Source organism: Artemia sp. Qi Xiang Cuo, chromosome 11 (genome assembly GCF_049724085.1).
Source record: "Artemia sp. Qi Xiang Cuo chromosome 11, ASM4972408v1, whole genome shotgun sequence".
NCBI classification, from domain to species: Eukaryota; Metazoa; Arthropoda; class Branchiopoda; order Anostraca; family Artemiidae; genus Artemia; species Artemia sp. Qi Xiang Cuo.
In genome coordinates, this window is record NC_142804.1 from 25693296 (window position 1) to 25837474 (window position 144179).

The window sequence follows — 144179 nt, forward strand, 5'->3', positions numbered from 1 at the left end:
CCGGGAGTCCTGTTGGGGTCTAGAGACCCTTTGATGTCCGGGGTCTTTTTTCAGGGTTGGTAGGGGGGGATCGGAGCCCTTTGGGGTTGTGGTAAGGGACCTCACAACACTGTTCAAATGGAACTTGTGTATTATAACAACCACAGAGTTTCACCCTCAAATCCTCCTCTAAAATCATCTTTCAAAATGTCTCTAACTGTTTCACCGAAATAATTCCCTAAAATAATAATTTATTCTGAAAAGATATAATAAAGCCTTAAAAAGTACTATAATGGAGGCTCAGGAGTCTTTGGGGCGCCGGGAGCCCTGTGGGAGCCCAGAGAACCTTTGAGGACCGGGGGGCTTCCTTCGAGGTAGAAGGATCGGAGCCCTTTGGGGTTGTGGTAAGGGACCTCACAACACTGTTGAAATGGAACTTGTGTATTATAACGACCACAGAGTTTCACCCTCAAATCCTCTTCTAAAATCATCATTCAAAATGTCTCTAACTGTTTCACCGAAATAATTCCCTAAAATAATAATTTTTTCTGAAAAGATATAATAAAACCTTAAAAAGTATTATAATGGAGGCTCAGGAGTCTTTGGGGCGCCGGGTGGTCACACAAAATCAGAAAAAATGTTCAATGTTCCTTTAGTACCTACGCAATTAGATTAAAAATTAAGATATTTATGCAGAGTTTCAGGTAGCTATGACTAAGTTTGCTAAAAGACCAGTTATTTTCTTGCGAAAACACACAAAATCAGAAAAAAATAACTGAACCCCCCATGTAACTGAACCCCTGTATAACTGAAACCCCGTACAACTGAACCCCCCATGTAACTGAACCCTTGTATAACCAAAACCCTGTACAACTGAACCTCCGTGCTACTCGACCCCATTTAAATAATCCCCGTGTAACTGAATCCGCATGTAACTGAACCCTCGTGCAACTCAACTCCCTCAAAACACTTTTCAGCCATTTCTTGTTAATTTTTTTATTTCTAAACTATTTAAAATTGACAACACTGCGCAAATCATCACTTGTGTATTACACAGTATAAAACCCTCCAGGAACCTAACGCCCATGAACTTCTAAAAGACTATGTCTGAAAACCCAAACAGCTAATTAAATATTATAATTCATGATTTCATGCATTACTAATATGAATTGTAAAGAAAACTATTGCTTTTATTCAAATCCCAACCACCAATCAAGTTATACTCGTTCCTCTTGGCAAAGGTGTAATGACCTGTAGAATAGGACTACCAGAAAAACCTGTTTGGTACGGGGGCCTATGCAAATTCAATAGATGGTTACTACTGTCATATCATATCATTGTTGTCTACCTTCGTTTTTACTTCTTTTTTTTTCATTTTATTGCTTCTATTTAGAAAGCATCGAGTCGAAAAACATCAAACTCGAAAAAAAACTGCTGTCTATAAGGAAAAAAAAACAAAAAAAAGAAGAATAAAATATATTTTTTTTTTTTTTTTTTGGTTATCATAGAAGAAAAAAAAAGAATGACCTTTAACTGGGAGAGAAAGAAATCCCCAGAGTAATTTTTAAGCTTAATAATAACCATTAATAACAGTTTCAGTTTGAGCTAGTGCACAAAACATCAAGCATCTTATCAAGCATCTAAGCACTACTAATTTTCTTTTGGAAATTTTAGGGATAGAGCCTCTGATAGACCAAAATTGTATCAAGTATCAAAGAATTGACCAGTCAAGTCATGTATCCATCTATCTATCCATAAAGCCAGCTATAAAATCATAAACGAGGCTGAGTTATACGAGGGCTCAGTTTAATGGGGTTGAGTTGCACGGGGGTTCAGTTGAAGGAGGGTTCAGTTAAATAGGGTTCAGTTGCAAGAGGTTTCAATTACACGAGGGTTCAGTTACACACACACCATATAAAAGAATCTTGATTTCACTTTGCGATTTTCAGACGTGAATTTGAGTAACTTGCATATCGTACCGACTAACCGCAAGGTCATGGAAATTGACCAAGCTGATTTGCAACCAGTATTGCTGGATTTCGTAAAAAAAAAAATAATGCAGTTTCTTTGTTTCTAGTTTTTTTGTTTGCCAGTTTGTGACTTAAATAACGGGTTTAAATGCAATTAAGAACAAAGTTAGTAAAACATATATTATTATTCTCTGCTTCCATTTTTTGTCTTTTCGAGTTTTAATCTTAGTTGTTATGGAATTTCCTTAGAAACTTAAGAATTTGTTAAAAAATTTTATACAAAAAAACTGACAAGGTAAAACGTAAAAGGATAAATAAAACTGACAGGTTTTTTCATCTGTTTGGCTCTATGCCAACGGAATCGAGAATGAAAATAATTATTCTTTTTTGCGTTATCAACGGGTGAAACCTATCCGAAACTCGCATTAGGCCAATCGGAAGTGTTATTTAACCGCGTAGTTCTTTTAATTGTAGTAATTCCAAGTATTAAGAGAAAAATGGGATACTATTAGCTAGCTATTATTTCCCACCCCATTAGGCTATCATGCTTATAATAGGGTTATTACAGCATTTTCCTTCTTCATTAGCTCTGGAAACCAGTGGGATAAAAGGAAAAGCCCTCTCTATTTTTCCGAAAGAGGGTTTTTAATAAAAAATAAGGAAATCGTGCGTGAGGAATTTAATAAAAGGGCATGCCATAGGAAAGATATTTCTTCAAAAGTTGGAAACAAGTCTATAGTCTGAACCGAGATTCTGTGGCTTTTTTGAAGGATGTTCAAAATGCTTCTAGGAATATGAGAGCTTAAAGGAGCCCATGTTGTAAAGTCTCCCAAGCATAAAATTCATTGTACAGAAAGAACTAATCTCAATTTCTTTCATATTGATTTCCGAAGTTTTCCTTAAAAATGCAACAATAATAAAAAAAACATGTCAGCGTTTACAGAAGGGGTTTGTTAATCCCGTAACTAATAATTGAACCCTGATCATTGCATGCTGCAAGCAGTGGCGTCAATTAGGGGAGACACATATGCCCCTTAGATTTTTTGTTGCCCCTAGATTAAAAAAAATATTTTTGGGGTTATTTTCATTGAAAAATGCCTTCTTTTCACATTTTCATCCAAAAAAAACCTAAAATTGCCTCCCTCCACCCTATATTTTAAAAAAAAATTATTTTGACCATCCCCCTTTCATTTTTAGGGAATTGATACCACGTGTTGAAATTACAATTTAGGATATGCATAAGTTTTTAAAAAATCATGTGTACGTCTTATTTTCTGTCAAACCCGTAAAATTAAGTTTGAACTTATCGGAATACTTGCACTATAAACTTAAAACCTCTGTGAAACTTTTAAACTTACAAAGTTTTTGAAAAGCTGTAAACTGAAAAAAAGACCAATTCCGAATTAAAAGAACAAATTGTTTGAAAATAAGTACAGAAAAGCAAAGAAATAAATACAGGTGAGATAGGATACCATATGGGCAAAAGAAAGTTACAAGAGTTTAATGAAAAATCACAAACACAACCTCAGTCCACCTGAGTCTGCTTTTAGTTTTATGCGTGTTCTTCTGTTCCTGCCTTTATTGCTTTATAGTTCTAAACGTTGGATGTTCATAAAACGACCGTGCAAAATGTAGCTGTCTTTTTTGTCCGCGTGTGTATATTTTTCAGCTCAAAGATTTTTTTTTTTTTTTTTTTTTTTTTTTTTTTAATTGAAAAAACACATCTTGTAACATAAACAAAACTTTTACCCAAAATATAACAATCTTTATTACAAACTACTTGGCCTTTATTCATAAAATACTGAACATGACAACAGCAGTACTACTTTTCAAAGCTAGGAACAGCAAATTTACTATGCTATGATACCAAATAGCCAAAAAAAGGATTGGGTTGTATTTTAAACGACCATACGGAATGTCCAAGCCTATTCCTACTGCCTGTCGATTGTATGGAAGCAAAACCATACCTCGGTCCACGCTAGTCAAGTTGCTTGGTGTAGATCTTGAATGCTTCTTAGTATTTAAAAACAATATACCCCACATTCAATCTCTTGTCCTTAGGTAGTCAGCAACATTGAATACCATGAATTCTTATTTTTAGCCTGATGTAATGCTTTCTAGTACTATCATTTGATGTTTCCATATCTGCCAAATTGTTGCTCGATGTGGGGAAAACCAGCAAGTCTCTTTTGTGCTCTCTTCAGTCTTCTCGGAATATAGCAGTAAAAGCGACATTCCATCCTCCTAGGCTTTACCCTTGGGCTGACCTCTACACAGATACAGGACTATCATCTTTCAAGCACTTAATTACCAAACAAAACATAAATTTATCTTTATTCAGCATAAAAGTGAACTCTATCACCATGTATTCAGTCTCTGTTTACATGTTCTCTTCACCCAAGTGCTCCTCATGGCTGCGCTATTCTTCGCGGATGTTAATCACACCTAAATGTTCATCGATGGTTGCCCAAACATCCACCGTTTTTTAGTCAATTTCACTTTCAAATTCCATCCATACTGATATCTCTCTCTCTCTCTCTTCTTCTTGTAGAACTGTTTCTTGATTCAAGATTCTTGTAGAATCTTTCTAACTTTTAAACTCCTTGTTATTTTTTCTATTTTCATCTTCTACTGCCAACTTAGTCTTTTCTATTTTCCCGACTTTCTTTGTTTCAACTATCATTACCATCATTATTATTTGTTTTTTAAGTGTGTTTTACTGTATTCTAGTGGATATTCTCTTTTTTTTCTGTAGGTATTGCGTGATTTAGCGTATTGTTTATTGTACTTTCTGTTTTTTATTGTAGTATTGTGTGGCCCACAACAAGCCAAGCTTCGTTTGTCAAATAATCGTTTCAATTTTGTAATAGTGTTTTAGTATCATTAATGATTGATGGTATGTTGATTCTAATATTGAATGGCTGATTTTAGCCAAAAAAGGTGCAGCACATATAATTTCGCAATACCAATAAAGCTGGTAGCCAAACGGAGCTAAATTCCCCAAAAAGAAATAATTCCTTCTTCTTTACTATATTGCAGAAGTTTAATTTGCGTGCAAGCATTATTTTATTCGGTTTAGAGAACTGACATGGGTAATTCAACCAAAATAATTATTGCTGTGTTGATAATTGCACTTGGTGCTCGTTTTATGGAAAGTAAAACTTGGTGCTAAGTAAAACTTGACCACATCAGCTACTTCTTTCTTGATAGTCAAGATAGTGTTAATCATTAATATGCTAAGATTAACTGCCACAATTTCTTTTTAATACATATATATATATTTTTTCTTTAGGGATCTGCCTTAATCTAGTTTTTATTTTTTCGTATGAAATATTTCAGAGGAAAATGAACGGCTGTACATCTGGGACACAGTAGTATGGTCTCAACCTGAAATATTATATCTTAAATAATGGGACTTATTCTGGAATCAAACAAATTTCAAACATTTTCGAAAGAAAAAAATGAAAAAAAGTAAATGTGGATATTACAGTCAAAAAAGAGTAAAAAAAAAAATCAAAAAGTAAGTTGAACTTGCATTAAACTGAATTTTCTGCGACTGAATAAAGGAAACCTAGAAATAATAGGCATTAACAGGAATAGTTAAACAAACAGAAATTAGTATGAACGAATAACTGAGACATAAAAAAAAATAAATTGAAATGAACAAAAAAGGAACAAGAACTTCCAGCAATAAAAGCAATGCTGTTGCAAGGAGCGTAGCTCCGGCATTTTATTTTTTTGGGGGGGGGCAAGAGGGTTCTCCATCCAGAGAGTCAAGGGGCATGAGCTATATAATAATTTTCCTCCAAATTATTTTGGGGTAACTGCCCCCCCCTTGCTCCGTGAAACGACGCCACTTACTTCTGCCCCTTAGACCCCCAAAAAAGTAGAAAATCATAGCTTTTTACTGAAAACGATTTACATTTGTGTATTGTTTGCTTTTCCCCCATAACAATAACACAAACAGCAGAGAGATCAAAATATGGATTAAGTTTAAGATACAAATAAACCCTAAAAACAAACACATCTGGGTTTACTTGCCTCATGCCTGCATTTATATAATACATTTTAAAGATACGCAAAAGTAACCAACAAAGAGCTTTGTGCCGCAGTACGACAGCGAAGCTGATAAGTCAATGGCAATCACTAGCTGTAGTTATACTAGAGTATCGTTTTTTTATATCTAATTTAGTCACCTGAGATTGGTAGATTCCGTAGTAACTTGCCAGCAGCATGAATTTGAAACAGAAACTGCTGTGATTTACTTGAAGCTTGTTAAGTAGGCACCAATATCAAGGGTTCCTTTTGAATTTTCGGAAGAAATGCTAGACCGCTACTATACAGTAGCGCATTATTTAATTGTGAAGCCTGTTAGTGCTTGGACTAGAATAGGAAGTGTTCTTAAATATCTTTGGGAAAGTTTCCTTGGCTTTAACTACGTACCAGTAAATTATCAATTGGATTCACGTCTTCTCGTGCGGCAGTTAAGATCAAATGGAAATTTAACCACTTTGTCTCCATGCCACAAATAGGGTAACTTGCACCGCGATTTTAAACTAAATTTTCCTAATCATTATTATCTTGACTCAGTGACCCAAAATACTCACCTTATAAGTTTCAAGACGATCAAGAAAACAAATCATATCATAAGCCATAGAAACTGAAGGTGTTGGAAGTGCTGCAGAGCCTTCAATCATACAGATTGAAAGTCCTTACTTGTTTCCAGCCCAAACAAGGTTTCAAGAGTCTTCTTCTATGCAAAAGATTCGGTGGTAGGAGGAGCGGGTGGGTTTTCGATTAGTTTTCGGCTTGATTTGACCCCAAATAGTGCGCTTTGAAATTTTCTTCATTCTGCTTCAAATAATTTGACACAAGCTCAACTTCCTGCCAAGTAGTTGGAGGCAAGAGGGGTGGTTTAATGTAGAAAATGTTGGTCAATTTGGGCATAAAATGATAGTGACTAAAAAGCATTGCATTTTATAATATAAACAAGTTTCTAATCACTCTATAAGTTTCAAGCCGATCAAGGAAACAAATCGTACCATAAGTCATAGAGAGGGAAGGTATTGGAGGTACTGCAGAGTCTACAATCATATAGATTGAAAATCCTTACTTAATTCCAGAAAAAACAAGGTGCCAATGTCTTCTTTTATGCTTAAAAATTGGGTGACAGCTGGAGCGGGTGGGTTTTTGAAGGGTCTTTGGCTTGATTTGGCTCCTAATAGTGAGTTTTGGAAATATCTTCGTGATTCTGCTTCAAATAAGTTGAAACAACCTCACTTCCCTACCAAGTAGTTTGTGGCAAGAGGGTGGCGTAATGTAGGGAATGCTGGACAACTTGGGTATAAAATGATAGCTATTAAAAAATATTGGATTTTATCATATAAACAAGTTGTTATTTGCCTTCCTTTCGGTAAAAATATGTCAGTGGGGAAAGTTCTTTAACCCTAAAATAAAAATTGTACCGTTTTCATACCTAGTCAAGATTTATGTCTTTGTCTTACCAATTCGGTTTGCAGCTTTGAATTAAATAGTTTTTCACGTTCGATTCCGCTCATTTTTGCATTTTGTCATTGAAATTCTATTGCTTTGACTTCAATCACTTTTAACCGAGTTTAGACAGTACATAACTACTTTTTGCGTTAAGTGTTGGTTTTCTCTCATTTTTGAACTGAACTAGGATTTTGCTCGTTTTTGCACTGAGCTAGGATTAAAGAAAGGAAAGTAAGGAACGACGTTAAAACTTAAAATGAACAGAAATTATCCCGTATATGAAAGGGGCTTTCCCCTCCTCAACGACTCGCTCTTTACGCTAAAGTTTTTTTATTGTTTAAAAAAATAGAGTTGCGAGAAAGTCAAACTTTAGCGTAAAGAGCGAGGCGTTGAGGAGGGGACAGCCCCTTTCATATACGGTATAATTTCTGTTCGTTTTAAGTTTTAACGTCGTTTCTTACTTTCAGTTAAAAAAACTTCTTTTTTTTATTTAATTTTTGAACGTTTTTGAATTAACACAGGTTTTGATTTTGGCTCACCGTACACGAATAATTAAATCAAAATTTACACATTAATTTTACTTTTATTTGGTTAAATGGCTTTCTCGAAACTTGTTTAATTTTATTTAAGAATGTTTTTATTAGTAATAAATATACGTGACTTACGAATTAACTTACGTAACGAACTTCTATATTAATAGATTTTTAATATGTATATTAGGGGGTTTGCCCCTAGTCAATACTTTGTTTTTTAAGCTAAAGTTCGAATTTTGTCCCAATTCTTTAAAAATGACCCCTTAATCACAAAGGCCTTTAATTAGAATATATAGCTCTTATGAGAGTACTAAAAGATCTTTGGCTTAAAGAGCGAGGTATTGACTAGGGGGTGAACCCAATCATATACGTAAAATTTTCTGTTCGTTTTAAGTTTTGATGTTGCTCCTTACTTTCAGATGAAAAACTTGTTTTTTTTAATTTAATTTCTGATCGTTTTTTAAATAATGCTGGGAAATCCCGCGTCCCCTTCGTAGCACTGTCCCTTCCCCCATGAAAACCTCCTTAATGGAAAGATCCTCCCATATCGCCCCCGACCCACCCCCTCCACCCCCACCTACCAGAAAAAATCCCCCCTGAAAACGTCTGTATACTTTCCAATAACCAATACTATATGTTAACATGGGGTAAAGGTCATAACTTTCAGCCCTCCCCCGGGGACTTTGGGGGATTAAGTCATCCTAAAAGACATATTTATCATATATTCGATCATGCTGAACAAAATGGCTATCTCAAAATTTTCATCGGGTGACTTTGGGGAAAAAATGAGCGTGGGAGGGGGCCTAGTTGCCCTCCATTTTTTTGTCACTTAAAAGGGCACTAGAACTTTTAATTTCCGTTCCAAAGAGCCCTCCCCCGATATTTTAGGACCACTGGGTCGATACGATCAACCCTGGGAAAAAAAAATAAATAAAAACGCATCCGTGATCTTTCTTCTGGCAAAAAATGCAAAATTTCACATTTTTGTAGCTAGGTGCTTGAAACCTCTACAGTAGGGTTCTCTGATATGCTGAATATGATGGTGTGATTTTCATTAAGGTTCTATAACTTTTGGGGGGTATTTCCCCCTTTTTTCTAAAATCATTCAAGTTTTCTCAGGCGCGTAACTTTTTATAGGTATAACTAAACTTGATGAAACTTATATATTTGAAATCAACATTAAAATCTAATTCTTTTGATGTATCTATTGATATCAAAATTCCGTTTTTTAGAGTTTTGGTTACCATTGAGCCGGGTCGCTCCTTACTTACAGTTCGTTGCCACGAACTGTTTGAAAAGGTGAAACGAGACCCTTTTCTTGATAAAATAAATGCGTGAAGAATAAGCCACTTGTATAGTTTAGGGCTCTTTTCTTCAGAGCTGCCTGGATCACAGCCCTTGGAGACACAACTTCCAGATCTTTTGACCATTCTGAGCGAGATGGATTTCTTAAGAGTTTTATCCAATGCTATGAGGGGCTACGAAGGTGCCTAAGGGCGAATAAGGATAAGAAGTCGTGAACGGTTGACCTTCAACTATTTCATCCATTAAAGAAGGCACTAGGAATCTCAGTATCTGATCGAAATAAGCCTCTTCCTCGGGTTTTCATGATCCGCTTGGATCTGACAAAATCAACCGGTGGACGACAAAATCTTGAAAAGTAAAAATCTTTGTCGAAATCGACAAAATCTTAAGTTAGGTGAATGAATCGATCTTTTTTATTTTTGTTTTTCTTTCTAGAAACATATAATGAAAATGAAACTAAAACAAAGATTCATGATGTTGACAATGTCTCTTTACCGAGGGACAAACAGTATATTTTGGGAGAATGCAGAGAAATTGAGGAAGGAATGTTTGGAGATTTCAATGAACAGCCTACTTGTATATTTGATGGAAAAAAACACGGAATACTCGACACTCAGGTGCTTCATTTTTTCTCTTGTAATTATTAAGAAATTCATTCTGTTGGCCAGGAGCAAAATTCATACACCTAATACTGCCAAAACAGGTAATTACTCTAAAAATATCCGAATTCTACATAGCCAATTTTGGCTATTTACAAAAGTGTTATGAAAAATGTTGGGTCTGCCGCATCTATGTTCCCCGTTTTAGTTTTTTTTTTTTTTTAGATGTTTCTTTCTTACGATAAGAAAATAGTTGGCATTTGTAATTTAATTTTAATAAACGAAGTTTGATCTCTAAAAGTATTAAATAAAAAAAACAAGTTTTTTAAACTGAAAGTAAGGAGCGACATTAAAACTTAAAAAGAAAAGAAATTATTCCGTATATGAAGGGGGCTGTCCCCTCCTCAACGCCTCGCTCTTTACGCTAAAGTTTGACTCTTTCTGACAATTCTAATTTTTAATACAATAAAAAACTTTAGCGTAAAGAGCGAGGCGTTGAGGAGGGGACAGCCCTTTCATATACGGAATAATTTCTGTTCGTTTTAAGTTTTCATGTCGCTCCTTACTTTCAGTTTAAAAAACTTGTTTTTTTTATTTATTTTCTGATCATTTTTTAACTAGTGCAGGGGATGTTTCCCCCCTCTTTAAAAAATCAAGTAAATTTTCTCAGGCTCGTAGCCTTTGATGAATAATATTAAACTTAATAAAATTTATATATTTAGAATCAGCATTATAAACACATTCTTTTGATATATTTATTGACATCAAAATTCCGTTTTTAAAAGTTTCGATTACTATTGAGCCGTATCGCTTGTTTTTTTATTGTTTTTTTTATTACGTATAAGTTATTACGTATATGAGGGGGTTCTCCCCTTGGTCAATACCACGCTCTTTACGTTAAAAGTTAAAAAAAATTTTGATTCACAAACCCCTGAATCACAAAGGCCGTTTAATTATAATATTTATCTATTTTTAAAGAACTAAAAAAAAAACTTTAGCTTAAAGCGCGAGTTTTGGAGTGGGGTGAGACCCCCCTCAAACATTTTATAATTTATGTTCGTCTTAATTTCTAATATTCATTCTTACATTTCAGTTGAAAAAAATTGTTTTTTTATTTAATTTATGCTCTTTTTTTAAATAAAACTTGGAAATATAGTGCCCCCGTCCGCGACCTGTCCTTGACCCCCCAGACCCATCCTCTACGGAAATATTCTCAAGATTAACCCCCTCCTCTAGCTCCCCCCCCCTCCAGAAAAAATACTTCCGGAAAATGGTTGTATACTTCCCAAGAACCAATAAATAATGCTGGCAAGCCCGGCGCCCCCTTCATGGCAATTTCCCTTCCCCCAGGAAAACTTCCTTCATGAACAGATCCTCCAACATAACCACCGACCCACCCTTCCCTCCCACTACCAGAAAAAAACCTCCTGAAAACTTCTGTATACTTCCCAATAACCAATACTATATGTTAACATTGGGTAAAGTTCATAACTTTAAGCCCTCCCTCTGGGAACTTCGGGGGATTAAGTAATCCTAAAAGACATATTTATCATATTTTCGACCATGCTGAAAAAAATGGCTATCTCAAAATTTTGATCGGGCGACATTGGGAAAAAAATAAGCGTGGGAGGGGGCCTAGCTGCCCTCCATTTTTTTGGTCACTTAAAAAAGGCACTAGAACTTTTAATTTCCATTCCAATGAGCCCTCCCAAGCTATTCTAGGACCACTGGGTCGATACGATCACCCCTGGAAAAAAACAAACAAACAAACAAACAAATAAACACGCATCCGTTTTTTCTTCTGGCAAAAAATGTAAAATTCCACATTTTTGTAGATAGGAGCTTGAAACCTCTACATTAGGCTTCTCTGATACGCTAAATATGATGGTGTGATTTTCATTAAGGTTCTATAGCTTTTAGGGGGTCTTTCCCCCTTTTTTTTAAAATCAGCCAAATTTTCTCAGGCGCGTAGCTATTGATGGGTAGGACTAAACTTGATGAAAGTTATATATTTGAAATCAGCGTTGAAATTTGATTCTTTTGATGTATCTATTGGTGTCAAAAACCCGTTTTCTAGAGTTTCGGTTACCATTGAGCCGGGTCGCTCCTTACTTAAAGTTCGTTACACGAACTGTTTGAAAGGGCAAATGTCAGCCTCAAAGCAAGCATTTCTTAGCTTGTATAAATATCAAACTTAAAACAAAGGGAACTGTTATGAATTGGAGAAAAGAAACCTAAAATCAGCAGAAACTCAAATAAAGAATAAATTTGAACTTAAAACGAACAGAACTTACTGCAAATAGAAATAAGATTTTACCCATTCCCTCCTCAGACAACCCACAGAGATAGTGTCTCTTTGAGAAATTAAAACTATTGATGGCCTTCAAAACATTTAAAATGGTAATTGTATGGTCGGAACTAGATACAACTACATGAGCCCTCTCATTATTGAACCATTCTGAAAAAAACTAAACTTCTTATCACATTACTCTTATTCTAGAACAATTTTCCTTGACACATTTAGTAAAAGAAAGTATAATTTCATATTAGTAGGGGGGGGGGGTTTAGGAGTGCCGCATCCCCCGTTATTTCCAGGGTAATTTTGGGTTGTTTTAACGTTGCTCATTATTTATGTTCAAGAAATAAATTTATATTTAGTTTTGGTTCATTTTTAAAACTAGTATTTGTCCTAGTTGTCCTAGTAAAACTAACCTGACAAATATGTATCCAATAAGAGAGGTATATTTATTCCCGCCATTTACCCGTGCCGCAGCCATTTAAACATTTGCCTCTCAATTACTTGGACTGTCTGTCTTGGCTTTTCTCTTTCTGCGATTAGCCATGTCTTGATGCAACCTACTGCAAAATACTTGATAACTTCAATTCAGGTTGTCAAGTTGTCCAAATATAAGTAACAATTCACCCCTTCTTTCCCAGCATCTTGCTCTTCGTATTGAATTTTAAATCCTATTGAATCCTATTGAATATTTAAATTTTAAATCCTATTGAATATTAAATCCAAAGATTCGAGAATAAGGGCTCATTTCGGTGTACTTACTGATGCAATAAAACTGGGTTTCTCTTAATACAAGAAAGGCTTCCATCCTCTTACCCTCCTCAAAACCCTTCCTAACGCTAAATTTCAGCCCTTTTATGATAATCCTTGGATTGTCATAAGTACTTGTTTCCCTTAAATATTGTCATTTTCCATTAAACACCATCATTTCCACAATACACCCCAGCTGTTATCATTCCAATAACCCATAGTGCACGCCTAGTCTAAATATTATCCTTCGAATAATGGGAGCTAATGCGGCAAATACCCCCTACAGCGATAATTAAGAAACCTCTCATGGGAATCTTAAAAAGTTGCCTAAAATACACTTTTAGAGGCATGAACCTCATGACCCTTTCAGATAGTTATAGACTAGTTGTCTATTTCAGTGCTTGGCTAGATAACTTTTTGGGTTTATTCACCTATATTTTATTTTCACCACAAAATGGTAAAAATTAGACATTATTTGTAGTGCGATCTCTTGCTTCTTAGAAAGAGAGCTCGAGCTTTAAATTAGTGTTCAAATGGGTCCTCTTCCTACACACTGTAACCATTGATTTAACACTGTGACCCAAGTAATATTTATTTTTATAGGTATGTTTGCTAAGACTCCTTCTTTGCCATTAGTGTATATTTGCTAAAAATCCTTCAGAAAAAAACAGTATTTACCCCTTTTTTAGATGAGATTTGATGCTTCTGCCATAAGGTTTCCATAAATATTGATTTTGATGGTTCTAAAGAAACAATTCACGGTAACGACCTGGAAGTAAAAGAGACCCTTGCCAAAAGTGGCCAAAAATCTATAAGGAGGAAGTTTAGAGACGATCCTATATATACCAGGAAAATTTCTTTATTTGTGTATTCCAAATTTATAAATTTCTTCTGTTTAAAAATGGCCATCAAATATTATTAGCATAGATAAATTTGTATAATTTCAGAAAAGAAAAGAAAAACCTTCCAGAAGGGAAGTGATCTTGCTTAAAAGTGGACTGTCAAATTTTAATATGCTCAAGAGCCCCCCTCCCCTTCCCGGTCACAACTTTTATACTCTTAACCCATTAATGCCCAGGCCTAGATCCAGCTGAAAATACATGCTGAATTGTTTCAAGTCATTGGGGTCCAATTTAGAAGTTTTTAGGGCAAACAAAAAATGAGCACCTTCAACATTGGTGCTACAACAGTATACCCATTTGGGAATAATGGGCAGAAACGGGTTTAATCTTTATTTATCAACGTCGACTATAACATAAAAAAAAGTAGCAAAAGGTACAAGAAAACAAGAAAAATTCGAGTTCTATGCATGAAATTATTCAAAACAAGTTTGAAGGTGGAGACCCCGCGGTTTCGACACTATAGATGTGTTTTCTACTGAAAAACTGTGTATTGGCCTTGTTTTAGAGCAGGCTCAATGATGTGGATAGTAGCCTTCTTTGGAAAAAATACGTACCACTCCAGGACCCCCTCCTCCTCTGTTGACCAGACCAAACGTCTCGCTGCTAGAAAGACCCTCCACAACTTTTTTCAGTTATGTTAGCTGTGACAATTTTCCTCCATCATCATTTTCGTGGAGGTGGCAGTAGAATTTCCAAGCTCCTATGCCAAGACTGCACAGAAGATCTTGACCAATCATCCAATAACATTTTTTGCTTTTAACAATGGGTCTATAGCAATAAAGGGCGTTGTCTAGGATGTCAACACCGCCCACTCTTGGGTTATAGTTTTTGACAATGACTGGCTGGGGGATAAATATATCTTTACGAGCACTGCTGGAGTACCGTTGGGCTTGAAACTTTGGCTCATTAGTGTCAAAAAGTTGGTTGCGACGCATAAAGCCTTGCTGTCATTCCATTTGACAGCCAAAACAGTTCCCGACGATCTGAAATCAAAGAACTCGCGCTCCTACTTTTCCAGAGTCTTAGAGTCTTCCAAAGAGCATCCACTCCAGTGATTTTCACGGACTGTTCAAGTCGCCCTGAAACCAAGGCGATGTAGCTGAACAAGCAAGCCGTAGTTTTTAAAAAAGCTGTCAAAGTAAACCTCACGCTTTGATGGGTCTTCAATAGTTGATAGTAATTTTGTTACAACCCTCGTGCCGAGCGGCAAAGAGGGTGATTGCTGCTCTACTGATTTCCCTTGATAGAGGTCGATGTTGAAGGGGATGCCATGAGCGTAAGTTAATACCCAAGCATTGTTGCCAAAACGAATTGGCTTACCCTTGATAAACATTTTGCAACCTGTAGACGACCGTAGAACGGTATCATTTCCTCGTCTATGGAGAATTTACTGCAGAAAGTCCCAAACTGTCTCAACTTCGAGTTTGCAGTCTCTAAGAGTGGTCGCACTTTGGTTATTTTGTCGCCACGGTCATGATTTTCATTGTTCGCGAAGTGCAGATGCTGCTTTATCTTAGTGGAACTGTTTCTATTCCCGGCTTTGGCTACAATGGGGAAACCCAAGTCATCTGACTTGGACCAATTTAAGCGTTCATTTGAAAGTCTATGATACCCAGACAGCAGTAGGCTATTATCAAACAGTTCGTGGTAACGAACTGTAAGTAAGGAGCGACCCGGCTCAATGGTAACCGAAACTCTAAAAAACAGAATTTTGGTATCAATAGATACTTCAAAAGAATCAGATTTTAATTTTGATTTTAAATATATAGATTTCATCAATCTTACCCATCAAAAGTTACGCGCCTGAGAAAATTTGGCTGATTTTCGAAAAAAGAGGGAAAGACCCCCTAAACGCTATAGAACCATAATGAAATTCACACCATCATATTCAGCGTATCAGAGAACCCTACTGTAGAGGTTTCAAGCTCCTATCTACAAAAATGTGGAATTTTCCATTTTTTGCCAGAAGAAAGATCATGGGTGCGTGTTTATTTGTTTTTTTGGTTTTTTTTCTTTCTTTTCCCCAGTGGTAATCGTATTGACCCAGTGGTCCTAGAATATCGTAGGAGGGCTCATTGGAACGGAAATTAAAAGTTCTAGTGCCCTTTTTAAGTCAACAAAAAAATAGAGGGCAACTAGGCCCCCTCCCACGCTCATTTTTTTCTCAAAGTAACCCAATTTTGAGATAGCCATTTTGCTCAGCATAGTCGAAAATCTAATAAATATGTCTTTTACGATGACTTAATTCCCCACAGTTCCCAGGGGAAGGGCTGCAAGTTAGGAACTTTGCCCATTGCTTACATATTGTATTGGTTATTGGGAAGTATAGGCTACAGACATTTTCAGGAAGAATTTTTTTCTGGTGGGGGGGGGGGGTGGAGGAGGGGGTTACTCGTGAGAATCTTTCCGTGGAGGATGTTTCTTTGGGGTAAGGGAATGTTTCTTTGGGTTTGGGGTAACTTTTAACGTAAAGAGCGTGCTATTGACTAAGGGGAGAACCCCCTCATATACGTAATAACATATACGTAATAAAAAAAACAATCAAACAGTTCGTGGTAACGAACTGTAAGTAAGGAGCGACCCGGCTCAATAGTAACCGAAACTCTAAAAAACGGAATTTTGATACCAATAGATACATCAGAAGAATCAGATTTTAATTCTGATTTCAAATGTGTAAGTTTCATCAAGTTCAATCTTACCCATCAAAAGTTACGCGCCTGAGAAAATTTGACTGATTTTCGAAAAAAGGGGGAAAGACCCCCTAAAAGTTATAGAACCTTAATGAAATTCACACCATCATATTCAGCGTATCAGAGAGCCCTTCTGTAGAGGTTTGAAGCTCCTATCTACAAAAATGTGGAATTTTGCATTTTTTGCCAGAAGAAAGATCACGGGTGCGTGTTTATTTGTTTGTTTTTTGTTTTTTTTTCTTTTAACCAGGGGTAATCGTATTGACCCATTGGTCCTAGAATACCGTAAGAGGGCTCATTGGAACGGAAATTAAAAGTTCTAGAAGATTTTTTTCTGGTGGGGGGGGGGGCTGGAGGAGGGGGTTACTCGGGAGAATCTTTCCGTTGGGGATGTTTCTTTGGGATAAGGGACATCTCTATGAAGGGGGCGCCTGATTTCCAAGCCTTATTTAAAAAACGATCAGAAATTAAATTAAAAAAACAAGTTTTTTCAATTGAAAGTAAGAAGCAACATTAGAACTTAAAATGAACAGAAATTATTACGTATATGAGGGGGTTCTCCCCCAAGTCAATACTTCGCTCTTTACGCTACAGTTTTTTTAATGCTTTCAAAAGAACTATCTATTCTAATTAAAAGGACTTTGTGATTCAGGGGTTTGTGAATTAATTTTTTTTTAAATTTTAACGTAAAGAGCGTGGTATTGACTAAGGGGAGAACCCTATCATATACGTAATAACATATACGTAATAAAAAAAAAAACAATAAAAAAAAACAAGCGATACGGCTCAATAGTAAGCGAAACTTAAAACGGAACTTTGATGTCAATAAATGTATCAAAAGAATGGGCTTATAATGCTGATTCTAAATATATAAATTCTATTAAGTTTAGTATTACTCATCAAAGGCTACGAGCCTGAGAAACTTTACCTGATTTTTTAAAGAGGGGGGAAATATCCCCTACAAGTGAAAGAATTTTAATGAAAATTACACCGTCAGATTCAGAGTATCAAAAAACCCTATTACATAGATTTCCAGCTCATATTTGCAAAAATCTGCAACTTTGTATTTTTTGCCAGAAGAAAATTATATGAATATAGAAGTTCGTTACGTAAGTTAATTTGTAAATCACGTCAGAACCAAATTTAAAGACAGCCATTTAGCAAAAGAAAATTAAAATTTTTATGCAAATTTTTTTTACTCGTTCAATTACGGCGAGCCAAAATAAAAGCTGCATTAACTAAAAAACGATCAGAAATTAAATAATAAAACAGGTTTTTTAAACTGAAAGTAAGGAGTAACATTAAAACTTAAAACGGACAGAAATTATTCCGTATATGAAAGAGGCTATCCCCTCTTCAACACCTCGCTCTTTACTTTAAAGTTTGACTCTGTCTCACAACTTTATTTTTTAAAACAATAAAAAACTTTAGCGTAAAGAGCGAGGCGTTGAGGAGGGGACAGCCCCTTTCATATACGGAATAATTTCTGTTCGTTTTAAGTTTTAATGTCGCTCCTTACTTTCAGTTTAAAAAACTTGTTTTTTTTATTTAATTGCCAAGAAAGTATTCAGATCTTCAAGGATGAAAGCGAAGCCTAATTCACTTTTCTTTGATGTTCTATCATGATATTCTATCATGCGGGCAACATCACGCAAAACACTTAGGGATACGTCAGCATCTACAGCCCCATCGTTCCCCTCCTCTTCGTCACTCAATTCATCCACGGCAGGAGGGATTATGATCATATGAGTAGGGTCCTTGTCTTTGCCAGACATCCCTTCTAATGCTGCAACAACTTCCTCAATGTTTCGAAATGGTTTGGATCTCATCTGTAAAGAAAAATGTTTTTTTTAGCTCATATCTACCAATACTCGTTTCTGCCCATTTTTCCCAATCGGGAACACACATAAAAACCCTGAGACTTAGATTGTTCATTGAAGACAGTCAAATAGCGCTCCAGAATCTTACATCCTAATAAACTGGTTTTGCCAAGGACTCTAGTTTAGACAGTATTAGTTGAAACTGTAGCTAAGCCTTAGCTTAGATGTAGCCTCATCAAATTTCTCAAAATTTTCAGTTTTACTAAAATTAAGAAAATATACTTACCCTTGATAATTCTGAATGTGAAAATTTAGTCTTATGGTTTACACTGTTCTTAACTATGGAAAACTCCTGGGAGTCTCAGGTACAGAACAATGAGCCAAAAAATCCAAGTTATACTGTTCCCCAATGCAAGGCCGTACCCAGGATTTTTTTTCGGAGGAGTTTTACTCAAAGATATTTTTTTGGGGGGAGGGTACATAAAAAACCTCAAAAACGCATACAAAATTTGTTTTTATCCATTTTTGCTACGTTTTTAAGTCAAACAAACATTTCGGGGGGGGGGGGTCAAACCCTCCTAATCTCCCCTCTGGGTGTGGCCTTGCCCAAATGGGAACAACGGGCACTAATGAGTAAAGTTTCGTATATACAATCTGTTTTTTTTTCTTTTTACTTGGGTAGTCAGAACGACTCTGTGGTCATAAAAAATTCAGGAGGGCTTCCATTAAACAAAAATCACGAGTTCTGGTGCTCTTTCAAGGATCAATACTGATCAAGGGGCAACTTGGGCCAATACTATTCATGAATTCTATCCTATTGGGCCCCATCTCGGCCAAACAAGGCATAATGTTAGAGTTTCTGGGTAGGCACTTTAATCAAGAAGGGGCTAAACTAAAAAAAAAATTAATGTTTCTAATGTTAGCATGACCCTTACTGCATCTTAAATATAAGGGATAAAGTGGTGAACGTCTTATGTAGGATTATCCTGAATTTGACAATAAAACAATTGTGACTTAATGCAAATCATAATTCTTTAAATGAAAGTAAAGAGCAGCATCAAAATTTTAAACATACAAAAAGGATCGTAAATTTGAGGGGGTAGTCGCTTACTAGAAGTCCCGCTTCTTGTGCTAAAGTTTAATCTTTTCTGTCCTTGCCTAATGAATGACCGATGTATCACAAAAGCAAGTCGACACGAAGTTTTTTTTTCCTTGTTTTTTACAACACATCGAGAATTAGAGGTCTTGGTTATTCATGTTTGTATTTAAGACTTAAATTATCCAATCAAATGTTTCGAAAGGCTTCCAATAAATAAAATACTAGCAATTGTATCGGGTGCCTATATTTTTTACACTTTAAAAAGTTTTTAGGAAATTATGCTTACTGGTCAAATATTAGCATAAAGTGTGTTGGGCGTAGAGGGTAGCAACCTCTCAAGTATAGCAAAGTTGCTTGGCATCTTAAGTTTCAATGCCACTATTTACTTTCGGTTCAAAAACTATGTACTTTTAATTCAATCATAGGCAGCGCAGTAGCACTGTTTAAGTAAAGAGCGACGAGGGCACAGTTTATTATTTGTTTATTTTGTCTTTTTTTTTTTTGGTTTGTTTAGACGAGGAACTTCATAAAGAAGGAGTTGTCTTAGAAACTCCGAAAGTGGTTCATTCAATTAGAAATTGAAAGGGCTAGTGCCGTTCTTAACAGTCGGAAGTGATTGGAGGGCAACCAGCCCTACTCTACGCCCAAGATTTCCCCAAACACATCCAATCAAAGTTTTGAGATGTAAATTTTGTTCAGCGTAGTTGAAAGGTCTGGAAATTCTGTCTTTAAGGACGACAAAACCCCCAAAGGCCTCAGGGCAAGGGTTGCAAGTTATGCCCTGGGGGCATATAGGGTTTTTATTGAAATGGTGGTCGTATAAACTTTGGAGGGGGTTCATTGGGTTGATAATCAGAAGTACTAGTACCTTTTTTGAGATTCAAAGTGATCAGAGGGCAGCCCCCCCACATATCGTATTTTCCCGAAATGTATCTGATTGAGATTTTTAGATAGCATTGGTTAAAAAGCAGTTCAAGGATCATAGGCAGCGCAATAGCGCTACCCAAGTAAAGTGCAATGAGGAGAAAATGGATTAATTTTTTTACAGACCAGGGCTCTTCACATCCAATCAAAATTTTGAGATTGCCATTTTGTTCAGCCTAGTTAAAAGGTCCAAAAACTGTGTCTTTGAGGATGACAGCCCCCACATTCCTCAGGGCAAGGGTTGTAAGTTATACCCTGGAAGCACAAACATTGGAGGGGGCTTTCCGGATTGGTAATCCGAGGTTCTAGTGCCCTTAATAAGAGTCAAGGTGATTGGAAGGCAGCTACATCCCCCCACACGTCGTATTTTCCCGAAATGAACTTGAAAAAAAAAATTAAGATCGCCATTTGTTTAAGAAAAAAGTCTTAAGACCATAGGGAGCTCTGGCTGCCTAAGTAAAGAGCAATGTAGGAAAATACATTTTTTTCATACCAGGGATCATGGTATAGAAGGGGCTGTCGTAGAAACTTCTAAAGGGGCTTGGTCAATTGGAAATCGCAAGTTTCATGGCCCATTCAATCAAAACTTTGAGACAGCCATTTTGTTGAGCGTGTTTGAAAGGTCCAGTAATTACACCTTTGAAGGTTAACCCCCCAACCTCCTCAGAGCCCTCAGGGCGATGGTTTTAAGTTATGCCCATGGGGCATATAAGGCTTATATGGAAAGGGTGATCACATAAACTTCGATGGGGGCTAATTGAAAAAATGAGGAAGGCTGACAAACCCCATTTGTTTCTGTTTTTTTTTTCAGTAGAGTGCAAATTATGTTCTGGGCTTAAGAAGGTATGGGGGTTGTCATTCCTACTCTTGTTAGTTTTTGATCGTTTTGAGTTTGACTCGGTTATTTATTGTAACTTCTGTTCGTCTTGAGTTTTATTTTCTTATTGATGGTGATTTGCGGTAGTTTTACGATTGAAAGTTTATGTGACTTTATTTCTGCTCATTTTCGGCTTAATGAAGCTCTTTACTTTTGTTTGGAAAGCTCGTTTTGTTGAATTTTTTTTTAAATTGATCTTTCATATAAAAGACGATGCTTTTAGTAAGGTCAAATAAAAAGAATACCATATAGTTTGGAACAAATAGAGACGATAATATTTTACCAGCGGAAAAAAATGTGTTAAATGACAGAAGGAACAGTGACTCTTTGTGCAATAACGATAGGAAAAGAAATAAAACATTGTCTGGTCATAGAAATTAAAGAATGACGCTTTTGCAATGGCCCTTTTTTGTGGTGACCAAAAAAGTATGGTTGAAGAGAGAATGCTCACGCGGCAGTATGGTTAAGAGACGTTTTAAGTAAAGCGGAAATTAACTTTAATTTTTTTTTTTTGGCGGGATTAAGCTTAACCCCTGCGTATTGTCAACCATACTGGACAGTTCGTCAATTTCTGCTAATATTAAGTTTAAATCATACTCCTATGTTTTCTCAGAAAACATACATATGTTGTTTTCAACTGTAAATATTCTTAAAACTATTCTTTATGGGACTGAACATTCAAATTCATGGTATCTATTTCTTTTTTGCATAAATTATTTCTACATGTGTTAATTTTGTGAATGTTCTTTTTTCTTTGTTTTCTGTGAAAGAATGTCTTTTCTGCGTAATTTATTTAAATTGAATTTTTGTCTTACTTTTGTCTACTTTTGGCTCGTTTTTAAGATTTTTTCAGCTTGAGGCACCATTTAGAGGAAATTTCTGTTCATTAGAAATAAAATGTACTTTTTATACCATTTAATAAAGTTGTTTTTAATGATATGCAAACACCTAAGATTGTCCTATTTGTTATATGAAGTTTATATCTTTTTAAATAAGGTAAAGTGAAATGTGAAGAGCAAAGAGCCGTTTTACTTGATAAGCTTTACTTTGTTATCATTTCCTGTAACTATCTAAAATTAGAGATAATTTTAGTCATATAAATTTTGCTCCTGAAACCTGATTTTCTTCACTACAACCTTACTCTTAGTGATTTAGAATCTGTTTGTAATTGCAGCAAAGAAACGAGATGGGAAGAAGTAATTTTGAGGAGACAGAAAAACATCTAATTAGCCTGATGGAAAGCCTTCAAGCCTTAGTTGCTGGAACTAATGAAAATGAGAAGATGTCAGGTAAGATCACATTGTTTCATGAAACAGCAAGAATTATTGGCAATGTATAGCTAAAATCTATTTTAAATAGGTAAAGCAAGCAAAACCCTAAACCTTCGGTGCCAAGGCTCCATGGAGTCCTGCAGCACTTGTGACGAATGGTGTGCCAAGTAATTTTGCTTTTACTTAAGTACAAGTACCAAGTACTCCGGGAAATTTTCACTTAAGTAGAAGTTTCAAATATTCTTCCAAAATTCTACTTAAGCTATATGTTTTTTTAAGTACTTAAGTACTCAAGTGTTTCCACTGTTCTGAGGTTGTACTTATAATGCATAAGTCAAAACTGTAGTATCAACTTTCAAGGAAGACCAAACGAGCCAGGGAAACAGTAAGGAATAGTGTTTGCATTTATCTCACAGAGTTGACTACCAGAAAGGTTCCATGCTGACATTTGTTAGAAGAACCCCTATGGCAGTGGTACCATATAGACTGTGATTATGCTATGTGCTAGTCTGCAGAAGTAAAATATTCGTACTCAGATGTCTGATTCTAAACCATATTGAAAAGATACCTCGCAAAGACAATAGAAATTGTTTTCTACTTCAATTACCAGATACAGGAATTCTTTCTACTTCGCATACGGAAAAACAGAGACTGTTTTCTACTTTGATTACAGGAACTGTTAGATAATTAGAATACAATCCATTTAAAATATCAGAATGCTAGATAGTAAAAACAATATTAAATGCGACGTTCATCACTTAAGGCTTTATAACAATTTAATTGGTTTTTTTTTATTGTTCTCTTCAAGATTATTAGTTTTTCAAACATGGCATCCCCAAGCATTTTCCGCTTTGGGGTCAAAATTATCAACAAGCAGAAAACAGTCGCTTCGCGGGTGCTGATGAAGCAATTAAGCAGTTAAATTATCAATGTGTTCCCGAATTCTCTGAATTGTTTACGGTAGTTTCTTTGCCAGATCAGTGTCAAAGTATTCATCAACAGAAAATTAGCTAGCTCTGTCAGTTCTGTTGACCTTGTTAACAGCTTTGGGATCTTCAACCTTTTTTGCTTCTTCGACGAAGGATTCAACAGCTATATCCTTACTCTTGCTGGAGAACCACTTAAGTTTAAAATAAGGATGACTTGAAGCAGCAACAACACAATTTTTTGGAGGCAATTTCTTTCGTCCAGAATAGTAGGAAATCTTTCCTCCAGACCCAAAAGAAGAGCATATACAAGTGGCTGGCAAAGCATCGCTAAATATTTCAGCTTCTTAAGCTTCTTTTCAATTAATTGTATTGAATGGTAAAATTTATAAAATTAGTACTTTTCTTCCCACTGAAGGATATCCAGACCAACCTCTAATCATAGGAACCATGAAGTTTCTCTTTTCTGTGACAGTCTATCAAACGTTTGACAGTATCATATTTAAAATTTCATCGAGTTACCAAAGACCTGATGGGCGGTCTATCGTATACCTTTTTGACAGCATTTGCAGCTTATGAGCTCTTGCTAACAGCATCTCAGAGAGCAGTACACTAGGCAAAAAAGGCATAGTTCTGCCACTTATATGCAACATCGTTCCATGTTTTATCTGCATTTGTGGATGCAAGCAAATTGAGTGTATGTCTGACACATCTGAAATGAAGAGGAAGTGGTTGATGCTCAAAAAATTCTTGCTCGCTCCGATTACTAAGAATCTCTCCAATATTTAAAAAGGAGAATAAGTCATTTTGATCTGCTTCATCTTCATTTTCATCGCCAATTACTTGACCCTCTTCATTGGGAATTGTCGGAAATTCTCTAAATGCTTTCGCTGAAGTTTGAAGCATTGTCAGTTAATATTCCACGTACCTTTTTCTCAACCGCAATTTTATGTCTCGGAAAGACACCATTCAGTTGCTCAACGATGTTGTCGTAAGTTTGTGAGTGTTTAAAACATGAATATGCAAAAGCAGATTATTTCTACCCAAGATCTTCGTCAATCAAATGGAAAGTAGTTCCCAAGCAGCTTTTGTGGTTGGCCGACCAAATGTCTGCAGTGAAGGACATATAGTCTGTCACTTCAAACTCACGAATCATAGCCTTCTGTACTTAACAGCTGAAATGGCCCCATCTGTACCTATTTTTGCGTTAATCCAAAAAAAAAAAAAGAATGTCAATTCAAAACGAAAGGCAATTAAACCAGTTCTAGTTCCAAAATTTGTTTAAGGGTATATGGACTACTAATAAGTCCGTTCACCCCATACTCCAGGGTTTTAAAACTTCAGTTACTGGGTACTATTTTAGAAAAGAAGAATCCCTTGGTAGACGATTCAAAAGGGTTGCAGTGAGTATCTTCCCAATTGACTAGAAAAAATTAACCTCTAGAATGTCAAGAATAGTTTCTGAAGATGACCTCAGAAACTAGTTCTTAGTGTACAGCTCATTTTCCGATATAAAAGAGTACATGTCTTCTCGCTTATTTTTCATGGCATTAAACCTATAAAATATTATAAATGAAAATAATCAAAAAAATCATCTAGGATATCTTGTATTATTTCCAAAGCATTTACGAGAGACACGGAAATTTTGCTTTTGTTTTAGAAGAGATAATATCAAGTTCTATCTGTATTCTAAGTTGTTTGATTTCTAAAGAGGTTTACTTTTAAAGCTAGGATATTTTGCTTGGTCAAACTGTTGGGAATTCACAAAGTCAAAACAGAAAAGGTTTGAGAGGGGATTTTATTTTTGAAAACCAATGTCCGCCTCACTATTTACAAGATCAAGATCTCTCTATCCTCGTCGGACAAGAAATTTTACTTCGTCTAGAAAAAAAAGTTACCCCTAATATAGCAAAAAAAAAAAAATGATGTGTCATGACAACTTTGGAAATTATGTCCAAGTGAACGAAGCAATTTTGTATTTAAGAAAGTTCAGGTCATCTTGCGTACTTTCCGTAATATTACTCGATTGAAATACAAAGAGGCATCAAATCAAAAATTTCAGATAACAGCCTAAGAAAAAAAAATCGGAATTTCGCATTCGAGATCGACTTTTTCAGAACTATTTCCAAGAAATTTAAAAGAGATATAGAATTCTATCCTTCCAGTTCTTAGAGAGATAATTTAATGTTCTTCAGGAGTATGATACCAAGTTCTTTTGGAAATTTTTACTTTCCCAGCTAGGATAGTTTTATCTTGACGCCATGCATATTATGAGGAAAAAAAGTTTTTTTTTTCTCAAAAACTACTGAACATTTTACAAAATTCACGGGGACTTTTCATCCCCGCTTCACGATTCCCATACGAGGAAAGTTTTTGAGTTTGTATCTCTTACCACTTCAGAGCTACAGACAGCAGATTATTAGGAGAAAAATGCATGCAAAAGCAGTAGTGTTGCGTCGCAGCACAATTATGATGACTAAGTCTGCGTGTATATTCAGTAATTCTAACGAATTGCAAGTCGATTATTCATTGTTACGGCTGAATTTCCTGCCCGAAACAAATGTTTGGGTTGTTTCTCGTGCAATTTGGCGACATTTGTCCAAAGGACGCTACGTGGAGACTTTTTGATTATACAGATAGAAAGAATGAATTTAATTGACAAATGTGCACGTCACAAATGGTATTTTATATATATGAGAAATATATAGGCGAAAAGTTTGTAAAAAAAAAGTAAATGAAACAAATGGTAAATAAAATAAAAAAAAACTTAGGATGTGTGCACAAGGTGTATCTGCTTTTTACGTGCTGAATTAAAAACAATATCAATCTTTCCAAAACAGCATAGTCTTCAAGTGTGTTACTAGCGTGACCTCAGAATGACTCTATAAGAATGTGGTGGTTTGTCCTGCCACATGATATCAATGATATCATTTTTCCTCATTTTTCAAGAAATAAATACGAAAAATTTACGTTACTGCTTTTTCCAAAATCAAACTCGGACTTGACCGAACAAAAATTAATATTCTTCATTTTTTCTTGTTGCTTTGGCACCAGTGTCAAGGATTAATATAACTTAGAGATAGTAAATTTTAAAAAACATTCAGTTACTTCAGAGCAATTCGTTCAAGCTTCTGATCTTGTTTCAGTATTTGAGCACAATGTATTTGAAAATGATAAAATTGGTGAAATTCAAATTTAAGAGGAAATGATTCCCCGATTTTCTTTTTTGTATATCGTAATGACATATTTCATGGCGCAGATCATCGTAGGTTACTTACACATAGCTAAATGTTTCATGTTTCTGTGAAATATTTATTTGAAGAAATCAACAAAAGGATTCCATGGAATGAAAAGGATGACAACTTGAAAAACAATTCTACATACATGTGTATAATGAAATCTTCTTTGAGGAAAAAAACTGGTTGTTGATAAAATTAAAAGCACCTAACACACCAAATTTTTAATGCTTTCCGTTTTCTTTTAAATTTATGCATTCAAAAAGGTACTTTTGTTTTGTTAGTTACTGCTAAGTTATTCTTTTTGAAGAGAATTAATTCATAAGCAAATTTGATGCAAAGTGTGACTTAACACATTTTTCTCTTCATTGGCGAGTTTAAAAAAAAGGCCGATCTGTGGGAATTAGACTGATAGAAAGAATAAATTTAACAGACAAATGTGCATGTTACAAATGGCATACAAAGTATGTGAGAAATATATAGGCAAATAATTTGTAAGAAGTGAAACAAATCTTAGAACATGAGCGCAGGGTGTATCTCTTTTGCATTTGCTGAATTTAAAACAATATCAATCATTCCAAAAACATACTCTTTATGCAGGTGTTACTAGAATGACCCCAGAATGGATCCATGAGCATATGGTTGTTGTTACTGCCTCTTAATAAATGACATATATCGTCTTTTTTAAGAAAGAATGCAAAAAATTTGGGTTAATCTTTGCTGCAAAATCAAAGTTGGACTTCTCCTGCCAAAATATTACCCATTTTTCTTGTTGTTTGGGCTGTCACGAATTAATGTAATTATAAGATAGCAGATTAACAAAATAACTTAGTTATTTCAGAACGGTTTGTTCAATCTTGTAATTTCGTTTCAGTATTTGAGACTATAGAAAAATGTATTTGGAAATGAAAAAGCTGGTGAAATTCCACTTTTTGAGAAAAAGGTTCCCCGATTTTCTTTTTGGTATACTGTAATAACATATTTCCTGACACAGAGCATAGTTTGTGACTGCTGCAAGGCAGAAATAATGTTGCAAGTGCATGTGAAAAATTTATTTGAAGGAAGCCACAAAAGAATTTGACGGAATGACACTGCAAGCTGTTTTAAATGTTAGCTGCCACCTAACTAAGCTATCCTAAATTTAAAACAGGCTTCTGTAGGTTTTCTTCCTTCATATAAGTAGAGTGGGCCCTTTCATGTGTCTTTATCCTTGTCTGTATCGCCTTGCAAAACAGCGGAATATTATTTATAATACTTTGTGCAAAATGACACAGACTATTCAGCTCTCCCTGGTAATACGGCCTAGTCAAGACCAGTGTAATATTATTCTTATTTAATTTTGAACTTTATTATATTTAAAAGGAAGTAAATACCAAGAAATTCGTCCCTAAAAAAATTGGGGTGCACTTTATTGAAAAGTAGCAGATGAACGGAACACTGAAAACAGAGTATTATATTTTGAACACTTAACAATAATTGAAAACCTTACAGGCATCAATATTAAGAATTGTGATATGCCAACATCATGCTGCGATATAGAAACAAAAATAGTATTTCCACTATTCGGATATTCTGAACTACGAGGTAAATGGGTCGAGATTGTCCAAGGAACACAACACCATCCAAAGCAAGTTCAGCCTGTCGTTTATCGAAAATGCAGGTAGGTTCTGAGAACTAGTGAGGCTAGCAATGTTTTCATTTATCGAATGCTCTATGATCATTATCACCACATTTTACAAAAATTATGATTAGATTATCGTATAACCCATATTCAGGGATTTGTAAGACTCTATGATTACTTTTGTACCCAACTTAAAAAAAAACAAGAGTTACTCACCTTAAAAATGTGTGTGCACTAGGTTACGCTCGCTACACGCTTTCGAAGTGTGTTACATATAGCGTGAAGGGCATGCTGTGTGAAGTGAAGTGAAGAAGAGTGGTACGAAAGAAGTTTACTATGCCTCGGTAGAAGAAATAGAACATTATTGTGTTCACCACACGTTGGATAGTTGGCAGCCTCTCTAATAGAACTGTCTACTTTTTTTTAAGAATATTCTTTTCTTAGCCTAGATAAAGTTTTATCTCTTCTTATGCTGAAACCATTGAAGGAGAAAAACAGGACTACATTTTTAAGGCTGTTAATAATGTAAAAATTTCATTTGAAACATTTTAAAAGGGGACCACATAAGGAAAAATTTTCCTTTACTGAAAGATTTTCTTTAAAAAAAAAAAAAATTTCTTTAGTACATTTCTTCTGTAAAAATGTTTATATTGATCAACGCTTCATAAAACGAGTTTTATATTTCTGTTTATTGGATTTTAGGCTCTGAACTGTCTTGTGATTTTAGTAAAGCCTTTAGAAAAGAATAGTTTTTTTCTCTTCTGTTCCAAACTTTTCATTTTTTCAATTAGGATAAGAATGAGCTAAAATTATACTTCTTATAAATCATCATGACCGAATAAATAAGGAATCCCAAATGTCAAAAAAAAAAAATCAGTAAAAGGAGATGTTCAACATGGAATTTAAAAATGAGTGTGGAAAAAACTCAACAACTGATCTTTTTCTGTAAAAATGGGAAGAAGAAATTGAGATCAATCAAAAAGGGATTAAAGAAAAAAACACGTTTTTTTCCGACATAAAGAAAGGAGCAACATTAAAATATAAAACAAACAGAAATTATTATTCCATCCACCAAAGGGCTGTCCCTCCTCAACCCATCGCTCTTTACGCTAAAGTTGTACTTTTTATCCCAATTCTTTAAGAACAGTTGCTGAACCACAAGGGCCTTTCAATTGGAATAAGACAATTTTTCAAAACACTAAAATGCTTTAGCGTAACAAGCGAGATATTTACGATGGGACAGCCCTACTCATGCTTGGAGTAGTTTCTGATCGTTTTATGTTTCAGTTGTGCTCCTTCTTTCAGTTACTTTTTTTATTTAACATATGATCATTTTTCAAGTAACGCTAGGAAATCCTCCTCCCTCTCGTGTGAAAATTTCCAGCGGAAAATTCTCCCCTCTCCCAACGAAAATCTTTCCTTTGGAAAATTCCCTGCTTAAAATTCCTCCCGCATAAAATACTCCCTGGAGAGATCTTTCCGGGCAATTCCCTTCACGCTGAAATTTTCCCCACCCCGGGGGGAATTTTCCCTGACAATTCTCCCAAAAAAATTCTCCCGACGTTCATTTGAAAGAAATATTTAATTTTTTAAGTTTTCATCGTTTTTTAATTTATGTCGGGAATCCCCCTCCCTAAAACCTTCTTCTTTTAATTAAACGGAGAGATTAGCATAAAGAGAGATATATTGAGGAGAAGAAAACTCTCTCATATACCGAATAGTTTCTGTTCATTTTACGTTCTGATGTTGCTCCTTACTTTCAGTTGAAAAAGCTTGTTTTGTGTTTAATTTCTGATGAGTTTTCAAATAATGCCGGAAATCCCCACCCATGGAAAATTCCCCCCGCACAATAGATTCCAACATCAAAAGTTCCTCCAGCGTAGAATACTCCCTGGCAAACTCCCCCTGACAATTTCGTCCTCGCCGAAAATTCCCCCCGGAAAATTTCCTGTGGATAATTCCACCTGGAAGGCTCTCCTTGGCCTACTTCTATTCAAAGATATAATTTTTATTCGATTTCCGTTCGTTTTTCAGATCATTCCGGAAATCCCCCTTCATGGAAAATGTTTCCCCAAAAATCCTCCCCCCCCTCCAGTGGGAAGTTTCTTTGGCGGAAAGTTCCCCCATGAGATGAGATGAGATATACATTTATTAAAAAAGAAAACAAACACTATTCGCCTTTCGCCTGCCAAGAAAGACAATAAGCTTGAAAGGGCAAGCGAGGTTGTGGCAAGCGAGGCTACAAGCAAGCATGTAGTAGTAATACCAATTTATTAAAAAAAAAAATCAAAAAAAAAAAATAAAAAAATAAAAAACAAGAGACAAAACCAATCGGTAGCAGATCAAAAGCGTTGCTTGCGAGGATGTGCTACTAACAAAACAAAAGAAATAGAAAAAAAAGTATAATCTATAATAAAAAGAAGGGTGAAACCGTGTACCAAAAAAAAACTTAGATAAATAATTCTTACACAATAAAACAACAGAATATCATGATCCCGAAGCAAAAAACAAAAACAATAAACGATTACTGTCAAATTTAATTCCATCCATCTCAATCTGTTTCGAAGAATTTCTATAAAAATGTAATTTCTCATGGAGAATTTCTACTGCAGAAAATCCCTCCCCTCACGAAAAAATCCTCGGAGAAATTTTACCATTTAAGATAACTGAAAACGAAACTACTGCTAGAATTTCTCTATCCCCCCTCCTCAAGAAATTTATTGGTGAGGCTCATGATGCATTGTCTTGCCTTTTCCATCTTTGTACCGGTAGACCCATGAATATAACATTTATGCTACATAGGAAAAGACTGTCACAATAGAGAGAGAATTAATACCCCATCCCACCCCCATTACCAATATAAAGGCTTAAACCAGACAGATTCCCGGAAACCAAAAGGGATTTTATATCAATTTCTACCTACCCCTCCCCTTCTTTAGAACTCATTCTATGTTCCTTTGAGGGCTCAGTGAGAGTAGGGATGTCTTTGCATTAAAGTGTATTCTTTGAGGTATCTGGCCCCACCTCCTCTACAAAATGATCCACAACCCCTCCTTCACAATAGCTGATGCGTACACACCATTGCATAATTTTACGAAATATGAAACAAATTAGTTTAGTTAAATGAAGCTTAAAATCAATGTCTGAAACATTTTTCCGTAATAAGAAAGTAGGTTTAAGCTGCAAGCACCCTTGTCCAGGCTCAGTCTAAATGAAGGGAGATGAGAGATTAATTCCTACCCTCTCCCAAACCTCTTCCTATATTTATCTGAAAACTCGTGGAGATTTCAGAAACTGAAATCTGCGTTTTTAGGTACCAGACATCCTACTACCTACACATTGACCAACAGCCCCTCCTTTATGATATCTGACGTACGATTTTCTTCATTCTTTTTATTTATCTTAATTGTCTGCTCCATTTTGAATTTGGGTAAACTTCCTATAGGAATAAATTTTCGGGGTGGGGGAGCTCCGGTGGAGCATTTTCAGCGAGGAAACTTTCCTGGGGATAGGAATTTTCTGCATGGGGGTAATTTTCCGGAAAGGACTTTGTCACGGGGCTATTTTCCGGGTGGAATTTTTATGGGGGGGGGGGCAGATCTTCCGGGAGGAAATTTTATGGGGGTAACGCACCAAACCCCGGGAATAAAGGAGGTTGGTGGGGATAAAAAACGTCGGAAAATGACTAGACAATAACTGTGGCAGATCCAGTGGGGACGGCGGGAGCATCCCCCTAATGCAGTGGCAATATTAGGATGTGGATTAGGACCGCTTGCTCCGGTTGGGGTTAGGACATTGTAACACTTCAAAGTTATTTTTGTAATTAGTTTTTGATATTTGAGTTATAAGTAAGTTTTTAATTGCTGAGACTGTTTCTTTTCCCAAACAAGTTCGAAACAAAGTTTCAGTTACTCTGTGTGGTCTCGGTTATATTTTACAGATGACGCATAACGCCTAAAAGTATTTACTTAAATTTAGATTTATCTCGAGAATCTGTCCGTATTACCAGAAAAGCCAACTGGGAGGTGAAAATCTTCATTTCGTGTTAAAAAAAAGGTGAGACTTAAAATCACAATTTCTTTAGGCTGTCAAAATAATATTTCAGGATTGTGCTGTCACAACAGGATTGAAAAACATAATATTTAAACTTTTTCGTATTGTCAAAGATTTTTTTTCGGGTATTTTTATGGCACACAGGCGAAGAAATTGATATCATTACTTTTTTGGCTGTCATAAAATTTGCGTTTGCTTTTTTTGCGAAGCAGGGTGGTTTTTACAAAAATTCTTGTTTTTTGAGGGGATTTATATAATAAAGGTAAACGCATGAGAACTGCAAAGATAGTATTAATTTACATTTCGTTTTTGGATTAGCAAATATTGGCCACTTTACTGCCTATATTCATCGAATTAAAGCTCTGCGTTATATGATGTATCACCGCCTCTGTTCATCCTAAAACATTAAAATAAAGGCCAAACTCTTTAGAAATATCTGAACTTCAATGAAGGTTCGTATAAGTATGCACTTAAAACCAGCGGCGCCATTTCATTCTGAACTAAGGGGGGGGGGGCAAAGCAACTTCTGTGGGCCCCCCAAAGTGGCGTGTTCACAGTTGTTTAAGAGCGACGTTCCTTCACAGTGGTTAGCACAGGCCACTCCCAAAATTAACTAATAATCGTAAGAAGCAATTTAAAAGTTTTTAATAATTACAGAGAACTTAAGTATACAAATCTTGTAGTAGATGGCTTCTCCAACTGAGGAACAGTTATGTTAGTGGCTTTCTGAACATTAACAAACAGTTGGTAGTGTATGTTGCTATTCACGATAAAACAATACAGCTCTTGAAGAATGGAGGAAAAAGATGCCATTCGTCTAAGTTCTAAATACAAGCACCCAACGAAAGGTTGAGCTTATGAACACGGTGGTGAATGTAAACTGATATGCGGTGCAACAGCTTTAATACCAATTTGCAGTAGTATTGATACAATTAAAGGTACGAGGGTGTCTCCCTATATAGCTATAACAATTACAAGCGGGGTGTCTCCCATATAGCTATAGCAGTTTCAAGCGGACAGTACTCCCGCCAATACAAGCAGACAGTGTAATGACCGGAATTCAACCACCGTGAAAATTCGTGTTGATCTGTGTTCAAGTGCGTGATGATTCCTTTATACTATAGTAACTTCCTATCTGTCTGCTACCTTTTAATTGTTAGATGTGATTGACTTATGTTTAACCTTGAACTAATTTACATAAATTAATTTATTATTAATTAATTTACATAATTACATTAATTTACATAATTACATTAATTTACATAATTACATTAATTTACATAATTACATTAATTTACATAATTACATTAATTTACATAATTACATTAATTAATATTTTTTCTTTTTTAACTTTTTTTTACATCTCTTAGAATGTCATGAAACACACTTAAAACACAAAAAATTCATATTTAATATTTTCCAACTTCAAAATGGGAATGATATAGATATGTGTGTCGCAACTTTTACTATTAGAAAATTAATATTTGTAGTGACCAATTTTTTGAGTAAGCCATCATATCAAACGTTTAGAATGTCTATTAAAACATCCGAGATGTATGAAGAGGAATTTGCATACATCATATGTCGGATAGATAGGTTAACATAGAGAAAATATAAGTATAAGAATGAATAAACTCTCTATCAACATCTATTGACAGATACTTGGGATAGCTTTGACGGAATCTAAGTTTTTAAGTGAGTAAATTCTTTATCAATGTCTTTTGACCGATACGTTTGATAACACTGACATAATTTAAGTATCAGATTGAACAAATTCTTTATTAAAATTCGTTTTCGATATCATTTGTCGGCTACGTCAGATAACATTGACAAAATCTATCTATTAGAATGAATAAATTCTTTATCATCAGCCGTCGTCGGATTTGTCATTATGAAAAAAATTTTTAAGTAAGTAATAAACTTTCTTGAATTCACCTCTTGCATACACAATACAAAAATTATAAAAACAAATAATTAAGCATTGAGATAGGCAATCATCCGCCCAGACCCATAGGCAGAGGAAGTGAGAGACAAAAAACACATATAAATGTAAGGATTATGACATACAAAGCAACAATCACAGGCATTGAGATAGACAAACATCCTCCCAGACACATAGGCAAGTAGAGAGAGAGAGACAAAAACACATATAAATACAATGATTCAGGCATACAAACCGACAGAGACAGGCCCTGAGAAATGCAAGCACCCCCCCAGAGACATAAGCATAGGAAGCGTCAGAGACAAAAAACACATATGAATGTAAGGATTCTGACATACAAAAAAACAATCACAGGCATTGAGATAGGCAAACATCCGCCCAGACAAATAGGCAAGGAGAGCGAGAGTGACAAAAACACATATAAATATATAGATTCAGACATACAAAGGAACAGATTGAGATAGGCAAACACCCGCCGAGACACATAAGTAGAGAAAGTGAAATAGCCAAAAACACATATAAATATATGTACTCTGAAACACACATCGAAACATGCAGTCACTGCGATAAGCAAACATATTATCAGACACCTAGGCAAGGAGAGATAAAGGGACAAAAACACATGCAAATTTATTGGTTCATGCCTACATATTGACAAAGACAGGTTTTGAGATAAGAAAACACTAGCCCAGACACATAAGCAGAGGAAGTGAGGGAGACAAAAACAACATATGAATATATGGATTCTGACATACAAACAGACAAAAACAGGCATTGAGATAGGCAAACATCCGCCCAGACACATAAGCAGAGGAAGTTACAGAGACAAAAACATCTATAGATATATAGATTCTGTCATACAAATTGACAAAGATGGGCGTTGGGATAAGCAAACATCCACCCAGACACATAAGCAGCGAGATTGATAGAGACAGAAACAAATAAAAATATATTGATTATGACATATAAACCGACACAGACAGGCATTGAGATAGGCAAAAATCCGCCCAGAAACATAACCATAGGAAGTGAGGGAGACAAAAACACATAAAAAAATAAAGATTCTGACATACAAATCGACAAAGACAGTCACGGAGATAAGCAAACATCCGCCCAGACACATAGGCAAGGAGAGTGAGAGAGCCAGAAACATATGAAAATATATTGATTCTGACATACAAACCGACAAAGACAGGCATTGAGATAGGCAAACATCCGCCCAGATACATAAGTAGAGGAAGTGAGAGAGACAAAAACACATATAAATGTAAGGATTCTGACACACAAGCCAACAAAGACAGGCATTGAGATAGGCAAATACCCACCCAGACACATAAGCAGAGGAAGTGAGAGAGACAAAAACACATAGAAATGTAAGGATTCTGACATACAAAGCAACAATCACAGGCATTGAGATAGACAAACATCCGCCCAGACACATAGGCAAGGAGAGTGAGAGAGACAAAAACACATATAAATATATGGATTCAGGCACACAAACTGACAGAGACAGGCACTGAGATAAGCAAACGCCCGCCCAGACACATAAGCAGAGGAAGTGAGAGAGACAAAAAGACATATAAATGTAAGGATTTTGACATACAAAGCAACAACCACCATCATTGAGAGAGAAAAACATCCGCCCAGACACATAGGCAAGAAAAGAGAGAGTGACAAAACACATATAAATATATAGATTCAGACATACAAACATACAATCACATGCATTGATATGGTCAAACATCCGCCCAGACACATAAGCAGAGGAAGTGAGAGAGACAAAAACACATATAAATGTGAGGATTCTGACATACAAAGCAACAATCACCATCATTGAGATAGACAAACATCCGCCTAGACACATAGCCAAGGAGAGTGAGAGTGACAAAAATACATATAAATATATAGATTCAGACATACAAAGGGACAATCACAGGCATTGAGATAGGCAAACACCCGACCAGACACATAAGCAGAGGAAGTGAGAGAGACAAAAACATATATTAATATATAGATTCTGACATACAAATCGACAAAGACAGTCACTGAGATAAGCAAACATCTGCCCAGACACGTAGGCAAGGAGAGTGAAAGGGACAAAAACACATGCAAATATATTGATTCAGGCATACAAACCGACAGAGACAGGCATTGAGATAGGCAAAACCCACCCAGACACATAAGCAGAGGAAGTGAGGGAGACAAAAAACACATATAAATATATGGATTCTGACATACAAGCCGACAAAAACAGGCATTGAGATAGGCAAACATCCGCCCAGACACATAAGCAGAGGAATTGAAAGAGACAAAAACATCTATGAATATATGGATTCTGACATACAAATCAACAAAGAGAGGCATTGAGATAAGCAAACATCCGCCCAGACACATTGGCAGGGAGAGTGAGAAAGTCAAAAACACATGCAAATATATTGATTCAGTCATACAAACCGACAAACACAGGCACTGAGATAGGCAAAACCCGCCCAGACACATAAGTAGAGGAAGTGATAGAGACAAAAATACATATAAATATATGGATTCTGACATACAAATCGACAAAGACAGTCAGTGAGATAATCAAACATCCGCCCAGACACATAGGCAAGGAGAGCGAGAGAGAAAAAAACACATGCAAATATATTGATTCAGGCATACAAACCGACAGAGACAGGCATTCAGATAGGCAAAAACCCACCCAGACACATAAGCAGAGGAAGTGAGGGAGACAAAAAAAACATATAAATATATGTATTCTGACATACAACCCGACAAAAACAGGCATTGATATAGGCAAACATCCGCCCAGACACATAAGCAGAGGAAGTGAGAGAGACAAAAACATATATAAATATATAGATTCTGACATACAAATCAACAAAGACAGTCACTGAGATAAGCAAACATCCGCCCAGACACATAGGCAAGGAGAGTGAGAGAGACAAAAAGACATGCAAATATATTGATTCAGGCATACAAACCGACAGAGACAGGCATTGAGATAGGCAAAAACCCACCCAGACACATAAGCAGAGGAAGTGAGTGAGACAAAAAACACATAAATATATAGATTCTGACATACAAGCCGACAAACACAATCATTGAGATAGGCAAACATCCGCCCAGACACATAAGCAGAGGAAGTGAGAGAGACAAAAACACAAATAAATATGTAGATTCTGACATACAAATCGACAAAGATAGGCATTGAGATAGGCAAACATCCGCCCAGACACATAGGCAGGGAGAGTGAGAGAGTCAAAAACACATTCAAATATATGGATTCTGACATACAAACCGACAGAAACAGGCACTGAGATAGGCAAACATCCGCCTAGACACATAAGTAGAGGAAGTGACGGAGACAGAAGCACGTATAAATATATAAATTCAGTCATATAACCGACATTGTGATCGCCAAACATCCGCACAACCGTATAGCCAGAAGAAGTGGGAGGGATAAAAACACATATAAATCTAAGGATTCTGACAAACAAACCCACAAAGAGAGGCATTGAGATAGGCAAACACCCGCCCAGACAAATAAGCAGAGGAAGTGAGGGAGACAAAAACACATATAAATATATGGATTCAGGCATACAAACTGACAGGGATAGGCACTGAGATAAGCAAACACCCACTCAGACACATAAGCAGAGGAAGTGTGAGAGACAAAAAACCCATATAAATGTAAGGATTCTGACATACAAAGCAACAATCACAGGCATTGAGATAGGCAAACATCAACCCAGACAAATAAGCAGAGGAAGGGAGAGAGACAAAACACTAATAAATAAATGGATTCTCAAATACAAACCAACAAAGACAGATACTGAGATAAGCAAACACCCGCCGAGACACATAAGCGGAGGAAGTGAGAGAGAGAGACAAAAAAAAACACATATAAATTAAATGGATTCTGACATACAAACCAACAATGACAGGTATTGAGATAGGCAAACTCTCGCTCGGACGCACAGTCATAAGGAGAGAGAAATCCAAAAAATAGGGTTGATCTAGGTTCACTTAGAGTGGCACGCCACTCAAAGTAAACCTAGATCAACCCAACTTTTTGGATATCTCTCTCCATATGACTGTGCGTCTGAGCGAGAGTTTGCCTATCTCAATGCCTGTCATTGTTGGTTTGTATGTCAGAATCCATTTATTTATATGTGTTTTTTTTTGTCTCTCTCTCTCACTTCCTCCGCTTATGTGTCTGGGTGGGTGTTTGCCTATCTCTAAGCCTGCCATTGCTTTGTATGTCTGAATCTATATATTTGCTTGGGTTTTCGTCTCTCTCCATCTCTGGGCCTAAGTGTCTGGGCTGATTTTTGCTTATCTTAGTGTCTGTCTTTGTTGGTTAGTATGTGAGAATCCATTTACTTATTAGTGTTTTTGTCTTTCTCCTTTTCTCTGCTTATTTGTCTTGGTTGATGTTTACCTATCTCAATGGCTGTGATTGTCGCTTTGTGTGTCAGATTCCTTACATTTATATGTGTTTTTTGTCTCTCACACTTCATCCGCTTATGTATCTGAGTTGGTGTTTGCTTATCTCAGTGCCTGTCCCTGTCAGTTTATATGCCTGAATCCATATATTTATATGTGTTTTTGTCTTCCTCACTTCCTCTTCTTATTTGTCTGGGCGGGTGTTTGCCTATCTCAATGCCTCTCTTTGTTGGTTTGTGTGTCAGAATCCTTACATTTATGTGTGTTTTTATCTCTCACACTTCCTTTGCTTATGTGATTGGGCGGATGTATGCCTATCTCAATGCCTGTCTTTGTCGGTTTGTATGTCAGAATCCATATATTTATACGTGTTTTTGTCTCCCTCACTTCCTCTGCTTATGTGTCTGGGTGGGTGTTTGCCTATCTCAATGCCTGTATATGCCGGTTTGTATGTCAGAATCAATATATTTGCATGTGTTTTTTACTCTCTCACTCTCCTTGCCTATGTGTCTGGGCAGATGTTTCCTTATCTCAATGCATGTCTTTGTCGATTTGTACGTCCGAATCTATATATTTATAGGTGTTTTTGTCTCTCGCACTTCCTCTGCTTATGTTTCTGGGCGGATGTTTGCCTATCTCAATGCCTGTTTTCGTCGGCTTGTATGTCAGAATCCTTATATTTATGTGTTTTTTGTCTCCCTCACTTCCTCTGCTTATGTGTCTGGGTGGGTTTTTGCCTATCTCAATGCCTGTCTCTGTCGGTTTGTATGCCTGAATCAATATATTTGCATGTGTTTTTGTCTCTCTCACTCTCCGTGCCTATGTGTCTGGGCAGATTTTTGCTTATCTCAGTGACTGTCTTTGTCGATTTGTATGTAAGAATCTATATATTTATATGTGTTTTTGTCTCTCTCACTTCCTCTGCTTATTTGTCTGGGTTGATGTTTGCCTATCTCAATGCCTGTATTTGTCGGTTTGTATTTCAGAATCCATATATTTATATGTTTTTTTTGTCTCCCTCACATCCTCTGCTTATGTGTTTGGGTGGGTTTTTGCCTATCTCAATGCCTGTCTCTGTCGGTTTGTATGCCTGAATAAATATATTTGCATGTGTTTTTGTCTCTCTCACTCTCCTTGCCTATGTGTCTGGGCAGATGTTTGCTTATCTCAGTGACTGTCTTTGTCGATTTGTATGTCAGAATCTATATATTTATATATGTTTTTGTCTCTTTCACTTCCTCTACTTATGTGTCTGGGTGGGTGTTTGCCTATGTCAATGCCTGTCTCTGTCAGTTTGTATGCCTGAATCAATATATTTGCATGTGTTTTTGACTCTCTCACTCTCCCTGCCTATGTGTCTGGGCGGATGTTTGATGATCTCAATGCCTGTCTTTGTCGATTTGTATGTCAGAATCTATATATTTATAGGTATTTTTGTCTCTTTCACTTCCTCTGCTTATGTGTCTGGGCGGATGTTTGCCTATCTCAATGCGTGTGTTTGTCGGTTTATATGACAGAATCCATATATTTATGTGTTTTTTTTCTCCCTCACTTCCTCTGCTTATGTGTCTGGGCGGGTTTTTGCCTATCTCAATGCCTGTCTCTGTCGGTTTGTATGCCTGAATCAATATATTCGCATGTGTTTTTGTCTCTCTCAGTCTCCTTGCCTTTGTGTCTGGGCAGATGTTTGCTTATCTCAGTGACTGTCTTTGTCGATTTGTATGTCAGAATCTATATATTTATATATGTCTTTGTCTCTCTCACTTCCTCTGCTTATGTGTCTTGGCGGAAGTTTGCCTATCTCAATGCCTGTTTTTGTCGGCTTGTATGTCAGAATCCATATATTTATATGTGTTTTTGTCTCCCTCACTTCCTCTGCGTATGGGTCTGAGTGGGTGTTTGCCTATCTTAATTCCTGTCTCTGTCGGTTTGTATGCCTGAATCAATATATTTGCAAGTGTTTTTGTCTCTCTCACTCTCCTTGCCTAGGTGTCTGGGCAGATGTTTGCTTATCTCAGTGATTGTCTTTGTCGATTTGTATGTCAGAATCTATATATTTATATATGTTTTTGTCTCTTTCACTTCCTCTACTTATGTGTCTGGTCGGGTGTTTGCCTATCTCAATGCCTGTGATTGTTCCTTTGTATGTCTGAATCTATATATTTATATGTATTTTTGTCACTCTCACTCTCCTTGGCTATGTGTCTAGGCGGATGTTTGTCTATCTCAATGATGGTGATTGTTGCTTTGTATGTCAGAATACTCAAATTTATATGTGTTTTCGTCTCTCTCACTTCCTCTGCTTATGTGTCTGGGCGGGTGTTTGCCTATCTCAATGCCTGTGATTGTTCCTTTGTATGTCTGAATCTATATATTTATATGTGTTTTTGTCACTCTCGCTCTCCTTGCCTATGTGTCTAGGCGGATGTTTGCCTATCTCAATGATGGTGATTGCTGCTTTGTATGTCAGAATCCTTACATTTATATGTGTTTTTGTCTCTCTCACTTCCTCTGCTTATGTGTCTGCGTGGGTGTTTGCCTATCTCAATGCCTGTCTCTGTCGGTTTGTATGCCTAAATCAATACATTTGTTTGTGTTTTTGTCTCTCTCACTCTCCTTGCCTATGTGTCCGGGCGGATGTTTGCCTATATCAATGCCTGTGATTGTTGCTTTGTATGTCAGAATCCTTACATTTATATGTGTTTTTGTCTCTCTCACTTCCTCTGCTTATGTGTCTGGGTGGGTGTTTGCTTATCTCAGTACCTGTCTCTGTCGGTTTGTATGGCTGAATCCATATATTTATATGCGTTTTTGTCTCCCTCATTTCCTCTGCTTATGTGTCTGGGCAGTTATTTGCCTATCTCAATGCCTGTGTTTGTTGGTTTGTGTGTCTGAATCCTTAAATTTATATGTGTTTTTGTCTCTCTCACTTCGTGTGCTTATGTTTCTGGGAGGATGTTTGCCTATCTCAATGCCTGTCTTTGTCGGGTTGTATTCGTATGTCATAATCAATATATTTGCATATGTTTCTGTCTCTCTCACTCTCCTTGCCTATGTGTCTGGGCGGATGTTTGCTTATCTCAGTGACTTTCTTTGTCGATTTGTATGTCAGAATCTATATATTTATATATGTTTTTGCCTCTCTCACTTCCTCTGCTTATGTGTCTGGGAGGATGTTTGCCTATCTCAATGCCTGTTTTTGTTGGCTTGTATGTCAGAATCCATATATTTATATGTGTTTTTTGTCTCCCTCACTTCCTCTGCTTATGTGTCTGGGCGGGCGTTTGCCTATCTCAATGCCTGTCTCTGTCGGAGTGTATGCCTGAATCAATATATTTGCATATGTTTTTGTCTCTCTTACTCTCCTTGCCTATGTGTCTGAACAAATGTTTGCTTATCTCAGTGACTGTCTTTGTCGATTTGTATGTCAGAATCTATATATTTATATGTGTTTTTGTCTCTCTCACTCTCCTTGCCTATGTGTCTGGGGGGATGTTGGCCTATCTCAATGCCTGTGATTGTTGCTTTGTATGTCAGAATCCTTACATTTATATGTGTTTTTGTCTCTCTCACTTCCTCTGCTTATGTGTCTGGGTGGGTGTTTCCTTATCTCAGTACCTGTCTTTGTTGGTTTGTATGCCTGAATCCATATATTTATATGTGTTTTTGTCTCCCTCACTTCCTCTGCTTATGTGTCTTGGCAGGTGTTTGCCTATCTCAATGCCTTTCTTTGCTGGTTTGTATGTCAGAATCCTTACATTTATATGTGTTTTTGTCTATCTCACTTCCTCTGCTTATGTGTCTGGGCGGATGTTTGCCTATCTCAATGCCTGTCTTTGTCGGTTTGTATGTCAGAATCAATATATTTTAAATTGTTTCTGTCTCTCTCACTCACGCTGCTTATGTGTCTGGGCGGATGTTTGCGTATCTCAATGCATGTCTTTGTCGATTTGTATGTCAGAATCTATATATTTATATATGTCTTTGTCTCTCTCACTTCCTCTGCTTATGTGTCTTGGCGGAAGTTTGCCTATCTCAATGCCTGTTTTTGTCGGCTTGTATGTCAGAATCTATATATTTATATGTGTTTTAGTCTCCCTCACTTCATCTGCTTATGTGTCTGAGTGGGTGTTTGCCTATCTCAATGCCTGTCTCTTTCGGTTTGTATGTCTAAATCAATATATTTGCATGGGTTTTTGTCTCTCTAACTATCCTTTCCTAGGTGTCTGAGCGGATGTTTGCTTATCTCAGTGACTGTCTTTGTCGATTTGTATGTCAGAATCTATATATTTATATATGTTTTTGTCTCTTTCACTTCCTCTACTTATGTGTCTGGTCGGGTGTTTGCCTATCTCAATGCCTGTGATTGTTCCTTTGTAAGTCTGAATCTATATATTTATATGTATTTTTGTCACTCTCACTCTCCTTGGCTATGTGTCTAGGCGGATGTTTGTCTATCTCAATGATGGTGATTGTTGCTTTGTATGTCAGAATCCTCACATTTATATGTGTTTTCGTCTCTCTCACTTCCTCTGCTTATGTGTCTGGGCGGGTGTTTGCCTATCTCAATGCCTGTGATTGTTCGTTTGTGTGTCTGAATCTATATGTTTATATGTGTTTTTTTGTCACTCTCGCTCTCCTTGCCTATGTGTCTGGGCGGATGTTTGCCTATCTCAATGATGGTGATTGCTGATTTGTATGTCAGAATCATTACATTTATATGTGTTTTTGTCTCACTCACTTCCTCTGCTTATGTGTCTGGGTGGGTGTTTGCTTATCTCAGTGCCTGTCTCTGTCAGTTTGTATGCCTGAATCCATATATTTACATGTGTTTTTGTCTCTCTCACTCTCCTTGCCTATGTGTCTGGGCGGATGTTTGCCTATCTCAATGCCTGTGATTGTTGCTTTGTATGTCAGAATCCTTATATTTATATGTGATTTTGTCTCTCTCACTTCCTCTGCTTATGTGTCTGGGTGGGTGTTTGCTTATCTCAGTACCTGTCTCTGTCGGTTTGTATGCCTGAATCCATATATTTATATGCGTTTTTGTCTCACTCATTTCCTCTGCTTATGTGTCTGGGCAGGTATTTGCCTATCTCAATGCCTGTCTTTGTTGGTTTGTGTGTCAGAATCCTTACATTTATATGTGTTTTTGTCTCACTTCCTCTGCTTATGTGTCTGGGCGAATGTTTGCCTATCTCAATGCCTGTTTTTGTCGGTTAGTATGTCAGAATCAATATATTTGCATATGTTTCTGTCTCTCTCACTCTCCTTGCCTATGTGTCTGGGCGGATGTTTGCTTATCTCAGTGACTTTCTTTGTCGATTTGTATGTCAGAATCTATATATTTATATATGTTTTTGACTCTCTCACTTCCTCTGCTTATGTGTCTGGGAGGATGTTTGCCTATCTCAATGCCTGTTTTTGTTGGCTTGTATGTCAGAATCCATATATTTATATGTGTTTTTTGTCTCCCTCACTTCCTCTGCTTATGTGTCTGGGCGGGCGTTTGCCTATCTCAATGCCTGTCTCTGTCGGAGTGTATGCCTGAATCAATATATTTGCATATGTTTTTGTCTCTCTTACTCTCCTTGCCTATGTGTCTGAACAAATGTTTGCTTATCTCAGTGACTGTCTTTGTCGATTTGTATGTCAGAATCTATATATTTATATGTGTTTTTGTCTCTCTCACTCTCCTTGCCTATGTGTCTGGGCGGATGTTGGCCTATCTCAATGCCTGTGATTGTTGCTTTGTATCTCAGAATCCTTACATTTATATGTGTTTTTGTCTCTCTCACTTCCTCTGCTTATGTGTCTGGGCGGGTGTTTGCTTATCTCAGTGCCTGTCTCTGTTGGTTTGTATGCCTGAATCCATATATTTATATGTGTTTTTGTCTCCCTCACTTCCTCTGCTTATGTGTCTTGGCAGGTGTTTGCCTATCTCAATGCCTTTCTTTGTTGGTTTGTGTGTCAGAATCCTTACATTTATATGTGTTTTTGTCTCTCTCACTTCCTCTGCTTATGTGTCTGGGCGGATGTTTGCCTATCTCAATGCCTGTCTTAGTTGGTTTGTAGGTCAGAATCAATATATTTGAAAATGTTTCTGTCTCTCTCACTCATGCTGCTTATGTCTCTGGGCGGATATTTGCTTATATGCTTATTTGCTTATCAATGCCTGTCTTTGTCGATTTGTATGTCAGAATCTATATATTAATAGGTGTTTTTGTCTCTCTCACTTCCTCTGCTTATGTGTCTGGGCAGATGTTTGCCTATCTCAATGCCTGTTTTTGTCGGTTTGTATGTCAGAATCCATATATTTTTATGTGTTTTTTGTCTCCCTCATTTCCTCTGCTTATGTGTCTGGGCGGGCGTTTGCCTATCTCAATGCCTGTCTCTGTCGGTGTTTATGCCTGAATCAATATATTTGAATGTGTTTTTGTCTCTCTTACTCTCCTTGCTTATGTGTCTGAGCAGATGTTTGCTTATCTCAGTGACTGTCTTTGTCGATTTGTGTGTCAGAGTCTATATATTTATATGTGTTTTTGTCTCTTTCACATCATCTACTTATGTGTCTGGGTGGATGTTTGCCTATCTCAATCTGTTCCTTTGTATGTCTGAATCTATATATATATATGTGTTTTTGTCACTCTCGCTCTCCTTGCCTATTTGTCTGGGTGGATGTTTGCCTATCTCAATGCCTGTGATTGTTGCTTTGTATGTCAGAATCCTTACATTTATCTATGTTTCTGTCTCTCTCACTTCCTCTGCTTATGTGTCTGCGTGGGTGTTTGCTTATCTCAGTGCCTGTCTCTGTCAGTTTGTATGCCTGAATCCATATATTTATATTTGTTTTTGTCTCTCTCACTCTCCTTGCCTATGTGTCTGGTCGGATGTTTGCCTATCTCAATGCCTGTGATTGTTGCTTTGTATGTCAGAATCCTTACATTTATATGTGTTTTTGTCTCTCTCACTTCCTTTGCTTATGGGTCTTGGCGGATGATTGCCTATCTCAATGCCTAATTATTTTTTTATATAGTTTTTGTATTTTGTACGCACGAGGTGAATTCAAGAAAGAGTTTGTTACTTACTTACAATTTTTTTCATAATGAAAAATCCGACAACGGCTGATCATAAAGAATTTATTCATTATAATAGATAGATTTTGTCAATGTTATCTGACGTAGCCGACAAATGATATCGATAACGAATTTTAATAAAGAATTTGTTCAATTTGATACTTAAATTATGTCAGTGTTATCAAACGTATCGGTCAAAAGACATTGATAAAGAATTTACTCACTCTAATACTTAGATTCCGTTAAAGCTATCCCAAGTATCTGTCAATAGATGTTGAGAGAGAATATATTCATTCTTATACTTAGATGTTCTCGATGTTAACCTATCTATCTGACATATGATGTATGCAAATTCCTTTTCTTACATCTCCATTTTTTTAATAGACATTCAAAACGTTTGATATGCTAGCTTACTAAAAAAAATTGGTCACTACAAATATTAAGTTTCTAATAGTAAAAGTTGTGACACACATATCTATATAATTCCCATTTTGAAGTTGGAAAATATTAAATATGAATTTTTTGTGTTTTAAGTGTGTTTCATGACATTCTAAGAGATGAAAAAAAAGTTAAAAAAAAAAAAAATTATTAATTAATGTAATTATGTAAATTAATGTAATTATGTAAATTAATGTATTTATGTAAATCAATTAATAATAAATTAATTTATGTAAATTAGTTCAAGGTTAAACATAAGTCAACCACATCTAACAATTAAAAGGTAGCAGACAGATAGGAAGTTACTATAGTATAAAGGAATTATCAAGCACTTTGAACACTGATCAGCCCGAATTTTCATGGTGGTTGAATTCCGGTCATTACACTGTCTGCTTGTATTGACGGGAGCACTGTCCGCTCTCTATCGCTATAGCTATATGAGAGACACCCCGCTAGTAATCGTTATAACTATATAGGGAGACACCCTCGTACCTTTAATTTTATCAATACTACTGTTTGCATGCCTGAATTTGGCTGCTCATAACACTGGCTTGGCATTGTCATAAAAAATACAAAAAACAACAAATTTATCCCACCCCCTTCTGAATGTCAAACAGTAAATTCAATCCCCCCCCCCCAATCCAAAATTTTCTTGGATTTACACCAATTGGTAGGTCTCTTATTTGTCTTGTTTTTCTTCATGTTTTTCTCTCCTTTTTTATAAGTTGGTTCAAGCCCAGTTTCCCCCCCCCATTGATAAGGTCTTTCAATTGTGAAGTAGAAATATTGGTCTTTGATTGTTGGTACTATTTCTTTTTAACTGTCCTATTAATAAATCTTTTGCTTTTTCCATATTTTCATTTTGTTATAATATTAGGTATGTAAGATTAGGTACTGCCCTTCAAGATTTTTATCGATTCTTTATATTGTGCTTTTATATAATATTAATTAAAAAAGTATTTTCCACCAAATATGTGTTTCAAAAATAATTAAATAACTCCATTGAACCAAAAATGAAAAACAGTAGAATCAAATAATCTACCAAGCATACAATCATAGGCGTAGGGAGGGGGGACAGGGGGGCATCTGCCCCCCTAGACTTTCAAACTTACATTAGATATGGCTGAAAAGCAGATGGTTGAAAAAGCAGTTGATAAAAGGCCCTCCATCACACTATCGACTGCCCCGCCCCTACACAATATGCTGCCTACGCCCATGCATACAACTACCACAAATCAGTATCAATAAGTAAATGAAACCCAAAATAAACAGAAATTAAAATAAATAACAGAGTCAAACTCAAAACGAGCAGTAATTAATATGAATAGGGTTCTAAACCCTATACTTTCTAAAACCTACAATATAAGTTGGGCTTTACTGTACTTTACTCAATTCCCAATTGAATTAGTTCTTTTGAAGTTTCTACGACAATGCATTCTATAAAAATATTATATGCTCTCAGGGCATAACTTAAAACCTTAGCCGTGAGGGCTGTGGGGGGGGAGGTCACACTCAAAAATATAATTTTCGGACCCTTCAACTACGTTCAACAGAATGGCTATATCAAAATGTTGATTGGAAGTTTTTGGGGAAATGATGGGCGTGGGGGTGGGGCATTCACCCTCCAATTGCTTTTTACTATTAATAAGGGCACTAGTCCTCTGAGTTTCAAATTGAATAAGCCCTTTTCGAAGTTTCTACGACCACGCTTTCTTTAAAAACCTTATTTACCCCCAGGGCATAACCTACAACCTTTGCCCTGCGGGCTGTGGGGGGTTTGTCATCCTCAAAGACATAATTTCTAGGCCTTTGCGCTACATTGAACAAAATGGCTGTCTCAAAATTTTAATTGAATGTGTTCGGGAAAATAGTGGGGGTGAGAGGGGTTAGTTGCCCTCCAGTCAATTTCGATTATTGAAAAGGGCACTAGCCCTTTTCATTTCCAATCAAATGAGCCCTTTTGAAGTTTCTACGACAACACTTACCTTATATGCAAAAACCTTAGCCTTATATGCACCCAAGGCATAACTAACAACCCTTGCCCGGAGGGTTGTGGGTGGGGGGAGGGGTTGTCATCCTCAAAGACCTAATTTCCAGAACTTGAAACTAGGTTGAACAAAATAGTTATCTCAAAATTTTGATTGGATGTGTTTGGAGAAATGGTGGGCTTGAGAGGGGGGTTTGGTGCCCTTCAATCACTTTCGACTAAAAAGAGCACTAGCTCTTAATTTCCAATCGAATGAGCTGTTTTTTTTTTAGTTAATACAACACCGCTTTCTGTAAAAACCTCATAAACCCCCAAGGCATAATTTATAACCCTTACCCTGAGGGCTTTTGGGGGTTGTCATCCTTAAACACCTTATTTCTTCAAATCTCAACTACGTTGAAAAAAATCATTATCTTAAATTTTGATTGGATGTGTTTGGGGAAATCGTAGGCTTGAGAGGGGGATGAGTTGCCCTCCAATAACTTTCTACTTTCTACTGAAAAAATATTAATGTTTTCACTTTTATAATTTTAGTAAATCACATAATATTAACATTTTGATTGCTAAATATCAGTATATGTATATTAAACTGAAAAAGTACATTCATTTGTATTTTTTTTAGTAAAGTGCAAATTATGTTCTGGCCTTGGGAAGGCATATGAGTTTTGAGCCCTACTCATGTTAATTTCTGCTCGTTTTTGAGTTTTAATCAGTTATTTATTGTAGTTTCTGTCTGATGTGGGATTCATTTATTTATCGATGCTGATTTGTGGTAGTTTCACGCTTGGTAGATTATTTGATTTTATTTTTGCTCATTTTTTGTTTAATTGAGCTCTTTATTTTGTTTAAACTTATTTTCTGGAAAAAGTTTTTTTAATTAATTTTTTTTGGTTTTATATTGACATAGTCTTTTGAGGGAAAAAGAAAATAATACTTTAAATCTTTTCGTTTTTTTAAGACTTTATAGTTTGGCCTGCTATTTGTAAGCTGGAGAAAATTTTTCAGCAATTTTTAACAACACACACCCTTTTAAAAATCTGGACGCAAGAAGTGTTTAATTTCATTTCATACCTCCTCTAGTTGACCTGAAATCGAAAACTTGATACCATTCACAAAAGAATCTGCTTACTTTCTTTGATAGCTTGGATACACTTACGCTATCTTGACTTGGATACAAATTTTAAGTGCAGAAGTAGCCCCGAAAGTTTGAACATAATACCCTCAGTCGTTCTTGGGATACTGCTGAGATGCCTTATTGGGAATTAGCATTAACACAGTGCATTTTAATTTAATTTTAAGGCAGCATTTAGTTTTTAAACATAAAGGCAAATGTGAGGGTGGGCGTGGGAGGCGGATTTGTTGCCCTCCAATCACTTTCGATTATTCCAAAGGGCATCAGCCCTTTCTATTTTCTATCGAATGAGCCCTTTTCGAATTTCCTGCGACAGCTTCTTTGATACGAATTGCCCTGGTCTAAACATCAAAAAAAAAAAAATCATACATTATACCTACATCGATCTTTACTATAAAAACTGTAAGCCTTCCAATCACTTTCGACTATTAAAAAGGGCACTACGCCTTTCGATTTTCAATCGAACGGTCCCTTTTTGAGTTTCTACGACAACGTTTTCTATAAACACCTTATATTCCCCAAGGGCATAAATTACAACTCTTACCCTAAGGGCTGTAAGGGTGGTTGTCATCCTCTATGACATAATTTCCAGAACTTTTAACTACGTTAAACAAAGTGCCTATCTCGAAAATTTTGATTGGATGTGTTTTGGAAAATCGCGGCCGTGAGAGGGGCGTTAGTCGCTCTCCAATCACTTTCAACTATTAAAAAAGGTGCTAACCCTTTCAATTTCCAATTAAAAGAGCCATTTTGTAGTTTCTACGACAACGCTTTCAATAAAACCTTACATTTCCCCAGGGCATTACTTACAACTCTTTCCCTGAGGGCTGACGGGGAGGGGGGGGGGGAGGTTGTCATCCTCAAAGACCTGATTTCCAGAACTTTTTACTACGTGGAACAAAATGGTTATCTGAAAATTTTGATTGGATGTGTATGGGGGAATGGTGGGCATGAGAGGGTGGTTAGCCACCCTCCAATCACTTTCGACAATTAAAACGGGCAATAGTCATCTCAATTTTCAATTGAATGAACCGCTTTGAAGTTTTTACGACAAACTCTATCTAAAAAAAACCTTATATGCCTCCAGGAAATAACTTACAATCTTTGTCATTGGGGCGCTAAGGGGTTTGTCATCCTTAAATACATAATTTCCAGAACTTTCAACTACTTTGAACATAATGGTTATTTCTAAACTTTGATTGAATGTGTTTGGGGAAATGGTGGGCGTGAGAGGGGGGTCAATTCCTCTCCACTCACTTACCACTATTAAAAAGGGCAATTTCAATTTCCAATCAAGTGAGCCCTTTTTGAAATTTTTACAACAACTTTCTATATAAACCTTATATGCCCCTAAGGCATAACTAACAATCCCTGCACTGAGGGCTCTGAGGGGGTTATCATCCTAAAAAACCTGATTTCCATAACTTTTGACTACGATGAACAAAATGGATATATCAAGATTTTCATTGGATGTAGTGGAGGGTTGAACTTACAACCCTTGCTCTGAGGGAAGTGGGCGGAGGGGTTGTCATCCTTAAAGACCTAATATCCAAAAGTTTCAACTACGTTGAATAAAATGGCTATCTAAAAATTTTGATTGGATGTGCTTGGGGAAAAGGTTGGCGTGAGAGGTGACTATTAAAAAAGTCACTAGCCATTTCAATTTCGAATCGAATGACCCTTTTTGAAGTTTCTATGACAAGGCTTTCTACGGAAATCTTATTTGCCCCAAGGGCATAATTTATAACCCTTGTCCTGCGGGCTCTGGTTGGGTTGTCATCTTCGAAGACTTAGTTTCCAAAAATTTTCAACTACGTTGAACAAAATGGCTATCTCAAAATTTTGATTGTATGTGTTTGGGAAAATGGTGGGCATGAGAGGGGCCTTAGTCGCTATTAAATCACTTTAAACTATTGAAAAGGCACTAGCCCTTTCAATTTCCAATTGAATGAGCCCCTTTGAAGTTTCTACGACAACACTTTCAATAAAAACTTTATTTGTCCCAAGGGCATAACTTACAACCCTTGCCCTAGGGGCTGTGGGGGGAGGGGTTGTCATCCTTAAAGACCTAATTTCTAAAATTTTCAAGTTGAATAAAATGGCTATCTAAAAATTTTGATTGGATGTGTTTGGGGGGATGGTGGGCGTTAGCGGAGGTTAGTTGCCCTTAAATCACTTTCGACTATTACAAAGGCCACTATCTTAAAACTGGTCTAAAGGGAAAAAATCATAAATAATACATTGTGCCTACATCATTCTTATATGCCCCCAGGGCATAACTTAAAACCCTTGCCCTGAGGGTTGTGGGGTAGTGACCTCCTCAAAAATATATCTTCTATCTGAACAACTTCGCTGAACAAAATGGCTATCTAAAAATTTCGATTGGATGTGTTTGGGGGAATAATGGACGTGGGGGAAAGGCTAGTTGCTCTTCAATCCCTTTTGACTATTAAAAAGGGCACTAGCCACTTCAATTTCCAATCGAATAAGCCCTTTTCGAAGTTTCTACGACAAATCCTTCGATAAAAAGTGCCCAGGTCTAAAACCAAGAAAAGGCAGCGCTATTGCAATGCATATGATATATTCTAATTTTGTATTGAATTGTCTTGAAATTTAGCTTCTTGAATTTTGAGACAATCAAAGTGAGAATTTCAGACCAGTTATTTTTTCTCGATCATAGGCAGCGCATTCATGCTGCCTAAGTAAAGAACGATATTGGTGCATTGTATTATTATTATTATTATTATTTTTTTGTCTTTTCTTTCCATAACAGGGCACTTCGTATCGAAGGAGTTGTCGTAGAAACTTCGAAAAGGGCTCTGTCGATTGAAAATTGCAGTGGCTAGTGCCCTTTTCAATAGTCAAGAGGGATTGGAGGGCAACTACCCCCTCCCCCACGTCCATCATTCCCCCAAACACATCCAATCAAAATTTTGATAGCCATTTTGTTCAGAGTAGTTGATTTTCAGATAGAAAATATGTTTTTGAGGAGGTCACTCCCCCACAACCCTCAGGGCAAGGGTTTTAACTTATGCCCTGGGGGCATATGAGAATAATGTTGGCACATTGTATTATTTATCTTTTTTTTTTCTTTAGACCAGGGCACTCCGTATCGAAGAAGTTGTCGTAGAAACTTTGAAAAGGGTTCATTCAGTTGGAAGTGGAGTGGCTTGTGCCCTTTTTACTAATCGAAAGGGATTGGAAGGCAACTAACACCCCTTCCACGCCCACCATTTCCCGAAACACATCCAATCAAAATTTTGAGGTAGCCATTTTGTTCAGCGTAGTTGATTTCCAGATAGGAAATATGTTTTGGAGAAGGTCACTCCCCCCAACCGTCAGGAAAAGGGTTTTAAGTTATGCCCCGGGGCCATATTAGAACGATGTTGGCACAATGTATATTTATTATTTTTTTTTCTTTTAGACCAGGGCACTTCGTATCGAAGAAGTTATCGTAGAAACTTCGAAAAGGGCTCATTCAATTGGAAATCGGAGTGGCTCCTGCCCTTTTTAATAGTCGGAACTGAATGGAAGGCAACTAACACCCCTTCCACACCCAAAAGGGACAGAAATTACAACAAATAACCGAGTCAAACTCAAAACAAGCAGAAATAAACATAAGTTGGGCTCAAAACCCCTATGCCTTCCTAAGGCCAGAACACAATTTGCAATTTACTGAAAAAATACAAATGAATGTGCATTGACAGTTTAATATACATATACTGATATTTAGTAATCAAAATGTTAATATCATTTAATTTATTAAAGTTATAAAAGTTAAAACATTAAATTTTTTCAGTAAAGTGCAAATTATGTTCAGGCCTTGGGAAGGCATAGGGGTTTTGAGCCCAACTTGTGTTAATTTTTGCTTGTTTTGAGTTTGACTGGGTTATTCATTGTAATTTCTGTTCGTTTTGGGTTTCATTCTGATTTTTGGTAGTTTCACGCTTGGTAGATTATTTGATTTTATTTTTCCTCATTTTTCGTTTAATGTAGTTCTTTACTTTTGGTTGAAAAACTTATTTTGTGGAATAAGTTTCTTCTTAATTAATTCAAGAAAACACTCAAAGAAATAAAAAGTACATAATACGTATACATAGAGGGGATGATGCTCCAGAATCGCGTAACCGACACGTGTAATTTTGTTACTGATCCTGGGTCGCCTTGTTTTATTGTGATGAAAGTCAGACACCGTGGGTTTTACAACAAGACAATAAAAATGTGTCATGAAATATGAAATAGGAACAATAAGTAAATATGTTTGGGAATGAAGCTCTCAATAGATTGTTGTGAAGTACAGCTCTATTAGAAGCAGATTTGTTTTGATTGAAAACATAATTTTTTCACACTTACGATCAAACCAGTATAATTGTGAATACTTATTTGGGGCTCCTCCTAAAATCAGGAGGGGCTATAGCCCCAGCCAGCTCCTCTCAAATGACGCCCCTACTTAAAACTAGGTTTATGATTCGAAATACTCTTTCAAAGGTCGGAGTAACCATTTAAGAAAAATAGATTTTCAAAAAACTGTTTATAAAAGAAGGCAAATAATCATGTGTTTATTTTTTTTTTATCTACGCGGTATTGACGGGTCTCTGAATTTCTAGCCTAAATCAGAGGAATGGCATCGATTTTTTTAAACATTTGCTAATGAAAGGTTGAAAAAAAGATGAAATTCACCGCTTGAGTTCACCACGGAAACAGAATGCAACTACTATATTACTTCAGGATTTCTTACCTTGTCAATACCAACCAGTCACAAAATATAGTTATGTTTATTTATAGGGACTGCATATAGTTGTCAATAAAATTGTATATAATGCTATATATACAGCTGGGAATTTTTATACTTATTTTCGTCTATGTCATCCTATGACATTTCTACGATCAGTTTTCTATAAATCAAAGTTTTTTCAGGACAGTTTTCTTACTTAATGCTAAATTTGAACCGAATACTAAAATTTTATTTTTGTGCTAAACAGACATATTGAGATTTAAACGTTTGAACTGAATATGTAAAAGTTTCAAAATTAAATAGAGTTCATATTTTTTGGATGATTTTGGTCTTTATTTGAACATTTTAGGGTGAACAGAAGAGCAAATACTAACAAAGACCTCTTAACTAACAGGACTCTAGACTGACAGGACTAGCTATTATAAACGTTCACCAAAATATTGAGGTAGACATCGACCGTGAAATAAATAGATATGGCGGGAGTAGAAAGAGAAGAATAGACTTTTTCTTTATAAAATTGTCGCAAATAAGCAAAATATGTCGAACTTTAAAAAGTGACAAGAAATGCTGTATTTTTATGAAAAGCAAAATTTTGATTAGTAAATTTTTTAGATTTCATCAAAGTTGGCAGCATTTTTTAGAACACTACTTTTAAAAAGAAAGAGTGATTAGTTAATTTTGTATTGCCTATGTTTAAAACCTTCAATTTAAATATATTCTATGTATTTCTATCTCTTTGTTCAATGTTTCTTTTTATACCCCTAAACGAAATAGTATTAAATGTTAATCTTTAAGCATGTACGATTGATCTTAATCATCATTTCCTACCCTTCATTACCATCATAATTACTGAGCGATGCCATATAGTTAGGCAAAATGGTTTGACCTGTACAAATAGTCACAAAGAATGCATGACTCGCAAACGATGGTTCGAGATCAATTTTTTTTTTTTGACAATACAAAACTTAAATCACTCGCTATATTGGTCAGACGTACAAAGACTAAAAATTATGCAGAAAAGATTAAATACCAATTATTTATAGATGATGAACAGCTTTTTATTTTTTCAATAGCTGGGTGGTTTTAATAACTTACTATTTTTTGTATCAGTATTTTTAAATTGTTTTAACTTCAACAGATTTATTAGAACTTAATCCTCACCATAAATTATTTTAGTTTAAACTTATGGCCCTTGCCACTACCTGGTCAACCTTCTTAAGACCATAGGCGGGCCTGCCTTGCTTGCTTCTCATTACAGGCAATCTAACGGTCCTATGTCAATTTGAAATTCGTGGTCAACAAGCCCGAGACTCTAGGTAGGCATGCCTACCCAAAAACTAACAAACAAGTATATGTCCAATAAGAGAATCATGGTTACTCCCGCCATTTACCCGTGCTGCAGCCATTTAAATATTTGCCTCTCAATTACTTGGACTATCTGTCTTGGCTTTTTTCTTTCTACAATTAGCCATGTCTTGATGCAACCTACTGCAAAATACTTGATAACTTCAATTTCAAAATCAATGGACTCGGTCGAGGCCGTTGATTATTTCTTTATTCGCAAGTTTATCGGAGCAACATATATACGTCCCTCGATAAGAAAAATCCTGGATCCGCCCCTGAGTCGTAAGGCAGTAAAGGAAGTGAAAAGACGGTAGAAGATGTTGGGTGGGCCTTAGGGATGGTGTAGGAGACCCAGATTATCAGAAAAAAGACTAGGAAAGTCAGATCAGCCAAAGGAAAGTTGAAAGGATTTTAAAAAAGTCAGAAAGGGCTAGAGTGTTTTGGAACACAGTAAAGGAAGTCAGGAGACGGCAAAGGAAGTTTAGTGAAACGAAAGAAGACTAGAGGAGACGAAGAACTTTGGAAAAGAACTGCTTAAGTTGGAATAGCCTATAAGCTGTTGCAGAAAATCGAGAACATTGGAAAAGGACTGGAGCAAGTCTGAAGCAAGTAAAGGAAGTTGAGAGGCAGTATAGGAAATTGGGTGGGTCTAAAGGTGGCTGGAGAAGACCAAAAGCGTCGGAAAAGGATTATGAAACTTGGAATAACCTAAGAGAGTTGAAAGAAATTTATAAAAAAAGTTAGAAAGGACTGTAATAACTTGGATGACAGTAAAAGAAGCAAAAAGAAAGTAATGGATGTTGGATAGGACGAAAAGCAGCTGAAGGAAATCAAGCACCTCACAAAAGGAAAAATAAAGTAAAAAGTGAAAAAAAGAAGTCTTAAGAAACTAAAACAAGTCGGTAAAAAAAACATGACTGCCGAAAGAGACTATAAATTAAGACTATACATTTGTTTTATTCTTCTATCAGGTTTCTTTAACAGATCGTTGCGTCTGAGTTTTCTGTTTTTTTTTTGTTTTTTTGTATTTTTTTACCAGATTAAGATAGGTATACTTACTTTTCCATAAATGAGTTCCCTGTATTGACTGAGGATGGCTTAAATTGGCAATAATAAGTTTTCAAATTACTTTTTCGATAAGTTATGGTGTTTGATAATATTTTTGATAAAGTTGTGCTAGTTTTTGATGGAACACTTCGTATTTTAATCATTTTTTGAATACGTTAAATCCTTGTTTGGATGGTGAATATTTCTGTATTGATTTGCCCTCCAATGGTCTTACTAGAATTAATAATTATTATTGACTTTTTCTTAAGAAATCAGTTTCAGAATTGGTGAAATGTAAATAAAGGATACTGGTGAATTTTTGAAAAGTATTTCTGTCACGGTAATGAGTGAACATATAAATATATGCTAAATACATTGTCAAACAAATATACCATAACATTTTAGCACACAAAAAAAGAGAATAAAGTTGAAACAGTCCTTTCTGGACAAACTTTAGTTTGATAGTAACCACTTTCGGTTTTTCACAGGCATGTTGCTTCCTGTGTGAATCTTCATATGTGTAGACAAGGTGAAATGCCCAAAAAATACTTAAGTAAAAATCTTGCATTTGTATGACTTTTCTCGAGTATAAACTCTCTTATGGATGTTTCGAGGGGAAGTCTAAAAAAAATTTTTGCTGTATATCTTGCATTTATAAGGGCTTTCTCCTATATGAACACTCTTAAGGATGGGAAAATCAGAATACACAGAAAAATTTTACTGCACATATGCATGTATCAGGTGTTTGTCCAGTTTGAAGCCTCAAATGACACCTAAAAGACAATGTGTGCATCTAACGTTGTCAAAACATCATATCTGTGATGTCTAAGCAACGGCCAAATTTATTAAATTGAAACTTTAAGGGCACGTTGAGGGGATGTTGAACTAAATCAAAAGAAACTATGTGCACCCAGGTTGAAAAAGGGTACATCTGCAACATCTCAGGAATATCTAGGGGTTTTAAGCTGATACTATTAAGGCATGTTAAGTGGTTAATCATGTAATCTTTATCTATTCTCAAGGTTGTAAGATAATGGTGGTTAGAATGACTTTAGCCCTACGAAAGTTCAAAGATTATGCAGGTTTTCAATTCATTTATTTGAATAATATTGCGCACACCAGTCGATCCTAAGTTTTCTAGTACAAATATTGCTCAAATTTATTGAAAAATTCTGGCCAAAATATAAATAGCCAGCCAAAATTTTGATTCTTAAGGAGAAAAACTGGTAAAGCTTTGCGAATTTTCCTCTTGCTAAATAATAACATAAGCTATGTCTATTAAAACCGAACATAAATTAATTCAAAAATTGTTTTTCTGCGAAAGAAGTTTTTTGAAGAAAAAGAGCTACATTGAGCCTAAGTCAAGGATAATTTGGCTCAAATAGTAATTGAGGTGTAAAACAAGCATAAATTACTAAATTGCTGAAGGTCATATAAAAAAGCCTTCAGGGTTGAAACAGGCTCTCAGAACCTGTGGGCAAGGGTTTTAAGTTATGCCCCGAAGGCATACTCAGTTTTTATGGAAGGGTTGGTCGTATAAACTTTGGATCAGGATTTTTCAACTTTGGATTTTCCAAAACAAACATCCAATCAAAATTTTGAGACGCCTGCATTCGTCAGCATTGAAACTACCCCATATAGGAGTAGGGTAACGTTCCCATGGCTCATAAGACCAAAATGACATTCGTAATTTACTGAAACAAAAATAAATTTAAAATTTTTCTTTTCAATAATGTTAATAAATTCAAAATTGCTGAGTTTTATAGAGATAAATATCGATATTTATCAAACTGTCAATCTAAATTAGTTTTTTCAGCAATCTTAGTGATTATTGCGATATCCTTTATTTTGTTGTTGATCTAATGAAATATAAAACACACAGCTCAAAATAAAAATTGTTTTCAGTAAAATACAAGAGGCTCAGACCTCTGGTTTCTCCGGTTGGCACGTACTTCGCTCGGGCAGGTGCCTTGGCCTTCGAGCCTTGCAGAACGATATCGCATTTTAAGATATAAAAATGCTGTACTAGAATTCGTATACTATGGCATTTGCATGTAGTTTACAATGGCTTAAGGAGCGAGTAAGCTGATGGGGACAACAAAAAGCAGGAAAAACTGTGTTTTTGATAATCCTCTTGTATAATTGGCTAGGTTCATCTGTAAATAAATAAGTCAAGATATTAGTTAACCAAAGTTTCATCTATGAGGGCCGAGGGCATTAGTGACTGGAAACAGGTAAATGTTCACTAGCCAAAAAGACCTTCGAAGCGGACTTTCCTTTCTAGAATAAACATAAATTTGTACAGATTCTAAACTTAAAAGCTATCGAAAAAAAACATTTGAAGGTTGGAAGTATTTAAATTGTATATCAGATATTTCTCTAGATGGCAAATTGTGTGCATCCAAAATAAAAAAAAAACGCAATGTATTTTTTGACATTTATTAGTTTGATGCGCGTTTAGTAAGGCGCCGGGATGTCCAAAGTGGTCAACATGTCTCATAGTCATTTAAAAATTAACCACCCGATCTGGCTAATTTTGACAAGTGCGCTTCCGCACTATGAAACGCATGCATATGTAAAGCGGATCAGAAAAACTGAACTAAACGTCCCAAATTTGAACGAACGGTCCCATATAATTCTAATTTTATCGGTAAGTAGACATGATTATCCTCACATTTCTTTTCATGTTTTTTACAGTTTTCAATTGCGTTATACGCTTTGTTTTACTCGAAGATGCCAAAAGTAGAATAGCCATGGCTCAGGGTGTTTTTTTTCACAGTTAAAAAAAGTTTGGAAGAATATGAAGATAAGTCTGCAAACCAAGATTAGAATATTAGAAGCTGCAGTGATGACAGTAGTCAAATATGGCTCTTAAGCATGGGCGCTCCGAAAAGCAGATGAAGATTTACTAGATGTTTTCCATAGAAATTGCTTAAAGATTGCTCTGGGCACCAGGTTGACTGACGGTATTTTTAACAATAAACTGTAAGAAAAATGTGGTTCAATACCGCTTTCTAGAGTCATAACGAAAGAAAGGTTGGGGTGGATGGGCCACGCTATGCGGATAAATGATGACAGATTGCCAAAGGTTGTCCTTTTCGGCCAATAGTGTAGGGCTAAACGGAAAGCAGTTCGTCCTCGTTTTGGGTAGGAAGACATCATAAATAAATATTTACTGGAAATGGGAACTTCATGGGCGGGTGTAAAAAAGGGAGGCTTTGAATAGATTGGGATGGAGGAGGAGCGTGCGCAGCTGTGTTGGCCTCAGGCGGCTTGGTGCTGCGGTGAGTTGTTAGTAGTAGTAGTTGTAGTTTACCCATTTGTCATTTATGAAGGCCGAGAATAACCAGGCACATTTACATGTAAGGTAAATAAAAGTGTTTTTTCTCACTTTTTCCTCCAATTACTTTGAATTTTTCAAGGGATGTCGGGTTCAGATAGAATGAAAGCACGACTTTTAATAGATTTACTTATTTTCACAGTAAGTTTACCCATTTGTGCAATAGTAAGCCTTAAACAAACAGGCATATGCACATGTGAGCCAGTTTTTCGTACTCTTCTATTTAAGTTCTTTTTAGTTTTCAATTGGTGTCAGATTATAGATGTCCAAAACATGATAACCGGTCCGTGACAACCTGACGCCCCACTGAAAACTATAAAAACTTGATGAAAAAAGTAAGAAAAAGTTTTTTTTTATTTACATTACATGCAAATATACCTGTTTATTCTTGGCCTTCATAACAGGGAAATGACTAAGCCTGTACACAAAAAAGGGTATATCTTGCAATACTTTAATTTTCTGTAAAAGCTGTCAACCATTGAAAGTTATAAACAACTTGAAGACAAAAGTGAGAAAAGTAAGTTTGTTTACCTTACTTGAACATATAGCTGTTCACCTAAAGCTTAATAATACACAAATGGCTAAACCTATAGGAAAAATTTGTATATGTATGAAATGCTATATTTTGATTCTGTAGAAACATATCCCCAATTGTTAAGCATAAAGAACTTGAAGAGAAAAGCAAGCAATGTTGAGTTTTTTATATATATAAAAAAATCGAGTTCTACGGGACCGTTGGTTCAAATTTGGAACATTTGTTATAGTTTCCAAAACCCAGAAAAGAAACGTTTGGATCATGCTTTCCGCTCTGTTTTCTATAGGGACCGTCTGCACAACTGCCATAAATCTCTTTTCAATTTTTCTCACTCTACCGGATAAATACGTTCTGTTATTTTCCATTTAAATTAGCAAATTGTAATTTATTCAAATAACAATTTTCAATTTGCATTCAATTCAAATAGCATTCAATTTGATTTTAGCACTCAATGTGCTTTGATATTGAGTTCCCAGCATGATCTTTATTTATTCATTTTTTTTTCATAATTCTAAAGTTATTTGTTATTTTATTTTAGATCAACTTCTTCAAACTTCATAAAAGGATTTTGCAAGCAGACACATTTGTTCAAGTCGATGTTAACAATGGAATCAAGCAGCTCTGAATACTTTCAACTAGATCTATTGCGCTTGCCTGGAAACTGCGAATGTCACATTAACCTTAAAGAGAGTTCTTACGACTGCCTTAATTCTGATGTGATGAATTATGCTAAAATAGAGAATAAAGCATCATCACTTGTTAACAAAGTAACCATAAACAGGACAGAAACAGAAGCAACCAGTTCAGATCTATCCACACTAAAACCGGCAGATTTTCAAGTTACTAACATACATGACAGAAAAAACGTCTCCACAGAAACCACTGTTACTGTTTCTGACAAAAAACAAAATGAAGACATGTCATACATCCCCACTGAAGTCACTGAAGAAAAACAGAAACAAGAAAAAAGGCTATACCATCTTACCTCTGAAACACCACGCAGTCAAGATAAAACAACCTCCAGTTTAAGAGGTCTATCCTCACTTACCCTAAGTGATTTCAAAGATCAAATAACCCAAAAAGAAAGAAATGATAATTTTATTACAAGTATTATGGAAAATAGGGATAGCGGTGCTACAGGCAGAACAAGTGTCCCTGCTGAAATAACTGTTTTTCCTCTCCCTCAAATTTCCAGTTTAAAATCGAACATTCTTGTGGAAGGCAACGAAGATTTAAAAAAAATAGAACATTTAGGAGATGGAAGGGTAAGTGATGGTACTGCGACAACAGTTAGATATGAGGATTTGGAAAAAAGTGGTGCGGTGAAAACTTCGAGAGGTGTAGCGATTGATCCTTTTAGCAAAGGAGCTCCAAACAATTTAACCCCGTTGATTGTCGCAAAAAAAAACATCCAGAGTCTGGCTACCGAAATCACCAGTAAACTTGGCGTGTCAGGTGAATCAACTGTCGATTTTCCTCTCAGTAAAATAACAACAAATGAAAACACACCAACTTTTATTATAAGATCGAAACAAACAGATGCAGCAAATCAACAAGGAATAGCACACCATTATGTCTCCGAAACAATGAAACTAAAAGATAAAGAAAATGCAAACATAGCAATCACTCAAACCGTAGCAGGGGCAGCAATACAAAACAAAAAAAAATCTACAAAATTCAACAGGAAGCAACAGGAAAGTCAAACAGAAGGAACAATCCACTACATTACTGAAATAAGAAAAGGAAAATACAATGAAAGTACTGAAAAATTAAACATTCACTTAGATGCAAATATTGCAGCGCCGCCTACAACAGTAATACTAAATGGAATATCCCCAAGGTCTGCTGGACAAGTCTTGGGGAAAGAAACAACCAGAAGAGAAAATACAAATCATCACTCCAATACGGAAGAAAAAACTCAAGGAAGTAAATTAGTTTCTCGATTGGACAATTCAACTCAAGCAACTACCATAGTTGATTTTGAAACTTTTACACATAAAAAAGTTTCTGCTCGGAAGAAAGATACATCAATTCAAAAAGAAGACGAATCTACAAAAGTAAACATGAATCAACAGGAGGTCCGAGCAGGAAAAACAAGCACAACCGAAATAAGAAAAAGGCAAGAAAGTGAAACTACTTTGAAATCAAACATTCACAGAGAAGCAAATGTTAAAGCTTCCTTTACAAGCGTAACAACTATATCTGCCGCACACGTTTCAGAAAACCAAGCAACCGAAAGAGAAAAATCAAATAGTCATTTCAGTACAACGCCACAATCCCAAGGAAAAGAGCTCTATCAACTAGAAGATTTAACTAAAAAAAACGGCTTAACTGGTTTTAAAAAAGGGACTAGCGAACAGAAATCAATATCTAACACATTAGAATCCTCAAAAAAAGAACGTATAACTGAAAAAAGTAGTAATGAAACTATTACTACGACGAAAGATCCAATTGATGAAGACAATGGAAACACAGGAATTCAGAGTGGATGGAATTTGAACGCGCTACATAATAAAGACACAGTAAAATCTACCATTGAGACCTCTGCAGTCAAAATGAACAAAAAAGAAACAACAAACCCTGGTAGCAGTACAAAGAAAATTAGACAAACTATTGAAAATAATGGTAACGGAAACAATTCAAGTGAAGCAATGGCCGACGAAAATCTTGATAAAATCTTAAAAGATGGTGATATCTTGTTATCTACCGTTAAAAATCCAATCAAGGAAACGAACAAAAAAGAAAGTATAAAAATTGGGATTACATCAGTAACAGAAGGTCAAAATAATGGGAATGCTTACAAAGCAAATGTTTTAACAGAAATAACTCTTGATTTATCTAAGATAAGTACACCATTAGAAGAAGATACGCCAGTTAAAATCTACCTTGACACCACTGCAACAAAAGATGGTAAGGTTAGTGCTATTAGTAGCAAAAAAAACATTCAGGGTGCCACAACTTCCAGAATGAATCTCAATAACCCTGCGTCAAACGAAGACATGTCATCGTATACCATAGATATTTCCACCAAAAAAGTGAGCAAAGATGAAAAACTGAACCACGATTTCAGTATAATGATAGAAAGTCAAAGAAGCGAAAATGCTGAAGAAGTAGACTTTCAAAGTGGAAGAACTATGGATGTCCCTCTTTATGGAGCAACAAGGTATGCATCAATAGTAACGCTAGAAACTTCAACGAGAGAAGACAAAAAAGAAGGAGCACATTCTATTCTCCCTTCGACAACCGGAAGTCAAAATGAAGAGATTGCAGAGAAAACAAGCATCGTAAGTGTAGCAAATTCTAATATATCTACAAGAGACATATCACCTAATGGTTATTCATTCATACCTGCCGGAGGAAGTTCCACCGCAATGGAAAAGCAAAGAAAAAGGGCGAATCAAGATATTCCTGCAAAGACAAAGAGTATTGGTAGAATAAAGACCGGAAAATTAAATATTTCTAATGAAATAAGCTTCGATGTAAAAATTAATGTAAAACCATTAAATGAACATAAATTCAAATCCACAAGAAGAAAGAATGAAGGAGAAGGAACGAAATTTGATCCAACAACAGCAACAGAAAGTAAAAGTAACAAAAGTACCGTTGAAGCAAGTCATCCAGGGAAAGCAACGAAAAGTGCAAATAGGTTAATATCTAATACAGAAAACTCTTCAACTCGTATCCAAGATAATAAAACAAACACTTATCAGACGAGTGTAACAACAGAAGGTAAAAGGTTAATAAATGCTGGTAAAGCAAGCAACTCAACTGAATCCAGCATCGAGACTCTCAGTGCCACAACATCCGATGAAAAAACATTAATATCCATGTTTGAAGAATCCATGAAATTTGGTACCGCAACAGCAACAGAAAGTCAAAGTGAAAAAAATACCGTTGAAGCAAATGATCCAGGGGAAGCAACGAAAAACATAAAAGGGTTAATATCTAATATGGATAATTCTTCAACATATATCCGAGATAATAAAACAAACACTTATCATATTAATGTACGAACAGAAGGTGAAAGTATAATAAATGCTGGTGAAGCAAGGAGCTTAACTGAATCTAGCATTGAGACTTCAAGTTCCAGAACATCTGATGAGAAAACAGCAATATCCATGTTTAAAGAATCCACAAAATTAGGTGCCACTACAGTAACAGAAAGTCAAAGTAAGGAAAATACTGCGGTACCAAATTATCTATGGGAAGTAACAAAAGGCGTAAATGAATTAACATCTAATAGAGACGATTCTTCAACATATATCCAAGATAATAAAACAAACACTTATCAGATTAGCGTAAGAACAGAAGGTAAAAGTATAATAAATGCTGGTAAAGCAAGCAGCTCAACTGAATCTAGCATTGAGCCTCCAAGTGTCACAATATCTGATGGAAAAACATCAATAGACATGTCAAAAGAATTCACGAAATTTGGTACCACAACAGCAACAGAAATTCAAAGTATCGAAAATAACGTTGAACCAAATTATCCAGGGGAAGCAACAAAAAGCATAAATGGGTTATTATCTAATATAGAAAATTCTTCAAAATATATCCAAGATAACAAAACAAACACTTATCAGACTAGTGTAACAACAGAAGGTAAAAGTGTAATAAATACTGGTAAGGCAAGCAGTTCAACTGAATCTAGCATTGAGACTCCAAGTGCCAAAATATCTGATGAGAAAAAATCAGTATCTATGTTTAAAGAATTCACGAAATTTGGTACGACAACAGCAACAGAAAGTCAAAGTAACGAAAATAACGCTGAACCAAATTATCCAGGAAAAACAACTAAAAGTGTAAATTGGTTAATATCTAACACAGAAATGTCTTCAACTCATATTCAAGATAATAAAACAAACACTTATGAGATTAGTCTAAGTACAGAAGGTAAAAGTGTAATAAATGCTGGTAAAGCAAGTGGCTCAACTGAACCCAGCATTGAGACTCCTAGTGCCACGAAACTTGATGAGGAAAGATCAATATTCACGATTAAAGAATCCACGAAACTTGGTTCCCCAACAGCAACAGAAAGTCAAAGTAACGAAAAGACTGTTGGCAAAGATCATCCAGAGGAAGTAACGAAAAGTGCAAATAAGTTAATATCTAATGTAGAACATTCTTCAACATATATCCAAGATAATAAAACAATTCATTATCAAACTAGTGCAACAACAGGAGTTGAAAATATAATAAATGCTGGTAAAGCTAGTAGCTCAACTGAATCTAGCATTGAGACTCCAAGTGCCTCAACATCTGATGAGAAAACGTCAATTTAATTTACTACGCAAGTTCAAGGAAGTAACAGGACCAATTACTACCAGTTAAACTAATATTTAAGTTGTGGTATAAACATATTAAATATGTCAGGTATATAAACCTGACACAAAATAGAAAAAAATAAAGCTCTTAATCAACTACGTTTCGGCTGTTTCTTCGAGCAGTTTCGTTAAAACTGGTAAAAATACCATAAACATTTGAATAGACACACCAAGTCCAAGAAAAAGTTTATCAAGAGAAAAAAACTGTTAATCTGTGTATTATTTTATTTTTTCTTACGGTCATTTTACAAGAAAGGGGTGGCTGCAGAAACTTGGGGGGGGGGTGAGATATTTGGTTGTAAGTTGATCGTTATTATGCTCTTAAAGAATTCCAAGTAATTAGATGGCCACCAGGCCTTTTCCCACACTATTTTGTGCTAACCACCCCACCGTAAGCCCCAAAGCCCCATGATCAAAAATTTTAGATAGCTGTTTTGTTCAAAACAGTCAAAAGGTCAAACAGATCTACCTCCAGGGGTGTCATGACCTCCAGAGCCCCTTAGTCACGGGCCGCAACTAGTGCAAATTACCAATTACCCAAGCCCACATCCCGGTTGAAGAAGCTGCGATCCTGGCAAGCGACAGGTCAACCTGGAGGTGCCTAGTCTCATCGTTCTCTACGCCGAACCCTCGGCAGGAGCCTTAAGTCAAGTCAAGTAGGTCAAGTCTAACGGTATCTGGATAATTCCCCCTGGAAAATCTTACCCGTGGGAAATTCCCCCAGTAGAAAATCCACTTTAGGACATTCCACCACGAAAAAATCCCCCCGACTATTTTTCACTGGAAAATTCCCTCCCTAGACTATTAACCTTTGGAAAATTTGCCCAAAGTTTAAAGTTGAGCTGCTAAACAAAAAGTAACATAAATAATAAGAGTGAAGATAAGAAGGGATTTCGGAATACAACTTTACCTATTTTACCTATTTACCTATAATAGCCAGACTATATGGTTCTGTCCATCTTAAATTTCCTTGGTTCTGACTCTATGCTATAGAAATTAAATAAAAAAAAACCTTTAAAACACTTCAGACCTTGTGATGTACACCTTACGGACAGATGCACACCTTCTTGATCACAAGGGGTACTTACTTGTACTTGTACTTGTTTTACGTTCTAGTCGCATCCAGGCTCATCGTGGTGCACAGCAGACGATGACATATTTCTTTCCAGAGATTTTGCTCGAGGATGGCAGGCTCCATAATTTCAAGCCAGTGACGATCCCAGCATCGCCCAAATTTTTGGAAACCCTGAATAGGCTCTAGGTCAGCCTTGACTGTCGCAAGCCATGTTTTCTTTTGTATTCCTGCTTTGTTCTTCCATGCTGGTAGTGGAAGGCATTTGAGGCATTTTTTGGTAATATGGTCTTCTCATCTTAGACGCCTCATTTTTACAACATCAGAGACAGGTGGGGGGATCTCAACCTACATCAGAGACAAGGGGTGAACTAGTATGATATACTATAGATATCGATCGGCAACAGGCCTAGTCTACGGGAAGCAATTACTCTTACTTCTTAGTCCCAGCTTGTTATCTCTATGCACTTTCATCATAAGGCAATCCGTCTACAGTTGCCACTAATTTCATAGTTTCAAATTATTTAGTTTAACCTCTATCTTATCCTGCTCTGATAAATTAACCCCAAAAACATGTAAAAAAGATGTTAAAGGGAGAAAAAAAGTAAAAATTAACATTATAAGCTATTCTACAACATGTATTCTGCCAATATTTTCGAATATAGGTAGAATATTCCTACCTTTTCCGCATGGTTTTTTGAATGGGAAATACGTCTAGAACCATTGATACTGTAGCTCCTGATAGATTTATTGCGTACAGAAAACACAACCTTGATCATATACTAAACAAACAGTGGATGTGTGGTGAATAACCATGTTAAAAAAAAAGAACCTATCCTTTTGAACTTCTGGTAAAAAGATTTTTCCTTGTAGATATTATCAAAAAATGTACAGGAAGGTAGTAGAAGGAAGGGGGGCAGGTAATTTCCAATTTTATATTGTGGAGAGCGGCTATATGTTTTATCCCTACACATTTTTGCACTTAAAGTTGTTATAGGACTGAGGATTTATTCACGGTAAGTAGCAACATACTTCAAAAGAAACTCGATTATGCTAGTTTATCGTAAAATTTGAACTTGTGGGAGCCAGTCAGAAAAGATCTAAACATATTTTGCCACAAATCTGCCAAAACTTTTTGGCAGACTTAACTTTTTCACAGGAAACAAATGGAATTTAATCGGTGAAGTAGCAAGGTAAACATGAAAATGCTATATTTTCCCAAGTTAACAAATCAGGGAATAGTTCAGGATACTATTGGAAATCTTCAGGAGGTGATGCAGGGTCAAATCGACTTAAAATTTTCCAGTGAGAGTAAAAACTCTCAGGGGTTTGAGCATCAAGTTGAACTCTCGGGGGGTATTAGGGGACCGTGTAGACCCCCTTTAAAGAGGGGGAAGACCCAAAAGTGTCTTTTCTCCGATCCTTATAAACATTTTTGGGCTATAATCCTCTATGATTATCCGAGTTTCCTCTATGAATACCTGTAGTATTCTCTTTGCGACCCATAATGTATTCACATTTAAGTAGCGAGGTAAAACAAAAGAAACAATAGGTTGCCAGGTGGTCAAAACATCGTATTTACAAGATTACAAGAACGGCCTCAGGGACAAGGCTGAAACTTTCAGGGAATATTGTGGAAGGGGCAAATGGCCTTAAAAATATTGAATCGGGTAAGGGGGCAGAAGGAAGGGTTAATGGTTTTTTTGACACTATAAGCCCCTTGTTGGACAAGAATGAATTTCCGATGAAAGAGCAATGTAAAAAGAAAGAAGCAGTTTGCACCCAAGTTATCAAAATAACGTAGGCTACCTGCATTGTTTCAGGAACAGCTGGAGGATCAATTAAAAATTTTGGGAGTCTTAAGGGGGTATATAGACTTCAAATTTTGACACAAATATACACATATTCACAAACAGATACTTACATTTTCTTTTTCCAATTGGTTCATCGTGAAAGTGAGGGTGAGTATGAGAGTGAGTGTCAGTCTAGTTGTATATATGGGAGCGAGTTTAAGAGTGAAAATGAGTGTGAGAGTAAATCTGGCAAAATTGCTTTGTGTGTAATCTTATGCATGTCACCTTCTTGTATTAAATATCAGGGTATAAGTATCTTCTGGTTGTCACCCTTCTAGGAGTCTTATCTTCTGCGATCGGATCCTCTCTGGTTGTAATCTTGTGGATGCAACCCACCTTAGATAAATTCTTATGAGTAGAATGTTCTGAATACTTTTATCTTTATGCAATCTCGTGGGGGCAGTCTTGCCACAGACATACTAATCAATATTTGATGATAATACATCTATTATACGTTTTCCTTAGTAGGATCTCCCGTGCAGATTCGAATGCGCTCATGTGCAACTCCAGCTCATTCCTCAACTGGACAGGTAGAGTATCGCAACGCCTACATTGTTCTAGATTTGTCATCACTATGCAATTTTTTGGGATAAAATATTGTATAATCTTTGTATCTCTTAAAGACAGAAGTGAAAGCATAGAATATCTGCAAATTTTACAAGAGAATTTTGCAAGAAACTGGACAGTTCAAGAACTTTTTTTTAGCACGAGATCGATTGTAAATAAGTTCTTTTCTTTTGCTTATATAATGGACGAGTCAAGAACGTTAGGCAAAGAAACGCTCACCGACATTTTTATTGGCAAGTTTTAGTATAACCATACTAGATTAGCACGAAAATATGTTTTTTCCACTTGTTCACCCAACCAGTTTAGGATTAATTTTGTATCTTCGGCGGAGGAATTAAAATAATTAAAATCTTACGGAAGAAGATTACTTACTTCGTATTTTTTTTAATTTTTGTACGTTCAAGCCCAATTCAGGCTCATCGTCGCACCCAGAAGATAACGACATTCTTTTTTTCCAGATATTTCACTTGAGGGTTGCATGCTCTATGATCTCAACCCCATGAATATTCCAAAGTCACCCAAATTTTTGGAAGCCCTCAAAAAGCTCAAGGTCAAACTTGACTGTCGCGAGTCATATTTTCTTCTGTCCTCTTTGCTTTCTTCATCCATCCTGGTAGTGGAGGGCATTTGAGGGATTTTTTACTTATATGCTCATCTATTCAACGCATGGTTTAGCCAAATCACCTCAAACGCTTCATTTTGACAACATGAGAGACAAGTGGACAATCCTCACATCTTATTCTGACTGTTGTTAGAGACTCTGCCTGAAAGGCGAATGCCTAGTACATATCGTAGGCAACTACAATGGAATACTTCCAAATTTGACGCATTGCTGCTTTCCAAGAATAAGTGTCACACACGTAGAGAAGAACAGCGAGTACCATGGCTTTTTAGAGGTGGTGCTTTGTGTGTAATGAGATCTCGCTACCTCTCCAAATGGAGCTCTTGATGAGCTGCAGAAAGACGTTCGATGCTGATGTTATGTAACACCGAATATCCTCTGAAGATTGCCCTATTACATAAATTATTGAGAAAAGGTGTTTGATCCACTGAACCTCCTTTATTTGACTACCATTTAAGGTCACAAGAGTGCAATCCATCCCAGATGTCCGTGTCGTTTTCGTCTTCAAAAGAACATTTTGGAGGCCAGGTTAGAGTGCGCTGTTTGCTTCTTCGCTGATCATAGCCTGGACATCTGCAATAGAGGTAGCAAGTATAACCGCATCATCAACATAGTCAAGATCCGTGATGGAGAAGGACTGGCTGACTGCTACACCTTGGTACTTGTCGAGGGCCGTAAGAATCCAATCGACGACGAAGTTGAATAAGGCTGGTGAGAGGGCGTAGCGTTGAAATGCACCCTTCTCAATCAGGAACAAATCCGAAAGCTTGGATCTGGGTTCCATCATAAGCTCCCTTTAATAGCCTGATGATATTTTCAGGGATACCTTCTTCTCCCGTTGCTAACCAAATGGCATCTTGATGAACCAAAACGAAGGCAGAGATGAAATCAATGAAGAATTGCATTGTGTCCTGCAGGTGCTTGAAGTGATGTTTTAGGATTTGTCTTAGGCTACAGATTTGGTCACAGCAGCCCACGCCTGGTCTAAATCCTGCTTGGTTGGGTCATGTTCGGAAGTTTTCAGCGTCTCCGAGCCTATTTGAAAGTATAATTGCGAACATTTAGTAGCAATTTGGATGGGGATATGCCTCGGTAGTTTTTAAATTCAACTCGGTCTTCTGTTTTGGAGACTGTCTCAAACAGCCATAATAAGTTCATTGAACTCATCAGAGGCTGAATCAGGCAGAACTATCAGCAGCTCAGCGGGAACGCCATCAAAAACTGAGTTTTGTGGTTTCTAAGCAGCTAGATTGTTTTGGTTACTTTGTGTCTAATTAGCGGGTCCGTACACACATTTTCATAATAAAAGTTTTCTTGTGGGTTGAATAAGCTTATGGAGCAAGGGTTTCGAATACTAGTAAGTCCTAGTCTTAGCAACTCTTGGAAGTGTGCCCATCACCTTTCGATACGTTCTTTCCTACTTCTGGGAAGTTTTGCATCTTTCACTTTAAGTAAAGGGATGGTAGATTGCTACTTAATCCCCGTTAATTCTCCAAGAATCTGAAAAATGTTCTTTTTATCATTTCGTAAAGTGGTCACATCCATCTCATTGGCCATACTTTACCATTAGACCTTTATGTCAGTTCAAGCAGATTTATTGCATTCCGTATGCAGCAATTTATATGTAGCAGACTTTTCGCTGGTTATCCCTTTCTTCATTTCGGAGAATTTTAGTGCTTTCTCGTAAATCGATTTTTGGGCTTTTTGTTTTGCAACACGAAGGATGTTCGTGGTGGCTTCCTTTAAGTGACCTATGAACCCACTCCATTTTCTCTCTTTCTCTCTTGCTCCATCTTGGAAGCGGAGCCCCTGATGAGTAGGAATCCTAATCCTAACCTTCATCGTAGACTTTTAGGGCGAAAAATAGGGAACACTGAAACGCAAGAAAAAATCCTCGAGGTTCTGCTTCTTACTCATTGGCAAGAATAATTTAATAGAATAAAGGTTGAATATCCAAAAGCGATGCTAATCTTTGGACGTGTTCATAGGAAGAAACCTTAATAGACCCTGGTACAAACCCTTAATTTAAAATATACATTTTGACTCCCGCTACATTTTCGTGAATTGACGCCCCTTGAAGGAAGAGGGATTTCAATCCCAAAACAACAGATGGAACTACCGATAACAAAGACGACTAAACAAAAATTAACGAAACATAGATAAGTAGTGTAAAGCTAAACATTTTGGTCCTTCCTCCAGTTTCAATTGTCAGTAATAGATAAGAAGTAAAACACACCAGAGTAGGCTAAGAATTCAAAAAAATAAATAAAAAATAAGACAATAGAACAAAAATAAAAGTGACAAATTAGTATATATGTGCCGAAAAGAGAAGTGAAAACGCGAACATGCAAAATCGGCGGGTATTATTTAATTTTGCTGGCTTCAATGTGTTTCTTCTCTAATTGTGTTGCAGAGCAACTCTACTGCTTTTATAGAAATTTTTTCTTTTGGTCAGCCGTCTATAGCTCAGAAATGTACATACAGGTTCAAAAATATTGGTAGTATTCTAGGACACAGACAGGATCTTGCTTCTAAGATTCGTAAGGTAAAGGCTTAATTGTCTGGTTCAGAGAACATACCGGAACGGGTAACTGGTCTTCGAAAAACTTTTAGTAGAAACTAAAGGTTAATTTTCTAGTTTTACCTTTTTGGGGTTAAGACTCGATCAGACCTCTGCAGTGGACCCTGGATTTGTGTAGTTAGGACATCAACAAGACTGTTCAATTTCAAATAAATTTTAACTAACTGCACATTCGGAGGGCCGTACTGATCTGCCCTCTGCGGGGCTCTCACAGAGGAGCGCCCAAATTCTAGTCATTAGAGTCCTTACCTTAGACCTTAGATCCACCTCTGCCCCCAGAGGCCCCCAGGGCATCAAGAAGGAGCCACCAATCTTTTTGTAGGTTTGCTGCTGCCAGTATGTCCTCCCACTGAGGTTGAATTGATGCGTACAGGATAAAGAGAACTGTCTGGTACATTTGACGCAGAGTGTTTCTGGGTCTCCCGCTGCGGTGTGGATCTGATCGCTGCCAATGGAGCGCTGCATTTGTTATTCGGAGATTGTCAATACGTAGTACGTGGCCAAGGTATCTCCATCGATGAACTCTTATGATATATGACCCAAGAGGCAGTCCCGTCTTGTCGCAGATGAATTGGTTTGTTATTCTTTGCTGCCAAAGGATGTTGAGAATTCTTCTAAGAAGTGTGTTTTCGAAAGCAAGCATTCTTCTCTCTTGTTCCTGGTTCAGGTTCCAGGTTTTGGCTCCATAAAGCAGCACTGGCATAGCATTGCTAATGAAGAGTTGTAGCTTTAGCCGTATTGAGAAGATTTGGGACTGCCAAACCTTATGTAATCTATTGAACCCCCATTGGCTTGGCCAATTCTTGAGCACTTCTTTTGTGTTGATCCAGTCCTTTCTATTATGCTTCCCAAGTATTTGAAATGGACGACTTGCTCTATGTGTTGTTCTCCGCAACTGATGCTCAGGGGCGAGTCTGTGGTAGCCATACATTTTGTATTCTCCTTATTTATTTTCAGGCCAACCTGGCCACCTCGCTCCCTCACTTTGTCAAGGAGCTCTTGGAGTCTTCGCTTGCATGATTCCAGGACGGCGATGTCGGCAGCAAAGTTTACATCGCTGAGGTGTATTTCAGGATTCAGCTGGATTCCGTCTGTGCTTATACTTCGCAGTAAGTTAATGACCATTACAAAAAGTAGCGGTAACACCTGACAACCTTGCTTAACTCCTGACAGAATGCGGAAGAAACGAGTTTGGCGATCTGGTGTCTTTACACAGCACTTGCTATCTTCACAGAGCGCAACGAACAGTGAAACTATCTTTTCAGGGATGACGTAATGCAGGATGATGTTCCACGGACTTTGGTGGTCTACTGAGAAAAATACCTTCTCAAAATCAATGAATAGGCTACCATATAGATTTTGGAGCGCCACTTTCTGCTTTCTTCTGTCAGCATCTGTAGAGTAAATAGCCATAGAGTCATTCGAGTATCTATTAGAAAGGGTTTTCAGATCTAAACTAAACCTTATCAGTAATTAATATCTCAATTCGGCCGGTTCGTAGTCTGGGATTGGTCCGATCTCTATAGTAGAAAAAGAAGGATGCTCCTAAATGCTTGTCTTGAGCATATACTCTAGAAGAGGAACTCAGACCCAATCAAGCTTAGTGACGTGACTTCAAAGGAGGGGGATACAGGTTTCTATATTTTTAATCGTCAAAATATGGGAAGCTGAGAATTTGGCAATCCAATTTAAAGGCCTATCTGATTTCTATTACACGTGTAAGCGGCTTGGGTTTTAGTTGCGTCTTTAGATGTTTTAATTCAATTCTGATGACTTTTAGGAAATTTACTGGATGAAGAAAGTATCAAATAAGCTTTGAGGTTTTGTTTTATTCGGTGTTAAGGTGCATCTTCACATCTGAAATGTGGCCTTTTACAGACAGTCCATAGCTGCCAGAAAGTGTATAGTGGGTCGAGTGCGTAAGCAAGAGAAAAATTTGTAGATACAGAGATCACCAAAATACAGTCCGCATTGTATGTTTTTCATTGTTGCTAAATGCATGGCAGAATTATTTTTTTGAGTTGGATAATTCCAAAGAGTTACCCATATTAACCATCAGGCAAGCTGGTCCAGAACTGTAAATCACAGGTGTCAGTGGCTACAGGAGTTTTGAGGCCTTGACACCGAAAATCTTGTTGATATTATTTTTATTTACTGCTATAAAGCGACCCCTGGAAATGAAACACACTTGTCCATTATCGTAGTATATCTCTATTTTGTCGGTCTTGCTTGATCCTCTTTGTTAATTCCGATTTTACTCATTAGGTTGAGAGATTCATGCAAGTAAAAATAAATCAGATTATGGAAATAAAGATTATCAAATGTAAATCCAAATTTACCACCCCTCCCCTCCCCCCAATTTCCATGATGTTGCAATTTTTCTAACATTTTCTGTATAACTTGCCTTTTTTTTCATTTTCTTACGCTCTTCTTCTTAGAAATACTGAGCAGAACTTTCAATCATCAAAATTCTGCGTAGGTTTAATTTTTTGCGTTTGGGCTCTGATGTTCAAGGGGGGGGGGGGAGCTCTATACAAAACTCAAGGAAGTTACAACCTCATATGCTTATCTTTCAGGGAGCGGTTTGGTAAACCTACCAAAAATTAAATTTACTTGACAATTAGGCCTGAAACAGTTCGTGGTAACGAACTTTAAGTAAAAAGTGACTCGGCCGTGTAACAGTTCGTGCTAACAAACTTTACGTAAGGAGCGACTCGGCCTATAGTAATCGAAACTCTAAAAACGGAACTTTGATTAAAAAAATAGATACATCAATAAGAATTGACATTTTTCGCTGAATCCAAATATATTAAATTTATTAAGTTTTATGTCACCCATCTGAAGCTACGAACCTGAGAAAATTTATCTACTTTTCGAACACAAGAACTCCTGAAACACTAGAGTAGTTTAACTAGAATAAGAGGCTTTTTTAAAGCAATAAAAAAAATTTAGCACAAAGAACAAGGTGTTGGGGAAGGGGCAGCTACTCTCATATACGGAATATTTTCTTTTAGTTTTATGTTTTAGCGTTGCTCATTACTTTCAGTTGAAAAAACTGATTTTTATTTAATCTTAACTGGGCACGGCTTGTCTAAAACAAGGGATTTGCACTCATCTAAAATAAACGTTTAATCCATTGATGATTGACATAACGAAGTATTTTCCGGATTAAGAATAATTGCTAGGGGTTGAAGTTAGTGTGTTCAGTGGATGCGAAGTCAATTACTATTATATTTCGTGACATTTTGCCATGATATGGACACACGTGTTCTCCAGTGCAATGGCTTGGTGGGAAAGAACTGTTTTTCTAAATTTGTTTGCTCTCCCAGGGTAACAAAGTCATTACCCATTCGTAAAGATAGTTAAAACACTGAATTTATTTGTTTGGAAACTGAAATCATAGCGACATTTAAATAGTCCTTAGGTACTATATCAAATAATTTGTGCAATAGAATAATTTGTAAAAATGCAAAACTCCTAACACTTTAAAAGAGTATTGCAAATTATTAAAGATCCCTGAATTATATGAGTTAATAAAGCTAAATTTTAGTTAAACTCATTTTTGTGGTGTGCTTATAACCTAAAATCCAGCCATTTGTTGTTCTTATGGTTCTTACTTCCAAAAGATTTAGAACTGGGGAGCGCAGAACTTAGATGGAGAGCAGCCAATAACACAGAAACAGATAAGGCGGGAGTCTTTTATTGAGGTTAATCTCTGGTATGTGAGCCTTATTGTGACAAAAATATGTGAATTATAGTTTTACTTTGATATAAGACTGATAACAAACGCTAGGCACACTAAAACACTATAAATATAATCATTGTAAATTATAAAGTTTGCCTAAATGTCAGCATAAATCGTAGTGGTCAAAGTCGTTCGAACAATATCAATTACTTTTATTGGAAACAGTATGGTCTGAATAATTTAAAATTTATCAAAGCCAAATATTGCACTTTTACGATTTTGTTGCACCGGTTCCTGTTCACTCAAATCTAGTTGAATTTCTTCATCGCTATGCAAATATCTTACATCTGAATCATCTGCCAGCTGATCTTGTCTCTCAGCTGCAGTTTGTTTCCTTCGAACAGCAGTAATTATTACAGCCAGTGTTGAGCCAAGAACGACAATGATGACCGAAACCACGATAATGATGTTAGAGTTTGATAGTTTCACAGTCTCGGTTCTGTCATGAAGGCCTGATTGAGAAGAATTCTGGTTAGTATAGTTTGAAACAAACACATGAATAGTTGATAGTTCTGTAATAGGATAATTGTTTTCTGTTTGCACTGTATAAAATGGTACTTGCGTAGTCATATTAACAATAACATTTGCTAAACTAGATGTAACAGTTCCTGGACTTTTCGATGTAACTCGGGTCTTAGCATTAGTTGTATTTAATGGATATTTTGTTACGAAATTTTTCTCGTCAACAGCGGTAGTTTTTTCTTTTATAGTGTATGAAATGTGAGAAGCTGTAGAATTTGTTGTCTCAGGGTAAGCTTCCCTACTCGATGATGGTTCTAAAGTCGATTTCATCAGCAATTCCGTGCTTACAGTCGTTACAATTTTTTTACCCATTGTTGTTTCTTTGGTTGTCGTGCTTTGTGGAAAGGGAGAAGTTTAAGTAAATGAAATATTAGTTGATTTAAAGGTAAGAACTGGGGGCAAGATGCTTGACGTTATTACTGCCGACGGCTCTGTCGCGCTAGTTGGCAACAAAATTTCAGTAGTCATCTCTTGCTTGGTTGATCTCAGATTAAATTCAGTAGTGTCGCCTAAAAGAAAGGCAGTGGAATAGAAGAAAGAACATGAAAGTAACTGACAACTCTAGACCAAGCAATTTTTTCAGATCGTAAAAAAATTAATGCGCGCAGCCACGTTTTTATAGATGTCAGAACGACCAATTAACTGATGGTGGTAACAACTATCAGTCAGTCATTATTGTTACTAACAGCAGAAGGTGTCAGATGAGAGCCATAAAAGGAAAAAATAAGTAGTATATACTCTTTTATGAGGATCGGAAACCCACTGACTTTATAACTAAAAAAGCTAGCTTCGTTGGATAGCTTCAAGTACTCCTAGTCTATCGTCACACGGTTGTTTTAGAGCTGAAAGTGACAGACATTAACCAATTTTACAGGTAAGACAATTACTACCCATTGTCATTGATATTGCTGTTATTCTGGTGAAATTGTAAGTATTCTTTTACATAAAACAATGTTACTCCTGTACACAAGCTCATGCTTTATTCCAAGTTAGTCTAGTGGGTAGAAAACTATTTCAAAAACGTTAGTACACTTAGAATTCAAAGGGGGATTATTACATTATTTATTACTTTTTTGTTAATTCCAACCATTTAGGAGCTTAAAAGAGAAAGATAAACGGAGCTGATTAAAATACAATAATCAAAAAATTAATTCCATATTAGGTTTTACTTCATGCAACTTTGAGCTTCGTTTAATCATAAAACCAATTATACACTACATTCTAAAGCCAAATTATATATTTTACCCTATATGTTTCTATGCAGTTTAATAAAAACTCAATATAGGCATCAAACAGTTCGTGGTGACGAATTGTAAGGTAAGGAGGGTACTTATTCATTATCCAGTAAACATGCGAGAAGTGAAGTTTGGTTCATGCTACATGAAGCAAAACAAAGTATGATAAAAATATAATAGTTCAGAAAAAAATTTTAGGAATGTCAGAGAACCCTACTGTAGAGGTTTCAAGCTCCTGTATTCAAAAATGTGGAAATTTTTGCCAGAAGCGAGATCACGGATGCGTGTTTATTTGTTTGTTAGTTTTTTTGTTTTATTTTTCCCTGGGATGACCGCATCGAACGAGTGATCCTCATTTTATCAGAATGGGAGGGGAGAGGGCTCATTTGATCAGAAATCAAAGGTTCTAGTGCTCTTTTTAAGTGACCAAAAATATTGGAAGGCAACTAATTTCCCTCCCACCCCTCTTTTTATCCAAAATTGTTCGATCAAAATTTTTAGATAGCCATTTTCTTCAGCATGGTTGAAAGATCTTATAACAATGCTTTTGAGGATGACTTTATCTCCAACAGCCCCCCGGGGGAAGGGTTGAAAGTTATGAAAGTTGCCCGTTGGTTATGTATTATATTGGCTATTGGGAAGTATTAATTAAAAAAAACTTTTTCCACAAAATAAGTTTTACTAAGAAAGGTAAAGAACTCCATTAAACCAAAAATGAGCAAAAATAAAATCAAATAATCTGCCAAGCGTGAAACTACTACAAATGAGCATCGATAAATAAATGAAACCAAAAACGAACAGAAATTACAACAAATAACCGAGTCAAACTCAAAACGAGCGGAAATTAACATGAGCAGGGCTCAAAACCACTATGCATTCCCAAGGCCAGAATATAATTTACACTTTACTGAAAAAAAAAACACAAATGAATGTGCATTGTCAGTTTAATATATAATATATATGTTTTAATATATATGTTTTTACTTTTATAACTTTAATAAATCAAATAATATTAGTAGTAATCAACATTATACTTCTACAAGGCCCCCGTACCAAACAGGTTTTTTTCTGATAGATATTCTATTCTACAGGGGCATTACACCCTTTCAAAGAGATTTACGCAATTTCTAGTTCAAGGTATATACATGTTTTTTTTTTTACATCTATTGAATTTGAGGACGCCCCCGTACCAACAGGTTTTTCTGGTAGAACCTTATACTTTACGTACGCCCCCGTGCCAAACAGGTTTTTCTGGTAATTCTATTCTACAGGGGCATTACACCTTTGCCAAGAGATTTACGCAATTTAAGGACAAGTTTTTCTGACATAGATTTCTAGTTCATGATATACAAGTTTTTTTTTTAGGTTAAATCCGTGGTCATTCATTTGTAAGTTGATTTGTAGGTTTTTTTTTTTTAAACTTTGCTAATAAGTTTTTAAACCTATTACTACGAACGCTACATGCATTCCATTTTTGGAACTAGGAGCGAGATTGTGTGATGCTATCAGACTGGTTTCGTTTCATGGGTTCATTAATAGAAGGGCTAATGTTTTTGAAAAAGGTAATTACTTCTTTAGTTTACGAGATTTGCGAATTTTTTGCGAAAAGATATTTGCGTAAAGGTATTGCGATGGTTAAGAATGCCTCACGGGTAATTAAAGAATGAGGAATGGGATGCTATAATTAGAATGATTTTAAGTTGAAAAATTGTGACGTAAAAATAACTCAGTTATTTGCCTGCGTGTATAGGAATTCCCATGTTATTTGCTTGCTTGTATTTTGTGTTAAAATAAGTAGTTTTTGTATCTTTTAAAAGAGCTTTAAGGGGTTTGAGAGACTCAGTTGCCAAATTCCGTGTGGTTTTCCTTTACTTGGTGGTCATTAAAAACGAAATTTTTGTGTTAAATCAGTAGTTTTTGTATCTTTTAAAAGAGCTTTAAGGGGTTTGAGAGACTCAGTTGCCTGGTTCCATGTGGTTTTTCTTTACTTGGTGGTCATTTGTTGTATCTTTTAAAAGAGCTTTACAGGGTTTGAGAGACTCAGTTTCCTAATTCCGTGTGATTTTTCTTTACTTGATGTTCATTAAAAACGTAATTTTTTTTTTTAATATGTTGTTTTTGTATCTTTTAAATGAGCTTTACGGGGTTTGAGAGACTCAGTTGCCGGATTCCATGTGGTTTTTATTTACTTGGTGGTCATTAAAAACGAAACTTGGTGGTCATTTGTTGTATCTTTTAAAAGAGCTTTACAGGGTTTGAGAGACTCAGTTGCCTAATTCCGTGTGATTTTTCTTTACTTGATGGTCATTAAAAACGAAATTTTTGTGTTAAATAAGTAGTTTTTGTATCTTTTAAAAGAGCTTTACGGGGATTGAGAGACTCAGTTGCCGCATTCCATGTGGTTTTTCTTTACTTGGTGGTCATTAAAAACGAAACTTTGTGGTCATTTGTTGTATCTTTTAAAAGAGCTTTACAGGGTTTGAGAGACTCAGTTTCCTAATTCCGTGTGATTTTTCTTTACTTGATGGTCATTAAAAACGAAATTTTTATGTTAAATAAGTAGTTTTTGTATCTTTTAAAAGAGCTTTAAGGGGTTTGAGAGACTCAGTTGCCTGATTCCGTGTGGTTTTTCTTTACTTGGTGGTCATTAAAAACGAAATTTTTGTGTTAAATAAGTAGTTTTTGTATCTTTTAAAAGAGCTTTAGGGGGATTGAGAGACTCAGTTGCCGGATTCCATGTGGTTTTTCTTTACTTGGTGGTCATTAAAAACGAAATTTTTGTGTTAAATAAGTAGTTTTGTATCTTTTAAAAGAACTTTATATGGATTGAGAGACTGAGTTGCCGGATTCCATGTGGTTTTTCTTTACATGGTGGTAATTAAATTCGAAATTTTTGTGTTCAATAATGATTTATTGGTTATATTAATTTATATTTTAAGTGATTGATATAATAATTTTAAGAATTAAATGTGGTTTTCATTTAATTTATGGTCATTAAAAACGAAATTTTTGTGTTAAATCATTAGTTTTTGTTTCTTTGTAAAGAGATTTAAGGGGTTTGAGAGACTCTGTTGCCTGATTCCGTGTGGTTTTTGTTTACTTGGTGGTCATTTGTTGTATCTTTTAAAAGAGCTTTACAGGGTTTGAGAGACTCAGTTGCCTAATTCTGTTTGATTTTTCTTTACTTGATGGTCATTAAAAACGAAATTTTTGTGTTAAATAAGTAGTTTTTGTATATTTTAAAAGAGCTTTAAGGGGTTTGAGAGACTCAGTTGCCTGATTCCGTGTGATTTTTCTTCAATTGATAGTCATTAAAAACGAAATTTTTGTGTTAAATAAGTAGTTTTTGTATCTTTTAAAAGAGCTTTACAGGGTTTGAGAGACTCAGTTGCCTAATTCCGTGTGGTTTTCCTTTACTTGGTGATCATTAAAAACGAAATTTTTGTGTTAAATAAGTAGTTTTTGTATCTTTTAAAAGAGCTTTACGGGGATTGAGAGACTCAGTTGCTGGATTCCATGTGGTTTTTCTTTACTTGGTGGTAATTTGTTGAATAATTTAATAGATCTTTACAGTGTTAGAGAGACTCAGTTGCCTAATTCCGTGTGGTTTTCCTTTACTTGGTGGTCATTAAAAACGAAATTTTTGTGTTAAATCAGTAGTTTTTGTATCTTTTAAAAGACCTTTAAGGGGTTTGAGAGACTCAGTTGCCTGATTCCGTGTGGTTTTTCTTTACTTGGTGGTCATTTGTTGTATCTTTTAAAAGAGCTTTACAGAGTTTGAGAGACTCAGTTGCCTAATTCCGTGTGGTTTTTCTTTACTTGATGGTCATTAAAAACGAAAGTTTTGTGTTCTTTAAGGAGTGTATGTATCTATTACCAGAGCTTTACAGGGTTTGAGAGACTCAGTTGCCTGATTCCGTGTGGTTTTTCTTTACTTGGTGGTCATTAAAAACGAAATTTTTTTGTTAAATCAGTAGTTTTTGTATATTTTAAAAGAGCTTTAAGGGGATTGAGAGACTCAGTTTCCGGATTACGTGTGGTTTTTCTTTAATTTGTGGTCATTAAAAAAGAAATTTGTTTGTTAAATCATTATTTTTTGTATCTTTTAAAATATATTTAAGAGGTTTGATAGACTCAGTTGCCTGATTCAGTGTGGTTTTTTCTTTAGTTGGTGGTCATTTGTTGTATCTTTTAAAAGAGCTTTACAAAGTTTGAGAGACTCAGTTGCCTAATTCCGTGTGGTTTTCCTTTACTTGGTGGTCATTAAAAACGAAAGTTTTGTGTTAAATCAGTAGTTTTTGTATCTTTTAAAAGAGCTTTAAGAGGTTTGAGAGACTCAGTTGCCTGATTCCGTGTGGTTTTTCTTTACTTGGCGGTCATTTGTTGTATCTTTTAAAAGAGCTTTACAGGGTTTGAGAGACTCAGTTGCCTAATTACGTGTGATTTTTCTTTACTTGATGGTCATTAAAAACGAAATTTTTGTGTTAAATAAGTAGTTTTTGTATCTTTTAAAAGAGCTTTAAGGGGTTTGAGAGACTCAGTTGCCTGATTCCGTGTGGTTTTTCTTTACTTGGTTGTCATTAAAAACGAAATTTTTGTGTTAAATAAGTAGTTTTTGTATCTTTTAAAAGAGCTTTACGGTGATTGAGAGACTCAGTTGCCGGATTCCATGTGGTTTTTCTTTACTTGGTGGTCATAAAAAACGAAAATTTTATTTTAAATCATTATTTTTTTTATCTTTTAAAAGAGCTTTACGAGGATTGAGAGACTCAGTTTTACCTTGTCACAGTTACATTTTCTTGATTTTTCAAAGTTCATTTTGAATTTCTTTCGTTGAAATGCAAGAGTTGGAATATTTCAGTAGTGTTTGGTTGTGGTTTACCATGTCACAGATACATTTTCTTGATTTTTCAAAATTCATTTTGAATTTCTTTCGCTGAGATGCAAGAGTTGGAATATTTCAGTAGTGTTTGGTTGTGGTTTACAATGTCACAGTTGCATTTTCTTGATTTTTCAAAGTTCATTTTGAATTTATTCATATGAAATTAAAGAGTTGTAATAGTTAATTTTTGTGGTGTGGGTTTGGTCAGTTTAAATTATACCGATTAAATTTTTTAATTTTATAATTTTTTTTATAAATCGATGAATTGAAAGAGTTGGAATAATTCAGTAGTGTTTGGTTGTGGTTTACCTTGTCACAGTTACATTTTCTTGATTTTTCAAAGTTCATTTTGAATTTCTTTCGCTGAAATGCAAGAGTTGGAATATTTCAGTAGTGTTTGGTTGTGGTTTACCTTGTCACAGTTACATTTTCTTGATTTTTCAAAGTTCATTTTGAATTTCTTTCGTTGAAATGCAAGAGTTGGAATATTTCAGTAGTGTTTTGTCGTAATTTACCTTGTCACAGTTACATTTTCTTGATTTTTCAAAATTCATTTTGAATTTCTTTCGCTGAAATGCAAGAGTTGGAATATTTCAGTAGTGTTTGGTTGTGGTTTACCTTGTCACAGTTACATTTTCTTGATTTTTCAAAGTTCATTTTGAATTTCTTTCGTTGAAATGCAAGAGTTGGACTATTTCAGTAGTGTTAGGTTGTGGTTTATGTTGTGACAGTTACATTTTCTTGATTTTTCAAAGTTCATTTTGAATTTCTTTCGCTGAAATGCAAGAGTTGGAATATTTCAGTAGTGTTTAGTTGTGGTTTACCTTGTCACAGTTACATTTTCTTGATTTTTCAAAAGTTCATTTTGAATTTCTTTCGTTGAAATGCAAGAGTTGGAATATTTCAGTAGTGTTTGGTTGTGGTTTACCTTGTCACTGTTACATTTTTTTGATTTTTCAAAGTTCATTTTGAGGTTGTGGTTTACCTTGTCACAGTTACCTTTTCTTGATTTTTCAAAGTTCATTTTGAATTTCTTTCGCTGAAATGCAAGAGTTGGAATATTTCAGTGTCACAGTTACATTTTCTTGATTTTTCAAAGTTCATTTTGAATTTATTTCGTTGAAATGCAAGAGTTGGAATATTTCAGTAGTGTTTGGTTGTGGTTTACCTTGTCACAGTTACATTTTCTTGATTGTTAAAAGTTCAATTTGAATTTCTTTTCTTGAATTGCAGCAGTTGGAATATTTCAGTTGTGATTGGTTGTGGTCTACCTTGTCACAGTAACATTTTCTTGATTTTTCGAAGTTTATTTTGAGTTTCTTTCCTTGAAATGAAGGAGTTGGAAAATTTCGGTAGTATTTGGTTGTGGTTTACCTTGTCACAGTTACATTTTCTTGTTTTTTAAAAGTTAATTTTGAATTTCATTCTTTGAAATGTAGGAGTTGGCATATTTAAGTAGTGTGTGGTTGTGGTTTTCCTTGTCACAGTTACATATTATTGATTTTTCATAGTTCATTTTGAATTTCTTTCATTGAAATGCAAGAGTTAGAATATTTCAGTAGTGTTTGGTTGTGTTTTACCTTGTCACAGTCACATTTTCTTGATTTTTCAAAGTTCATTTTGAATTTCTTTCGTTGAAATGCAAGAGTTGGAATATTTCAGTAGTGTTTGGTTGTGGTTTACCTTGTCACAGTTACATTTTCTTGATTTTTCAAAGTTCATTTTGAATTTCTTTCGTTGAAATGCAAGAGTTGGAATATTTCAGTAGTGTTTGGTTGTGGTTTACCTTGTCACAGTTACATTTTCTTGATTTTTCAAAGTTCATTTTGAATTTCTTTCGTTGAAATGCAAGAGTTGGAATATTTCAGTAGTGTTTGGTTGTGGTTTACCTTGTCACAGTTACATTTTCTTAATTTTTCAAAGTTCATTTTGAATTTGTTTTCTTGAAAAGCAAGAGTTGTACTATTTAATTATTGTTTGGATGTGGTTTAACTTGTCAAAGTTAAATTTTATTGATTATTCAAAGTTAATTTATAATATCTTTAGTTTAAATTAAAGAGTTTTTCTATTTAATGATATGTTTTTTTTTTTTTTAATTTTATAAGATGAATTTTCTATTTTTTTATATTATAATATTTTATTTATTTATCTGAAATGCAAGACTTGTAATATTTCAGTTGGGTGTGTTTGGGTAGGACCTTGCCAATGTTAAATTTTCTTGATTTTTCTAAGTTCATTTTGAATTTCTTTCGCTGAAATGCAAGAGTTGGAATATTTCAGTAGTGTGTGGTTGTTGTTTACATTTTCACACTTACATGTTCTTGATTTTTCAAAGTATATTGTGAATTTATTTCTCTTAATTTGTATAGTTGTAATATTTCATTTTTTTTTGTTTTTGGTTTAAATTTTCACATTTTAATTTTCGTTATTTTTCAAATTTCATTTTGAATTTCTTTCGCTGAAGTGAAAGATTTGGAATATTTCAGTAGTGTTTGGTTGTGGTTTACCTTGTCACAGTTACATTTTCTTGATTGTTCTTAGTTTATTGTGTATTTCTTTCTCTGAAATAAAAGATTTGGAATTTTTCAGTAGTGTTTGGTTTAGGTTTACCTTGTAACAGTTAGTTTTTCTTTATTTTTAATTTTAATGATGATTTTATATATTTGAAATGAAAGAGTTGGTATATTTCAGTAGTGTTTGTGTGTGTTTTTTCTTGTGACAGTTTCATTTTCTTGATTTTTCAAAGTTCATTTTGAATTTCTTTCGCTGAAATGCAAGAGTTGGAATATTTCAGTAGTGTTTGGTTGTGGTTTACCTTGTCAAAGTTACATTTTCTTGATTTTTCAAAAGTTCATTTTGAATTTCTTTCGTTGAAATGCAAGAGTTGGAATATTTCAGTAGTGTTTGGTTGTGTTTTACCTTGTCACAGTTACATTTTCTTTATTTTTCAAAGTTCATTTTGAGGTTATGGTTTACCTTGTCACAGTTACATTTTCTTGATTTTTAAATGTTCATTTTTAATTTCTTTAGATGAAATGCAAGAGTTGGAATATTTCAGTGTCACAGTTACATTTTCTTGATTTTTCAAAGTTCATTTTGAATTTCTTTCGTTGAAATGCAAGAGTTGGAATATTTCAGTAGTGTTTGGTTGTGGTTTACCTTGTCACAGTTACATTTTCTTGATTTTTCAAAGTTCATTTTGAATTTCTTTCGTTGAAATGCATGAGTTGGAATATTTCAGTAGTGTTTCGTTATGGTTTACCTTGTCACAGTTACATTTTCTTGATTTTTAAAAGTTCATTTTGAATTTCTTTCTTTGAAATGTAAGAGTTGAACTATTTCAGTAGTGTTTGGTTGTGGTTTACCTTGTCACAGTTACATTTTCTTGATTTTTCAAAGTTCATTTTGAATTTCTGTCATTGAAATGCAAGAGTTAGAATATTTCAGTAATGTTTGGTTATGGTTTACATTGTAACAGTCACATATTATTGATTTTTCAAAGTTCATTTGGAATTTATTTCATTGAAATGCAAGAGTTGGAATATTTCAGTAGTGTATGGTTGTGGTTTACCTTGTCACAGTTACATTTTCTTGATTTTTCAAAGTTCATTTTGAATTTCTTTCGTTGAAATGCAAGAGTTGGAATATTTCAGTAGTGTTTGGTTGTGGTTTACCTTGTCACAGTTACATTTTCTTGATTTTTCAAAGTTCATTTTGAATTTCTTTCGTTGAAATGCAAGAGTTGGAATATTTCAGTAGTGTTTGGTTGTGGTTTACCTTGTCACAGTTACATTTTCTTGATTTTTTCAAAGTTCATTTTGAATTTCTTTCGCTGAAATGCAAGAGTTGGAATATTTCAGTAGTGTTTGGTTGTGGTTTACCTTGTCACAGTTACATTTTCTTGATTTTTCAAAGTTCATTTTGAATTTCTTTCGCTGACATGCAAGAGTTGGAATATTTCAGTAGTGTTTGGTTGTGGTTTACCTTGTCACAATTACATTTTCTTGATTTTTCAAAGTTCATTTTGAATTTCTTTCGCTGAAATGCAAGAGTTGGAATATTTCAGTAGTGTTTGGTTGTGGTTTACCATGTCGCACTTACATTCTCTTAATTTTTCAAAGTTCATTTTGAATTTCTTTCGCTGAAATGCAAGAGTTGGAATATTTCACTAGTGTTTTGTTGTGGTTTACCTTGTCACAGTTACATTTTCTTGATTTTTCAAAGTTCATTTTGAATTTCTTTCGCTGAAATGCAAGATTTGCAATATTTCAGTAGTGTTTTGTTATGGTTTACCTTGCCAAAGTTACATTTTATTTATTTTACAAAGTTCATTCTTATTGTATTTAGTTGAAATGAAATATTTTGAATATAACAGTATAGTTTTGTTGTTGTATACATTTTAAGATTTAAATTTTATTTATTTTTAAAAGTTCATTTTGAATTTCTTTCGCTGAAATGCAAGAGTTGGAATATTTCAGTAGTGTTTGGTTGTGGTTTACCTCGTCACAGTTACATTTTCTTGATTTTTCAAAGTTCATTTTGAATTTCTTTCGTTGAAATGCAAGAGTTGGAATATTTCAGTAGTGTTTGGTTGTGGTTTTTCTTGTCACAGTTACATTTTCTTGATTTTTCAAAGTTCATTTTGAATTTATTTCGCTGAAATGCAAGAGTTGGAATATTTCAGTAGTGTTTGGTTGTGGTTTACCTTGTCACAGTTACATTTTCTTGATTTTTCAAAAGTACATTTTTATTTTATTTCGTTGAAATGCAAGAGTTGGAATATTTCAGTAGTGTTTGGTTGTGGTTTACCTTGTCACAGTTACATTTTCTTGATTTTTAAAAGTTCATTTTGAGGTTGTGTTTTACCTTGTGACATTTACATTTTATTTAATTTTAAAAGTTCATTTTGAATTTCTTTCGATGAAATGAAAGAGTTGGAATATTTCAGTGTCACAGTTAGATTTTCTTGATTTTTCAAAGTTCATTTTGAATTTGTTTCGTTGAAATGCAAGAGTTGCAATATTTCAGTAGTGTTTGATTGTGGTTTACATTGTCACAGTTTCATTTTCTTGATTTTTCAAATTTCATTTTGAATTTCTTTCGTTTAAATGTAAGAGTTGGAATATTTCAGCAGTGTTTGGTTATGGTTTACCTTGTCACAGTTACATTTTCTTGATTTTTCAAAGTTCATTTTGAATTTCTTTCCTTTAAATGCAAGAGTTGGAATATTTCAGTAGTGTTTGGTTGTGGTATACCTTGTCACAGTTACATTTTCTTGATTTTTCAAAGTTCATTTTGAATTTCTTTCGTTGAAATGCAAGAGTTGGAATATTTCAGTAGTGTTTGGTTGTGGTTTACCTTGTCACAGTTACATTTTCTTGATTTTTCAAAGTTCATTTTGAATTTCTTTCGTTGAAATGCAAGAGTTGGAATATTTCAGTAGTGTTTGGTTGTGGTTTACCTTGTCACAGTTACATTTTCTTGATTTTTCAAAGTTCATTTTGAATTTCTTTCGTTGAAATGCAAGAGTTGGAATATTTCAGTAGTGTTTGGTTGTGGTTTACCTTGTCACAGTTACATTTTCTTGATTTTTCAAAGTTCATTTTGAATTTCTTTCGTTGAAATGCAAGAGTTGGAATATTTCAGTAGTGTTTGGTTGTGGTTTACCTTGTCACAGTTACATTTTCTTGATTTTTCAAAGTTCATTTTGAATTTCTTTCGTTGAAATGCAAGAGTTGGAATATTTCAGTAGTGTTTGCTTGTGGTTTACCTTGTCACAGTTACATTTTCTTGATTTTTGAAAGTTCATTTTGAATCATTCAAGAAACGTGATTAAACACGTTTTTAAAATACATGCTTTTTGCATGCCTTTACTTGGCACCTTTCCAAACGAACGGGGATTCCCCGCTGGTTCCTACACATTGCAAAAAAGTGAGCAGTACGAAAACTCCACATTTTCAACCAGACTGGTTTTTTAGACAACACACCCACAGAGATGACACACACACATAGAAACGAGACACGCACAGACACGACACACAAACAGAGTCATAGTGAGAGAGATATCCAAAAAGTTGGGTTGACCTAGGTTCACTTAGTGTGGCGCGCCACTCTAAGGCCAAGGAAAGGCATGCAAATAGCTTGTAGTTTAAAAACGTGTTTAATCACGTTTCTTGAATGATTCAAAATGAAATATGAAAAATCAAGAAAATGTAACTGTGACAGGGTAAACCACAAGCAAACACTACTGAAATATTCCAACTCTTGCATTTCAACGAAAGAAATTCAAAATGAACTTTGAAAAATCAAGAAAATGTAACTGTGACAAGGTAAACCACAACCAAACACTACTGAAATATTCCAACTCTTGCATTTCAACGAAAGAAATTCAAAATGAACTTTGAAAAATCAAGAAAATGTAACTGTGACAAGGTAAACCACAACCAAACACTACTGAAATATTCCAACTCTTGCATTTCAACGAAAGAAATTCAAAATGAACTTTGAAAAATCAAGAAAATGTAACTGTGACAAGGTAAACCACAATCAAACACTACTGAAATATTCCAACTTTTGCATGTAAACTCAAGAAATTCATAATGAACTTTGAAAAATCAAGAAAATGTAACTGTGACAAGGTAAACCACAACCAAACACTACTGAAATATTCCAACTCTTGCATTTCAACGAAAGAAATTCAAAATGAACTTTGAAAAATCATGAAAATGTAACTGTGACAAGGTAAACCACAACCAAACACTACTGAAATATTCCAACTCTTGCATTTCAACGAAAGAAATTCAAAATGAACTTTGAAAAATCAAGAAAATGTTACTGTTACAATTTAAACCGCAAACAAACACTACTGAAATATTCCAACTCTTGCATTTCAACGAAAGAAATTCAAAATGAACCTTAAACAATCAATAAGATGTAACTGTGTCAAGGTAAACCGCAAACAAACACTACTGAAATATTACAACTCTTGCATTTCAACGAAAGAAATTCAAAATGAACTTTGAAAAATCAAGAAAATGTAACTGTGACAAGGTAAACCATAACCAAAACACTACTGAAATATTCCAACTCTTGCATTTCATCGAAAGAAATTCAAAATGAACTTTGAAAAATCAAGAAAATGTAACTGTGACAAGGTAAACCACAACCAAATACTACTGAAATATTCCAACTGTTGCATTTCAACGAAAAAAATTCAAGATGATCTTTGAAAAATCAAGAAAATGTAACTGTGACACTGAAATATTCCAACTCTTGCATTTCAGCGAAAGAAATTCAAAATGAACTTTGAAAAATCAAGAAAATTTAACTGTGACAAGGTAAACCACAACCTCAAAATGAACTTTGAAAAATTAAGAAAATGTAACTTTGGCAAGGTAAACCACAACCAAACACTACTGAAATATTCCAACTCTTGCATTTCAACGAAAGAAATTCAAAATGAAATTTTAAAAAAAAATAAAATGTAACTTTTAAAAGGAAAACAAAAACAAAACACTACTTAAATATACCAACTCTTGCATTTCAACGAAAGAAATTCAAAATGAACTTTGAAAAATCAAGAAAATGTAACTGTGACAAGGTAAACCACAACCAAACACTACTGAAATATTCCAACTCCTGCATTTCAACGAAAGAAATTTAAAATGAACTTTGAAAAATCAAGAAAATGTAACTGTGGCAAGGTAAACCACAACCAAACACTACTGAAATATTCCAACTCTTGCATTTCAGCGAAAGAAATTCAAAATGATCTTTGAAAAATCAAGAAAATGTAACTGTGACAAGGTAAACCACAACCAAACACTTCTGAAATATTCCAACTCTTGCATTTCAACGAAAGAAATTCAAAATGAACTTTGAAAAATCAAGAAAATGTAACTGTGACAAGGTAAACCACAACCAAACACTACTGAAATATTCCAACTCTTGCATTTCAGCGAAAGAAATTCAAAATGAACTTTGAAAAATCAAGAAAATGTAACTGTGACAAGGTAAACCACAACCAAACACTACTGAAATATTCCAACTCTTGCATTTCAACGAAAGAAATTCAAAATGAACTTTGAAAAATCAAGAAAATGTAACTGTGACAAGGTAAACCACAACCAAACACTACTGAAATATTCCAACTCTTGCATTTCAGCGAAAGAAATTCAAAATGAACTTTGAAAAATCAAGAAAATGTAACTGTGACAAGGTAAACCACAACCAAACACTACTGAAATATCCCAACTCTTGCATTTCAGAGAAAGAAATTCAAAATGAACTTTGAAAAAACAAGAAAATGTAACTGTGACAAGGTAAACCACAACCAAAAACTACTGAAATATTCCAACTCTTGCATTTCAGCGACAGAAATTCACATTGTACTTTGATAAATCACGAAAATGTAACTGTGACAAGGTCAACCCCAACCAAACACTACTGAAATATTCCAACTCTTGCATTTCAACGAAAGAAATTCAAAATGAACTTTGAAAAATCAAGAAAATGTAACTGTGACAAGGTAAAACTGAGTCTCTCAATCCCCGTAAAGCTCTTTTAAAAGACACAAAAGCTACTTATTTAACACAAAAATTTCGTTTTTAATGACCACCAAGTAAAGAAAAACCACATGGAATGCGGTAACTGAGTCTCTCAATCCCCGTAAAGCTCTTTTAAAAGATACAAAAACTACTTATTTAACACAAAAAATTTCGTTTTTTAATGACCACCAAGTAAAGAAAAACCAATCGGAATCCGGCAACTGAGTCTCTCAAACCCCTTAAAGCTCTTTTAAAAGATACAAAAACTACTTATTTAAAAAAAAAATTTCGTTTTTAATGACCATCAAGTAAAGAAAAATCACACGTAATTAGGCAACTGAGTCTCTCAAACCCTGTAAAGCTCTCTTAAAAGATACAACAAATGACCACCAAGTAAAGAAAAACCACACGGAATCATGCAACTGAGTCTCTCAAACCCCTTAAAGCTCTTTTAAAATATACAAAAACAAAAGATAAAACACAAAAATATCGATTTTAATGACCACCAAGTAAAGGAAAACCACACGGAATTAGGCAACTGAGTCTCTCAAACTCTGTAAAGCTCTTTTAAAAGATACAACAAATGACCAGCAAGTAAAGAAAAAACCACACGGAATCAGGCAACTGAGTCTCTCAAACCCCTTAAAGCTCTTTTAAAAGATACAAAAACTACTTATTTAACACAAACATTTCATTTTTAATGACCACCAAGTAAAGAAAAACCACATGGAATCCGGCAACTGAGTCTCTCAATCCCCGTAAAGCTCTTTTAAAAGATACAAAAACTACTTATTTAACACAAAAATTTCGTTTTTAATGACCACCAAGTCAAGAAGAACCACACGGAATTATGCAACTGAGTCTCTCAAACCCTGTAAAGCTCTTTTAAAAGATACAAAAACCACTGATTTAACACAAAAATTTCGTTTTTAATGACCACCAAGTAAAGGAAAACCACACGGAATTAGGCAACTGAGTCTCTCAGACTCTGTAAAGGTCTTTTACAAGATACAACAAATGACCACCAAGTAAAGAAAAACCACATGGAATCCAGCAACTGAGTCTCTCAATACCAGTAAAGCTATTTTAAAAGATAAAAAAAATACTTAATTAACACAATAATTTATTTTTTAATTAACAAAAATTAAAGTAAAAACACAAGGAATAAGGAAACTGAGTCTAACAATCCCTGTAAATATATTTTAAAAGATAAAAAAACAAATTATTTAACACAAAAATTTCGTTTTTAATGACCATCAAGTAAAGAAAAAACACACGGAATCAGGCAACTGAGTCTCTCAAACCCCTTAAAGCTCTTTTAAAAGATACAAAAACTACTTATTTAACACAAAAATTTCGTTTTTAATGACTATCAATTAAAGAAAAATCACACGGAATTAGGCAACTGAGTCTCTCGAACCTTGAAAAGCTATTTTAAAAGATACAACAAATGACCACCAAGTTTCGTTATTAATGACCACCAAGTAAAGAAAAACCACATGGAATGCGGCAACTGAGTCTCTCAATCCCCGTAAAGCTCTTTTAAAAGATACAAAAACTACTGATGTAACACAAAAATTTCGTTTTTAATGACCATCAAGTAAAGAAAAATCACTCGGAATTAGGCAACTGAGTCTCTCAAACCCTGTAAAGCTCTTTTAAAAGATACAACAAATGACCACCAAGTTTCGTTTTTAATGACCACCAAGTAAAAAAAATACACAAGGAATCCGGCAACTGAGTCTCTCAAACCTCTTAAAGCTCTTTTAAAAGATACAAAAACTACTTATTTAACACAAAAATTTCGTTTTTAATGACCATCAAGTAAAGAAAAATCACACGGAGTTAGGCAACTGAGTCTCTCAAACCCTGTAAAGCTCTTTTAAAAGATACAACAAATGACCACCAAGTAAAGAAAAACCACATGGAATCATGAAATTGAGTCTCTCAAACCCCTTAAAGCTTTTTTAAAAGATACAAAAACTACTTATTTAACACAAAAATTTCGTTTTTAATGAGCACCAAGTAAAGGAAAACCACACGGAATTAGGTAACTAAGTCTCTCAAATCCCTTTAACCTCTTTTAAAAGATACAAAAACTACTTATTTAACACAGAATACATGCAAGCAAATAACATGGGAATTCCTATACACGCAGGCAAATAACTGAGTTATTTTTACGTCACAATTTTTCAACTTAAAATCATTCTAATTATAGTATCCCATTCCTCATTCTTTAATTACCCGTGAGGCATTCTTAACCATCGCAATATCTTTACGCAAATATCTTTTCGCAAAAAATTCGCAAATCTCGTAAACTAAAGAAGTAATTACCCTTTTCAAAAACATTAGTCCTTCTATTAATGAACCCATGAAACGAAACCAGTCTGATAGCATCACACAATCTCGCTCCTAGTTCCAAAAATAGAATGCATGTAGCGTTCGTAGTAATAGGTTTAAAAACCTATTAGCCAAGTTTAAAAAAAAAACCTACTGATCAACTTACAGATGAATGACCACGGATTTAACCTAAAAAAAAACTTGTATATCATGAACTAGAAATCTATGTCTGAAAAACTTGTCCTTAAATTGCGTAAATCTCTTTGCAAAGGTGTAATGCCCCTGTAGAATAGGACTATCAGAAAAAAACCTGTTTGGTACGGGGGCGTACGCAAAGTATAAGGTTCTACCAGAAAACCTGTTGGTACGGGGGCGTCCACAAAATCAATAGATGGTAAAAAAAAAAACATGTATATACCTTGAACTAGAAATTGCGTAAATCTCTTTGGAAGGGTGTAATGCCCCTGTAGAATAGAATATCTATCAGAAAAAAACCTGTTTGGTACGGGGGCCTTGTAGAAGTATAATGTTGATTACTACTAATATTAACATTATGATTACTAAATATCAGTATATGTATATCAAATTTACAATGCACATTCGTTTGTATTATATGCCCGAGGGCATAACTTATAACCATTGCCCTGAAGACTGTGGAGGGGGGATGTCCTGCTGAAAGGTATAATTTCCGGAACTTTCAACTACGTTGAACAAAATGGCTATCTCAAAATTTTGATTGGAGGTGTTTGAGGAAATGGTGGGCGTGGAAGCAGTGTTAGTTTACCTCGACTCACTATTAACTATTAAAAAGGATACGAGCTCTTGAAATTTAAAGTCGATTGAGCCTTTTTGAGGTTTCTGTGATAACACGTTCTATAAAAACTGTGTAGGTCCCCAAGGAGTAGCTTACAACCCTTGCCTTGGCCTCTGTAGGGGGGTAACCATCTTCATAGACCTAATATCCAGAACTTTCAACTACGTTGAACAAAATGGCTGTCTCAAAATTTTGATTGGCTGTGTTTGGGGGAAAGGTTGGCGTGAGAGTGGGGTTAGTTGCCCTCTAGTCACTTTTGACTATTAAAAAGGGCACTAGCCCTTTGGATTTCCAATCGAATGAGTCTTTTTTGAAGTTTCTAAGACAACGCTTTCTATAAAAACCTTATATGCCCCCAGGACATAGCTTACAACCCTTGCCCTGAGGGCTGTGGGGTGTGTCCTCCTCAAAAACATAATTTCTATCTAGAAATCAACTTCGCTGAACAAAATGGCTATCTCAAAATTTTGACTGGATGTGTTTCGGGAAAAGGTGGGCGTTGAAAGGGTGTTAGTTGCCTTCCTATCACTTTCGACTATTAAACAGGGCACAAGCCACTCTAACTTCCAATTTAATGAGCCCTTTTCAAAGTTTTTATGACAACTTCTTCGATACAAAGTGCCCTGGTCTAAAGAGAAAAAATAATAAATAACACATTGTGCCAATATCGTTCTTATATGCCCCTAGGGTATAACTTAAAACCCTTGCCCTGAGGGCTGTGGGGGAGTGTCTTCCTCAAAAAAATAATTCCTTTGACAATAATTCATGACAACTCCTTCAATACGAAGTGACCTGGTATAGAAGAGAAAAAAAAATAATACATTCTGCCAACATCGTTCTTTATTTAGGCAGCGCTGTTGCACTGCCTATGATAAAGATAATTTTTTTGGAAGGGGGAGTTTAGGGGGGGGCTTATGCGGAAGTATCTGTTCATGGTGGAATTTTTTTGGGAAAGGAAATTTCCCATGGGAGGAGGAGCTGGATTTCCGAGCATTAATTAAAAATTATTAGAAATTAAATTTTACAAGTTTTTCTACCGAAAGTAAGGAGTACAATTAAAAACTTAAAACGAACAGAAGTTGTTATGTATATCAGAGGGTTGCCTCCTGCTCATTACCTCGCTCTTTATGCTAAAGTGTTTTTTGAATTTGTAAAAAGCTTGTTATTCTAATTAAACGGTCCTTGTGTAAGTAGAAAGCTATCTTATACTCGTGTCACGCACCCCTGCTGCCACCTACAACTTTTTTTAACACCATATATTGGCACGAGAACCACGTGGTTTATGGTTTTTTGTCAATGAGAATTTGAAAAACAGGAATTTTGTCACATTTATGTATGTTTTCTTGGATGGTTATGTGTGTTGGTCGATTTATTTGATGTTTTTCATGGATGTTTAATGGTTTTTGTCAGTGAGAATTTGAAAAACAGGAACTTTGTCTCATTTATGTATGTTTTCTTGGATGGTTATGTGTGTTGGTCAATTTATTTGATGTTTTTCATGGATGTCAACATCAAATTATGGATGTTTTATGGTTTTGTCAGTGAGAATTTGAAAAACAGGGTGACAGTACCACGTGGTGTATGGTTTTATCACTGAGAATTAAAAAACAGTAAATTTCTGAATTGGAAAAAAAGTAAAATTATAACATTGAAAAACAAAAAACAAGAGGTCCTGTCACGAGTAGCACCAGTGAACTTGATTTACATAAAGTTCGCTGAGAGCGTGCACTTACAACAACAACAACATCGACCTTGGAACACCTGTGCTGTCGACCTCAATTCACCTATCGTGAATCAATAATTCCCCATAGAAACAACAAATTAATTTCCCCTTTCTTGACAGATCAATCAATCAATGACATCATCTGTCAGACTTTAAAAATTTTCGCCTAGAAACATTTCTCCAGGAATAGATCCAAATCATTAATGTCTTTGCCTCGGGAACAGTTCTACTGGTCGAACTCCAAAGGATATTAATAACCAAAGGACATTAAAGGAAACAATTAGGCAAGAAACATCTTAGCGATGAGTTGTTTTAGCGCGCGAAAAGGTTTCCTATTAATTTGAAATGCGTTAGCGCAGAGATGCCAATAACAAAGGAACACGCTGAATTTGCGTTTAGGGATTATTTGGGCGAAACCGTTTTAGACAGGTTATGGAACTATTTCGGCGAAACAGATAGAGACATTTTAAAAGAAGATTTTTGAAGAGATTTTAGAAGAGAATTTAATGGTGAAACTCTGTGGTCGTTATAATACACAAGTTTCATTTGAACAGTGTTGTGAGGTCCTCTAACCCAACCCCAAAGGGTTCCAATCCTCCTACCCCAACCCCGAAGGAAGCCCCCGGTCCCCAAAGGCCCCCCAAGCTCCCAAAGGCCCTCCACCGGTCCCCAAATGTCCCCCAGGCCCCCAACTGCCCCCCGGACACTCAAAGGCCCCCCAAGCTCCCAAAGGGCCACCGGCGCCCCAAAGGCCCACCCCGACCCCCCCAGGCCCTCCCCGGGGCCCCCCCCGGCACCGCGAGCGCCCCAAGGCCCCACCGGGTCCCCCAGGGCCTCCACCGGGCCCCCAATTTCCCCCAGGCACCCATAGGCCCTCCCTGTGCCCCAAAGGCCCTCCCTGTGCCCCAAAGGCCCTCCTCCGGCCCCCAAAGGTCCCCCGGACCAGAGAAGCGCTGCCGGGATGCGCCGTGGGCCAGGAAAGCGCAGCAGGATGTGCCGCAGGGATGCGCTGCGGGTCAGGAAAGCGCCGCAGGGGATGTGCCGCAGGGAGGCACCGCAGGAAAGCGCCGCAGGATGCGCCGCAGGGATGCGCCGCAAAAAAAAGTAAACTAAAAAGTAAAAATTTCGAAATGTTATCCCCCAAACGCCCTCCTCTGACCCCCAAAGGTCCTCCCCTGGTCCTCAAAGCTCCCCGGGCACCCAAAGGACCACCCGGCCCTCAAGGGCCCCCGGATCCCCAAAGGTCCTCCCCGGGCCCCAAAGAGTCCCCTCTCCATTTTTTTAATGCTTTTTTATGGCTTTATTATATCTTTCCAGAACAAGTTCCAGAACCTATTTTCCAGATCCACTTTTCAGAACAACTTCAGAGCAAGTTACTTTCTTAATGTCCCTCCTAAACCCATTTTCTAACTTGAATTACTTATCTTTTTCACCCACAGCTATACTCTACAGCTTTTGGATACCTCAACACCAAAAAATATTTTTCAAAAGTCATTTCAGAGCAAGTTACTTTCTTAATTTCACTCCTAAACACATTTTGCAACTTGAAGTACTTATCTTTTTCACACTCAACTATACTTTACAGGTTTTTGGTTACCTCAACATCAAGAAATACTTTTCAAAGACCATTTCAGAGCAAGTTACTTTCTTAATGTCACTCCTAAATCCATTTTCCAACTTGAAGCACTTATCTTTTTCACTCACAACTATACTTTACAGCTTTTGGGATACCTCAACACTAAGAAATACTTTTCAAAGACCATTTCAGAGCAAGTTACTTTCTTAATGTCCATCCTAAACCCATTTTCCATCTTGAAGTACTTATCTTTTTCACCCGAAACTATACTTTACACCTTTTTGGTTACCTTAACACCAAGAAATACTTTTCAAAGATCATTTCAGAGCAAGTTGCTTTCCTAATGTCCCTTCTAAACCCATTTTACAACTTGAAGTACTTATCTTTTTCACTCGCAACTATACTTTACAGCTTTTTTTGATACCTCAACACCAAGAAATACTTTTCAAGGACCATTTCAGAGCAAGTTGCTTTCTTAATGTCCCTCCTAAACCCATTTTCCAACTTGAAGTACTTATCTTTTTCAACCGCAACTATACCTTACAGCTTTTTGGATACCTCAAAACCAAGAAATACTTTTCAAAGACCATTTCAGAGCAAGTTACTTTCTTAATGTCCCTCCTAAACCAATTTTCCAACTTGAAGTACTTATCTTTTTCATCATAACTATACTTTACAGCTTTTTGGATGCCTCAACACCAAGAAATACTTTTCAAAGACCATTTCAGAGCAAGTTACTTTCTTAATGTCACTCCTAAACACATTTTCCAACTTGAAGTACTTATCTTTTTCACCCAAAACTATACTTTACAGCTTTTTGGATACCTCAAAACCAAGATATACTTTTCAAAGACCATTTCAGAGCAAGTCACTTTCTTAATGTCCCTCCTAAACCAAGTTTCCAACTTGAATTACTTATCTTTTTCACCCACAACTATACTTTACAGCTTTTTGGATGCCTCAACACCAAGAAATACTTTTCAAAGACCATTTCAGAGCAAGTTACTTTCTTAATTTCACTCCTAAACCCATTTTCCAACTTGAAGTACTTGTCTTTTTGATCACAACTATACTCTACAGCTTTTTGGTTACCTCAACACCAAGAAATACTTTTCAAAGACCATCTCAGAGAAAGTTACTTTCTTAATGTCCCTCCTAAACCCATTTTGCAACTTGAAGTACTTATCTATTTCAGCCGAAACTATACTTTACAGCATTTTGGATACCTCAACACCAAGAAATACTTTTCAAAGACCATATCAGAGCAAGTTACTTTCTTAATGTCCCTCATAAACCCATTTTCCAACTTGAAGAACTTATCTTTTTCATCACAACTATACCTTACAGCTTTTTGGATACCTCAAAACCAAGAAATACTTTTCAAAGACCTTTTCAGAGCAAGTTACTTTCTTAATGTCCCTCCTAAACCAAGTTTCCAACTTGAATTACTTATCTTTTTCACTCACAACTATACTTTACAGCTTTTTGGTTACCTCAAAACCAAGAAATAATTTTCAAAGACCATTTCAGAGCAAGTTACTTTCTTAATCTCACTCCTAAACCCATTTTCCAACTTGAAGTACTTATCTTTTTCACCCTAAACTATACTTTACAGCAGTTTGGATACATCAACACCAATAAATACTGTTCAAAGACCATTTCAGAGCAAGTTACTTTCTTAATGTCCCTCCTACACCCATTTTGCAACATGAAGTAATTATCTTTTTCACTCTCAACTATACTTTAAAGATTTTTGGTTACCTCAACACCAAGAAATACTTTTCAAAGACCATTTCAGAGCAAGTTACTTTCTTTATTTCTCTCCTAAACCCATATTGCAACTTGAAGTACTTATATTTTTCACCACAACTAGATCATACGGCTTTCTGGATACCCCAACACCAAGAAATACCTTTCAAAAACCATTCAGAGCAAGATACTTTCTTAATGTCCCTCCTAAACCCATTTTCCGACTTGAAGTACTTATTTTTTTCATCCGCAACTGTAGTTTACAACATTTTGTTTACCTCAACACTAAGAAATACTTTTCAAAGACCATTTCAGAGCAAGTTACTTTCTTAATGTCCATCCTAAACCCATTTTACAACTTGAAGTATTTATCTTTTTCGCTCCCTTTCTCAATGGAAAAAGAAATTAGTTTTTAATCAATTCTTTTTTTCCAAATAATATAAAAATTTTCCACTACGGTTCAGATTTTTCTCAAGGGGATGAAAAAATTTAAAATAATGTTCCAAATTTTCTCAACAAAGTGAAGAAAAGTTTATGATCTCTTCTGAATTTTACCAAAGAACACGCTCCAATTCTAATTTCTCCAGAGAAAACAAAAAGACATAGACATAAAGAAATTTAAAGTTCAATTCTAATTTTTCGGTTGATGATAGAAAAAGTAATACCAAACTTGTGAATATTTTCAAGGAAGATGAACAGTTTTTGTACAATTTAAAATTTTCTCAACGAAGTGAAGAAGAGTTCAAGTTCTCTTCTGAACTTTACCAAAGAACACACTTCAATGCTAATCTCTCCAGAGAAATTAAAAATCTTCCACTTAAATTCTTAATTTCACAAAGACATAAAGAAATTTAAAGTTAAATTCTAAATTTTTCGGTGGAAGATGGAAAAAGTAATACCATACTTGTGAATATTTTCCCGGAAGATAAAAAGTTCTAGTTCAATTTACAATTTCCTCAACGAAGTGAAGAAAATGTCAAGTTCTCTACTGAATTTTACTAAAGAACACAATGCAATTCTAATTTCACCAGAGAAAATAAAAATCTTCCACTTAAGTTCTTTATTTCACAATGACATAAAGAAATTTAAAGTTCAATTCTAAATTTTTCGGCGGTAGATTGAAAAAGTAATACCATATTTGTGAATATTTTCATGGAAGATAAAAATTTCTAGTTCAATTTACAATTTCCTCAACGAAGTGAAGAAAAGTTCAAGTTCTCTTCTGAATTTTACTAAAGAACACAATTCAATTCTAATTTCACCAGAGAAAATAAAAATCTTCCACTTTAGTTCTTTATTTCACAATGACATAAAGAAATTTAAAGTTAATTTCTAAATTTTTCGGTGGAAGATAGAAAAAGTAATACCATACTTGTGAATATTTTCATGGAAGATGAAAAGTTCTACTTCAATTTTAAATTTTCTCTACGAAGTGAAGAAAATTTCATGTTTACTTCTTAAATTTACAACAGAAAACAAGAAAATTCTTATTTCACACAAGAAAATAAAAATTTTCCACTTCAGTTATAATTTTTACAAAGACATATGGAAATTTTCAGTTTAATTCTAATTTTTGGTGGACTAGGGATAAAGTAATACCATACTTGTGAATATTTTAACGGAAGATAAAAGTTCTAGTTCAATTTACAATTTCCTCAACGAAGTGAAGAAAAGTTCAAGTTCTCTTCTGAATTTTACTAAAGAACACAATTCAATTCTAATTTCTCCAGAGAAAACAAAAATCTTCCACTTAAGTTCTTTATTTCACAATGACATAAAGAAATTTAAAGTTTAATTCTAAGTTTTTCGGTGGAAGATATAAAAAGTAATACTATACTTGTGAATATTTTACCGGAAGATAAAAAGTTCTAGTTCAATTTCAAATTTACACAACGAAGTGAAGAAAAGTTCAAGTTCTCATCTGAATTTTACTAAAGAACACAATTCAATTCTAATTTCACCAGCGAAAATTAAAATCTTCCACTTCACCTCTTTATTTCACAAGGAAATAAAGAAATTTAAAGTTCAATTCTAAATTTATCCATGGAAGATAGAAAAAGTAATACCATACTTGTGAATATTTTCACGGAAGATAAAAAGTTCTAGTTCAATTAACATTTTCTCGACATAGAGAAGAAAAGTTCAAGTTCTCTTCTGAACTTTACCAAAGATCACACTTCAATTCTAATTTCTCCAGAGAAAATAAAAATATTCCACTTCAGTTTTAAGTTCCCCAAAGAAATAAAGAAATTTAAATTTCTATTCTAAATTTTTAGCTGAAAGAAAAAAAAAGTAATACTATGATTGTGATTATTTTCCATGAAGATCAAAAGTTTCACTTTATTTATAATTTTTCTTAAATTTGAATCTGATTTTTCTCAAAGAAATAAAAAATTTAAAGTTCTGTTCCAAATTTTTCATAGAAGATAGAAAAAGTTATACATTGATTGTGAATATTCAACATGAAGATAAGGAACTCCACTTTAATTCAGAGTTTTTTCGAAGAAGTGCAAAATGTTCAAGTTCTCTTCTGAATTTTCTTAAAGAAGAAAAAAAGTTATCTCAATTCTGAATTTTACCCATGAAAATGAAAAAACCTTCCACTTCAATTCAAAATTTCTCAAAGACATAAAAATTTAAATTTCAGTTCTAAACTTTTCTGTAGAAGATAGGAAAAGTTATACTATGATTGTGATTATTTTCCAGTGAAGATAAAAGTTTCACTTTAATTCTAATTTTCTTAAATTCAGTTCCGATTTTTTGCAAAGAGATGAAAAATTTAATTTGTTTAAGTTAGGTTAGGTTAACTTATCATGAGCGCTCATGATAAGTTAACCTAACCTTTTCCGGCGAGTATGGTTAGGTTAGGCTAGATTAAGTTAGGTTAGGTTAAGTTAGTTTAGGTTAGCCCACGTACGCTTCACTTAGGTTAGCTTAGGTTAGGTGAGAGACAGGCAAAAAGTTAGGTGTATGATTAGGTTAGGTTAGGTTAGATTAAGTTAGGTTAGGTTAAGTTAGGTTAGGCTAGGTTATCCTACGTACGCGCGCATACGTAGGCTAACCTAGCCTAACCTAACTTAACCTAACCTAACTTAATCCTAACCTAACCTAATCTTACACCTAACTTTTTGCCTGTCTCTCACCTAACCTAAGCTAACCTAAGTGAAGCGTCCATGGGCTAACCTAACCTAACTTAACCTAACTTAATCTAGCCTAACCTAACCATACTCGCCGGAAAAGGTTAGGTTAACTTATCATGAGCGCTCATGATAAGTTAACCTAACCTAACTTAAACAATTTAAATTTTTCATCTCTTTGCAAAAAATCGGAACTGAATTTAAGAAAATTAGAATTAAAGTGAAACTTTTTATCTTAACTGGAAAATAATCACAATCATAGTATAACTTTTCCTATCTTCTACAGAAAAGTTTAGAACTGAAAATTAAATTTTTATGTCTTTGAGAAATTTTGAATTGAAGTGGAAGGTTTTTTCATTTTCATGGGTAAAATTCAGAATTGAGCTAACTTTTTCTCTTCTTTAAGAAAATTCAGAAGAGAACTTGAACATTTTGCACTTCTTCGAGAAAACTCTGAATTAAAGTGGAGTTCCTTATCTTCATGTTGAATATTCACAATCAATGTATAAATTTTTCTATCTTCTATGAAAAATTTTTAACAGAACTTTAAATTTTTTATTTCTTTTAGAAAAATCAGAACCAAATTTAAGAAAAATTATAAATAAAGTGAAACTTTTGATCTTCATGGAAAATAATCACAATCATAGTATTAATTTTTCTTTCTTTCAGCTAAAAATTTAGAATAGAACTTTAAATTTCTTTATTTCTTTGGGGAACTTAAAACTGAAGTGGAATATTTTTATTTTATCTGGAGAAATTAGAATTGAAGTGTGATCTTTGGTAAAGTTCAGAAGAGAACTTGAACTTTTCTTCACTATGTCGAGAAAATTTTAATTGAACTAGAACTTTTATCTTCCGTGAAAATATTCACAAGTATGGTATTACTTTTTCTATCTTCCATGGATAAATTTAGAATTGAACTTTAAATTTCTTTATGTCCTTGTGAAATAAAGAGGTGAAGTGGAAGATTTTTATTTTAGCTGGTGAAATTAGAACTGAATTGTGTTCTTTAGTAAAATTCAGATGAGAACTTGAACTTTTCTTCACTTCGTTGTGTAAATTTGATATTGAACTAGAACTTTTTATCTTCCGGTAAAATATTCACAAGTATAGTATTACTTTTTATATCTTCCACCGAAAAAATTATAATTGAACTTTAAATTTCTTTATGTCTTTGTTAAATAAAGAACTTAAGTGGAATATTTTTGTTTTCTCTGTAGAAATTAGAATTGAATTGTGTTCTTTAGTAAAATTCAGAAGAGAACTTGAACTTTTCTTCACTTCGTTGAGGAAATTGTAAATTGAACTAGAACTTTTATCTTCCGGGAAAATATTCACAAGTATGGTATTACTTTTTCTATATTCCACCAAAAATTAGAATTGAACTTTAAATTTCTTTATGTCTTTGTGAAATAAAGAACTGAAGTGGAAGATTTTTATTTTCTCTGGAGAAACTAGAATTGAATTGTGTTCTTTGGTAAAGTTCAGAAGAGAACTTGAACTTTTCTTCACTTCTTTGAGAAAATTTAAAATTGAAGTAGAACTTTTCATCTTCCATGAAAATATTCACAAGTATGGTATTACTTTTTCTATCTTCCACCGAAAAATTTAGAAATGAACTTTAAATTTCTTTATGTCATTGTGAAATAAAGAACTTAAGTGGAAGATTTTTATTTTCTCTGGTGAAATTAGAATTGAATTGTGTTCTTTAGTAAATTTCAGATGAGAACTTGAACTTTTCTTCACTTCGTTGAGGAAATTGTAAATTGAACTAGAACTTTTTATCTTCCATGAAAATATTCACAAGTATGGTATTACTTTTTCTATCTTCCGCCGAAAAATTTAGAAATGAACTTTAAATTTCTTTATGTCATTGTGAAATAAAGAACTTAAGTGGAAGATTTTTATTTTCTCTGGTGAAATTAGAATTGCATTGTGTTCTTTAGTAAAATTCAGAAGAGAACTTGACCTTTTCTTCACTTCGTTGAGGAAATTGTAAATTGAACTAGAACTTTTTATCTTCCGGGAAAATATTCACAAGTATGGTATTACTTTTTCCATCTTCCACCGAAAAATTAAGAATTGAAATTAAAATTTCTTTATGTCTTTGTGAAATTAAGAATTTAAGTGGAAGATTTTTTTTTTCTCTGGAGAGATTAGCATTGAAGTTTGTTCTATTGTAATGTTCAGAAGAAAACCTGAACTTCTCATCACTTCATTGAGAAAATTTTAAATTGGACAAGAACTTTTCATATTCCATGAAAATATTCACAAGTGTGGTATTACTTTTTCTATCTTCCACCGAAAAATTAGAATTGAACTTTAAATTTCTTTATGTCTATGTCTTTTTGTTTTCTCTGGAGAAATTAGAATTGGAGCGTGTTCTTTGGTAAAATTCAGAAGAGATCATAAACTTTTCTTCACTTTGTTGAGAAAATTTGGAACATTATTTTAAATTTTTTCATCCCCTTGAGAAAAATCTGAACCGAAGTGGAAAATTTTTATATTATTTGGAAAAATAGAATTGATTAAAAACTAATTTCTTTTTCATTGAGAAAGGGGGCGAAAAAGATAAGTACTTCAAGTTGCAAAATGGGTTTAGGATGGACATTAAGAAAGTAACTTGCTCTGAAATGGTCTTTGAAAAGTATTTCTTAGTGTTGAGGTAACCGAAATGCTGTAAAGTACAGTTGCGGATGAAAAAAAATAAGTACTTCAAGTCGGAAAATGGGTTTAGGAGGGACATTAAGAAAGTAACTTGCTCTGAATGGTATTTGAAAAGTATTTCTTGGTGTTGAGGTATCCAAAAAGCTGTATGATCTGGTTGTGGTTAAAAAGATAAGTACTTCAAGTTGTAAAATGGGTTTAGGAGAAAAATAAAGAAATTAACTTGCTCTGAAATGTTACTTGAAAAGTATTTCTTGGTGTTGAGGTAACCAAAAATATGTAAAGTATAGTTGAGGGGGACAAAAAAATGCACTCCAATCTGCAAAATTGGTTTAGGATGGACATTAAGAAAGTAATTTGCTCTGAACTGGTCTTTGAAAATTATTTCTTGGTGTTGAGGTATCCCAACATCTGTAAAGTATAGTTTTGGGTGAAAAAGATATGTAATTCAAGTTGGAAATTGGGTTTAGGAGTGAGATTAAGAAAGTATCTTGCTCTGAAATGGTCTTTGAAAAGTATTTCTTGGTGTTGAGGTAACCAAAAAGCTGTAAAGTATAGTTGTGAGTGAAAAACATAAGTAATTCAAGTTGGAAACTTGGTTTAGGAGGGACATTAAGAAAGTAACTTGCTCTGAAAAGGTCTTTGAAAAGTATTTCTTGGTTTTGAGGTATCCAAAAAGCTGTAAGGTATAGTTGTGATGAAAAAGATAAGTTCTTCAAGTTGGAAAATGGGTTTATGAGGGACATTAAGAAAGTAACTTGCTCTGAAATGGTCTTTGAAAAGTATTTCTTGGTGTTGAGGTATCCAAAATGCTGTAAAGTATAGATTCGGGTGAAATAGATAAGTACTTCAAGTTGCAAAATGGGTTTAGGAGGGACATTAAGAAAGTAACTTTCTCTGAGATGGTCTTTGAAAAGTATTTCTTGGTGTTGAGGTAACCAAAAAGCTGTACTGTATAGTTGTGATCAAAAAGAAATGTACTTCAAGTTGGAAAATGGGTTTAGGAGTGAAATTAAGAAAGTAACTTGCTCTGAAATGGTCTTTGAAAAGTATTTCTTGGTGTTGAGGCATCCAAAAAGCTGTAAAGTATAGTTGTGGGTGAAAAAGATAAGTACTTCAAGTTAGAATATGGCTTTCGAGTTGGGCTTGAGGATGCAGTTTGATCTGAAATGGTCTTTGAACATTATTTCTTGTCTTTGTGGTATCTTAAAAGATGTATAGTTTAGTTTAGGGTGAAAGAGTCAAGTAATCATTATTTGTCCATAGGTTAAGAATGGTTATTAAGAATATAACTTGCTCTGAAATGGTCTTTGAAAAGTATTTCTTGGTGTTGAGGCATCCAAAAAGCTGTAAAGTATAGTTGTGTTGAAAAAAATAAGTACTTCAAGTTGGAAACTTGGTTTAGGAGGGACATTAAGAAAGTAACTTGCTCTGAAATGGTCTTTGAAAAGTATTTCTTGGTTTTGAGGTATCGAAAAAGCTGTAAGGTATAGTTGCGGTTGAAAAAGATAAGTACTTCAAGTTGGAAAATGGGTTTAGAAGGGACATTAGGAAAGCAACTTGCTCTGAAATGGTCCTTGAAAAGTATTTCTTGGTTTTGAGGTATCCAAAAAGCTGTAAGGTATAGTTGTGATGAAAAAGATAAGTACTTCAAGTTGCAAAATGGGTTTAGGAGGGACATTAAGAAAGCAACTTGCTCTGAAATGATCTTTGAAAAGTATTTCTTGGTGTTAAGGTAACCAAAAAGGTGTAAAGTATAGTTTCGGGTGAAAAAGATAAGTACTTCAAGTTGTAAAATGGGTTTAGGATGGACATTAAGAAAGTAACTTGCTCTGAAATGGTCTTTGAAAAGTATTTCTTGGTGTTGAGGTATCCCAAAAGCTGTAAAGTATAGTTGTGAGTGAAATAGATAAGTACTCCAAGTTGGAAAATGGTTTTAGGAGTGACATAATGAAAGTAACTTGCTCTGAAATTTTCTTTGAAAGGTATTTCTTGGTGTTGAGGTAACAAAAAACCTGTATAGTATAGTTGAGGGTGAAAAAGATAAGTACTTCAAGTTGCAAAATAGGTTTAGGAGGGACATTAAGAAAGTAACTTGCTCTGAAATGACTTTTGAAAAATATTTTTTGGTGTTGAGGTATCCAAAAGCTGTAGAGTATAGCTGTGGGTGAAAAAGATAAGTACTTCAAGTTAGAAAATGGGTTTAGGAGGGACATTAAGAAAGTAACTTGCTCTGAAGTTGTTTTGAAAAGTGGATCTGGAAAATAGGTTCTGGAACTTGTTCTGAAAAGATATAATAAAGCCATAAAAAAGCATTAAAAAAATGGAGAGGGGACTCTTTGGGGCCCGGGGAGGACCTTAGGGGATCCGGGGTCCCTTGAGGGCCGGGTGGTCCTTTGGGTGCCCGGGGGAGCTTTGAGGACCAGGGGAGGACCTTTGGGGGTCTGAGGAGGGCGTTTGGGGGATAACATTTCGAAATTTTTACTTTTTAGTTTACTTTTTTTTTTGTGGCGCATCCCTGCGGCGCATCCTGCGGCGCTTTCCTGCGGTGCCTCCCTGCGGCGCATCCCCTGCGGCGCTTTCCTGACCCGCAACGCATCCCTGCGGCGCTTTCCTGGCCCACGGCGCATCCCGGCAGCGCTTCTCTCGGCCGGGGGACCTTAGGGGGCCGGGGGAGGGCCTTTGGGGCACAGGGAGGGCCGTTGGGGAACAGGGAGGGCCTTTGGGTGCCTGGGGGACATTTGGGGACCGGTGGAGGGCCTTTGGGACCCCGTTGGCCCTTTGGGAGCTCGATGGGCCTTTGGGGGGCCCGGGGATGGCCTTTGGGGGTCTGGGTGGGTCTTTGGGGCGTCGGTGGTCCTTTGGGAGCTTGGGGGGCCTTTGAGTGTCCGGGGGGCAGTTGGGAGCCTGGGGGACATTTGGGGACCAGTGGAGGACCTTTGGGAGCTTGGGGGGCCTTTGAGGACCGGGGGCTTGCTTCGGGGTTGGGGTAGGAGGATTGGAACCCTTTGGGGTTGGGTTAGAGGACCTCACAACACTGTTCAAATGAAACTTGTGTATTATAACGACCACAGAGTTTCACCATTAAATTCTCTTCTAAAATCTCTTCAAAAATCTTCTTTTAAAATGTCTCTATCTGTTTCGCCGAAATAGTTCCATAACCTGTCTAAAACGGTTTCGCCCAAATAATCCCTAAACGCAAATTCAGCGTGTTCCTTTGTTATTGGCATCTCTGCGCTAACGCATTTCAAATTAATAGGAAACCTTTTCGCGCGCTAAAACAATTCATCGCTAAGATGTTTCTTGCCTAATTGTTTCCATGTCCTTTGGTTATTAATATCCTTTGGAGTTCGACCAGTAGAACTGTTCCCGAGGCAAAGACATTAATGATTTGGATCTATTCCTGGAGAAATGTTTCTAGGCGAAAATTTTTAAAGTCTGACAGATGATGTCATTGATTGATTGATCTGTCAAGAAAGGGGAAATTAATTTGTTGTTTCTATGGGGAATTATTGATTCTCGATAGATGAATTGAGGTCGACAGCACAGGTGTTCCAAGGTGGATGTTGTTGTTGTTGTAAGTGCACGCTCTCAGCGAACTTTATGTAAATCAAGTTCACAGGTGCTACTCGTGACAGGACCACGTGGTTTATGGTTTTCCAAGTGAGAAAGTTCCTGTTTTTACAAGTGAGAAAATTCCTTTTTTTTCATTCTCAGTGACAAAACCATAAACCACGTGGTCCTGTCACCCTGTTTTTCAAATTCTCACTGACAAAAACCATAAAACATCCATAATTTGATGTTGACATCCACGAAAAACATCAAATAAATCAACCAACACACATAACCATCCAAGAAAACATACATAAATGTGACAAAATTCCTGTTTTTCAAATTCTCACTGACAAAACCATTAAACATCCATGAAAAACATCAAATAAATCGACCAACACACATAACCATCCAAGAAAACATACATAAATGTGACAAAATTCCTGTTTTTCAAATTCTCATTGACAAAAAACCATAAACCACGTGGTTCTCGTGCCAATATATGGTGTTAAAAAAAGTTGTAGGTGGCAGCAGGGGTGCGTGACACGAGTATAAGATAGCTTTCTACTTGTGTATCAGGACTCATTCTTAAATAAGTAGAACAAAAAGTTAAACTATAGCGTAAAGAGCGAGGTACTGAGGAGGGGGCAACCCCCTGATATACGCAATAATTTCTGTTTGTTTTATGTTTTAGTGTTGTTCCTTACTTTCAGTTGGAAAAACTTGTTTTTTTATTTAATAATAAAAAGGCTTAAGCTGAGAGATTTTCTTTTCATTTCACATTGAACCTTCTTCTAGAATACTTAGGTCTCAGTAGGAGATTTTAAAAATAGAATGTCCGAAAGGCTTTTCGTTTCTGTGATAAGGGAGAAAATTTTCCCATTGTATCTACTTAATCAAATGGAAAACAGAATAACTTTTTCTTGACTCTGTGTCAGTTGACCTGACCTGCCTTACAGAAAATAATTGAATACGAAAGCATAAAAACTAGGAGTGTCTTTCCAATTGTAAAAGCGGAAATTAAATTTTAGAAAATGTCGAAAGTGAAATAGATGAGGAAAGTCAAGCAGTGCTACATTTAAGCAGCTTGATGTTTTAAAGAAAAACAAGGAGAAATTAAAAGCCGTTTCTTACGTTACGAGACATGACAGTCCTGCAGTGAACATAATGTGCCACTGCTTGTGTATACCTTCATAAATGTATGTTAATATTTCTTTTGAGTGGTATCAGAAAGACGGATTTTCACGAAGACATTCCGTATGCGATTTATATTCTATATCAATGTGCAGCGCCAGAAAGAGAAATTACTTAAGTAAATTGTATACAAGACCAATAAGGTCGGAAAAGAACAATAATTGTTACGTAGCATTATTGGTATAATTTTATCTCATTCTTTCTTATTATACTTTCAATTTGTAACTTCTAACGAAAATCAGGTCGTCGGTGGCCACGCTAGTGCTCCTTAGGATCTGAAATCGGGGATTATTATATGCTTATTAGGAGCTCCCTGTGTACCCTACAAACTGTATAAATTACAAATTTTTCAGCTCTGACAAGTCTTTAAAGTGACAAGGCTTCTCAAAAAAAATTTCGCTGATTTTTTCCTGGTGCAGAGTAGCCATGGAAACCTTGTAGAAAAATAGTATTTTTATTCTTCTATCAATTTGCATTTCTTAAGAATGAAGAGAGGGTCAGAGGTAGTATGTCAATGATGATTTTTTCCCTGTTTGTTTTATCTATATTATTTAATAATGCTTTCAGTGGCATAAAATTTTCGCCGTTAATGATCTTAGTGATACACTTTATCTTTAGAAGTAGGCCTACTACCATGTAGCCTTTAACATCAGTGTGTGGATTTTCACTGAGCACCGAAATTAGCAATCGCCTTCCCCGTTTTAGATGCCTTTAGACTTTTTGTGTAGGAAAATAAGCTTCTGAACCAACTTATGATCCGAAGGAACCCAACATTCTTTTGCTGATATTTACATATAGAGAAGAGTTTGATATCTTAAACATACTGGTGTTGTGTTCCTGCAAATTAGAATACGTTAAAACTAGTATTCTGAGCTAAGGAAAATGTCACGTGTAGTCTCTATAATTTGCTATTTGTTTGCTTCATAGTTACTCAAGGCTAATACTAAAAAAAAACGCCTTATTATTTTGTAGTAGGCAAACACCACAAGACGTTAATTCTGAAACAGGCTTAATGCCTTTTGGAATGCAAGGTATCATTTATACATCTTTAGAAACAAAGTCAGTCCAATCTTGAAATATACGAAGGATTGGCTGGGAATTCAGGTTTTTTGCTAATTTAAACCACATTCAGATTTTTAACTAAATTAAATAGAGGGGTCCCCAAAACTTTTGACATTCTGTCTCAATTCCTATGAAAGACTATACAAAAACAGACTTCTACTATAATGTAAAATTCTATAGGACTTTAGCGTATACGTTGGAGGGCACAGGAGGGAGTGACCGCTAAACCAAAAAAAAAGTTCTATGGTGGTTTAGAAATACTTCTTTTCTATACCAAAGGCCCCTGTGGTTGAGCAATAGTTCTTCAAGAACTGAGACAAAAAGTCAAGCTTTAGCGTAATTAAATTTAAAAAAAAAACAAGTTTTTTTAACAGAAATTAAGGAGCGACATTAAAACTTTAAAACGAACAGAAATTAGTCCGTACATGAGGGCGGTTGCCTTCTCCTCAACACCTCGCTCTTTACACTAAATTTGTTTAGTACTTTTGAAAAAAGCTTCTCATTGTTCCAATTAAACAAACATAGTGTTTCAGAAGTCGTTCTTAAGGGATTAGGAGAAAATTAAAACTTTAGCGTAAAGAGCGAGGTGTTGAGGAGGCGGCAACCCCCTTCATATACGGAATAATTTCTGTTCGTTTTAAGTTTTAATGTCGCTCGTTACTTTCTTTTTAAAAAAAACTTGTTTTTCTTATATTTAATTTCTGAACATTTTTGCATTAATGCAGGTTCTGAAATTAGCTAACCGTATATGAATAATTAAAACGATATTTGCATATTAATTTTAATTTTTTTTTTTTTTGTCTAAATTGCTTTCTCAACATTTTGATCGTACGAATTTGAAAAAAGGACGGTGAAGGGTACCTAGCTTCCCTCCAATTTTTTGGGCTCCTTAGAAAGGGTACTAGAACTTCTATAATTTTATTTACGAACGCTTTTATTAGTAATAAATATACCTAACTTATGAATTTTCTCCCAATTCCTTAAGAACGACTTTTGAAACACTATATTCGTTTCATTGGAACAATTAGAAGCTTTTTTTTATTATGATAATGTATCAGCATTATAAGCCCATTCTTTTGATATATTTATTGACATCAAAATTCGGTTTTTTCGATTACTAATCAGCCGTAATACTTGTTTTTTTATTATTTTTTTTATTACGTATATGTTATTACGTATATGAGGGGGTTCGCCTCTAGTCAATACCTCGCTCTTTACGCTAAAGTTAGAATTTTGTTCAAATCACAAACCCCAGAATCACAAAGGCCGGTTAATTAGAATAGATAGCTCTTTTGAAAGTACTAAAAAAAACTTTAGCGTAAAGAGCGAGGTATTGACTAGGGGGCGAACCCCCTCATATACATAGTAATTTCTGTTCGTTTTAAGTTTTAATTTTGCTCCTTCCTTTCAGTTGAAAAAACTTGTTTTCTTTTATTTAATTTCTGATCGTTTTTTAAATAATGCTGGGAAAACCGGTGCCCCCTTCATCAAAATGTCCCTTCCCCCAAGAAAACATCGTCTATGAAAATATCCTCCCACTTATTCCCTCCTCCGACCCCCTCTCCCCCCCACCAGAAAAAATCCCTCCTGAAAGCGTCTGTATGTTTCCCAATAACCAAAATTATATGTAAACAATGGGCAAAGTTCATACCTTGCAGCCCTTCCCCCGGGAACTGTGGGGGAATAAGTCATTCTCAAAGATATATTTATTAAATTTTCAACTATGCAGAAAAAAAAGGCTATCTCAAAATTTTTATTGGGTGACTTCGGGAAAAAAATGAGCGTGGGAAGAGGCCAAATTGCCTTCAATTTTTTGGGTCACTTAAAAATGGCACTAGAGCTTTTAATTTCCATTTGAATGAGCCCTCTCACGGTATTCTAGGACTGCTGGATCGATACGATCACCCCTGGGATAAAAAAAAAACAGCAAATAAGCAAGCATCCGTGATCTTTCTTCTGACAAAAAATGCAAAATTCCACATTTTTGCCGATAGGAGCTTGAAACATCTACAGTAGGGTTTTTCTGTTACGCTGAATCTGATGGTTTGATTTTCATTGAGATTCTATCACTTTTAGGAGGTGTTTCCCCCTTTTTCGTAAATGAGGCACATTTTTTCAGGCTCGTAACTTTTGATCGGAAAAGGTAAACTTGACGGAACTTATATATTGAAATCAGCATAAAAATCCGCTTCTTTTGGTGTAGGCCTATCTACTGGTATCGAAATTCCGTTTTTAAGAGTTTCGGCTACTATTGAACCGGGTCGCTCCTTACTTACTGTTCATTACCACGAACTGTCTGATGAAAGGAGTAGCCCTTGTCAAATACGGGAAGATTTCGGTTCGTGTTAATATCAGTCCTTACTCGTTTTTTAACCAAGTTATTAAAAAACTCAAGAAAAAAGTTAGTACAGCCAAAAAAATATGCACTATCGTAGGCAATTTGCCAGAAGTGTCCTAAATAGAAAAGAAACAATTACAATTTATGCGTCAAATGATCATACTGCAGAATCATGGAAGCTGTGGGCACGAAATATATTTTACTACAATACTAAAAAAAGCTTTGCTTTGGTAGATGAAAGGCGTTTTTTAAAAAACAAAACAGAAAAATGTGATGCAGGCAGGGCTTCCACTCTCGAATCTTAAAATTGGGGGACAAGTCTTAAGTATTCGGGGAGTTTTCGGGGAGAAGTCTTCAAGATTCGGGGAATTTTCGGGGGAAAAAACAAAATGAAATTTTGTTGCGAAAATTTGGGAGCCAAATATTGGTTTTGAGTTCGTTTTCGGGCTCAAGTAGAGCTTGGATCGGCGTAGTAAACCAAGCCTTTCACAGAGTAGGTTTTAGAGCCAAAAGCACGGGAATGGAAACCATAGTTGAAAACGCTTATTGCTGATATTGCGGCAAAAACTTCAAAAGTGTCTTCAAATTATAGAAAATAGTGAACACATGCGAACTGTAAATATAAGTAGCAATAAATTAAACAGACAAAATTCAACCTACAATTACGGGGTAACATTAAAACTTAAAATAAACAGGAACTTGATTAAAAAAGTAAATTTAAATTTAAATAAAAGAGGGAATCTTGACGGCAATTTACATATTATCGGTTTTTCATGCTGCTTCTAAGGTTCTAGGTGTTTACCCCCTAGTAAATCTTCCCAGCGAAAAAAATACCCCCTCCCCCCTGCGGAAATTACCTCCTCGGAACATACATTTTTTTAGAATAGAATAGAATATGATTTATTGGCTAAAATAGCACAAAAGCTAGCATAAGCACGTCAGAATTGCCATAACAAAACAAATGTTATGGGATAAATATAAAACAAAAAATTGAATCAATAATAAAACAGATGTTAGCGGATAAACATAAAACAAAAGTTATATCAATTATTAAAATGGGAAACGAAATAGGGGACAATAGAGTTTTTGTATCTCACGGTCAACATTTGAGGACACAGGTCCAGTGGGGGATTTGGAGCTCTACGAGCATTGACTCTTGTATTCGGAAGGGTTGGGGGATTTTCTTTTAAGGGAGGGAGAAAACGTCGAGGATAGTCAGAACTAAAGCTCTTCTGACCGAAGGCCAGGATACGGATGTGACGTCGTGATTCAAATGTAATAAATTCAAGGCTAGTCAAACCTTCATCGTGTCTAGTATTGGCCGTCCCTAGAATAATTTTATTGCCGCTTTTCTAATACTTTCAATTTTAGAACATTGGTCTTTGGTCAACCCAGGGTGCAAGACAGGACAAGCATATTCCAGACAGGGTCATATATAAGAACAATAAATTATTTTAAGGTTTTGGATTGATATGGAGAACCGTTTGAGAAGGGAGAAAGATTTAAAGAGAAAATAACCTGACTTAGATAAGTGGGAAATGTGGGAGTTCCATTTTAGATCATTGTTCAACTGCCCACCAAGCAGTTTAACAGTATTTAAATTTGGTATGCAAAGGTAATTATTGATAGGGGGTGTATTTAAAAAAAAGAAAATAACATGAAACTGCTTTTGGGTATGCTTAAGTTGAGTTTAACATTGCCAAGATCATTCTTTAAATTGTTAATTAGTGAATCGAGTGTGACATTCAAAGTATTAGATGTTTGACAAAGGATTAGTAATGTCAAATAATCCGCAAATTTAAAAGAGTTGTCAAAACTTGGTAAAACATTATTAAAAACTATTAAAAATGCTAAAGGACCTAACTTAGTCCCTTGAGGTTCTCCACAGGAAATCAAAGAAAAATCTGATGAATTCCTGTTAGAGAGGACTACACATTGCTCACGGCCAGACAAAAAACTAGCTAACATACGTAAAACAAATCTCTTGCACCTAAAGCCCTTGTATTATCTATAACTGTCTGATGATCCAAATTATCGAAGGCTTTGCTAATATCAGAAAAAAACAGCCTCAACGTAGGAACTATTCAACTCAAGATGTTTGAAAATAGTATCAAGTATATAAATTAAGCAATGCGTGGTGCTATGATTCTGCCTATAGCCAAACTGATTTGGGTTGATTTATCATGAATATCATCAAAAAGGAAATGGTAAATAAAACTTTCAAAGATTTTAGAAAAAATGGCGGTTTTTGATATTGGTCTTAAGTCAGAGGGAACTTTTGGGGTCTTATTTTTTGGTATAGGAGATAATAGCTCGTTTAAAACACAATGGAAAAATACCATCTACAAAACATTGGTTAAAAATAGCAGTCAGAGATACACTTAAATACCGGGCACATTCCACGATCAATTTGGTAGGGATATCACCTAGCTGTATACTGACTTATTTGTGTCAAGAGTTTCGAGTTTAAGTTGAGTCTGATGAAATTCAATCACAGGAATGTCACTCGCTCCAATGTTGGCTAGCATATGTTAGAGTGGTGGGTGAATTTTACAAATTTAAGCAAAATGATCATTCATGACATCTGCACCCACTTGGTCACCATTACTGTCCAGTAAGAAAAACTTCGAAGAGACCTCTCCCATGAGATCTTGGACGCTTTTGTGGAATTTCTTAGGGTCCGAATACAATATCTTATTGATTTTCTACTATGCTTCCCATTCTTTTGGTTAGCTCATAATTACCATATGGTCAGCGATTAACCCCCACTCCTCCTACCCCCCGTAGGGCCGACCATGTTCCAAATATAGTACTTATTGCAGTTTTATTTTTATATCAGCCCATCTAATGCCTGGACATGATAGCTAAAGGCTACAAATCATACAAAAGTTACTTACTATTTTTCTTCCCCAACATTATTTGGCATTATTGACCAAGGGTTCGTGATAAATAAGTCCGACAATAATATAAAACTTCACAAGAAAAACAATATGAGCCTGATAACCAATTGTTTACTTAAAGCTGTGATGTAACACTTCTTATGAATAATATCTTTGGGGTCACTTTCGTTTCAATCCCCCCGTTCCCCAGCCTTGTAAATAGTTTAAGGCTAATTTTTGCCTTATTATGAGGGGTCGGGGGGGGGGCGTTGTGGTGCAATTTTTATGGTAAGAAGATTGTATCTAGGGATAGTTCTTAAAAAAAATACAATTATGCTACATTTTCTTTAAATTCTTTTGTTTCTATCTCTGGATTAATCTTCATGCAGGATTACTGACTGTTCATGCATTAGAAGTTGTAAAGGTAGGCCTAGATATTTAAAAATATTTACTAGACCATCCCTAACTTGAGCAGAATATATTTTCCGTAAAATGTCCTTGGCCTAACTAACAGCTTTGCAAGAGCGTAAAAAGATCCTAAGACTGCAGTTTAAAATATTACAGTCTCTGAAAATCTTACAGGGGTGAAGGGACCAGAATAATAATTGGGAGGGGAGTGGAAAGTGAATGCGTTTGAGGATAAAAGGTGGTAGACAAATACAATTCTCAGATAAATAAAAGAACTTTTACACACCGAATGAAACAAAAATTCAAATGGTAAGAATTCCTGGCGAAAAGATCAAATCCTTTCAATATATGATGCATTCATACATTAGGTATTAAGCATTAATACAGTATGTCCAAAACAAACAACAGTAAGAGAATACAGGATTTAAACTCACGATCCGGCTTTCAAAACAATTAGCCTTCTTTATAAGTTCAATTTCTAAACCCCAAATCCAACTGAGCGTTCCGTAAACAACTTAAAGCATAATTCTTGGCTAATCTTGTCAAGATTGTCTTGACCAAGTATTGTAAATGTAAGAATCTTATAGCATTCGGAATGCTGCATTCGAAATGGTTTAATCTAAATTCAGGAAAATGATACTTTTGTGAACACATACAGAACAGTTTACACTTAAATTGTTTCGGTCTGGTTTTTATGCAAAGTAACACAGGAGACGAAAATTAATGAAAAAGAGAATAGCGAAAGATTATGGTATTTTAAGTCATATTTGCTAGGGATAGTCACTAGAGGTGGCACCGTGATTGGATGATTTTTGGGGAAACTTCGAGGATTCAGGAGATAATTCTTTTTTTCGGTGAGACACACAGATTTTCGGGGAAATCCCGAAAATCCGGGGATAGTGGAAGCCCTGGATGCATGTTTATTGCTTTTATTAACGAGCAGTTACTCGCGCATAGAAGTTTTTCGTGACATCCAAGGAACAACAAAAAAAACGTTTTTGTCAGAAGCTTGATTCACCGACTGTTTTGTCAAGTGTAAAAAAAGGATGTAATACATTGCGAAACCGACAAAACTTTTAAATATTTCGGGAAGCAATAATGATAGGAGAAAACAGATTATACCATTCAATAGAACTTGTACATTTGAGGAAGTGAGTGTAAATCTTAATTTGACAAAAATATCACATAACATCTTTCAATTACTCCAGCTGGACTACAGAGCGAGCTATCTAATTTTGTAATTTCAATCGACTACAGAAAAAAAACTAATGTTTCTTTATTTCAAAATTATGAGTTTATTCGAAAGATTGGACATTTTTATTAAAATCAAAATAAAAAATCATTCAACTATCAGCTACAACTGACTTAACAGTACTCCTTCTGATAAACTCAGTTTTTCAGTTCATTTCTGATCTTTTGGGCCTCAATCGAATAAATCGGAGCTTCAATTTCGTGTTTTAAGACATCAATCGCCTCTTAATAATTAGCGCAGCGCTTATCCATTCCTCATAAAAACAGAGTCTAACGGGGTTAAATCACAGCCCCGAGACGGCTGACTGACATCAGTATTTGGGCTGGTGGTTCAATTTCCAAAAACAGTGCACAAAAAAATCGATGTTTGTGTTGACTGTATGACAAGTGGCCCGTTCCTGTTAAAACAAAATATCATGCTTATCATGCACTTTAATTTTTGAAACAAATATTCGTTTAGGATTGCATAACAATGGTAACGTTATATGGTAACAATGGTAACAATGAAATAACAAATGGTAACAATGGTAAATATTCGTTTAGGATTGCTTCCTAGTAATGGTAACGGTGGGCCGAAGGCAGCGTCAAACAATTAATCATAGTGAATGGATGACTGTTCAATGAATGGTTATGTGTGGATTATGCAGTTCCCAGATCCGACAATATTGCTTATTGACATAGCCTCCGAAATGGAAAATGGTTCATAAGAAACACCACTTTTGACAATAATGCTATTCTTGTCGTAATTCTTGTTGTCGCCGAGTTTCATCATGTTGTCGTCATTCGCCATAATGTCGTCATGTCATTCATAAACGTTAAATTTAAAACTAAGCTTCTGTCAGTTCGTGACGTTCATTGACCTTTCAAAGTTAATATCCCCCGTAGTTCCAATTACAAATATTAGATGACCCACCCTATATATTTGGTACGGGTCGTGCTACGAAAGTCGAAACCAGAAACGCGAGTATGGATGTACAGAGAACTAGTTGTCATAAGAAATTTGATGCCATCGGACATGGATTGAACTCAGGTTGCATTGGAAAGATATCAAGCCGAATGGGAAATTCGCATCTTTCTTTTTTTTTCTTTTTTTCTTCTATAGGAATTTTACCACATCTTGATCATTAACAAGTATTCTTCAGGCTCTCAAAGATCAAAAATAAAAGAACTTTTTTACTGAGTATTGAAGAAAAAAAAAAGAATATTCTAAAGAATCTGCCATCTTACCCGTATCAGAGGTATTTTTACAAGGCTCTTTTCTTTTCTTATTTGATTCCTTAGTTCCCAACAAATCTTAGAAATACTTTCCAATTGATTTGAAGGAGCTTTCTTTTTGTTCTTTGGGAAAGAAGAAATAAAAACCAGCTGTCACTCAGAAGAAGGGTCTTTGGAGAAAAAGACAAGCAACAACACATTATATTATGGTTTTGGTTTTGATCCAAGACTTTAAAAACAATACTTGTTCAAAAATAATATGGTTTAAGTTTAATGCCCATGAGTTTGGAACTAGAAGTAAACAACATCTGCTAGACTTTTTCTCTTTTTTTTATTATTTTGAACTGTCAAGAAGAACAAAATGAAATAAATACAACACACATATAGAAGTGAACAAACTATTAAACTTAGTTTTTCTATCAGTTTTTATCGTAGATTAATAAAAAAAAACAAGTTTTTTTTAACTGAAAGTAAGGAGCGACATTAAAACTTAAAACGAACAGAAGTTGTTCTATATACGAAAGGAGCAGTCCCCTCCTCGACGCCTCACTCTTTACGCAAAAGTTTGACTCTTTGTAACAACTCTACTTTTTAAAACAATAAAAAACTTTTGCGTCAGGAGCGAGGCGTTAAGGAGGGGACATCCCCTTTCATATTCAGAATAATTTCTGTTCGACTTAAGTTTTAATGTCGCTCTTTATTCTCAGTTAAAAAAAACTTTTTTTTTTTTTAGTTAATTTCTGAACGTTTTTGAATTAATGCAGCTTTGATTTTGGCTCACCGTACATGAATTAAAACGAAATTGGCATATTAATTTTCCTTTTTTTGGCTAATTGGCTTTCTCGAAATTTTGTTCTGACGTAACTTACGAATTAACTTACGTAACGAGTTCCTATATTCGTATGTTTTTATTACGTATATTGGGGAGTTTGCTCCCTAGTAAATACCTCGCTCTTTACACCAAAGTTCGAATTTGTTCGAATCACAAACCCCTGAATCACAAAGGTCTGTTAATTAGAATAGATAGCTCTTTTGAAAGTACTAAAAAAACGTTAGCGTAAAGAGCGAGGTATTGACAAGGGGGCGAACCCTCTCATATACGTAATAAGTTCTGTTCGTTTTAAGTTTAAATATTGCTCCTCACTTCCAGTTGAAAAAAACTTATTTTTTTCTATTTAATTTCTGATCGTTTTTTAAATAATGCAGGTAAATCTGGCACCCCCTTCATGGAAATGTCCCTTCCTGCAATGAAATATCCTCCATGGAAAGGTCCTCCCCCGTAGCCCCTACTCTGACCCCGACCTCCGACTAGAAAAAATTCCTCGTGAAAACGCCTATATGCTTCCCATTAACCACTGATATATGTAAACAATGGGCAAAGTTTATAAGTTGCAGCCCTTCCCCCGGGACCTGTGGGGGATTACGTCATCCTTACAAACATATTGATTAGATTTTTGTCTATGCTGAATAAAATGGCTATCTCAAAATTTTGATTGGGTGACATTGAAAAAAAATGAGCGTGGGAGGGGGCCAAGGTGCCTTCCAATTTTTTGGTCACTTGAAAATGGCACTAGAACTTTTAATTTCCGTTCGAGTGAGCCCTCTCCTGATTTTCTAGGACTACTGGATTGATACGATCACCCCTGGGAAAATAAAAAAAACAACAAACAAACAGAACAAATAAACACGCATCAGTAGAAAGGCCCCTATTGACACGGGACGAACATAATTTATGCATGTTTTTGTGGTTTTTGTCACTGAGAATGAAAAAACAGGATTTTTCTCACTTTGATGTATTTTCATGGTTTATTGATTCAAATGGGGTCAATGACACCTCTTTCAAGGTCAATTTATTTGTCGTTTCCATGTGTATTGTCTCCGGAGTGAAGTTTGCACATGCGCATTAACGGTGGGGAATTTATTGATCTAGGACAAGAGGGGGGAATGGATTTCCGAGAAATTGATTGCGTAATCGACTAGGACAAGTGAATTTCTGAGAAATTGATTGCGTTATTGAAGGGGGAAGAATTTCCGAGAAATTGATTGCGTAATCACATAGGTCAAGTGAACTTCCGAGAAATTGATTGCGTAATCGAAGGGGAGAGGATTTCCGAGAAATTGATTGCGTAATCGAAGGGGTCCGGGACAAACATAATTTATGCATGTTTTTAGGGTTTTTGTCACTGAGAATGAAAAAACAGTATTTTTCTCACTTTGATGTATTTTCATGGTTTATTGATTCTAATGGGGTCAATGGCACCTCTTTCAAAGTCGATTTATTTGTCTTTTCTAAGTGTATTGTCTCCGGAGTGAAGTTTGCACATGCGCATTAACGGTGGGGAATGTGTTGATCTAGGACAAGAGGGGGGAAATGAATTTCCGAGAAATTGATTGCGTAATCGACTAGGACAAGTGAATTTCTGAGAAATTGATTGCGTAATCGAAGGGGAGAGAATTTCCGAGAAATTGATTGCGTAATCGACTAGGACAAGTGAATTTCTGTGAAATTGATTGCTCAATCGAAAGGGAAAGAATTTCCGAGAAAATGATTGCGTAATCGAAGGGGAACTAAATTTCTGAGAAATGATTACATAATCAGTGGGGAGAATGTATTGATCTGATAACGGGAAACAGGATCACTTGTCCCCCTCTAAGCCAATCAGGGAGCCGGTTACATAAGATGTTTTTCTCTAAGCCAATCAGAAAGCCGGTTACATATGGTTTCCCATTACATCACAATTCGCCCTTGAGATTTCGTATATAATGGACATGCGTTGGACATTAATGGACATTAAACATTCAGAAATTTCTGTGACACTATGGATTTAACAATGGAATATATTGATTTGGATACTCTGGATACATCGATTAACAATGTGAATTCTGTTTAGTAAATTTTCATACTTTATTTTCAAATAAAATCATTTTACATAGCCCCCACAATATATTCAAATTCAGGTAACCCCCCCCCCCCCCCACAATACAAACTTCACTATATATTGTTTATACTCGATAGCAAGCTTATAATATGTTCTTTTTTACCACGTAAACCTAACCTCACCCCTCCACATCCCTCTCAGTTTATGACTAATTCTTCCAATTGATATAACTATGTTTTTGATAAATCTATTCTTTCTGTAAGCCTATCTAAAAGTGACAGCCAACTTCTGTCAACCCTTAGCTATTAATATACTGTTTCCATTTAAGCCGCCGCTAACTTGACTTAAACATTTTTGCAATGATTTAAATATGTGATAATTAGCTGACACCCCATAATTGTACATCCTGCATGTTAGTCCTCACGTTAGCGACTTAACCAAAAGGTTTTAATGAAAAAGGATTGTTTTTCCCATCGAATCAAAACAGTTTCAAGGAAAAAGAGATTGCGATAATTAAGCTAAGACTACGCAACCTGTATGGAAGTAGAGAAACGAGTTATTTCCAAAATTATGTGTGGTAAAGCTTTCTAATTTAGCTAAAAATTAATTCAGTAAAAATATATTAAGACGCAAAAACAAAGTTTCAAAATACCCCTTTTTAAGATAAAGACACAAATCAAGGAATGTGTTAGCCTAGAGAGAACTTTCTAAATAACCAATTTTCTGGCTAAATGCGTCAATGTACCGGAAGGACGTGGTTAGTTTTGTATATATATACCCCGATTTTTGGGACTGAAGGCAGACCTTTTGACTTGCCGGGTGAACCTCTGCCCGTTTATTTTCTCATTAGAAATACCTTGGGATTTTGTCGGATCATTGTAAGTGTCTGTATCTTATTATATATTATTGTAGTTTTTGAGACTGGTGGTCTACTTGGGACAGCCGGTCCCAGTAGAAAGTATATATCTGATTATTATTATATGTTAAATCAATAAAAGTATTGTATTTTAGACAACCTCTCTACAATCTACCTTTAGCCCTCGAACACATCACAACAACTGGTGGTCGCTAGAAAAACTGGGTCGAGAAGGCTAGATAAAAAAAAGTAGATTGAAATAAAAATGGCTTTACCAGAGGAAAAAATGACTTCCCTATCAACAGTACTTGAAATTGCAAAAGTTATACCAGAGTACGCGGGATACTCAGACGTAGATTAATTTATAGAAAAATAAAAAATTTTTGATAACTAAACTTAAGTATTTGAAGATCGAGTCCTGGAGATTTGCATAGTAGCTTTACCAAGGGAAAATACTCTAAAACATATCATGACGCTTAAGGAAAAAGAAGCCAAGGCCATCACTGTTCAAACTGAATCTTGAAGAACAAGAATCATTGAGACAAGCATCTCGAGAGGCTAAGAACAGAGGTAGTCACATTCGATACCTCAACTAGTATCAGGGAATATGCAGACAAAATTTGTAGATCCGTTTGTTTACAATTAGAGAAAGGAAGAAATGACGAGACAAGAAAGAAAGTACAACTACATACTTTTACCAACGAGCTACCAAAAACGTTATTAAGGCTAATATGATCACTGAAACCTTAAAATTTACAGCAGGCTATATTACTAGTCGAAACAGAGTTAAAAATTGTCGAAGCTATGAAAAATATTGACCAGACGTCAATAAATAACACGGGAGCCCAAGATAGTATAAAATATGAAAGGGGACAAAAAGGTTGAGCTTTGAGGAGCCGAATCGTGAACCAATAAGGCGCGACGGAGGCCGAGGGTCGCCGACTAGGGAGATAGCTGACAGGTTCTACAACCTGGAGAGGTTAGAAGATAAAAATTATCGAAAATAAAACAGATAGGCACCCTCCCCCACCAAAGATAGTTGGTTGGGGAACCAACAATGACAGATCCAAAATATTTAGAAATAACCAGGAAAAAAACAAACAATCTAAGAGATAATTTTATTGCTATTGTTGTAGCAAACCAAACCACTATGCAGCAGATTGCTGGCATAGAATACGCAAAGAAGGCCAGACGTACAAGACAAGACACCAATTCAGAACGCAGCGGGACAGAAATTTAGGAAGACAGGGAACAAATAATACTTGGCAAACACCTAATAATATTCCTGAATTTAGGCCTAGAAGGCAAACAGTTAACAATACCCAGGGTCAAAGTAGCAGCGCTGAAGAAAACTGGGATAATCCCAGAAGTTTTTGGCCAAAGAGTGGGCATTTAAACGGAGGGCATTGAAACCAGCCTGTAAGGGTCGACAGAGCTGTTTCCTTACAAAGACCCCTATATAGTTTAGAATGTTGTGATACAAATGCCAATAATAATAATCTACCGATTCTGCGTTGTTTTAAATTTGAGTGTTTTCAAAATTTACCATGTTTACTAGATACAGGCGCATTTAAATCATTAATTCGAGAGGAAATTTTTAAGAGGTTTCCTCCTAGTGTCAAAAATCGAGTAAGCAGATGCCAAAATACGCTAACATCAGTGACAGGGCACAAGCAGACAATTTTGGTAGAATATCCACTAAAATTCAGAGCAGGGGATAAAGAAATAACTGCAACAGTAATAACATGGAAGCCGCTACCATCTCTTTGTATTCTAGGAGTAAATGCCATCAGAAAATATGGGATTGTATGGGAACCCATATCCAATACAATCACAATAAACCAGGCAAATGAAAATAATAGGCAAATTTGCGTAACAACAAATAACGAAAGTGAAGATTCAAATTATAACCTAAAAATAAGCGGGAAAGTCACAATAGAAGGCGGAACGACAGCTCAAGTTCTAGCTACACTAAATGAAAAAGAAGGAAAGGTTAAAACAATGGATGCCGTGATAGGGGGGTACAACATAAAAGAATACCCAATGATTTTCATGGAAAATCAAGTTAAAAAATTGAAAATGGTATAACGTACTTAAAACTATCGAATCTAAGTAATAATAAGATAAAACTGAACCAGGTAGAACTTGGATCAGTAGAAAAGAATTCAAATTCGGAAATAAAATCTCTAAACAGTCCAGAATTAAGCGCAAACTTGATTAGCCACGAACATTTATCCTCATTAAAACCGCAACCACAAGAAAAGTATGGAATGTCGAAAACGGATTTTTTGCAACAATTTGATTTAAAACATTTACCGGAAAACGTAAAAACTAGGGTGGAAAATATTCTTTGGGATTTCAAGTGGACTTTTGCAAGACACAAAGCGGATTACGGATTAACTCACTTAATCATGCACAAGATATCAACAGAGGGTCCTCCAATCAAAAAGTCACCGTATAAAACACCTTATCATTTAAAACCATGGCTAGAAAGCTAATTAAAAGATATGTAAGACAAGGGAATAATTAAAGAAAGTATTAGTGATTGGTGCTTTCCATTAGTAATAGTCAGAAAAAAAGATAGTACCTGGAGATTATGTATAGACTTTAGATCACTAAACGCCGTCACGGTTAAAGACGTAATGAAGTTACCAAGAATTGACTCGATTTTAGATGCGTTAGGGGGTTCAAAATATTAAACTAGTTTTGATTTAAAAGCAGGTTCCTGGAAAATTGCGTTCGATGCAGAAACTAAGTATAGGACTAAAGTAATCCTAGATAATGGGAGAACATACAAAATTCAACATGTGCCATTGGACTTATTATTTAGTCAGAATTGCTTTAGTCACACAATGAATTTGGTGTTTAAAGACAACAAACCAGGAAGAAAAAAAGATACCTTGGCTTATTTAGATGATGTAATTCTGTTTAATAAAAACTTGGAAGACCACTTGGTCGGACTTAGAAAAATACTGGAAAAGTTTGAAAAAGCAGGTTTAAAATTAAAACCAGAAAAGTTAAAAATAGTAGTACCAAAATTAGTATTTCTTGGACACCTGATAGACCAAGGTACTATTTCACCAAATCCAGAAAAATTTACGGTCATAGAAAATTTACAGCCTCCTAAAGATAAAAAAGCTGCAGATCAGTTTGTGGGTTGTTAAGCTATTTCAGACGATATATTAAAAATTACGCCACAATAGCACAACCTTTGATGAACCTTTTAAAGAAATCAGGTAAATTCGAATTTCCAGTGGACGCAAAACAAGCACTAAATAAAATAAAAAGGCAATTATTACTGGCACCCATACTGAAACTACCCGATTTGTCACAAGACTTCTGTTTGCAAACAGATGCTTCGGGGTACGGAATTGAGGACATTTTATTATTAAATATAAATTCTTAAGGAGTAAAATCAATAGTTCAATACGTCAGTGGCTCACTGACGGAAGCAGAAAAAAATACTTGACAGTTGAAAGGGAGTGTTTAGCAGTTGTAGTATTTACAGAATATTTTCGGCAATTTTTACTTGGAAAAAAAATTTATTTTACGAGCAGACCAAAAATCCTTTGCTTGACTACATATGATAAAAAATGCTTCAACCCAGCTGACACGGGTGATACTGCGTCTATAAGCATATTCGTATACTCCAATACATATAATGAGCCGTACAAATACTTTACCAGACTATTTTTCAAGAAATCCAGATACGGAAGAAAATGTGATAGCAACCATCCAGAACGAACTGGAAGGGGTAGTAATACAGGCTAATGAAAATATTTTGAAGCACCAAGATAAGGGTGATTTTTGTCTAGAGATGAAGTACTTTTTAGCAACAGAAATGGAATTTATTAAGCACTTAATTACATTTTAAAGAACATAGATAATTTGATATAGACGAGGGTAAAAATCCTCTGTTAACTTGTCACCTGCCATCGCAAGAATATAGAAAAACTGACTTAAAAATTATTCCAGTAATTCCAAAATCTCTGGAAGGAGAAGTTTTACAGATGGCACATGCAACGATTGGCTGTCACATGGGAGAAGCAAAGACTATGGGGAGACTGAAGGGAAATTTTTATTTTCCAAAAATATGCTCCAAAATAAAAGCTTTTATACAAAGCTGCCAAGAGTGCGCCAAACAAAAGTCGCCACCAAAGACCCCTAGGGCTGAATTAGGTCAATACCCCACCCCTTCAGGGGTAGGAGAAATAACGTCAATAGACGTTTGGGGATTCGGGGGAAATTTACCAGTTTCCAGGAAAGGAAACAAGTGCGTACTAACCCTAGTAGAACTTTTTAATTCATATTCATACACTTTTCCAATTAAAGATGAAAAGACAAAAACCATTACGAAAGTTTTGGTCAATCGCCTATTTTTAGAACACGGGATTCTCCCCAAAGTTTTACTTAGTAATAATACGTAATGTTACACAGCAGAATGATTAGAAGGAATTATATAATATATTGCGGTTAGACGATGGTTTACCTCGTATTACCTGGTAGCAACTAATGGGAAGGTTGAACGTAATTATAGGGAATTCCCTTGCATGCTTGAAATACATGCAAGAGAGAAAAATGATAATTGGGATGAATATTTACCATTTGTAGTCTTTGCAATAAATACGGCTTTTTCACGTACTTTAAAAGAAACACCATCTTTTTTGCAACATATAAGAGATCCCAGAATTTGTTTAGATGAAATAAAAATGACAGAATATATTACAACCTAGACCAATATAAACAAGAGATGGTGATGCGAATGAAAAAAGCTACGGAACAAGTTAAAGACAATCTGGAAAATGCAAAAACAGAACAAAAAGACAAATATGACCGATCAAGCAAAAAAAAAACTATTTACTGTCTATAAGATTTAGTTTATGTTCACAAAACAAATCTGGAAGGAACAAAAAAGTTAAAACCGAAATGGGAAGGACCCTACAGGATTATAATAATTCTACCAAATAACTTAACATATCTTCTAAAGCATCAGCATAAGGAAAAGGAAGAAATAGTGCACCATAATAGAATGAAAAAGGGATATTTTTCAAAACCGTGGAAAACAGAGCCTATATATTCAGAAGGAGAAATAGAAGACCCAATCTCACCAGTATATATCAGAAGACCATATGAATTTTATGACCTTTTTAACGACCACAACAGTTGGGAGAAGTGGAAGGAATATTTAAACCAGTCTTGGCTACAAACTTTCCACAACAAACAAGAGAAAAAAGAAAAAGTTCAATGTTCATCGGATACTAGCGATGAAAGCGACAGAGAAAAGCCTCAAACACAACCTACTGTTTTAAGACATAATAAACCAGAGGTTAGATCCAAAGAGGAAGAAAAATTGGAAGAAACCAAAGAATTATCTGATTTTCATACACTAGACTCACCTACAGTCTTAACGCAAAAATGGCTTTTGGAACAAACGCCATCTACCAGACGCGAGCTAACAGAATGTGACACCGAAAATTCTTCTACAGACCCCGATATAGCTAAACCTGGGCCATCGTCAAGAAAACCTTCTTTGAGAAAAAAAATTATGGATAACAGTAAAGAAACCAAATGGCCAGCAAGAAGTTCTTTTGTCAGCAGCACAAATAGCTAAAACCCTTATGATAAAGGCTAAACATTAAGAGAAACAAAGATTAAAGATATTTTATGAGGCAACAAAATAGCACTTGGAATTAGAGCCTTGTAAACCACACTATAGAGACCACGGAAAAACTTTCCAATATTATAAAGAAGAAAAACAAAAATTTGGGGTTCAAAACTCGGACCAGGAAACGGAGAAAGGCAGAACAAGCGCAGCACCCAGCAGATTAATATTTGAATAAAACAATAATAACTAAAAAAAAGAAAAATATTAAATAAAAATCAAACGAGTATAAAAGCCACTAAAGAAATATCTATATTTTCTTTTTAATCGGTATATAGATAACATCAAGTTTTCCCTCAAATATATATCGCCAGTAAAAAAATTATGACTGTCACATTCCAACGCTATATTATTAGCTCCGAACTGAAGTGACATCATAGGTTCCTGCAAAAAGTTTGTTTCCGATACGAGATAAAACTTTCCGAGCGGCATAATGTCAAGACTTGTCAAAACAAATTAAGCTTCGCTTCAAAAAAAAAGGAAATAAGTAAGACCAAGTAACTTTTAAATGGGTGTATTGAACCAAATTAAATTATACATATTTAGAATCACCATTAAAAGGCGATTTTTTTTATATGTATATTGGAAAAAAAAAATGTTTTTCGGGGGGTGGGGATAATTTAAAAAAAAAAACGAAGGAGGATGGTTTACTGAAATAGGGTTATTGGAAGCGAGTAAATTTGGGGTTGAGCTCAACCACTGCTGGCCTCTCGTTGTTAAGTACATGCAATGCATCTACTGACCTTTGACTCTCTGAGGTGACACTTTCAATCGAATTTAAAAAAAAATTGTTTTTGAAGAATTTTAAAATAATTATAATAGGAAAAACAACAAGAGTTTACATTAAGTCGACACAATGTACAAGCTAGCTGTAATCTTGTTATAAATAGTAGAATATATAATAAATTAAACACTTACCAATAAGGACGGTATATATGTAAATAAGAAGCCGTAGATGAAATGAGTCACAATTTAAAAAAAGTTAACACCATCTAAAACAAAGTTTTCTCGGGTATAATTAATTTCACATATTAAATAAATTCACAACCAACCATTGACAAAAATAACAGGGCGGCGACATTACAGGTGAAAAACACAATTGAAAGGACAATTGGCATTTAAAAACGAAACTGCTAACGTCTTGTCGTTGGGAGGATCCACCAAGCTAATCAAATATAGATCAGAAATAAAAATCAAACCTTGGGGGAGGTTTGAGCTGAGTGCTCGGCAGAGTTGTTGAACCATGGGAAATGACATGGTCCAGTACCTCTGCCAATGCACTAAACCCATACACTTGTAGAACAGAGTAATAGTCAAAATATCACAAAAGGGACAAATTACACTCAATGACTGTATAAAACTAAGCCGCAAATTAAACTGAGGAAAAATTCCAGACACGAATAATAAAAAAAAAAATTATAGGGAAACCACAAAAGATAAACCCTATCTCTAAGCAACTTTTGGCACGACATAGGCACCAATATTTGGTAAAAATACCACAGACAGAAATATGTTTCTACGATGAAAACCACACAATTTTGTGGGAATCAAGGATATCTTAAAAACGTACATTTTTATGAATAGATAAGAACTAGAAATTTCGGGGAAAAACTTAATTAAAAGCGTTCAAAAAAAAAATTAGCTGAATACTACATTACTTTTCTAACATCAAAAACTTTCGAAAGAAAAAAAAATTTAAATAATTTCAAAACAATACAAGTTGCAAAAATTAGACACCCTCCCCCCCACCTCTTAGAAATATGGAGATAATGAATTTGATCATAAAGGGCAATCAGCATAAAAACTTGTTAAGGTTATTAAAAAGAACATGGAATATATAAATATAGGCTTTAAAACCAAAAAAGACATATTTTACAAAAAAGCGGGAAAAGACTTGAAAAAAAACCTTAGACTCCATTGAAATAACAAAAAAAAGAGAGAGGAAAAGGTTCAAGTTGAAAATATAGCCAGACGAAACTAAAAGGAAAATAAACTGAATGAAGTCAGTTAAACTCAGTTAGACACACTTATTGAACTTGCCGAACGAACTAGTATGAAAATTGTACTAAATAAGTACAAATAAGTAGTATTAATGCTATGGAGCCACCGTTACATTGGTAAACGCGGGCCGAGATTAATCAAGATATTGGAGAAATGCTCAAAGTAGTCAAGAAAAGAAATTTGGCTCTCTTATGTGGAAGTCGTTTTCAGAAAAATGACTAGTATGACATAGAAAATTAAAAGTAAGGCACATAATAGCCTTAAGAACTTGAAGTTGAAACCTAAGACAAGACCACTAAAAGTGGGGAAGTTGAAGTGAAAATAGTCATTGTCACTTGTATGTCAAAAACTCAATTACTGTATGCCATGAATGCCAGGTATTTTCGGCAGAAGGGCCATTTTTTCTGAAAAAAAGAATAGCCCAAGAAAAAAAAATTGTAGCCACAAACTATTAAAATTAATTATTTTGTGTACAGGTTCATAATAGTCTTTTTAGCTGTAGCCCATGACAAGAGGACCTGGAAACGTTATAAGGAGCTACCAGAAGGCAGTCCTGGCAAGCGAACCTTCAGAGCACAGGCAAAGTCATTTGATAATGGACTTACAGGTATAAAGTGAACAACAAAATTTTTTTTTTAGCTAATCAGATACAAGCTGTAAATAAAAGCCTTAAACCAAAAAGACGTTAAAGCTGGAAAAAAAAGAGAGATTACAGACGCAAACGTTTCAAAACTGTCTAAAGTACCTAGAAATTCGAAAAGAATTGAAAAGCTTAAAAGTCTGAATAGACAAACAGGCTTATAAGATAATGACAGTTAATGACACAATAGGTTCGAAATAGAACCAAAGTTTTAAAACAAAATGTATTTAGTCGTATACGAGAAAAGTTATATAGTTGTAACAAATGTAATTGAGAAAATATCTACTGTTATAAATATTAGTCTATACCGTGTTTTGTTTTTAAAAATGCTTTAAATTTTAACCAATAGTATAATAACATATCTAGTTTTGCGACTTAACATAATTGTGTAAGTTATTACACAATGCTTATTTATATATAAGCTGTTTGAATTTACTTTAAATTTTAACTAGTGATGTAATGTTATATGTAAATGTTTGACCTCGAGTCAAAGTATTAATAATTTTTTTATTGTAAAATAATCTGTTTAGTATTAAGTTTGAAAAGAATAATCCAGCAAGAAACATAATGTTTCGATTTAAGCGGGATATTATTTTTGGAGTGATTAAAAAAAGTGGAGAAAATAATTAAAAGTAATTAACTTTCGAATGCATTGATATATACGAAAATTGAGTGTTTCATTCTGCTATATATGTAAAAATATATGCTTTATATGTATACTAATGTGGATATTTATTTTAGATACAGCATTAGCTATTTTTTTTGGAAATCAAATTTTTCTTAGCATCTTTTCCGATCCATTTTTCCTTCAATCATATTTTGACACATTTTGGAAAGTAACAAAATTTGAAGACTTCAAGTATATCCTGATACTAGCATCTCATACTCGATCAACTGATATTTTGGAAACTATAGCAGTAATACAGACTTTACTACAAGTTCGTCAGAAAGTGAGATAAAATCAGAACTTAATTTAGGCCTAAAAAATGTGCTACAAAGCCCAATGGCTTATGTTATTGAAATATGTGAAAATGCTTTGTGCTGGAAAAATATGTGAAAATTTAAAAATCAAAAATTTTATGCGTAATTTACCCAAGGCATTTCTAAAACGAAATATAAATTAAATATCAACCACATCACACAGATAAACTAAATTATTAATGGGAATTAAATTTAAACAAAAAAAAAACTTTTCTAAAATAAATGTAATTTAAGCAAAACCACTAATATTATGTTTAAGCCACATGGGATCAATTAAAACATAAGATGAAGATGAAGAGGATAAAAGAGCAGTTGTCAGTCCTAGAGACAGATAAAGAAAAACAAGAATGAATTTGGAATTGAAATCCTTCGACAAAAAAAAAGAACGCGAATATGGAACCAGAAACAATCCTATGGAAACCTATTGAGGGTAGATGCACATAATGACCCAAAGATGGCAGCATAATAGCTGAAAACGAAATTAAGTTGTTTTAAAAGTAAAATATTGAGAATTGGGACAATCTTCTTCTTTAAATGGGGAGTATTGTGGTAAAGCTTTCTAATTTAGTTAATTATTAATTGAGTAAAAATATATTAAGACGCAAAAACAAAGTTTCAAAATACCACTTTTTAAGATAAAGATACAAATCATGCAATATGTGAGCTTGGAGAGAACTTGCTCAATAACCAATTTCCTGGCTAAATGCGTCAATGTACCGGAAGAACTTGGTTAGTTTGTTATATATATACCCTGATTTTTGAGACTGAAGGTAGACCTTTTGACGTGCCGGGTGAACCTCTGCCCGTTTATTTTCTCATTAGAAATACCTTGGGATTCTGTCGGATCATTGTAAGTGTCTGTATCTTATTATATATTATTGTAGTTTTTGAGACTTGTGGTCTGCTTGGGACAGCCGGTCCCAGTAGAAAGTATATATCTGATTATTATTATATGTCAAATGAATAAAAGTATTGTATTTTAGACAACCTCTCTACAATCTACCTTTAGCCCTCGAACATACCCAGTCGGTACGCCTCAATAGTTCGATCATAGCCTGAGGCACGCTACCAAAGTTTAACTACCTTAGGGCCAGAGTTTATCTCCCCTATAAAGGGAGAATAAAGGCATCTACAAGTACAACCCCCCATTACCATAGAAATACACTTCACAACATATGGTCTAACAATATTTTTTTAGGACATTATATAAAAAGGGGGAAGAGGCAATGCCACAATTATAACACCTTAATTTTAAAGTGAAAACAAACTGTTTCTTTGCGTGAAAAGTAAGGGGCCGGGATTTCTAAGAAAAAGAATACATAGCTTTATTATGTGTAAATTGAATAGCATTTGATTTCTGAACCAAGTATATTTCTCGCAAATTTTTACTTTTCGTTTTACTGAAAATGGGGGGAGGGAGGCTTCTTTATGATAAATGCTTTCTAGACAAAATTATTGTTAGGGGTGTGGGGGGTACTAATTTTCCTTCTGTAAAAAAAGGGGAAAATTATTTCAATACTAAATATTTTCTTCTTTTAAGGACAATTATGAAGAATGTACACCTCCACCTGAAAAGAGAGCAAGGGGTAATAATAAAACCCCTGCGAAGGCGACAGTTGTGCAGTATGGTTGCTGGCCGAAACCCTCCAGACAAGTGTTGCCTGCCCAAGTCCAATCCAATCAGGAACCCATGCAACCTACCAGTGACATCGCCGTCGCCGCATCTGTGCAAGCCCGTGACTTCACTGATTCGACTGCACAAGTCTGTACCGTCATTAACCCTTATGCACAAGCCGCAACCCAATCTGCGCAAGAACATAACGTCGCCGGCTCGTCCGCCCTCCATCATGCGTTGCCTGGGCCTTCAAGAACTGCCCCACCTACACAAGGTCAGGAGGTGGCCCTCCAACAGGCTATGCCAGGGCCTTCAGGCACTCAACTGCAGCCGGGATATAAAAATGTAAGCATTTTTTACCTGGTTATAGAAATATCTACACAAACCCATTTTTCATGACTGTAAAAGTGTATCAGAGATATTAAAAAATGTTATTTTCGCTATAATCCCTCTCCACACCCCTAGTTTTAAATTTCTCTGCTCCCCTCTCCCTCAGAGATATCTAAATATAATGTAATTTTTTTACCTGTCAAAGAAACCGCTCTTTTTCTATCACCTTAATTTCTCTGCCTACTGTAGACATCTTTGCTATCTTTTCAACCTCATAATAATATTTTTAGCTAATATATAAGTAAAAGTGTGTCAGAGATATTAAAATTCTATTTTCGCTATAATCCCACACCCCTTGTTTTAAATTTCTCTGCTCCCTCCCCACAGAGATATCTAAATATAATGTAATTTTTTTTGCTTGTTAAAGAAACCGCTCTTTTTTAATCTTTCCTATTTTCTCTGACCACTGTAGGCATCTTCACTATTTGTCAACCTCATAATAATATTTTTCGGTAATTTCTAGTTTACTGTTATCTCACCATTTGAAACTCAAAATGCTATTTTCGCTAGAATATTATAGTTTTAAGGGGCCTTCAAACAATCGATTCATTTCATCACAGTAAAAGTATGTCAGAGATACTAAAGGACATTGTTCCCCCTTTTAAATCAGGTCAATTATCATATACATTCAGTCTGCTGAATTCTAATAGTGAAGCCGAAAAAGGCACTATATCCCGGACATAATTTCCTCATAGCAAAATCTTTGCGTTATAAACTGTATAGCCAGAAAGAGATAGGCTATCAAGTAAAGACCGCGGTTTTTTTCAAAGCAGATAAAGAGTATTAATATGAAATTTTGAGGAGTTGTCTGAACAAAATCAAAACCTTCTATGTCATCTTTTAGATTGTATTAAGTTGGAACTTTCAGAATATATATACTAAATGCTACTGCTAAGCGCGTTTTTAAATAATAATCAAATTTTTAAAAATAGGGGGGATTTAGACACTTTGAAAATAAGCTATTTTTCTTTTATAGGTTTTTTTGGTTCCTTATTCACAATCCCTCCCCCCCCCCTGTTCGTCAGTTGGAGAAGAAGAAGACGCGCCTGTGGAGCTCTGCAACAATTCACATATCAATGGTAATTCGCTTGAAATACCGTTTAATACTAATGATTTTTAGCTGATTATTTTAATATTGATAATAGCACAGTTGAGCAGGGGGACTCAAATTTTAGAGGATTTTTCCAATGAATTAACAGGGAACCTTCCCCCCCCCCACTGATTACATACTTCCACTTCAAACAACTGAAGTGGCTTCACATAGCCCTATTATTGAACAATGTGGGGGAGGGGTGCTGATAATATACAAGAGAAGGGTGAGCAGGCGGTAGTTCAGTACTTGAAATTTCCAAAAACCTCATGTTGTCGTTTTTTTTACAAAGTTTTCAAGGTGCAATGGCCCCGGGAGGGGGAGGTTAAAGTTTAATATGGAGATAAAGATTCTATGCTGTTAAAGGTAAAAACCGAGGATTTATTTGGAGATTTAGAAAATGGGGAACACATCAGCTCGCGGATGGATTTCACCATCTGGAACCCGTCCCTCTACCCCGAGTTGGTGAAACGTCAAGCCCCCAACCAACTACTAATGTTAAAATCAGAGACGGAGAGTGATTTAATATCCAGGGGGTTGTTCCCGGGTCCTAAAGTTTATTGCGGGGAAACACATAATAGGGATGTAAAGCAGGCATGTAAAGGGGTGCCTACACATTTTGTAAAGAGCAATTTCAACATGAGTGTCTACAGAGACTGTGTAGAAAATAGCCTAGTGCCAAGAGCAAGAGTGCGTGCAATTCGCTCTCCACAGTTAAAAAAGTATACTGTAAGAGTGTAAAAGAATGCAATGTCGTGTATATCCGACAAAGTCTTTGTGCTCGAGAATGGTGTAAGTGTACTACCCCATGGCCACTACCGTATTTCAGACCGGGTTGAATGCATAGACTATCGCAATCAACTTGGTCTGGATAAATTAACCTGAATGCTCTAACCTAACCTAACCTTTCATAAATTAAATGCTCTGACCCAAACCTATACCATCCATAAACTAAATGCTCTAACCCAAACCAAACCCATCCATAAATTAACCACCCTAACCTAACCTGTAGCAGCAGCAGCAGTGACGACGACTATTGTATACAGTTTTTTCCACAGCGCCCCAGAGGGTGGGGGGGTCCTGGCTGTGGTCGGCTTTCGGCCCCGCAGCTCCCCGGAGGGTGGACGGGTCCTTTTAAATTCATAATGTTCAACTGTGCTATTTTTTAAAGTTCATGTTCCAAGTGTTTTTTTTTCAAGTGCTGTTGTGCAAATAGTGTGTGTGTTTGTACAAATAGTGATGCTGGACAAAAAGTGTTTTTTTTTATGACAATAAGTGTTAGTGTTGTACAAACAGTGTTATTGTTGATGGACGAAAAGGTTTTTTTTATGATAATAAGTGTTAGTGTTGTACAAATAGTGTTATTGTTGATGGACAAAAAGTGTTTTTTTATGTCAAAAATGTTTGAACAAATAGTGTTTTTTTGTTCTTGTTGAACAAGTGTTTTTTTTCATGTTGTTCTGGTTAAACAAATAGAGTTTTCATGTCGAATAAAAGAATGAAATACTGTTTTTGTTGTTCTTGTACTAGATCGTTTCTGTGTGGTCCATCAATGTCGGGGAAAACAACACTTTTAGCTAAAATAATTCAAAATTGTAATAAAATGTTTTTGGAAAAACCAAAGAAAATTTATTATTGCTATAGTATTTGGCAGGAGTCCTATGATCAAATAAAAGCTATTGCCACAACCATACCAGTACAATTCATACGAGGACTTGATGTTTTCAATAGTATTGAACCAAACTCGTTGCTGATTATTGATGATTTGGCTGAATCCATTGAACAGTTATCACAGGAAATGCTTCAGCTGTTCACCGTTCGCTCTCATCATGAACAGATTTCCATAACCCTAGTTCTACACAATCTGTTTCATCAGAGGAAATGTATGAGAACCCTTGCTTTGAATTGCACCATCTATATTATCTATCGAGTTGTTCGTGTATCTAGCTCACTAATAACTCTCAATAAGCAAATATATCCAGGTGCCCCTAAATTTCTGCTGTCAGCGTACACTCAGGCGACAAATAAGCCCTGAGGCTACATTTTGCTAGATCTTAATCAGAGTACACCCGAGGATCTACGTGTAGTCACCGACATTTTCGACAATGAAATTACCGTATATCTTCCAGTGAACAGTAGAAAAAGCTATTAGTTGCCATTATGACACTGAAGAAACTACACGAACAACGGCATTTATTTTTCGTTTTAGGCACTTCAAAAACTCCACTCAGGAAGGCCATACTCAAACATGGTGTTGACAATGATTCCATTAATCTAATATCTGAACTTTTGTTAAATTTAACTGAGGGCAATGTACATTTGCCAGAAGGTATTAGACAACACACAAAGCAACATCGTTCCACTGTACCACCTTGGCTTGCAAAAACAAGGGGAAATTTTTTAAAAGAAACCGTCTCCTTCAAGCGGGCGGTAGCTTTTTTACACTTTTACTGCCAATAATTGCAGGACTTGTAAACAGTTTTCTCAAGAGAATGGCTAAACCCTATAAATTGACACCATTTGAACTTGTCCTCTCGCCCGTGGAACATTTTGAAGACAATCTAAGCAAATTCATTAATGATGAGAATATTGCCGATGACAAAAAACTGCTTTTACTTCAAGATGCATTGCGACGTGTGGACAAACCTAAACCTTATCGCGAAACACCCGCCATTATCGCGGCCACAGATCCCTCTAAACAGGGAACAGCTCCTCAAGGTACTGCAGCAGCAGTGCAATCAAAGGAGAAGGAATTGAATTCTATAGTGTGAACAATCGGAAGCATACTACCAGTGACATATCGAGAAAAGAGTAAAAGAGTATTATCGTATCTCATGTTGGAAACTGGTGGTGACCATGAAGTTCAAGTCGACAGCGCAGAGAAACGAATTATAATTCAGGGAAAAAGTTATAATCTAGCTGATTTAATTTGTGACATGGTGAGGAATCGTAAAGGACTTTTATCTTTTGATAATAATCTATACACCTTTCTCAATGCATCAAACTTTCCCAAAAGTCTTATTGGCAATAAGCAAATTCTAAAGAAACTAAGAGAATATAGTCCTCCAATAACGCCAACGCCAATATCGACAATTGGCGACAAACTAAAGCCTTTTTCCCTCTGCATATTATGCAAACTGATCTTTTAACTCTAGACGCGATTCAACGACGTCACAATGCACCCTACAAATATATTCTGGTGGCAATAATTTCTCGGTGGTTTTTATGAATATGAACTACAAAAAGTTAGAAACACTAGCGAAATTTATCAAATTGAAAAGATATTAAAGAGTCGTACTCGTAGGGGCCAGAGACAGTTGCTTGTTCGCTGGCTAGGATACAACTCTGATTTTGATTCTTGGGTCAGTGCTGAAGACATTAACAATGCCCAATGATTTCTATGTGACTTTCATGTCCAATGTTTCTGATCCTCTCTACAATGACTTGAATAGAACAAGTGATTTTTGGACGAAACTCTCCCCGACCATCAAATTCGACGACAATGGAAAGTATGAAGTGGCTCTTGTCGACTGTATTCTCAAAAATACCTATGACATCCTGAGAAAGGATCGTAAATATGAAATAAAAATTAGACCCTATGATTGGCCGCCACCACCCTCAGGTGATCAAGAATAAATTCAAAAAATCAATTGGATGGATTATCCATATATTGAATTACCCTACGAGGAACTCACCTGTATGAATGATTTATGTCGTTCTATTAATAAAAGAATTTCCACTCGTAAAAATGAGCTTTTCATTTCAACTGTTCAAAGGAGTAGGGCAAGATCTACATTAGTTCACCTATTGCCAATCAAAAGGTTATTCTCAATGATAATCTAAAGGATGTTCTTGGCTTTAAGCTCAATATAATCAACGGTAAAAGTGCCGGAAACACTAATTTCATTTTTGCTGACTACCCGCCTTCCTTATCCACGGACACTTGTATATTTCTTTACGCTTCATTTGTGGAAACATCTCGGGTTGGTAATTCAAATGTTCCCCTCCTACGAGTTCTTGAACGAAAAAACAATCAAGAACATGTTCACCACTACAATATAAAGCATCTTCAGTATATTCCCGTAAACACTTCATATTTGGAACTCTGTCAGTTAACACTACGAAGTCAATTAGGTGATCCCCTAGCAATATCAAAAGTTTAGCTATGATTACATGCCATTCTCGTCCCATCGTTCAACAACAACAAGATCTCTAATAATATAAAAGTGGTTTTTATTTGTCCTAATATTGACTGCTATGTTAATACTCTTGGCCCAAGACAACAGGGCAATCGAATGGACTATTACAAAGGCCGCTCATCAATGTATGGCTACGGTTCTGGCAGTTGGTTTGCTAAGCTGTTTCATTCTGCATTACCACTGGCTAGAAAATACATTGTACCGGCTGCGACAGATTTTGGAGCTTCTACACTATACGATTGGGGCTCTTGCAAGGATTTTAAAATAAGTACTTCGGAAAATCTTAGGTCCAGTGCACGAACCCGTGGTGAGAAAATAAAACAAAATGGTAAAGATTTAAAAAGGTTGAGAAACAATGCATCACTCATCAGTCTCTACTCAGGTCAGAACCGAAAGACATCGCCCCTGTCAAAGAGAAGAAGGAAAAAGCCAACACGTACTGTAAACAGTAGTAGAAGAAGAAGAAGTCCCAGGAAGAGAATTGTTAGATCGAAACTAGATTTCTTCTCTTAAGATGTCATACCAACCGCATGAGGATTCTCAACCTTCAATCACCGCCTCACTGAATCTATTCAATGCTGAAAATGTTGATGTGAGTGTCAAGCATGGATACTATGAACAATTTTATCCTCAACAACCCCTCTCCGATAATATCCACATTCATATTTATTCCAATGATGACTACTTTATGGACATTTCTTCAACAATTATAGATTTGCAAATAAAAGTCCGGAAATCCGATAATACATTGCCAATTCTTGCTGATGGAATATCCTATGAAAATTGTATATTACATAATTTATTTCGTCAAATCAGTGTCTACATAAATGGCGCACTGGTGAGCACAAGCAACAATCTCTCAAATTATACAAGCTATATGCAATTCATGCTGATGACACCCAAGTCATACAAGGAATTGAGAGGCACCTCCAATGGATATAAATATATTACTAATACTGACAGTACAGATGCACTTAAGAATGCTAAAACTAGGTAATTACATCTAGTTGGAAAAATATATCATGAAATATTTAATATACCCCAATGGCTACCACCCAATATTAAAGTGGATATAAAATTGATGCTTGCCCCATCCAATTTCATATTGAGAAAAGAACTTGCTGCCAATCCTGATGTAAGTCTCTCCCTCACCTCGGCAATACTTCATGTACGCAAACAACAAGTTATGAGTTCTGTTGCTTTGGCAGTGGAAAAACTGAGAGCCAGTGGAAATAATATTAAACTTCTTGTTCTTCAATCAACGTCATATTGCCATGGGGTCACGCGCCTTCACCGACTCATCCTTTATCAATGGCGAAATTCCGTCAAAACTCGCTTTGGCATTTGTAAAAAGGGCTAGTGCAATAGGATCGTGGACTAGATGTCCGCATAAATTCGAAATGTTTGGACTTTCATCTCTTGTGCGCAAAGTAAACGGCATCCCACTCTACAATCTATCTTTTGATAAATCCTATAGAACATTGTATGAGTTGACCATGCAAACCTTAGATCATGATTCGCAACTATTTGAAAATAGTACGACCGAAGAACAGCTTGCTAAAATATTTGGTATCATTGCACTAGATTTGTCTGGCACGCAGGACATGAGTATACGAACGGGGAGCGTGCGTTTCGATCGTACATTTGCTAACCCATTGGCTGAGAGTATTGCACTAATCTCACTAAATCAGTATGAAACCTCTGGGGAAATCACTCCCGAAGGCAGTGTTCTACTAGACTTGGCACCATGAACACCAGTCAAATAATCAATGTATTTAATATGGATCCCTACATGTCCCAGTACAAATCCTATTGTCTGCCCTCGGACTTTCTTGGAAAAATTCAAAGTGGCAACAATACCTTAATTATTGTAAATAGCAGTCCGTCGACTGTGCTGACGGGTCATTGGTTGTGCATCTTTCAATCAATGAAGACGATTGAATTTTTTGATCCTCTTGGTCTACCCTATACATTCTACACACCCCACATCAGCAACTATATTGAGAGCAGTGGGAAAACTATTATTCAAAATCGGAGAAGAGTGCAGGATCTGACGAATAAAAGCTGTGGCTTCCATGCACTACTATATTTTGTGTTCCGATGTCGCGGCTATACTTACAAGCAGTTTCTCAACATTTATTTAGACAATCCACGTCTGACAGACTTTCTAGTGGAAAATATCCTCTCGGACCTGTATAATATAAATTTCAGTGCCCTAAGAGTAAAGTGCTTAAAATTTTTTTGTGAATTTGTTTATTAATAAAATGTACATATACAACTATGTCTTTATATCTTCACTTTAGATTTCTTCTTCTTCAGTGTTTAGGCAACTGTCGTGAACCAATAGTGACGATAAATCCTTTGGATTTACTGTAAATTGGTCTTTATTGGCTGCAAAGTCAGGGTCACATTTTCTAGAGTACAATGTAACTTCACTCTTGTCATATCTCTTTGTATAGTCAATGATACTATTTGCATTCATATCTTGAAATTCACAAGTTTCAATCTGTCCATTGGGAGCAATATCACATACAGTGTTTTCAAATGGTGAATCACATTCGGTAACTGCCAAATAAAGATCACTTGGTTTATAGTCATAATAGGCAGTGTCGTCACAACGATGACGTAGAAACCAAATTGTCGTAGACCAGATTCTTCCTCCCAGAATAATTTAAATCCACGACGATACCAATCTCGTAGAAATAAACAAAAATCACGTTTAGGATTCTTTTTAATCATAGCGGATAAGTATTCTCCCACTGATCACATTTATCATAGTGACAATTGGAGCACAGATGTCCTCTAGGGTGAGAGTCACAAATCTCTTCAAGGCATGAATTACATCCTTTAATTTGTACTGCATAGCCTCTATGTAATTTACAAGTATTACATAATTTGCACTTTTCACTATAGTCATCAATAATTGTACAATTCTCACATTGACTCCAACTGCTAAGAGTGTACATGCATAGTGGACATGTATAGAACATTTTTTTCCGATGTCAACTCTCTCACAGCTAAAACGAAACTGATCGTCCTCGCTCAATAAATTCAGGGTGGAGGAATGGGAGACGAGTAATTCTGTGACGTCACCTCTGTCGAATGGTGGTGGAGCCATCTACATTGAATCTATGGCAATGTTTTCAAAAGTATATCTATAATATTTTTATGCCTTGTTCAAATTAATATATCAACAAATTGAGTATAAACATTTGATTCAAATTAACGAAGTCTCATACAATTGTCTAATGGGGATGAATCAGTCCTCTTTATATTTTCAAATGTTTCCCGAGGGAATATCCTGTGTTTAAGAGATAACTCAAGAAAATTATCATCCAAAATCAAATGTTTTTCCATAAACACAAGATTCGATCTAATTCTCTCTTTCTCAAATTTTATTCATTTTTCAATCCTATCACTCTAACTGCTGACTAGACTGATCTTGAATCGTTAGCCTAACATTCTAACAACAAAAAGAAAGGGAACATTTTCGATTTCGAAACAATTTTAGAGGCGTCATTGACCCCATTAGACATTAATAAACCATGAAAATATATAAAAGTGAGAAAAATACTGTTTTTTCATTCTCAGTGACAAAAAACATAAAATCTTGCATAAATTATGTATGTCCCGGATCCCTTCGATTACGCAATCATTTTCTCGGAAATTCTCTCCCCTTCGATTACGCAATCAATTTCTCAGAAATTCACTTGTCCTAGGCGATTACGCAATCAATTTCTCGGAAATTCTCTCCCCTTCGATTACGCAATGAATTTCTCAGAAAATCACTTGTCCTAGTCGATTACGCAATCAAATTTCTCGGAAATTCATTTTCCCCCTCTTATCCTAGGTCAATATATTCCTCCTCGTTACGGTGAAGGTGCAAACTTCGCTCTAGAAACAATATACTGAGACGAACAACAAAAGCAAATACCTCAAACTTGAAAGAGGTGTAATTGATCCCATTAGAACCCATAAGTTATGAAAATAAATCAAATTTAGAAAAATCCAGTTTATTCATTCTCAGTGACAAAAACCATAAAAACATGCATAAATTATGTTCGTCCCGTGTCAATAGGGGCCTTTCTACTCGCATCCGTGATCTTTCTTCTGGCAAAAAAATATAAAATTCCACATTTTTGCAGGTAGGAGCTTCATGGTGTGATTTTCATTAAAGTTCTATGACTTTTAGGGGTTGTTTCCCCCTTTTTTCGAAAATAAGGCACTTTTTCTCATTTTTTCGCGTAACTTTTGATGGGTAAAACTAAACTTGATGAAACTTATATATTTGAAATCAGCATAAAAATCCGATTCTTGTGATGTATCTATTGGTATCAAAATTCCGTTTTTTAGAGTTTCGGTTACTATTGAGCCGGGTCGCTCCTTATTTACAGTTTGTTATCACGAACTGTTTGATTTATAGTTCTCAGTTCTGATTACAAATGTGACGAAATCCAAAGTTCCGCTTATCGATATTCATTATTCACTAGGCTCACACCCAGGGGCGTCCCGAGGGGGCGGGAGGTCAGGGAGGGGCGTGCCACCCCCAACTTTTTTTTGCATCCGGGAAAAATTTCGCCGAAGGCGAAGATTTTGGCAGAAATTTTGCCAAATCGACCGAAATTTAGCAAAATTCTTGATTT

At 35.4% G+C, this 144179-nt stretch overlaps 2 protein-coding genes across 3 annotated transcripts in view; one reads left to right on the forward strand and one right to left on the reverse strand.

The window, feature by feature from the left end:
- The first annotated feature begins 3864 nt into the window (after positions 1–3864).
- On the forward strand, positions 3865–65792 carry LOC148946801 (uncharacterized). Its single transcript, XM_089096429.1, has 6 exons — positions 3865–4010; positions 7073–7173; positions 9716–9897; positions 22412–22526; positions 28162–28330; positions 60908–65792. Exons 1-6 carry the CDS (start codon positions 3865–3867, stop codon positions 65649–65651), a joined length of 5457 nt encoding a protein of 1818 aa, XP_088952555.1. The 3' UTR covers positions 65652–65792.
- Positions 65793–76270: 10478 nt separating this feature from the next.
- Positions 76271–144179, reverse strand: part of LOC148946802 (uncharacterized) — a 226332-nt gene continuing 158423 nt past the window's right edge. Inside the window, exon 9 of one of the 2 annotated variants that reach the window (XM_089097151.1) lies at positions 76271–76585. In XM_089097151.1, coding sequence (XP_088953277.1) covers positions 76314–76585 — 272 coding nt within the window. In that variant the 3' untranslated portion in view covers positions 76271–76313. Of the gene's footprint in view, positions 76586–76868; positions 77165–144179 lie in introns of those variants that run through there. The other variant, XM_089097152.1, reaches the window with a different exon arrangement.

Excerpts from the sequence above, each read along its gene's own strand:
- LOC148946801 (XM_089096429.1), top strand. The coding sequence starts at position 3,865 with ATGTCCAAGCCTATTCCTACTGCCTGTCGATTGTATGGAAGCAAAACC. Across the intron at positions 9,898-22,411 it reads ACGGAATACTCGACACTCAG|CAAAGAAACGAGATGGGAAG; the intron begins GTGCTTCATTTT and ends TTGTAATTGCAG. Across the intron at positions 28,331-60,907 it reads GTCGTTTATCGAAAATGCAG|ATCAACTTCTTCAAACTTCA; the intron begins GTAGGTTCTGAG and ends ATTTTATTTTAG.